Source organism: Castor canadensis, chromosome 17 (assembly GCF_047511655.1).
Source record: "Castor canadensis chromosome 17, mCasCan1.hap1v2, whole genome shotgun sequence".
NCBI classification, from domain to species: Eukaryota; Metazoa; Chordata; class Mammalia; order Rodentia; family Castoridae; genus Castor; species Castor canadensis.
Window position 1 is genome coordinate 55,711,957 of NC_133402.1, and position 113,264 is coordinate 55,825,220.

Sequence of the window (113,264 nt, forward strand, 5' to 3'; positions counted from 1 at the left end):
TTTTCTCTCAGAACTGTTATATAGGAAAAAACAGCAAACATCTACATAGTTGAAGCAGTTGTATTTTGGGAGCTCTTTGTTATTTTGTTATCGACACCTTTATCTTTACTGTAACAGGAATTGGTTTTGCATTTTTATTAGCACATATTAATTGTACAAAGGGGTTTCATCATGACATTTCTGTACAAGCATGTAATGTCCTTTGATTAAATTCACCCCTCTATTATTCTTTCTTGTCCCCTCTTCCTCCTTTTTAACCAATTTTAATAGTTTTCATTATTCTATTTCCATATATGCATGTACTTTGATCATAATTGCCTCCCCCTCCACCCTCTCCTTTCACCCCCCCTCCTCCTGCTTGTTCTCACCCCAAATAGTTTCTTCACTTTATACTCTTTTATTTTTTGGGGGGGGATCTTAATTCCACAAATAAGAGAGAACATGCAATATTTATCATTCTCAGTCTGCCTAATTTCACTTAACAGGATAATTTCTAGTTCCACCCATTTTCCTGCAAAAGACATAATTTCATTCTTCTTTATGGCTGAATAATACTCCACTGTGTATGTATATTTATATATATCCATTGTGTGTGTATATGTCACATTTTTCTGTCTGTTTATCAGTTGATGGGCTTCTCAACTGATTCCATACCTTGGCTATTGTGAATAATTCTGTTATAAACAGAGGTATGCAGATATCTGCAGATATCAGATATCTGCAGATATCAGCATATATTATATGCTGACTTACATTCCTTCAGTGTATGCCCAGGTGTATACCATAGGATCATATGGTAGTTCTATTTTTAGTTTCTTGAGGCGCCTACATAGTGTCTGCATCACTAATTTACATTCAAAACAGTAGTGTGCAAGAGTTCAGTTCTCCCCACATCCTCACCAGCATTTGTTGTTGTTTGTTTTCTTGATGATAGCCATTCTGACTGGTGTGAGATGGAATCTCAGTGTCATTTTGATTTGCATTTCCTTTATGGCTAAGAATGTTGAATATTTCTTCATGCATTTGTTGTCCATTTATACTTCTTTTGAGAACTATCTGTTCAATTCATTTATTAATTGGATTACTTATTTTTTGGTGTTTAATTTTTGGAGCTCTTTATATATTCTGGATATTAATCCTTTAGTCTAATGAATAGCTGGGAAAATCTTCTCCATTCTGTAGGTTGTTTTGATCCTGGTAATTGTTTCCTTTGCTGTGCAGAAACTTTTTAATTTGATGCAATCCCATTTATCAATTAACAGGAATATTTTTTAAAAGAACAAAAAAAAGAGTATCCCAGAGTATTGTTGGTATTGATGATGTAAGTGGAGAAGTCAGTTGAGGCAGGGCACGTGAGGAAATGGAGGAAGGAGAGGGAGGCTGCCTGGTGGAGTCCACCCTCCAGCCAAATCTTGAAAGATGCAGTGCGTGCTTCCCACTAACTCTGTTCACATTTCTCACCTATCCACTGTTCCTTTCATTTGCTATTTTTGTCCACATTACTGCTCTCAGATATAAATTCTCTCCTCCCCCTCTGCCTAGTAAAGCCTACTCAACTTCGAGACACAGATTACATCTCACTCTTTCCAGAAAAGCTGGTCACTTCCCTGATCAGCACCCCAGAATTGTTATCTCCCCCCCTCCTAAGTTCTAGAGCACATAGTGCTTATAACTTATTAATGACATGTTTAGTATCATTGCTACCAGTATTTGGCACTTTTTGTTAGGCTCCATCATCTAGCACACATCCTAGACTTTGTTCTATGTTCTCCATTGGTGTGGGTTATCTATTGCTCCATAACAAACCAACCTTGAAACACAGGGACTTAAAACAGTGATTTATTTTTGTACTGGAGATTGAACTTGGGGCCTTGAGCTTAGTAGGCAAGGGTTCTACCACTTGAGCCACACCACTAGTCCTTTTGGTTTGTAGTTTGTCTTTCAGGGGTTCTTCATGCTAACTTTGCCTGTGCTGTCCTGGAACCATGATCTTCCTATCTCTTCCACCGGAGTAGCTGAGACCACAGGCATACACCACCATGATGCCTGGATAATGATTTATTTTTTATTGCTCACAGTTCTGAGATTTGGCTGGTCTCTGTTCGATCGTTGTAACTTAGGACCTTGCATGGCATTGCAGTCAAATAACACCTGGGTCTGGAGTCAGCTGAAGGCTTGATGTAGATGTTTGAGGTGACTCACACATATGTCTTGCAGTTCTTGTTGCCATTGGCTGGAAGCTCATCTAATCCTGTCAACCAGTGAAAACAGTTGGCCTCCCCATGTATTTTGAGTTTCTCACAAATTATGAAAGATTCCAGGAAGGGATGGCTAAGAGGACCATGCAAAAGCTCTGCTGTTATGTAGTCTCAAAGACTTGACCTTCACTTCCACTACATTCAGTTGATCAACCAAGTCACTAAGGCCAGCTTAGGGAGAAGAATTAGAGGAGCAGCAGGTACACTTGCAAAGACAGTAATTGATGACAGCCATCTTTGGAGACTATCTCACTTTGCCATAGAAACATGAGGATCTGAAGTTATGACTGCTCCCAAACCAAACTAAGTGACCATTCTGTATTTCCTCTTCTATAAATCAAGCCCAAGGAGCTGTTGCTTTTCTTCCTTCCTGAATAAATGAAGGGGAGTCAAATGTTATCCTGGCATTAACCTAGGAGCGAGAAACATTCAAGTGCCAAAATCCAAATGACTCAGCACCTGTGAGATGAGAGGTTTCCAGGTCAGAATTGAAGAAGCCATGGAGAGTCAGTGCCTTTAAATTAGAATTAAAGGTGTCTTGTATCTCTTTTTCTTCTGAAAATCACTCACTACCAATCTTAACCCACTTAATATGGGGGTTAAAGTCAAAGGTTGGAGAGAAGAAAGAATTGTACGATGCTAAACTTTGAGGAAGGATCTCCTTAGCCCCTTTGTCATGTGTTAAATTTGGGCTCAGGACCCAACATGCTCTTTCTCCAGTATTACCTCTGGGTATAGGAAGAGGAGACCATTACCCCCCTAAAGCTACCACTAGTCTAGTAGACTGAATAATGGCTTCCCCAAAGTATTTATGTCTTAATTCCCAGAAACTGTGAATATTTTATATTAACATGGCAAAGGGAAATTAAGTTTGCAGATGGCATTAGTTGACTTTAAGATGGGAAGATTATCCTTGATGATTGGGGCAGGCCCAATAGAATAAAAAGTTTTGTTAAGTGTGGAAAAAGGAGGCAGAAAAAGAGCCAGTCAAATGAGGAGATATGAATGAAAGCAGAAGTCAGAGTGATGCAATTGCTGGCTTTGAAGATGGCAGAAAGCCATGAGGCAAGGAATGCAGGTGGCCTGTAGAAGCTGGAACAAATCAGAAAATAGATTCCACTCAAGAGCCTCCAGAAAAGAATGCAGCCTTACCAACATCTTGGTTCAGCCCATTCTAGACTTCTGACCCACAAAACCATAAGATACCACATTTATGTTGTTTTGAGAGGCTCAATTTGTGGTAGTTTGTTACAGCATTAATAGGAAACTAATACAAACCCAAAGGATCTCAGTGGTTAAAATGGGAGTCCTCCTGCTGGGGACAGGGGACTGACAACATCTCTTTTGACTGCTAGCATTCGCAAGCAGGAGGCATCTGGAGAGGACCAGTCAAGTCTGTGGGGATGCAGGATGGAAAGGAAAGTTGGAGAAGCGATTGTAGGCCAGGCTGCTCTCCTAAGAACACATGGAAGAGGGGAGGGAAGGAGGAGACAGAGATAGAAATTGCTATATTGGGTGGCATAAATTTCCCTCTATTGTACCTTTTGGAAAAATACTCAGTGAAAGCTTTCTTAACTCTACAAACATTTTGGAGATAAATTTGTGTTTGTTCTGGATGCTTTGCTGGGCCAAGTGTGGCCTCAGAGCAGCCAAAGTCACTGATTAAACAAATGTTTCATTTCCTTGTCTAAAAACAGAAACTAAGGCTTGTCTGAGCAATCCCTAAAAAATAACCTAAAAAGGGCTGGGTATGTGACTCAAGTGGTAGAGCACTTGCCTGGTAAGTGCAAGGCTCTGAGCTCAAACTCCAGTACTGCCAAAAATGAAAAATAAAAATAAAAACAAGTAGAGAAGAAAGGTGAGGCTGGTGGCTTTTAAAATTGATGTTTTGTTCCCTCTGCTTTCCTCCCACCCTTACTGGAGAGCATGGGGTAAGGAAGGGAGAGAGAGAAGAGAGTAGGGAAGAGGGAAAAAGGATCAAGGGAGGGAAGCAGGGATGCCACTATAAGCTTCTCAGTTTCCTCACTGTGGGTGAAAGGAAGAGCCCCTTACGGGGGATTAGAGTCTTCAAGGACAATTCTAGCTTTGCTCTTGTGGGAAGATTAGGGGGCAACAGAGCACTGCTCACAAAATTCTGAGGTAGAAAGTGTCCTCAGGCTGTTCCATCTCAGGACAGCCTGCTCCAAGGGCTTGTTGCTCAACTGGGACATTTTCCATGTAGACCAGGGTGACAGACCCTCCGATGCAGTGGTCGGGGACTTTGCTCGGGATGGGGCTCTGCTTCCTTCCCTCACATCCTGCCTCCTCTATACTCTGGGCCTCTGCCTTAAGATTCTTGTTTTCAGAAACCTCACCCCCTTCACCTCGTATGTTAGTGCCCCCTTATCAAACATCAACTCTATAAATGTTACACTCAAAAATTGTAAAAATTTAAAATATTTTTAAAAATAACTAAAGCAGGGTTCTGGCATGATGGTTCTTGCCTGTGATCCCAGATCTTTGGGATCTGGGTTCAAGGATTTCCTGTCTAGGCAAAAAGCATGAGACCCTATCTGAAAAATAAACTAAAGCAAAAAGGGCTCAGAGTACAACTCAAGTAGTAGAATACTAAAGCAGGTGACTGTGAGTTCAAACCTTGTACTGAAAACAAAACAAAACAAATGCAAAGAGGCATTTTAACAGTTAGGGGTCATTCTTTCTGTGTCCTCTGAAAAGGATTAACCAGACAGGTCATTCCCAATCCTGATTAATGCATCAGAAACCCTTGAAGATGGCTCCTAAAGAAAAGTCCTACTTCTGATTCCATCCCAGTCCTCACACACCTCGATATGCTTTTAGTCAGAGTTCATTTTTATTTATTCATTTGGCTTAAGGAATTATACAAAGCCCTATATTTTTAAAGAACAATTTTTTTTGAAGAAGAAATGGCATAATTCTAAAGTAAGTTTCATTTGGATTAAAGTGTAAATATCAAAAGCCAAACAACTCAAATATTGACCAAATTTCTGGACAGGAAATATATTTGTAAACTGATGTGAAAAAAAGAAAGAAAAAAGAAGAAGCCACAAAAGAAAAGACTGACAAAATTGAGTAAATAAAAAAAATTAAAAACTTCTGCACTTCAATGAAAATAAAATAAGCAAAAGAAAAAGGCAAAGAGACCAGAATGGGGTTGGTAGGGTGTAGGCTCAAAGATGCAATTACTACAGGCAGAAGAATAACCTCTTTGTTATATAAAGCACTTACAAAAATTGGTTTAAGAAATTAAGCCTTGAATAAGTCAGCCAACATCTGTGCTCACAACCTGCCCAAGTAGAAACTCTGTTAGAAACAAGAATGGCCAAAAAAGATTGTGTGAATCACAGAAACACAAATCCAAACAAGGAAGACTGTGACTTTTGTTCATTGCCATGGCATAATCAAAACAATGATAATTCCCAATCCTGGTAGCTTGCGCAAGGAGCACATGGTGCTTATCCACCAGGAGAATCTAGGAAAGCAATTTGTCAACTTGATCTAAGAGCTATTAACAATATTTTTATAGTGAAAATGATAGCAAAATTTAATAGGTAAGGAATACCCTTCCAATAGACGAAAGTGGGTCCTATCAGTATGAGAACGCAAACAACAATTATTTTTACCCTGGCATAAATTTTTATTGAGGTGGAAAGAGTTGGAGAGTTGTTCAGTTCCTCTCTAGTTATCAGCCCAGGAGACTAAAGTCACAGTTAAGATCACAAGGATAGGGTGGGCTATGGATTTACAAAATATAAAGTATTACTGGGTCTGTCTGACCCCTAGGGTTTGATTTATAGGCCTGGATCTTTGTTTTGTTAAGTAAAGATGCATTTCAACAACATTTTTATGCTTGGCCCCAGTTATCCCACATCTAGGAATTTGTCCCAGGGAAATAATCCAAATGAAGGATGACATTCTTCTTGGTGACATGGAGTATCAATGATTCAGAGGATTGTGCATGGCCTGATCCTGGGCCTACAGTGCTCCTAGTAAGTGGCATTAGGGGACACCCCTCTCCCCAAGTAGGTGTTTGTGTCCATCGATATGCATGACAGCTTAGGTGTTTTGGTTGAAGAATGAGGAGTCCTAAGGAGGACAAAGATGAGGATGAGGGATTAAGGATCTACCATGTCAAAAGATGCCAGCCTGGTGTATTGATTATTTCTGGTGGAAATCATTTGAGAAACTATAATGGCAGGAAAGACTATTGGGATTGTCCTTCCCTGCATGCGGCAAGACATAAAGATTCTTTGAGGACATATGTCCTTTTCATACCTAGGCTTGACCACCAAAGACGAGTAATTGAGGGTGCAGTGAACCTGAAAAAACAAACTACCTGTCCACACCCCGCCCCATATCTCTTAGTAACAGCCTCAGAGTTTACTACCCATTTTTCCTGTCATTCCTTCACAAATTTGTGGTTCTTTGTTTAAAAAGTATTAAGGCATTGTGCTTTGGTCATTTTTAAAATTTTGTTTTTATTTTTTGGCAGGACTGGGGTTTGGACTCAGAATACTCAACCACTTGAGCCATATTCCAGTCCTTTTTGCTTTAGTTATTTTTCAGGTAGGATCTTATGGTTTTGCCTGGGCTATCCTGGACTGTGTTAATTCTACCTAAACCTCCCGCATAGCTGGGTTCAGAAGCACACACCAACACACCCAGCTTATTGATTGAAATGGGCTCTTGTTAACTTTTTGCCTGGGCTGGCCTCAAACTGCAGTCTCAGTCTCTGCCACTGGCACAGGCAAGAGCCACTGTGCCTAGCCCTGCTTTGATCATTTCTTTGGACTTCATTGTCTTTCAAAGATCCCAATATATGTGTAAAATTAATAAAAACACTTACAATTTTCTCTTGTTAATGAGTTCTTGTATTTACTGAGTTCCTAGATCCAGCCAGATAGCCCACAGAAGAACTAAGGGCAGAGAGGACCCCCTTACTCCCCTGTGAGGATCATGGAGGATGATAGGGTTCGATTCTCCACCACCCTAGGGCTGGCTGCTTCAACTGGCTTTGAGCCTTTCTGGGAGAACTGAAAAAAGCAGAATTAAAAAGGGCTCTATGAGATTCCTCAGCTTCTGGCTCGTTTGGCTAAGTGCCTGCAGAGGAAGCAGAGGGACATTATCATGCTTTCCTCTGGCAGCAGAGGTGGCTTGGGCAGAGGTGGCATGGATGGAGGGACTGTGTCTGTCCCATGTCCTGCCCTATCCCCAGGGAATGTCAGGCCCAGAGCCTCACACACAGCAAGCACTCAGGGCAAATTTCTGAGTTAGTGGAAGTTGGTGGTCCCCTCCAACCCAAGGAAACGTCGAGGCTGAGTTAGAGGAAGGACACGGGAGCTGAGACACTGCGCAAGTGGGTGATCGCCCAGCTCTGATAATATCACACAAGTAAAACCAGGGTGATCTCAACTATAATCACATTGCAACTAAGAAGTTCATATTACATTTGTAATACTGAAATATTAGAAGCGACTTAAATATCTAACCGTAAGTTGTAGAATGTGCATTTCATGAAAAGTTATGCAAGGCTAGAGTTAGTACTGTTTTCTTCTTCCTGGATCTTGGGATGACTTCCCCACACCCTGCCTTAACGTAAGACATGGTCTCATGACTTAGTTCTGTCAAAGTACTGGGCGGTAAGAGATGTGTGCTCTCGACTTCATGAGCCAATGCGTGACACTCCATCACATCAAGGCTGTGTTCAGATGGAGGTGCCATGGGTTAAGTGGCCTCTATCCTCAAGTTGCTACATGGAGGACAGCTAGACATATCTCAATCTGTAGGAGACAGGGTAAATAAGAAATGGCCTCTGTTATATCAAGCCTCTGAGTTTTAGGGTTTTTTTTTTTTTTCCTGAAGCATGATTTGTCTTATACCTAAAAAGCAACTGAGAAAAAGTCTCAAGACAATATCTAGAGAATGCAAACTTCCTCGTAAGAATGGACAAAGCAACATGTTTCAGCTGTTTGTTCTCTTTACTTTCATCTTTCCCCTTTTTTCTTTTTACTGTTGTAATACATCAAAAATTAGTTTTAATATGAAGGAAGGAGGAAAGGAAGGAAGAAGGAAGAAGGGAAAGGAAATGTAGGGAAGCCCCTATCCTTCTCTTCCTCCTCCTCATCTACCTCCTCCCCCTTCTCCTCCTCCTCATCTACCTCCTCCCCCTTCTTCTCTTCCTCCTTTTTCCTCCACCTTCTTCTTATCCTCCTCTCCCCCTTCTTGTTCTCTTCCTCCTTCTCTTCCTTCTACTCCTCCTCCTTCTCCTCCTTTTCAATGGTCCTGGGGTTTAAGCTGAGAACCTGGCCCTGGCTAGGCAGGTGTTCTACCACTTGAGCCTGATCTTCAGCCCATTTTGCTTTAGTTATTTTTCAGATAGGTTTTTCACTTTTGTCTGGGGCTGGTAAGAGACTACCATAGTCCTACTTAAACACCTCCCCATAGCTGGGATTTCAGGCCTGCACTACTATGCCTAGCTTATTTATTAAAGTAGGGGGTCTTGATAATTTTTTGCCCAGGCTGGCCTTGAACTGTAATCCTCCTTCTGAGGAGCTGAGATTACAGATATGAGCTACCATTCCCTACCCTCTAGCTTCTTTTGCTCCTCTTTCTGAGCTTCATGATCTCCTGTCTTTCTCTCAACCCACCCAAGCAGCACCTAAAAGACACCTTTTATAGAAGGCCAGCTGTGTGCTGGACTCTGTATAAGCTTGATATGCACTATGTCCACATGAAAATCCCTTAAAGTAGATGTCACAATGACCACTCACAGGCATAAGAGCTGTGACTCAGTGAGTTGTGTGGCAAGTTAGTGGCAGAGCCAGGACCAGTGTCATTGCCTGTAACCAGCTTGTTCAGCTCTACAACTCAGCTCACTGGTAGAGATTGGCAGGCCATGTTTTTTGTTTGTTTGTTTGTTTGAAATTTTCCTAATCTTTCAGTTTTGGACATCTCACCCTTTGCTCCCCTACCTCCTCCCACAAGGTGACATGATTTCTATTTCCTGCACAGAGCTAAATTTGCCTAATGTTTTTTTTTTTCTCACCTAGCAGCAGCAATGGCTTCCCATGTGTGTGGTGACTTGTGTGGAACAAGCTGTGCTCTTTCTTCCCCCTGCCCAGTCCTGTGGAGGAAGCATGCTATGTCTGTGCACTGTGCACCAGGAAGAGGTGGGCCCACCTGCTGGAGTCCCAGCCATGCTTCTCTAAGCTCTGTGACCTTAGGCAGTTCTCTTAACCTTTCTGAGCCTCTGAGTTCCCCTTTGCAAGAGGAGTAATCTCCGTCTACTTCCAGTGGAATGAAAGGCTCTTTGAAAAGTGTTAGCTCTAGGCAACTGAAAGATAATGTTATCCTGCCTCTGGGAAGTGAGAAAGGGCACCAGATTACCTCTGAACAGGCTCCTCACCCACTTTCTGCCCCTTTCCCAAGATTGTGCCTGGGAAGAGATACCAGGGAGCTGTTAGCTGCATTTTTTCTTGGCTGTCAGAACCAAATCATTCCTGCTCAGTCTCAGCATAAGAAAAGAAAGTACACTTCTAGAAATATTATTCATTTATTTATAAAATTAAAAATACTAGTGGAAGGAAGGACAGGAATGGAGGGAGGGAGAGTGAAGGGACAAGAGGAGGAAAAGAGGCGTTGAGCCAATCAGATTATCCCTGTCTTGATAGCAGCCCTGAAAAGTTCCTAGTGAAACCTGGGACAGAGGCCAAGGGCAAGATGAGTAAGTGGAGAAAGATTAGAGCAAGCTGCAGAGGACAAACAAAACAAAACAAAAAAACCTTGCTCCTGAACTTTCTGGTTACAATTTCTACCTTGGGTTTCCTCCTTGGTTTAGTAAATATTTACTGAATGTCTGCTATGGGTTAAACAGGGTCTGGTGCTGAAGATTTAGCAGGAACAGAGCACACCACCTGTCCTCATGGACCATACACTTTAGTGGGAAGACAGCAAATCAATGAACATATACAATGTGGTATGTTAAAAGGTAACAATATGACACAGAAGGGCAAAAACCTGACAGCAGATTTTAAAAGGTATCAGAGAAGGCTTTCCTATGAAAGTAATATCTAAGCAAAAACTCAAAGAACAAGGAGCTATTAATTAGCATGCTGGGAGAAGTGCAAGGAGCAAAAAGCCAGTGTGGCTGGACTGTGTGATGAAGGAGAGAGGGTAGGAGGTGAGATGCAGGAGGTGCTGAGGAAGGCAGGTCCCGTAAGGATTTTGGTTTTGCAGGGACTGTGGACAGAGATGGGAAGCTATTGGTGAATTTTAAGCAGAGGGGTGACATGAGCTAATTTATATATATATATATATATATATATACACACACACACACATACATACATATATATATAATTATATAATTTTTTGTCCTATTCAGGTTTGAACTCAGGGCATTCTACTGCTTGAGCCCCTCCTCTGGCCTTTTTTCTCTGATCATTTTTGACATAGGGTCTTCCTTTTTTGCCCAGGCCAGGCTGGATCACAATCCTCCAGATCTCAGCCTCCCTGTACATAGCTGGGATGACAGGTGTACCCAGTTACTGGTTGAGATGGGGGTTTCTCGAACTTTTTGCCTGAGCTGGTCTCAAAGTGTGATCCTACTTATCTCAGCCTCCCAAGTAGTTAGGATTACAGGTGTGAACCACCAGTGCCTGGCTTAATTTATATTTTTAAAGGATAAGTCTGGTTGTTATATGAGAGAATAGTCAGAATTAGTGAATAAAAATTCATGGTGTCCAGTAAAATTTGAGTTTCAGATAAATATATGTTGTATAAGTATATCCCATGTGATATTTGTGTCATATTTGTACCAAAAAATTATTCTTTGTTTATCTGAAATGCAAATTTAACTGAGTTTCCTATAGTTTATTTGGCAACTTATACATGGAAAAAGATTTAGGACATAAAAGTGAAAGCAGGAAAATTAGTGAGAGTGTATTGTAATAAACTAGGGGAGGAGTTGGGGATATGGCTTAAGTGATAGAGCACTTGTCCAGAAATGTGAAGCCCTGAGTTCAAACCTCAGTACTGTCAAAACAAAACAAAACCACAGAGTAACAACAACAACCAATCAACCAAGCGACAACAGCAGAAAAACAGGTAAGAGATGAATGAAGATGGTTCAGATCAGGGAGGTGGATGACAAATGGGGAGATGTAGTTAAATTCTGGATATAAGGGCTCAGCTGTGGCTCAGTTGGTAGAGTGCCTGCTTAGCAAGCACAAGGGCCGGAGTTCAAACCTCAGTACCACCACACAGACACAAATTCTGGATATATAATATCCCTTGTGTCTTTCTTTATCTTTCTTTCTGTCCTCTGTCTCTCTCTTTCTCCCTCCTTCTATGTGAGCTAGTTTGATTCATTTTACCACAAAAATAGAGGGAAGAGGATAGTAGTCAAAGAAGAGGATGTAGGTGGGAGCCTTCTAACATAATGGGAAGGCTGTGGGTTTCACCACAAGTTTCATTAATTCTCATGAGAATTAATCGCCCAAAAGGTAGAGTGGAGCCAAAGGTTAGGTGACAGCCTTAAAAGCACCTCCTCTCTCTGCTCAGGGATATGGGGATCAGCTCCTTCAGGAGTGACAGAATCGACTTTTACAGTGACACTTCCTTTTTGGTACTTTCCCCTTTAGCTGGGTGCCGAAGAACATCTTTTGGCAGGAAGGAGAGTAGGAGAGAGCCTGCTGGGGGAACGGTGACTTGTAACTGTATCTTAGTGTTCAGATCTTTTATTCTGAGCCCATATGTGAAGGTTCATCAGGGTTGGCATCTTACACTGATGGAGTTGGAGGAAGGCAAGAGCTCCTGTAACAGGGTGCCCAGTGTCAGCAAGTGTCTTAATGCTCAAGCCAGACTCTGAGTCTCTCGTTCTCTTTTTGAGGATGATGAACTTGTATAGGCAGGAATAACAACCTCCTTAGGGTCACTGTGTAGGTTTATCTGGTTTCTCATTATCATCATTTATCTACTTCAACAAAAATTACTTTAGTGCTAGTGAAGTGAGAACCTGGAAAGAGAAGATAAGACAGCTGTACAGTTTTTGTTCCACCAAAGGCTTAAGACCAAGTGTTTGGTCAAAAGAGACTGCCAGGTGCTGGTGGCTCACACCTGTAATCCTAGCTACTCAGGAGGCAGAGATCAGGAGGATTGCAGTTTGAAGCCAACCCAGGCAAATAGTTTGTGAGAACCTATCTTGAAAGTACCCATCACAAAAAAAGGGCTGGTGGAGTGGCTCAAGGTGTAGGCTCTGAGTTCAAGCTCCAGTACTGAAAAAAAAAAAAGAGAGAGAGCGAGAGAGCGTGAAAGAAAGAGACATGCCTACATGAATATAATCTTACCCGCTAGCTTCTCTCTCTGCATATCTCCTACTCCATTCATTCAACTCTTCAGCAAAATATATTGAGCATGTCCTAATGCCAGGTTCTTTGCCAGGCCCAAGGATACATAGGTGAACAAAACCCAAACTATGAAGTTGAGGTTTGAGAGTTAATCAGGTTAAGAGTAAGGGATGGAGAAGATTCTAGGAGGAAAGCTTGTATAAATGTCCTGTCACCTATGGGGAATACCAGGGGATGAGAGAAGATGATGGGGGATGACATGCAGATGCAAAGAAGCTGCGTAACAGTGTATGGCAGGTCATGTAAGGCTTTTCATTTTTATTCCAAGGGCAAGGAGATGCCATGCAAATACTTTAAGCAGAAGTATGACATGACCAGATTTGCATTTTGCAAATATAAAACCAAAATGTCTTATATATGGAAAATCCTTTTAAAAACTGTTAGAACTAATAAATAAATTTAGTAAAGTTGTAGGATATAAACCAACATACAAAATCAGTAGTGTTTCTAATATGTTAACAACGAACTATCCCCAAAAAGGAAATCAAGAAAATGTCACATTTACAGTAGCTACAAAAAATAAAATACTTAGGAATAAAAGAAAAGACCCATGCACTGAATTCTATAAAGCATGTTGAAACAAACTGAAGAAGATAAAATAAACGGAATGGCACCCAATGTTCATGGATTGGAGGAATCAATATTATTAAAAATATCCTTACTACCCAACGTGATCTACAGAGTCAATGCGATCTCTCCCAAAATTCCAATGAAAAGTTTCACAGAGATAGAAAAAGCAACCCTAAAGTTCATATAGAACCACAAAAGACTCCAAAGAGCCAAAATAATATTGCACACAAAGGACAAAGATGAAAGCATCACATTACATGACTTGAAAAGTCATGACTGCAAAGCTATAGTAATCAAAACAGCATGGTATTGGCATAAATACAGACATGGAGATAATGGAACAGAATGGAGAACCCAGAAATAAATCCACACATTTATGGTCAATCGATTGGCAAGAACACATACTGGGAAGAGCAGTCTCTTCAGTAAAAACGGTATTGAAGTAACTGGATATCCACATGCAGAAGAATGAAATTAGGCCCTTATCTCATATCATATACAAAAAACAACTCAAAATATGTTATAAACTTAAACATAAAACCAAAAACTATAAAACCCCTGGAACAAAACATAATGATAGAGTTCCATGATCTTAGTCTGGGCAATAATTTTTTTTGGATATGGACCTGAAAACACAAAAAAACAAAAGCATTAATAGAAAAATGGGATTACATAAAACTAAAAAGCTTCTGCATAGCCAATGAAATGATCAACAGAGTGAAGAGATAACCTACAGAATGAAAGTCTTTGCAAGCCATACAGTGGAAAAGGACTAATACCCAAAATATATAAGGAACTCAAACTCAATAGTAATAAAACAAACAGGCCAAGGACCTGGGTAGACATATTTCAAAAGAAATGGCCAACAAGTGCCTGAAAAAGTGCTCAACATTACCAATCATCAGAGAAATGCAAGTCAAAATCATAATGAGTTATCCTCTTACACTTGTTAGAATGGCTATTAGCAAAAGGACGGAACATAACACGTGTTGGAGAGGATGTGGAGAAAGGGGAACTCCTGCTTTGTGAGATCCAGCGACCCTACTCTTGGGAATATATCCAAAGGAAATGAAATCAGGGTCTTGAAGAGACAGCTACGCTTCATATTCATTGCAAAAACAATCTAGGTACAAAAATAAAAATACCGCATGATCTCACTTATATGTTGAATCTAAAAATACTGAATTAGAAGTAGAATAAAATGGTAGTTATCAGAGACTAGGGAGATAGGGGTTTGGAGAGCTTCCTCAAAGGATACAAAATTTCAGTTAAATAGGAGGAATAACTTCAAGAGATCTTTTATATAACATGGTGACTTAATAACAGTGTATTCTATTCTTAAAATTTTCTGAGAGTAGATATTAGATGTTCACACCTCTAAAAACAATACATACATGAGGTACTAATATTAATTAACCCAATGTGGCCATTCTATATTGTATACATTAAAATGCTGTACATAATAAATGCAGTCATTTTTGTTAATTAAAAAATGAAAATAGTGGGCCAGAGTATGGTGGCACATGCCTGTGGCCCCAGCTACGTGAGAAGTGAAGGTAGGAGGATCAGGGATCCAGGCCAGCCTGGGCAAAGTTAGCATGAGACTCTATCTGAAAAACAGCTAAAAACTAAAACCAAAAGGCCTGGGGTATAACTCAAATGGTACAGCAAATGGGAGGTCCTAAATTCAATCCCCAGTACCACAATAAACAAACAAACAAATAATAGGACTGATTAAAGCTCAGTGGTAGAATGCTTGCCTAGCACATACAAAGCCCTGGATTCAATCCTTGTACCATAGAAAAGCTAACTAACTAACTAACTAACTAGCCAACTAACTAAATAAACAAATTTACTTTAAAAATATTCCAATAGTGGCAGTGTGCAAAATAATTTGATGGATTATTTAAAATTGTTGTAATGGTGAACTGCTTTATGAATTAAAAAGTCCTAAGCAAATGAAAATGGGGAAAAAAAATGAATGTGTTTAAACCCAATAAAAAATAAAAACAAAATTCCCAAATGTCTATCACTAGAGTTCAGGCCTTTCCTATGGGTGTGTCTAATAGATGGGTTAGATCAATTGTGATATACCATTCAGAATACCAAATATCTGTTCAAAAGGATGAGTAGAAACTAAAAACATTATTTTCACGAATTTGCGTGCCATCTTGCGCAGGGGCCATGCTAATCGTCTCTGTATCGTTCCAATTTTAGTGTATGTGCTGCCGAAGCGAGCACCAGAAGCTCTGTTTTTATACAGTCGCTAAGAACACCAAATCAGTAAATACTAAACCATTTGCTCCCGTGTGAAATACGGGGTTAGGTTCTTTTAACCTTCAGGTCACCCTATTTTTGTCAGGTCATCAATGCCTAGCCTTGTTTTATGAGTATATTGTTGGTGACTATGTTTAATATATATTGTTGAGTTAACGCATTTTATTAATTCAGTAGCATTGAACGCATGTCCAATAACACTGTGTCTAACACCTGAAGTTAACACATTTTCTCTGTAAGGGAGGGAGAATGAGGGGACAGAAGACCAAGTAGGTGGGGGCGTGGCTCCAGCGCTAAGAGTGCCTGCTGCAGAGCTGAGGCCCTCCCGTGTGCACACACGAACACGCGTGCGCGCACGTTTTCCAGCGTCACAGGAGAGTTAGATTATATACATCATGGCCCTTTGTCTCTATGTTAAAATGTATTTCCCCCAAAAGGGATTTCCTTATCAAACCATACCGCACTTATCAACTTTGGTAAGTTTAACATGAATGGAACACTTTAATTTGTCATTTTCAACGTGTCCATACCTCTTGGTCCATAGTCTTTTGTGCTATCAATGCACTGAAACAAGTTACCCCCTTGATACCTTGAAGAAGTGGAATATTCCTCTTTTAGGGTTTTTTCTTTTCTTTTTTTTTTTTTTTTTGCTGCTTCCTCATGATTAGATTCAAATTATGCATTTTCCCCTGGAATACTACATAAGTGATGATGAAAAATCTATTTGCTTTAAAACACGTGTGTATTGGGCTGAGGGGTGGGGGGGTAGCTCAAGTGGTAGAGTACCTGCCTGGCAAGCTCAAGACCCTGAATTCAAAGCCCAGTACCGTCAAAAAACAAAACAAAACAAAAAATGTGTGCCTATAAAAGGAAGCTAACGAAACTGATAACAGGGATTACCTTTGGGGCAGACAGCTGGGGCGTCAGGAAGAGGAAAAGAAGTTACTTTTCACTATGTCCCCTTATGTGCCTGTTGAATTTGTGGCGTGTTGGCATATAGTACCCATGCAAAAACTAAAATAAAAAAGTCTTACAAGGCAGGTGGGTCTGGGATTACTGCCCCATTTTCCATATGTAGCCACAGGTTGAAGGGACAACTGAGTCACAGGAAAGCCCCTACTCCACTCTCCGGACTCCTGCAGCCAGTGACCTGCTATCACTCACACTGCCCCTCTGAAACTGGATGTGTGCGTGCTGGGAGGAGCACCTGGAGCGGGGTACAGTGAGGGTGGGGTGTCGGGAAGCTTTCCTGAGGGAAGAGAGGCCTGAACTGAGTGTAGAAAGGTGAGAAGTTAGGTAACCAAGGGCTGCAGGACTTGGGGATGGAGCGAGGGGAAGAGGAAGAGGGTGTTTCAGACAGAAAACACTTTGGATCTAAGGGTAGCAAGGCTTGCGGAAGTGCGCAACCGGTTCAGATCTGCAAAGAAGGGTAGGGTTGTCCTTAGCAGCTGAACCCTATGTGAAGGGGCAAGGAGAGGCCTGTCTTTTAACAATCCGCACCTCTCTTCTTGGGTTGCCTCCTTCCGGCTGAATATTCAGTCGGCTGGAATTGAACTCCCCCGTGTGGCTGCTTTCCACAGACGCTGGTGGAAAATTCAGGTTCTCTAAACTGTCTTTCTGAACTCTGCCTGCCTTTCCTTCCTCTTCCCAAGATGCCATCTGGGTCTCTGGGTAAACGAGGGCTCTTACTACATCCGCCGAAGCCTCCACTCGGGACCTCATATGCCAGGACTCCACAGGGAGTGCTCAGGAGAGGGTGCCTGCTGCTGATCTGAGAGGTGAGCCTGTCCAGTGTCGCAGCCTGGGGTAACTTGCTCCCAAGGCCAGCTACGTAATTTGCATGGCCCTGTGCAAAATGAAAATGTGGGGCTCCCTTGTTCAGAAAGCGGGAAGAAAGAACTACCAAAGATCCTAAAAATAAACCAATGTTTTTCCTTTCTTCTATGGTCTCTCTCTTGATTTATTGTGGCATTTTGTTTGCTATTTAATATCATTCTAAGTAAGAAAAATTTAAAAAATTTTTCTACTATTATGAGAGTTCTACCATCCATCTTTATTTAAAACTACCAGTTTAAATACAAAATTTAGAAGGTGGGGCAAATCCTGTGAGCCTCTACGGGCACCAGGCCCAACTCTTTCTCCACCACCAAACCTAGGCAGGTCCCTATCCCCACCTGCCGGTGACACAGGGAAAGCTGAGTGAACACTCCTAGCTGGTTCACTGCTTTCAAGAGAATTGCATTTTGGTTGCGTGAGGTCTCAGTGGTGGGCAAGGTTGATCACAGTGTACCTTATACTTTGTCCTGCTGTCATCCGGGTAGTACAGGCCCAAGCACAGAACAGAGCTGGGTGGGATGTCTTTATGTACTTTTGATAATTCTATCCCTGGTGACTTCAGGGAATACAATGGTCAGTCCCCAGAGCACCAATCTAATTAGATTCCCATCCCCACAGAGTCAAAATCAGTTCTGTCAGTTTGCATTTATCTCTATTTGAAAGTCTTATGATTGGTGTTTGTTCATTTTTGTTAACTCTGTCTAACACACAGTAGGGGGAGGGTATAAGTAAGTTGTTTCACTTGATTAAGTTTCCTCTCTCAAGTCTAGCTCTGCGCCATGATCAGAGGAATAAGTGACAAAGGCTTCCCTATTACCACCACTCCTCTCCTCTTGAATGTGTACTGAGCTTGTGTATACACACACACACATACACAAGCACACACACAAGCTCACAATTTCCACACTTGTCTTGGACACAGTCACCATTCATCCGTGTGTTAGCAAGGAACACAAAGATTCCTGTGCACAACCTCTACTCTCTCTCCAGGGCTGTTTCCCGGAGATAGTTTCCAGGTTCTTCTTTGATGTCTACAGGCATTGATATCAGTTATGACCACCATCCCAGCATCATCCCTTCCTAAGTGCTAATTAACACTGTTTACTGCTCTGCATTCACGCTCTCATTCACGTCTATTGACAACCCTAAGAAGTAGGCCTGAATATCTCATTTAATACAAAGGACACGAAGATTTAAAAGAAGTTAACTTGCCTGGGATCACACACATGGGCTCATATACAAGCCCAAGATTTTCCCACACGTGGCAATGTATATAACCACTCCATACTCGTCAAACTGGAGTTCCGAGGCACGCGTGTCAGAGCCACCACGGGGCGCTGTTTCTCCACGCTCAGGCCAGCAGTCCAGCCACTGTCTCCCATAGCTTTTAGGAATGCTGTCTGAGTTTGAAATTCAGAGTCAAATTCAGAGTCCCACTTTCCCTGGCACCATCTTGAACCCACCTCTCCTCCTGCCTGACCCCAAAGCAGGATGCCCAAGTAGAAGTGCGAGCTGAAAGATGTGCTTCTTCTCTTAGGACAGAATTGCTTTGAGTGGGAGGGACTCAACTGGTTTTCAGAGATGTGGCTAACTTCTCTCCCTTTCTGAGAGAGGAAGGCTGGCTTTCAGAAATGGGGAAGAGGATACCAGTTAGGCCAGTGATCTCCAAACCAAACTATATAAAGACTCTGCTAGGGATGCAGAAAGAAATTCTATAGCATTTATTTATGTATTTGCAGTTTCCTTTAAAAACTAGTGTGTAGTTCCACTAATCTTTGATATCCAGAATGGTGCTGGTTGGGTATGGTGACTCACTCCTGTAATCACAGGTACTCAGGAGGCAGAGATCAGCAGAATCATGGTTTGAGGACAGCCAGGTGTTATGGCATCTACCTGTAGTCCCAGCTACACTGGAGGCATAGGCAAGAGGATCATGGCTGGAGGGCAGCCCCTGGCAAAAAATTGTGAGACCCTACCTGAAAAAAACTAAAGCAAAATAAATAATAAATAAATAAATAATAATAAAATGCCAGGGATGTGGCACAAGTGGTAGAGTGCCTGTGTAGCAAGTGAGAGGCCCTGAGTTCAAACCCTAGTACCACCAAACAAATAAATGAGCAAAAAACAGATCGGCACTGGCACCTTTGCAGGGTTGCGTGTCAAACACTCTTGTGTCAGCAAAGTCACAGGACCTGGGGAAAGGTGGTGATCTGGGGGCAGATAGGGGCCACCATTCAGGACTCAGCATAGCTGACACACTCCTGGTGGACTAGATTTGTGGAGCACACTCCACAATTTAACTAAAGTGATCCTTACAGAATAGATGGGGAGCTTTTAAAGCATTCCTTCCCTTCGGAATCCCAGGTCTGAAGGCAATGTGATCAGTACCTGGACACGTGAGCAGAGGGGAGATGCCTGAGTGGTTGCTTCTAATCCTGTCTGAACCCTTAGCTGCACTATGACTTGAAGCCAATGACAGCCTAAAAACACCTGACGAAGTGCATCTCCCAAATTCCAGCCTGACCAACAGTTTGAAATGATATCTGTGGTCATTTCTGAGGAAACTTGCTGCAATACCTTAAATTACTGTGACTTGATATCAACAGTAGCTCAGGACAGGTGCACACAGCCACGCATACCAGGGGTGTGAGCAAAACATGTCTGCGGCTGAGGAAGATGTGTGTGCCACGGACATCAGGGCACACAGTGTTCTTGTCTTAACTTTGGGTTCATGCAGGGCCATGGGCCGGGGTTCCTGGGCTTTGTGGACATTGTTGCTGACAGTGGTTAAGTGCCAGACCCTGGAACTCTAACCCATGGGGACTCTGGTTCAGATGCTGGCTGAGGGCCTTAACGTCAGGTGGTTTTTGTTTGATTTTTGATCTGCCTTGTGAATGTCTGGTTCCTATAACAGAAAGGAGAGAAAGAGGAGGACCTGGAGGAGGTGGTGGTGTTGGCCTTCTATTGTATGGTGCTTGGTGTGTCTGTTTTCTCTGTGGGAAGCCTCAGAGTCCACCTTGGTTTCTTGTGCATTTTCCCACTTCGCCAATGGTGGGGCACCCCTCTACATTGCATTCCTCATATGCTTCCTTTGAGGGAAAGAAGATAAAAAACATAATCCCATGGATTTGTCCAAATCAAACAAAGGGTGGGTTCATTCTAAACAGACTTACTGAGAAGAGATGGAAGATCACCTGTATCAGTTCTTATCAAAGCTCCCGATTCCTTAGGATGCATTTTAAATATGCAGAGCCCTGGCCCCTAGTGAAGGCTTTCTGACAATGAGTAAGCTTTAGGAAAATCCACTTTCAGCAAATCCTTTCTCTTGACCCCCACATACTAGTGATCCTGAAACACACTAACAGTTGAGAATCCTTAGTCTATACAGTGATGCTTTTGAAAATTCTACCTTTTCAAAGGTTTATTATCTCAATTTGTTCTTCTTAATATGGAATGCTTAGAGCCTGGAAGCTTTTTAGTCATTCTAAGCAAAGGATGGAGTGCAGCTTAGAGGAGACTCACCATTCACGCAGGTGTACGGGAAAGGTAACAATGGATGGTGAGATCCAGCCCTGCCTGCTTGGTTCTACTGTACTCCATGGGTGCACAAACTTCTGCATAGTGAGATGACCACACACCAGTGAAGAGAGCCTTGGCTTGAGGTATCACCACAGAGAAGGGGCTGAATTTCTGGAGCTCATTTGTCCCTAAAACCAGATCCTTGCCTGAGCTCAGTGGAAATTTTGGATCCCACCCACCTTCAGAAAGTGACTTCAAGATACATGGCTTAAAGACTAGCCAGTCTAACCGTATGACCAACAAAGACCATGCATGTTATTTACCAAAAAAATCAGCCCAGAGGCATATTGGTCTCAGAATACTAAAGAATATTAGAATAGATGCAAAAAAGGGTTGCTGCCTCTCCCGGCAGAGTCTCCTCCTTGTCCCCATGTTCCCTGACCAGTTCCACCTCCATCAGGATTTTGCTAGAGAACAGCCCCTTCCAGAGACCCATCCTTCTCTTGCTGTGCTCCAGGCTGGTCCCACAGGCCTCTCTCTGCTCCTACTTTATCTGGGCCTGCCTCTGTCTTGTCACTTATTAACACTGCATTTTAATGGCCAGGTGGTAACCTCTCCCAGGGGACCTGGGTTTGGTGAATGTTTGTGAAATGAATGGCTCATTATGGGGGCTTCTCTTGGGTGTGAGTTAGTCATCATAGTGTTCTGCAGCCTCACACCCCACTGAGACAGCTCCTTGGTGTGGCTATTTGGTGAACTGCCAGGGTGGTGTGATGTGTCTAGAAGGTCCATTTTCTGTGTCATGGGGAAGAGACAGACCTCAAACCAGGACTGCATGGCCATTTGTCACCCTGTTACTCTCTCTGGGCCTACCTCCAGACACAGTGGCCAACACCTATGCCACCTAGTCCAGTCCAGTCCTCCTAACTCCCCACTCTTTCTCCAAGCCCAAGTGTTGGCCAATGAGAGTTTGGCTTCTGCTTTCCCACCTTTCCTGGTAACAACCTTCCCGGACAGTGAGCAATGCAAGTTCCAGACATGCTTTACTTCATTACTGGATTCCTGGGTGTCACTTTATCCAAGGGGTGAGTCTCTGCAGGTCTGTGGCCTGATAGCCATGCAAATTTCCCTATGCAAATAGGATTAGGTTGTAGCTCTTTTCCCACAAAGATACCGTCAGCAGCGGGGGGGTGGGGAGGGAATGGGTGAGAGCACATGTTTTGCCTACACAGTCCAACATTGCCACTGACCAGGAATGCGGGCCAGTCCACCGAGGCAGAATAGGACTATCTACTCACTCCCCTTCCCCATCCTCAACCTAGAGGATGGCAGTGTCTTAAACAGGCATTCAAGTCCTGGTTTTAGTTTAAAAAAATCTTTTGCTTGCATGTTTTGGCAGTGTTTCAGTGTTGGTGCAGGTGTGTGTGTGTGTGTGTGTGTGTGTACTGGAGTTTGAGCTTGGGTCCTACACCTTCAGCCACTCCACCAGCCCTTTCTTATGATGAATGTTTTCGAGATAGGGTCTCACAAACTCTTTGCCTGGCTGGTTTCGAACTGCAAACTGCGATACTCCTGATCTCTGCCTCCTGAGTAGCTAGGATTACAGGCTGAGCCAGTTTTTGCACCATTCGGGACATCCCCAGTCCTGTGCCTTTTCACTTTCTTAGGGTCTCCACACTCACCAGTCACAGCTGTCCTCACTGTGGGCTGATGGTGCTGTATCTCTTGTGGGCCAGTGTGCACACCTTCAGAGCTACCTTGGGCTGTTTCCTCATTTCTCAATCCAGGGCCACCGAAGCAAGAGACAGACTGCATTTTCTTCCCTTAAGCCCTCAATGGAGCCTTCGGAAAAGTCACTCTGCGGGCACTGGGTAACTGGGCCAGGGTGAGGCCTGCTGCTCACTCACTTATCCAGGTCTCTGGCCCTGAAGGCACCTGCGGGAAGGAGGTGACATGCAAGGTGGCGATTCCCGCTGAGAGGAGGCCCATTGGCGGGGTGGCGTGTCAGAGCGTGTTAGAGAAGAAGGTCAAGGCCCCTCCCTTTGCGCAGGATGGGACACGGGGCGAGAAAGCTACCTTAGAGTTAGAATCATGTCACCATGACTCATGGTCATTGAAGGTTTTCACCTGACTCGACTGGGAGCAAAACCCAGAAATTGAAATCGACAGAGGAGTGGAGTTGAACAGAATGCAGCATCAGTGTCCAGAAGCCGGACGCCTTCAGGGCAGGAAGAAGGATTCTCAGGCGGGCAGCGCTGCGGTGAGCGGGGCGCAGTGGCGGCCGCCGCAGCCAGGGGGCGCCCGCACGGGCTCGGTACCTGCCGCCCGGCGGGGCGGGGCGGGGCGGAGCGCGGCGGGGCGGGGCGGGGCGGGGCGCGGCGGGGCGGGGCGGGAGTCCGGGCCTTGCGCTGTCCCCTGGCTGAGGAATGCGGCCTTTGGCTCGTCCCCGGCCCGCATTCCGGCCAGCGCAGGAATGTGAACAGGGTGTCCACTGCGCGCCCTGGACGCACATGCTCGGCCTCCTCCCGTTGGAGGACGCCAGGCAGCGGCTCCAACGGGGCCATCGTGCTGCCACCCCACGGAGTCCGCAGCTTGTCGGTCTACCCGGGTGCAGGACAGGGGCCCTGAGAGTGTAAGGCCAGGGGGACGGCACGAGGCCCTCCGCAGGGGTGCTTTGAGACCAGCTGTAGCTAAGAAAAGGAGGGGGGGGCGGGGATCCAAAGTAATGTACTCAGTCTGTCAGTACCTAAAAAGGGGAGATAGGATTTGTCCTTCTGGGCCACCAGTTTCAAGGGGCACAGGGCTCAAGATTCCTAGATCTGCACATTTTGGGCATATTATGAGGCAAAGCCTAAGAGAAGTGGGGCAGGGTGGGGTGGGGGAGGCAGAGAATCCAGTTTGGAATTAGGTACTCTACCCAACCGGGAAGTTACTGAGTACCTAAGAGAATGCTTTTAGTTCATTCATCAAATATTTGCCGAGCCTCTGCTCTGGGCCAGTCCCTTAGCTTAATTCTGGGGCACAGAGGTAAAGTCATCTCCTGTTCTCGAGGGACTGACATTCTGATCTTAAAGACAGTGTCTGGAACACATCAGGGTTACCAACACAGAGGAGTAACCCAGATTAGGGGCCAAGATCCAGGAGGGCTTCCAGGCAGAAGCTTCAAAGTGACTGGGAAGATCAGCAGTAGTTAAAGAGGCTTCTAGACAAAGGGAAACTTGTGTGTGGAAAGACAGCATGTGGACTGAGCGGCCCCCCAACAGACCATAGGCCTGCCAAAAGACCTGGCTGAGTTATAACAAGGATCAGGGTGTCAGCCTCAGTGAACCCACACTTTCTGTTGTCTGATGGGGACTGCACTCTGCAGGAGACAGTTGCGGCCTCTGAGGAGCAAAGAAAGGATTGGGACTCAACTGGCTGCTTTGGAAGTATTTGTGAGGACCAAGAGATAAGGCCAGTAACATCTGGCAGGTACTCAGCAAACACTGGCTGGTCTTTGAACACCTTATCGGATTTACCAACTCCTGTTCCCCTTCAAGGTTGCAGCCTCTGCTTCTGAAAAGGCAGCTGTCCTTACCTTCACCCGGGAGAGGTGCCTGGCTGGGGAGGGTCTGGTCACAGACTCCTTGATTTTTGTCCCTTCCTGGTTTGGAGGTGGTAGAATGCAAGCAATAATGACGAGGGCTATCATAAATGTCCTGAAATACACCCAGGGCACCTGGAGCTTCAGGTGAGGATTTGGAGCAGAGAAGGGCCTTGTTTGGAGGGACAGTGTGGAGGATAGCCCCATAACCTAAGGCAAAAAGGGTCGGGGCCAGGAAGGCTGGACGTGGGTAGTAATCTAGGAAAGGAGTGACAAGAGGACAGAGGGCAGGGGTAGAAATCAGTGCTGGAAGGCAGTGACAGAGCAGGGCAGTAACCAGGCCTACAGCTGATGGGCTGAAAGGTAAGGCCAGGGCTCCAAATCCATTCTTGGATCCTCACCTGGTCAAAGTGGATCTGAACACAGGAGCCTCAGGGAATCTAAGCCTCTGTGTGTCCCAAACATTGCTGAGTGATGGGACAGCAATGTTTATATCCAGACGTTATTTGTTAGGCCCTCCTCCCAGGAATGTACAGGGACCTAAATTCTTGTGTCCAGAGGAAAAGTGCAGGCCTTGGAATGGCAGGTCCAGCATTGTTCTTTGGCAAACACAGGAAGATGGGTTTCCTTTAGCTTTGTAGTGCTGACATCTGAATCCGGACCGCCACGGCCAGCCTTTGTGGCCCCTGGGGGATGGAGGCAGAGGACCAGGCAGTGGATGGAAAACAAACACCCACCTCTGCTCTCCTGACTTATTTCACGTTCTTAGAATTTCCTTTCTTGGAGTCTGGCTTTGTTATTTTAGAATTCCACGTGTTGCTTGGTTGGGCTGGGAAAATCCCTTGTTGCCATGCTGTGGGAAGGCAGTTCCTCACTGGGAGCTCAAGAGGCCAGCCCAGGAGATGTGGCCTGGCCAGCAGGCCAGAGCCCAGTCTCCAAGTCAGCTCCTGAGTCAGCCTGTGTGGGAGAGGCTCTGGGGGCTGGGCGTGTGTGACTGCGCGTGAATGGGTGCCAGGCCCACAGTGGGGACGTGGCAGTGTTTTGGTTCCAGCTGTCTGGGCCAGGTCCAGGCCAGAACAGTAGTGATGGCTCCATTGGGAAATGATGGGGACAACCAAGGGGAGTTTTGGACGGGCCTGGGCAGTTGAGTGGGACACCTCCAGCCCACCAGAGAGCTGTTTCAGCTCCCACCACTTGACTCACATGGACTCTGTGCTGGAGTCACATGGAAGTGTGCTTCCCTGTCTTGTAGCTTCTGCTTCTCATCACTCTTCATGGGATGGGTGCAAAGATTTACCCACAAAATGCCTACTGCTGTAGTTCCTTTGCACCAATTCATCCATTCATTTATTCAGTCAGTCAGTCAGTCATCCAGTATTAATGGAATTCCCACCAGGTTCCAGGCATGGTGCTAGTAGCTGGGAAATACAGACAAATGAACTAGAAAGATTACAAAGAGTCCCAATAATTAGTGGCACAAAGTCTGGAAAGCCCACTGAGCAGGGCTGAGAGGACAGTGGAGCAAGTGAAGTAGAAGGACCCAAAAACTTCAGAATCAAGACAAATAATATTTTATTTATTTATTTTTGTGGTTACTGGGGTTTGAACTTAGGGCCGCAAGTTTTCTAAGCAAGTGCTCTGCCACTTGAGTTACATTCCCTGCTCTTTTAAGACGAATAATATTTGAATATGACATGTTTAAAGAAATAAAAATGAACTCATGGTGAGCAAATTGTCAAAATGTTAAACACAGGATCGGTAACGATTCTGTGCTGGGTGGTGTTGGGCTATGAAGGGACAGAAAACCTAGCAGCAACTGATCTTGCATCCAGGACTGAATGTCATGCAAGCATTACCATAGGTCATGGGAGTCTACTAGTGACATAGCAAGAAACTCATGGCACATAGTTGAGTGAGCCCAAGAGTGTGGTCCTTGCTGGGCGCTGGTGGCTCTACTCCTAGCTACTTGGGAGGCTGAGATGGAAAAGACTGAGGTCTGAGGTCAGTTTGGGCAAATAGTTCGTGAGATCCCATCTCCAAAATAACTAGAACAAAATGGACTGGAGGTGTGGTTCATGCTTCGTAAGCATAAAGCCTTGAGTTCAAATCCTAGTCCCCCCCCACACACAAAAATCATGGTCCTATTAGAAGTACATCCCATTACTGGAAACTGTGTAAGAGCATATATCCAGCTGTTAACAGCTCTTTTCTCTAGAATTAATGGTTATTTTGTAAAGTGTATTAGTTGTGTAATTTTCTTAATGGTATGTTTAAAAACCAAGAGGATTGTAGAGTGCATGCTGATCTTGGAGCAGAGCGAAACCTCTACTCAATGCCAAGACAGAGACCGGGATCAGGGCCACATTACCTCTCCGGCTTTATACACGAGAGAGCAGATACTCACGAGGCCAAGGAACGCAAAGAAGAGTCCGCAGTGGGACACGGTAGAACCCAGCCCTCGGAGGTGGACTTGTCCCCTCTCTGGGCCCTCAGTGAGTGACAAGTGGGCTTGTGAAGGGCTGAGGGATGGAGGGCGGGATTCCTCTTAGAAAGTATTTCATTGTTGTGTTTTGCTGTCTGGCACAGACACACCCACAGACTGGCGTGAGTCACAGTAATTACCTAAAGCCCCCTTCTGCCTGGAAATGCCTAGTGGTTTTTCCCACAGTCCTCCAGCCCCCAGCCTTGCATGCCAGGAGGCTTAGCTATTCCCCGCCCAGCCACAAACTTCTTGCCCATCCCCTGGGGAGGACACTGAGCAGAGAGGAGCCTGAGGCAGAGGTGCCAGCTCTGGAGCCTGCAGTCGCTCTAGGATTCTGTTCACACAAGTCTCAGAGCTGAGGTCCACTTGAGTGGCTCATTTATATCTCCTTAGGCCAGAAGAGAGGTTCTCTGTGTCCTAGGAGGTGGGTCCCAGTCTCCAGTTCAGCCAGCAGTGTAGTCTCAGCTAAATGCCAAGAGGCAAGAACATCCTTGGTTCTAAGTGCGGGTATAGCTGACTGCATTTCTCAAACTGCTCACGACAGTATTGCCACTAACTAGGGCTGTGTAACTTAAGTTACTTATACTAATGACATGTAAGTGGAAACTTCTGGAAAGATGCCTTCAAAGGAGGGTGGGAGGCTCTTCTTGTCTTACTCTCCATTTTGTTGCCTGTAATGCAGATGTGATGGCTAGAGTTCTAGCAGCCTTCTGGGAACATGAGGAGTCTTAGCAAATACATTTGAAAAGATAAATACATTGACTAGATTAAAAGTTTAAACTTTTTGTGACAAATTTGTAAATCAGTGGACAAAGGGTGCAACAAACATTCAAATATTGATGGACACCTAAAATTAAACATCTAAAGACTGAAAAAGATAAATGACTCAACAGAAATAATGGTGAATTGCAGAAGAGCCATTTCTTTTCTTTTTTGTTTAATTTTACTTATTTATTTATTTTATTATCAAATTATTGTTGTGCTGGGGATACATTATGGCATTTACAAATATATCATAGTTGAATTCAGCTCCTCCATCTCCCTTATCCCCCCACCCCATTCCTGGAGTAGTTTCAAAAGGATTTTTCCATTTTCATACATGAGTACATAGTATTTCCACTACATTTACCTTTCCTTATATCCTTCTCCACCCACGGGTACCAACCCCCAGACCTTCCTGTCCTCCATTTTTATTTTTATTTTTTTATTGTTTAAAGTATTATATGTATTTTTTTAAATTATTATTCATATGTGCATACAAGGCTTGGGTCATTTCTCCCCCCTGCCCCCACCCCCTCCCTTACCACCCACTCCGCCCCCTCCCTCTCCCCCCCACGCCCTCAATACCCAGCAGAAACTATTTTGCCCTTATTTCTAATTTTGTTGTAGAGAGAGTATAAGCTATAATAGGAAGGAAGAAGGGGTTTTGCTGGTTGACATAAGGATAGCTATACAGGGCATTGACTCACATTGATTTCCTGTGCGTGTGTTACCTTCTAGGTTAATTCTTTTTGATCTAACCTTTTCTCTAGTTCCTGGTCCCCTTCTCCTATTGGCCTCAGTTGCTTTAAGGTATCTGCTTTAGTTTCTCTGCATTAAGGGCAACAAATGCTAGCTAGTTTTTTAGGTGTCTTACCTATCTTCACCCCTCCCTTGTGTGCGCGCGCTTTTATCACGTGCTCAAAGTCCAATCCCCTTGTTGTGTTTGCCCTTGATCTAATGTCCGCATATGAGGGAGAACATACGATTTTTGGTCTGTTGGGCCAGGCTAACCTCACTCAGAATGATGTTCTCCAATTCCACCCATTTACCAGCGAATGATAACATTTCGTTCTTCTTCATGGCTGCATAGAATTCCATTGTGTATAGATACCACATTTTCTTAATCCATTCGTCAGTGGTGGGGCATCTTGGCTGTTTCCATAACTTGGCTATTGTGAATAGTGCCGCAATAAACATGGATGTGCAGGTGCCTCTGGAGTAACCTGTGTCACAGTCTTTTGGGTATATCCCCAAGAGTGGTAATGCTGGATCAAATGGTAGATCGATGTCTAGCTTTTTAAGTAGCCTCCACATTTTTTTCCAGAGTGGTTGTACTAGTTTACATTCCCACCAGCAGTGTAAGAGGGTTCCTTTTTCCCCCGCATCCTCGCCAACACCTGTTGTTGGTGGTGTTGCTGATGATGGCTATTCTAACAGGGGTGAGGTGGAATCTTAGCGTGGTTTTAATTTGCATTTCCTTTATTGCTAGAGATGGTGAGCATTTTTTCACGTGTTTTTTGGCCATTTGAATTTCTTCTTTTGAGAAAGTTCTGTTTAGTTCACTTGCCCATTTCTTTATTGGTTCATTAGTTTTGGGAGAATTTAGTTTTTTGAGTTCACTATATATTCTGGTTATCAGTCCTTTGTCTGATGTGTAGCTGGCAAATATTTTCTCCCACTCTGTGGGTGTTCTCTTCAGTTTAGAGACCATTTCTTTTGATGAATAGAAGCTTTTTAGTTTTATGAGGTCCCATTTATCTATGCTATCTCTTAGTTGCTGTGCTGCTGGGGTTTCATTGAGAAAGTTCTTACTTAAACCTACTAACTCCAGAGTATTTCCTACTCTTTCCTGTATCAACTTTAGAGTTTGTGGTCTGATATTAAGATCCTTGATCCATTTTGAGTTAATCTTGGTATAGGGTGATATACATGGATCTAGTTTCAGTTTTTTGCAGACTGCTAACCAGTTTTCCCAGCAGCTTTTGTTGAAGAGGCTGCTGTTTCTCCATCGTATATTTTTAGCTTCTTTGTCAAAGATAAGTTGCTTATAGTTGTGTGGCTTCATATCTGGGTCCTCTATTCTGTTCCACTGGTCTTCATGTCTGTTTTTGTGCCAGTACCATGCTGTTTTTATTGTTATTGCTTTGTAATATAGTTTGAAGTCAGGTACTGTGATACCTCCAGCATTGTTCTTTTGACTGAGTATTGCCTTGGCTATTCGTGGCCTCTTGTGTTTCCATATAAATTTAACGGTAGATTTTTTCAATCTCTTTAATGAATGTCATTGGAATTTTGATGGGAATTCATTAAACATGTAGATTACTTTGGGGAGTATCGACATTTTTACTATGTTGATTCTACCAATCCATGAGCATGGGAGATCTCTCCACTTTCTATAGTCTTCCTCAATCTCTTTCTTCAGAAATTTATAGTTTTCCTTGTAGAGGTCTTTCACATCTTTTGTTAGGTTTATACCTAGGTATTTGATTTTTTTTGAGGCTATTGTAAATGGAATTGTTTTCATACATTCTTTTTCAGTTTGCTCATTGTTAGTGTATAGAAATGCTAATGATTTTTCTATGTTGATTTTATATCCTGCTACCTTGCTATAGCTATTGATGATGTCTAGAAGCTTCTGAGTAGAGTTTTTTGGGTCTTTAAGGTATAGGATCATGTCATCTGCAAATAGGGATATTTTTTGTTTGTTTAGGATAGCTACACAGGGAGTTTCCTTGTAACATGTCCGTATCTATCTGTATTATAACCTGAATTGGTTCATCCCTCTATTTTTCTCCTTTTCTACCTTAGTCCCCTTCTGATGGTGATTTCTACAAGTTTAAAAATTCTATGTTCATTCTTGTATAGGAAGTACATCAATCATATTCACCTTCTTAACTTTGAGGACCATTTCAAGGAGACATAAAATGTGAAAAAAATCACTAGTAGTTAGTGAAATGGTTGGGTAGCTTAAAAAAATAAAAAGACTGGCAATACCTCTTGCTAACACACTTGCAAAAAAAAAAAAGAGAGAGTCACAGATGGTGTCAATGGAAATGTGCAGTTTTTAACCATTTAAATCACTCCATTAGAATTATTACATAAAATTACAATTTCATATAACTTATATAAATCATAGGTGCATAAGTACATTTGACCCAAATCCATTCCTTATCCTCTGTCCTCAAATATCTGTTCAAGACAATAATCATTGCAGTATTATTTACCCCACCCAAACCTTGGAACCAAAGCAATGTCCATTCATAGGCAAATGGTCAAATAAATTATGATACGTCCGTATTTAAGAACGTTAGGTAGCCATTAAAAAGAAAAATAGTTAAACTAGTGATGAATTTTCATTAGGTATTTATGAATAAGAAAAATAAAACAAAAGAAAAGTATATACAGTTTTTAGGTACTATAAAAAACCCATGTGTAGCCAGGCGTCGTGGTGCATGTCTGTAATCTCAGCTACTTGGGAGGTAGAGAAAGAAGGAAGACAGTTCGAGGCTGGCCTGGGCAGTTAGGGAGACCCTATCTGAAAAATAATTAGAACAAAAGGAGTTGGAGGCAAAGCTCAAGTGGAAGAGCCCCTGCCTAAGCAAGCACAAGGTCCTGAGTTCAAAACCACAATGCTGCCAAGAAAATGTGTGTGTATTGTATACATGTATATATATGCTTTTGCTTTGAGTTCCCCAAGGATCAGTCACCAAGATGGGATTAGAGTTGGAAAAGATTTATTGGGGAAAATGGAAAGCTTTATTTATTTTTCTTTTTGACAGTACTGGGGTCTCAGGGCCTCACACTTGCTAGGCAGGCCCTGTACCAATTGAGCACTCCGCTCTCACTTGTGTGTGTGTGTGTGTGTGTGTGTGTGTGTGTGTGTGTGTGTGTGTGTTGGGTATTTTCAAGATAGTGTTTTGTGTACTATTTGCCTGGACTGGCCTCAAACCTCAATCCTCCTCATCTCTGTCTCTTGAGTAGCTAGGATTATAGGCATGAGCAACATCTGAAGAAGCATCTTATTTTTGGTGGGGGGAGTTGGTAGGAGTGGAGGGGAGAGAAGGTCCTATTCTGTAGCCCAGGAACTGTGGGCTGGAACTGGTGATTCTTCTGCTTCAGCCTCTGGAGTGCTAGGATTATGGTGTGTACCATGATGCTGGGCGTATCTCAATTTTAATTCACTTAAAAAATGAGTATCTGGCCTGGTGCAATGGCACAGACACCTGTAGTTCCAAGTATTCAAGAGGCTGTGGGGAGGATTGCTTGAGCACAGGAGTTCAAGACCAATCTGGGTAACATAACAAGACCCCATCCCTTGAAAGAAAAGGAAAGAGAGAGAGAGAGAGAGAGAGAGAGAGAGAGAGAGAGAATTCCTGAGTTTGCCTCCATCCCTCCTGTCCCCCCTCTGATCCCGTTTTCTTCCTGCTGGCCTTGAGAAGTTTTCCTTTCTGCCAGGTGTCTGGAATCTCACCACCTCCACTTGCCTTTCTAGGTCTTGCCCCACTTCCTATACTGAGCAATTGACAGGGACTTAGCACATAGGATGCCCTTACCCTGGGTCTCTGTTGGGGAGACATGGTGAGGAGGAGTCTGGAGAGGGGTTTTTGCCCCGCTGGGGAAAAGTTGCACAGGAGGAAGCTGGAACCTGGCTTCCCTCGCAATTGCCCATCAGAGTGCTGGCACCTGACTCACTCACATTATCTACACTTCTCTAGGGAGGAGGCCTGGCTGCTGTGCCCAGGGCAGCACAATGACTCAGAGATGAGGCTCCAGTCCTACCTGCCCCCACCCTTGAGTCCTACTTCCCAAGCTCAAGTTCCCACACAGCCTGCCATGCCCAAAGCCTGTGAAAGGGCAGGATGACCCAGTAGCCCAGGAGGTCTTAAATGGTGTTTGCTGATTGATTAAGTAAAATATTCATACACTCTTTAAATTCTGGCATTGAAATATGGCGAAAATTCTCCCTCCTAATTCTGTTGTACAGTCATGCAGCTCTTTCATTAAAGGCAACTGGTGATGCTTTCTTTCGTGAACTTCTCTATCTATCTATCTATCTTTTTGGTGGGACTGGGGTTTGAACTCAGGGCTTCACACTTGCAAAGCAGACACTCTTCCACTTGAGCTGCACCTCCAGTCTGTTTTGCTGTGGTTATTTTGGAGATGGGGTCTTGTGAACTATTTGCCCTGGCTGGCCTCGAACTGTGATCCCCTGATCTCAGCCTCCCATGTAGATAGGATTACAGGCGTGCGCCACTAATGCCTGGCTTTAAGAGATATTTTAATGCAAAATAAATAAGTAAAGTAAATAATCGTATAGGTCCACAATCTGGTAACCCTGGGGGGCAAGCATATTTTGGAAATTTTGGATTCTAGGAGACTATTTGGTAGTACGTGTAGATTACACACCCTTGTAGCAGGGTATGTGATAGAACACACTAAAATTTCTGTGCCAAGTAATAGAGAGGAAAGGGAGAGAGAGGAGAGAGAGAGAGAGAGAGAGAGAGAGAGAGAGAGAGAGAGAGAAGAAAGAAAGAAAGAAAAAGAAAGAAAGAAAGAAAACCATATCATTCTTAAGTCAGTTCAGGTTTTGCTACCCAATATTTTTGTGCCATTTTTAATTTTTTTAAAAAAAACTTTCTTTTTTTAGGGATTTTTGAATTTCATAATTATGGATAAGGAGATGCAAACTTGGGTTCATGCTGCTCTTACTCTGCTTATTCACAAACTTTGAAAGCATTCTGTAGATACCGGGTCAGAGTGGAAGCGCTTCACTATTTCTTTGGCATCCTTGTGGAGACTGCGTTGTGCACGTGTGCCATAACGAATTGGCATTTTGGGATGTTTGTGTTGGTTTCTAGTCTCCTCAGTGCTCCAGTGAATACCATTGTACCCTCAGCACATGCGAAAGACTATCTGAAGGATAAATTCCTAGCAGTGGAGTTTCTGGGTCAATTAATAATAATGATAGTTAACATTTGCATGGCATTTAATACGATCTGGGGACTGTTGCAAGTGCCTTACAATAATTAATGTAGTTTGATCCTCAACATAAGGTCTAGGTCCGGGTATGACACTCATACCATTTTTCAGTGAGAAAAACTGAGTTGGGTGCAGAGAAGTTCAAAGATTTGCAGAGCTGGGATTCAAACCCAGGTATTGTAACTCCAGTCTGTGGTGTTCACTGTTGCATCTTTCTGCCCTTTGAAGGTCGTGGGAATTTGTAACTTAAACAGATATGGCCAAATTGTCCTCCACATAGCTTTATCAAATCACATTCTAATCAGCAGCCAGCATGCCTCTTTCCCCGCCAACACTGAGCTGAATCAAACTTCTTGATGTTTGCCAATCTGATAGGTAAAAATGGAATCGTGGTATGGTTTTACCTTAAATCTTTTGCTGTGTCAGGTTGAGGCTGAGAACCTTCTCATCAAAGGGTCATCTGTATTTCCTTTTTTACGAAGTGCATTTGTATCTTTTGCTCCTTTTTCTGTTTTGTTTGGTCTGACTTGTATTGAGTTGTTTATGCCTCAGGAAGATTAGCCATTGGTGAGTCAAGATCACAGCTTTGTCCAGATAGTCATTTACCTTTGAATTTATTCATGGTGGATTTTGTAGGCAAACTAATCAAACAAAAGAACAAGGAGTTGGTGTTGGGAAGTAGAGGGCAGGAGAGGTCCAAACAGATCCCTGGAGAGAGGCTCCTTCTGCCTAGTGAAGTGGGGGTAAAAGAAGTCCCCTTATATGGAGACAGGCCACACGGTTCAACACACCAACTGTGGCCCGCTTAGATGGGGGTCAGGGAGAAAGGACTCCATGACAGACATAAAGATGTCGCTACATACATTCTATTTTTGCTTTATTCCCACTGCAAGGCTGTGGTCAGCTGGTAGCCTCTCGCCATTGGCTCCTAAGGGTTCACTTTTGGCTTATGCTCTTTTCAGGGTGGCCCTGACCAATAACTAACCAAGACGATGGGACAAGAGCCCAGAAAGTTCCATATTTCTGTCCACCACAGAAGTCCTCTAAGGAAGATCTTTGAATTCCCAGGAGTCTGTCAGGTCCATAAAGCCCAAAGGCTCCAATTCTGTTTTTATCCTGTCTCATTCACAGGTCTTAGCCCTCCCCACCATAAACCAATTTCTAACTCCATCTCAACATCAGCTTACTGGAAAATTCAAACAGCTCAAACTCCTAAAGTCTTTTGGCAAGAATATTATTTTGTTTTGTCTGAATCTCAAGATTCTCTTGCTTGTTTTCTACCTGGTGGTTGCTCTAGGTGTCCTTTGCTTGGACATGAAGTGTGTGCAGCTGAGAGTGGCCCACTGGCACTTGGGAACAGATTCTGATGTCAGCTCAAAGGTTCAAGAGTATGGAGCTGGGTGACTGGGACATCTGAATACATGTCTTGGGTGACATGTGTGTACCTTCAATGCCAGCCCCAGGCTTAAGACCATACCCCATATAGCATGGGGCTCAGAAACATGCTTTTCAGCTGCCCGACTTGGGGGACCTGATGGTCAAAGCTGTCATCTCGCAGCCATTTCTCCCAGGTCCTGCCGTAGTGTACTGACTGGTCTTCTATCCTTTGCATAACACAGAGTGATGCCATCACTTCACTTCTGTCTTAGGCTTTGGCTGGCAAAACCTGGAATCAACCTCCTTAGCGTGTGTTTCAAGGCCCTTCCTGTACAGGCTTTGGTTCCCCTGTTTTAGTCTCTTTCTAACCAGCCCATCCTTTCCCCCTACACACCACACTCCCAGGGCCACTTGTATTCTGAGAACCACATGGCTTTTTGAGTCCTGCCTCTATCACAGCTGGTCTTCCTGGCTGGAACATCCCACTTCTCTCCAACTTTCAAGGCCTAGTCGATGTATCAGCTCCTCAGGTACACTTTTTGGAAGAGGAAGGAGGGTAGCTATAAATATATGTGATTGGCGTGCCACATTCCTGTTTCCTCAAGTCACTGCAATAATTCTGAAGTGCTTTTAATAGAAGACACCACTCGTCGCCCAACACCTGTGCATCTTGCCATGTCTTTGAAGACATTCAGAATAGTCTGGATCACACAAGGGTTGGGTTGTATAGGTTATGCACACATCCCCTGGAAACAGCCTAAGAGGCATTTCTTGGTCATTCTTCTTGTAGCCACCCACTGCCTGTCCCCATACGTACCAGTCAACAACAAAACCACTCATTTGTATCAGGTATTCTTTCAACTCTCTCATCAAGATGGCTTGAAAAGATGAAATGTGCAAGGATGGAAATCAGCCAGAAAACACTGAGTATATCTTGTGAGCAATGTATGGTGGGCTGAGATATGTCAGCAAGTTATAAGAAAGCAAGAAGAATACTGTAGTTCCTGTTCTCATAGGAGCAATTGCCCCTTTTGACAGGCAAATACCTGCCAGCTGATGACTGTTCATGGTAATTAGCCCTAAGTGACAGGAGACCTGGGAGGAAGGTGCTCACTGAGGCTGGGACAGCCAGGGAAGGCTTCCATCAGCTGGAGAGACTGGAAAAGTGGGGATCCCCCACAGAGAAGGTGGCTTGATGAATCATTTGGGAGGACCTGGCATTTTGTTTGATGACCTGGGGTCCATCAGATAATCTCTTCAAAGTGCTGGTTCTCAAGCCTAGCTGAATATTGTAATTATGTGGAAAGTTTATAGAAATATAAAACCCTGGTCCCACCCTCAAAGAGTTGGACTGGGGTGCAATGGGAACTGGGATTTTTTCAAAAACCCTCCAGGTCATAGCTGACAACATGCAGCTGGGGCTGAGGAGCTCCTTGACAGGCCCTCTGGCCTACACATCTGCTGGGCTCTGATGCCTCACATATCTCTCATTCCTCCTCCTGAGCCACAGTCACCCCAGGGAGGGGCCTTATCCCACTCACATACCTGGCCTCAGGTTCCCGTGAACATTTCTCTCTCCCGGTTAACATTTAGACACTGGGCTGCCAGCTGCTTTGCTTTCCCTCCAACATCAGTATCTCTCTTCTGAAACTCTCCAGAAGCTTGAAAGAAGCAGTGGATGAGGCCTCTGTTGCCCAACTGTGACCATTACCAGCAGGCCTCAGGCTGAGCTTCCTGGAGGCACAGCTACCCATACCAGCTGGGTAGGGGACCTATGTGCTGGCCTGAGAGCCATGCCAGAAAGGGATTTTCACTCCCCATGTTTCCTGGCATTGAGCAGGGCCTGAATAAAGTCCAACTTGCCTTTAGAGGCCCTGTGTCCTGAGTGGCTTCAGGAATGCTGTTATTTCACTTCAGAGAATTTGATAGGTGTAGCTTTTGGCATCCAGCCAGGGTGGCTGATGGAGAACGTGCACCAGTCACAGGTTTGACTCCACCCTTCTCTTCAGCAGGGCAGCAGGTCATTGAATCAGCTTCAGGAAAGAGGATGGAGTTGACATTCTTATTTTCTGACAAGAAAGATAGCTACACCTGGACTCTGGGTCAGTTTATTTGGCTATTTATTTTTAAAAGAACTATTGATTTTGATTTAAAATAATACACATTCTTTATTTAAAAGGAAAAAAAAAATGCAAACAACAATGCACCCAGAAGAGATCGAAGTCTCACCAGATAGAGTAAGCTGCTGTCATTAATCCTTGGTGAGCACTCCCAACGCCCATTTCTCCTGGCACAGGTCGGGCTTCACTGGGCAGGGACCTGGATAATAGGACCTTAGCTTGCATTTGATGTCATTTGATGGTTCTTACAAATAGCCCCTCTAGAGACTTCCCACTGCCCTCCCTTCTTGGAAAGAATGTCCAGTGTGTCCCATCCCGGAACCGTCCAAGGAGAGATGCCGAGATGGTGGCTCATCTTCCTCAGCCCCAAGGGGCCTCCAAGCGGTCCTGACCCTGCTTCACAGCTCTCCAGCTATGCTAAGAATGTGAGCCATTTCCCATGGGGCTGGCAGCCATGAAGCAATTCTGCGCCCAACCTCCCCAAATATCTGCTTTGCAAACACATAAAGCAGAGAAACATCCCGAAAATGTGATCTCCGCCCGTCACCTTAGGCAGTTGTGTCTGTCTGCTTGCCTGCTGGCAATATTTCTGCGCCCAGCGTCCATTTTGGAACTGTTGGGGAGTCAGCTTGGGATGGAGTCATGTTCCCCAAGGGGACAGAAGGCAGGGAACTCTCTAGAAGGGGCTTTTCAAGGCATTCCCTGTGCTGGAACCATTGCTGGCCAGCCCTTGGGGCCATTTGAGTGCACTTTGGGGTGGGCATGGGGCTGCTTTCACCCTCAATCAGCTGTTGAGTCATCTCCAATTTTCTGGCCTGAGTGGGTGGGGACAGTGGCAGAGGGAGTCCATGCCAGAGAAAGGGACAGGGGCAGGCAAAGTATGTGCCTTTCTATGTAGCTCTAGCTTTTCGGGGGACTCTAGAATCCTTCTACTGTAGCAGGCCTGATTAAGGTCCCAGTGACCTATATAATCTTCCAGCCCAGGACAGGTGGGAGCCTTGGCTCAGGTCTGAGAAGGCTGGAGGTGGAGAGGATTTACAATCCTGAGACAATAAAACCACCTAAATGCTCAGTGATGACTGAGTGAGTCACAATCGGGTGGAATATTATGTAAAAGTGATTATTATGAAGACTTTAACAATACCGATGTTAAGCTAACAAAAAGAAGATACACATTTTTTTGGTAACTGAACAGAAGAAGACTAGAAAGGGATTTTTAGAAATAATTTTTGTGGTCTGGGGGCATGACTCAAATGGCAGAGCAAGTGCTCGGCCCTGAATTCAAATAAATAAATGAATAAAACATAATGGTTGGTGTGGGGATGTAGCTTAGTGGTACACTGCTTGCTTAGTGTGCACAAGGCCCTGGGTTGTATCCCCAGAACCACAATTAAATAAAAATAAATAGTTGCTGTTCTATAGTGGTTTGATTAGGACTCTTATTCTTTTGACAGAAAGCAGCTGCTTTAAAGTCAGACAGATCTGGAAAGTAGCTTAGTTCTCTTTCTTCATAGTAATGACTTTGACAGGTAGCTTCATGAGGCCAGTTCCTCATCTGTACAATGGGTATAGCCATTCCTGCTTTACAAGATTCTTGAGACCATAAATCAGACAGTGAGTTTCCTCCTTTCTTCCTCCTCTCCCTTCATCCTCCTGTGTATTTTTACTAATGGGCCACACTCCAGTTACCCACAAAGGATTCCACACTGAGCCACCCTGGAGTCTGCTCAAAGCTCTTTTGATCTAGAGGAGGTGCATCTGCCTGCTTGGACTCCAAGCAGAGCTGGGAGCCCAGATGTTTTGGAAGGAGGGCCACTGAGGGCTCAAGGCCAGAGCACATAGGCAGGGCAGGCTCCACTTGTCCTTGCTTGGATAGCAGCAGCAGTGGCCCCCAACAAAGTCACAAAGGCCTTAGTAGTTGCAGCCTGGCCAACATCACACACTGAGAGCTCCTGGCCCTGCTGTGGCCTGGGCTCAGGTCTTTTTTTTTTTTTTTTTTTTGGTGGTGGTGGTGGTGGTATTGAAGTCTGAACTCAGGGCTTCTACCACTTGACCCATGCTCCCAGCCCTTTTTGCTCAAGTTATTTTTCAGCTAGGATCTCCTGCTTTTGCCTACAGCTGGCCTCAGATAGTGATTCTCCTATCTCTGCCTCCTGCATAGCTGGGATTATAGACAGGAGCCACCACGCCTGGACCAATTTTCATTTTTAAATTGACATATAAAATTGTGTGTATTCAATGGAGTATTATTCAGCCATAAGAAAAATGAAATTATGTTGTTCATACAGAAATGGCTGGAACTGGAGAACATCATATTAAGCAAAGTAAGCCAGACTCAGAAAGACGAGGGTTGCATGTCTTTCCTCATATGTGGAAACTAGAGATAGTGGAAACTATAAGATAAATGTACACATAAATATACATATTTTATACACACAGAGAAAACATGATTATATTAGTGGGTCTGTCTAAGGAGATTACAGGCAATGAGAGAGGGAAAGAGAAAGAGTGAGTAATACTGACACACAATGCATCCGTGTTTGAAAATAGTATAACACAATGTACACAATGAATAATAGGGCAGAAGGGTGGTAGAGAAAAAGTAAGTAACGGGGGGATTTCATCAAAGCACAATATATACGTGTTGGAAATACCAAGGTGAAACCCCCTTGAACAGTCAATATACACTTTAAAAAAATGAAGGATGGGAAGATAAAACAGGTCCTGTCTGGAGGTAGGTAGCAGTGGGAGGGGGCGTTGGTAAATGGGGAGGGTGAAGGAAGGCAAATACGGTAGCTGTATTTTATATTCGTGGATTAAAATAGAAATCTGAAACTTGTTGAAATTGTTCTGAGAAGTGAGTAGGGGGATGAGGCAGAATGATGAGGGGGTGAATCTAATTAAGATGTAAGCACATATGGAAATGTCACAGTGAACCCCCTGCACAACTAATATATACTAACAAAAAAATAGAATCGCCACCCCCCTCAAGTTTTAAACTGTTAAAATGATAAATAAGATTGACTTTGCTTACATTCTGAAGTTATACAACATGGTTGCTATCTTTGAAATATATATTTTTAGACACTTGTAGTTTTTTCTAATCAATTCTGATATAAAATATGTACAGTGTTTTTACTAAAACATCGTATCTGTTTCTGGTGTGTAACCTACTTGGGAATATGTGCAGTGTGGCTAAGCTGAGCCAATTGCCATATGCATTACCTCACATACTTGTAACAATTTTGTGGCAAGAACCCTTAAACTCTACTCTCACCAATGTTCACGTATTGCAATACCTTACGACTAATCCTAGTCACTGTTTTGTAGAATTGATCTCTTGAACTTATTCCTCCTGTCCAACTGGAGTTTTCTATCCTTTGGCCAACATCTGCCTAAGCGCCTCGCCCGATCAGGTCCTTTTATCAAGGGCCTTTTATCAAGGGCCTGATCAAGTGCTGAGTCAGGTGCCACCGGTTAGGCAGTTGGTAAGGCGAATGGACATAAGACTTTTCAAGAGTGTAGCGTTTTGTTTATATAATAGTGCTACAGAAATGACACGAACAGTTAGAGGTGCTGGCATAACCAGAAATGGTCCCAAGGAATTGTCATCAGACATATCGAACATCAACAGGAGGCAGGGGAATGACTGAAGACTCTGAGGTTGGACTGTCATCATCTGTGCCCTTGTTGCCTTTCCATCTGAGATCCCTACACCCTGGGTTTCCCAAAGCAAGCTTGCTGGCTGGGCCTCGGAGTCTTGGCTTGTGCTGTCTCTTCTACCTGGGATGTCCTTTCTCCCTTGTCTCTTTAAAGAACTCAACCTCCAAAATCTTTACAGGAGTCTCTTTCTTCTGTGGCATTGTCTTGATCTCTTTCCCTCTATCTTGAATCGCACATTTAATTGAATTGTATATTCAGTCACACACAGCCCAGAGCCTGTTTCCTTGTCTGTCTCCTTGCCTGGAACATGCCGTATTTGCTCTAGGATCTTGGAACCCTGTATAGTACTGCGTCTATGACAAATGCTCAATACTAAGGGAAATACAATAATTATAGTTATTATTTACACAGTGCTTTCTGCGTTATTCATTCAATCCTCACAGCTCCCCAAAAGAAACCATCAACACACCAATTCAATTTTTTAAAAAGTATTTTTTGGTGGTACTGAAGTTTTGAACTCAGGACCTCACACTTGCTAGGCATGTGCTCTAGCACTTGAACCACACCCCCAGGTCCCAGCTTATTTTTTGAGATACGGGTCTTGCTACTTTTTGCCTGGGCTGGCCTCAAACCATGATCCTCCCAATCTCTGCCTCCCAGGTAGCTGGGATTATAGCATACATCACATACCTATTTTAGATAGGAAACAGGCTGCCTGACTTCTGTGCAAGCCCCTGAACTACCCACTTGCCACTCTCCTGCAGTACAGAGCTGCCCCTCAATGGGGTGTATCAGGGAGCCCCTAGTTTCAGTAGGGTCAGGGGACTCCTTTTGACCCCTACCCAGATGTGGCAGCAGCCTCAGGCCCCAGATTCTGGGCTGTCTTTTAATAGTCATGAGGGTGGAAAGGCAAGAGGAAGGAGAAAATAGTGTTGAGTCAGATGCCTTGTGGAATCTCTGGCCTTTACTGAATTCTGGGAAGGGAGGGGGGGAGTCATGCTTATTCCAAGAATGTCAAGATAATCAGGGGCTCTTTAGTGTTTATAGGCAAAAAATCTCAGGCAGCCAGCACCTGTAAGCAAGAGGCCAGGAATTCATGAGACTCAGAGGCCTTGAGCTGGAGCCCAGGGCTCTGGAGTGGACCAGCTGGGCAGGAGGGGGCTAAGTGAGACAGGAAGGGGTGGGCAGGACAGACCTGGGTCCTTACAGTCCCAGCATTTCCTGCAGGCAGCATTTGGTCCCTGCCCCTGGAATGTGGGGTGGGCCCCTCCTAGGAGGAAAAGGAAGTGGACTGCCTGACTCCCTCCACCCCTGACAGCCCAGCGCCTCTGCTCCCAGGTTCCTGGACCTTTTTTCTTTGGGGGCACTGGGCTGTCTATCAGAGCCTCATTTCTTAGTAATCCCCTCATTTGGGGAGAGGTCTTCTGGCTCTGAGCTCTGCAGAAACACTTAGGGTTACACAAAACGTATGCTCTCAGAATTCCTGAAATCCCTGTGCTCCCCCCTCAGTTAGGGCAGATCAGGTCAAAGTCAATAAAATAGAAGAGAGGTCATGGCAGAGCTTGGGGGCAGGGGTAAGGAGGACAGGAGATAACAACAGCTTGAGGCTTTTCTCTGGAAAGGCATTTGTTTATATAATTCTAAATATTTGAGTTGAAAATGGAAAAAAAGCAATCAATTAGTTCTACTCATGCATTTATACATCTATGAATTCAGTCAACAAACATTTGTTCATTCACTTATAAATGTGTGCCCTGGGGCTGGATCAGATGCCAGGTACTTAGTATTTAGAAGTATCTGAGAATGTCTAGATTGATGTTTCTCACCAAGACCAGGTGTGCCTAAGAATCACACACTGGTGAACTGGCCATGGTGGCACACATCTGTAATCCCAGCTACACAGGAGGCAGAGATAGGAGGATCTTGGTTTGAAGCCAGCATAGGCAAAACATTAGCAAGATCCTGTTTGAAAAAACAAGCCAGGTGTGCCCACCCCTGACAAAAAGCAAGACCCTACCTGAAAAAATAAACTAAAAGCAAAAAGGCCTTGTCTTAAGTGGTAGAGTGCTTGCTTAGCAAGTACAAGGCCCTGAGTTCAAACCTCAATATTGCCAAAAAATAAAATAATCACTTGTCGTAAGTCCTAGGCATTGGTCCTCTGAGGGACCCACCCCCCCATCTGACCTAAGAATCAGGATTTTGGTGAGAGATGGGTCTTTGCAAAGCTTCCCAGATCAGAAGTACTTTTTTTGTCCAGATGTACCCGGAGGACCTGCATCCCCTCTCTCTAGACGGTGTGGGTAGAATCTCCCACCTGCGTTCATTCATTCGTTACACTGGAAATTTTGAGCCCTTGGCAGGCTGCGTGTGGTAGTCATGGAGCTGTAGACTGATGGTGCCTTCCTGAGGCTCTCACAGGACAGCCATGTTACTCCCTTCCCTTCCCCCAACGCTCCTCATTCCATTCTCATAAAATCCAAAGTCCTTACAGTGAGCTAGCTCCTGCCTGCCTTCACTCTAGGTGCTTCTTTTGGAATGTCCCCCACCCCCTTGCTGGCTCAGTTGACTGCTACAACCAACCCCTACCCCCCAGTTGCCCTTTGCCCTCCTCTTCTGTTTTCCCTAGCACTTACCACCTTCTAACATTTTCTGTCATTTCCTTGTAGAGATGGTCCCTCCCATGGAATGCAAGCCCTCAGGAAGGGAGGGGTTTTGCTCTGTTCCCACATGTAACCCAAGCATATCAAATAGTGCCCGGCTGTAGTGGGTGTTCAGTAAATATTTGTTGAATGAATTGGGCAGGTAATAACACAGATAAGTGTAAAATTACTCTTGTGGTAAGTGCTGGTTTGAGAGAATGAGTAAAATTAACTCTGAACTCCTCCCATCTCATCAACTTGGTCATTTTACTTTTGTTTTTCTTTGAAACGTCAGTCAGTGTTTACAATTATCCCGTGTAGATTTGGGCTTGGTGGGGCATGCCTGTAATCCCAGCACTGGAGAGATTGAAGTAAGAAAACGGTGAGTCTGAACATGGTCTGGGCTACCTAGTGAGACCTTGTCTCTAAAATACAAAAGAAATACAATGATCCCGTGCAGTCAAGACTTTTTTTCATCATTGTGCTTTGTAGATTGCCAGAGATTTCTCTCTAGGAGGGGAGAGAAAGAGAGGGGAGGAGAGGAAAGGAGAGAGAGGAGAGAGAGGAGAGGAGAGGAGAATGTGCTGTGATGTGTGACCTGCAGCCTGGGGCACTGTTCCTGGCATTCCCTGGAGGGAAGCAGTAGGAGACAGTTGGTGGCCAGTCACGTATTCAGTCAGCAAGAGCCACTGAGCGGTTCAGAAGGCTGAGATAATGGGATTTGAGAACAATTGTTAAAATACTTCACATGCTAGCAGGCATTCAGATTGCAGATTCTCCAGGGGCAGAGGCCCGACTCTTCCTTTCAGCCAAAGGGGAGAGAATTCCCAGGAGGGTTGGAGCATGTCAGGTATTTGGAGAGGGAGGGGCTTGTGCAGAAAGAGAGCCTGGTGGCCCTGCAGTGTAGTACTTGAGGCTGTCATGAGCTGGCCAGGCAATTCCATCCACAAGATCTCAGCAGAGCTGGAAAAAGCCACCTCTCTGAGGCCACAGGACCAGCATATCAAAGGACAAATTCTTCAAAGAAAGGATGTGTCAATAAGAGTCCCCAAGAAGCCAGTCCTGTCCTAAACCTGCTCAAAGAGCTGAGGTTTAGCTCAGCTATCTGAATCCTTCATCCGTCCCAAGAGTGGGATCATTGCTGTCTGGTGCCCTCTGTCAGTCCCCTCTTCCCATGTAGTTTTTGGCACCTGCTTATCGGGAGTGAAATGTGTCCAGCATGTGGTCAGAGGTGTCTGGGGGCCCATCCCTGGCCTGATAGATTGTCCCCTTCCCAGAGACCAGGGCTGGGCTCCAAGAAGGCTGGGGTGGGGAGTAGACTGGGCCCAGGACAGGGTGCCACCTGTGTTTCTTGGAGTAGGAGAGTCATCTGCCTGTGTTTTCCTATGTCTAGCCATGGCTTGGGGCCCCAGAGCCACCACCCTTCTTCAGATGCACTGGCACAGTCCCCGGGGAGCAGAGAAATGTGCGTGCAGATGGCTCAGCTGAGGAGTCTGTAGCACAGGAACTGGAATGTTCTCAGCTAGGGCAGCACGAGGGCCCAGAGGGAGCAATGGTGACAGAGACACCAGGCTTAGGAGACTACAGTGGGGAGGCTGAAGCAGGGTCAGAGCTGGCCCACTGCATCCATCTCAAGCACTTCCTATGAGTCTGATGCCTGCAGACCCAAGTCTAGATCCCTTGCTCTCTCTAATGGCAACTCCTCTCCTTGCTTCTCCCTGGCTTTTGTCCCTGTGGCCCCTGTAATTCCACTGGACCTTTCTTTTTGCTCTTTTCTTTTTGCCCACCTACATTTGCTGATAAAAATGCCACCGCTTCCTGGAAGCCCCCTGCCAAACACACTGGTGCTCTTGGTGCCCAGATGACTCTTTCATCTGGGAGTGTCCCTTCTCAGACCAGACATGTCATCACAAGTGATCAAGACATCAGGGGATGTGCACTGGAGGGAGGCATACTATACATACTTCTTCCCATTAGCACCTTGAAGACTCTCACAAGGCCTGTAGGGAAGTGCTTAAGTTCATCAAAACTAGCACTTTCCAAGTTTACATGATTAGGGGATTTGTGTGTGACATATGCATGATGACTATAAGATTGTCCAGAGTTTAGGCATTGGACAGGCTTGAACCTCCTCTGTGTCTGATGTGTTATGTGACTTCAAATTCTTTGGTCACTCTGAACCTCAGATGTCTGTTTGCAAAATAAGTTCCTTATGTGGTCAAGAAAGTAAGGTATAGGTGTGGCATTTCTGTCTCAGGAGGACAGAATTTCTCACATAGCACACTCCTGTGGTTCTAAAGGTGCAATTGTGGCCCAGGGCTCATGGGACAGAAGTAGAAGTGAGCACTCAGAGGGCATTATCCAGGAAACATGACCAGGGGCTCCAATGGGAGCCATAACCCCTCATATACAATGACCATTTGACCAAACAGTTTCCCCTAGGTAGCAGACATTTCTTGGGACCCACCTGTCCTGGCTGCCCTTTCTCCAGGCCTTCTACTCTCTAGCCATATAGAATTTCTGCCTGGCCCTCCCTGTGCCTTGCTCTCCCTGGCCTCATGCTGGCTTATCCTATCCTTGAAAGCCTTCTTTACCTGGTCAACTTGGCCCACAGGCCACACTTACACTATGCAATTTCAAGCTTCCTCCAAACCCTTGGTTTCTGTAGAACCTCAGCGTCCTGTACAATATTAGAGGAGATGCTGGAAGGAATGCTTGGGCCTGTGATTGCCTGTTTCTTCTTCTTGCTCTAGACCTGTTTATACCATTACCCTTTTCCCCTCTCTTCTAGGAAGCTGTAGATGGTGTTATCCTTCTGTTGCTGAAAGCCATTGATCTCCTGTCCATAAGTCATCACATCTTAAAAGCCTTCCTCTTAGAAGCACAGGAGAAATGCCATAGACTGGCTTGGCCTTGGCCTAGGAAACAGGGTGTCTACACAAGGGGAAAAGGGCTGGGGCATCCCACCCTCCTGCCCTGTGTATCATTTTGCATTCCACCAGCTGGTGCTGTGCAGAAGGGTGGTGGTGTAACTCTTGTTTAGGCGGGTCTTGAGAACCTGGGCATCACTGGTAGATGCTGAGCTAGGTAGTGGCGAGGTTGGGGCAGGGCACAGCTCAGAAGCCCAGCCCAGCCCAGACTGCCTGACAGGTGATGGGAGCCTTGCATAGCTGATGAGGAACCAAGCCCAGGGTGAGCACTCTCCTTAGGCCTTGATGTGAAGGTAGGCAAAAGCACTGATGCAGGTACAAGGGAGACAAGGGCCCAAAATATGGCCCTGGAGCCTTCTAGCTTGGCCATAACAGCCCAACAAGAAGCCAGAGCTGGGAGGGCCAGGCAGGGTAGGGAAGGCCTGAAGGTCACACCCAGTATCTTGGGAAGCTAATGGGCTTCTAAAGCAGGGCATCTACGGGAGTGGAGAATGGTGGGCAGGCAGGGTGAGTCTACAACTCTTCTAAAAAGTTCAACCTGACTTTGCCACAGCCCTTCCCTGGTGTCCTACAGATTATCAGGACACCATTTCACCCTGGCCTCCACCTCCCTGGCTCTCCATGATACTCTCAGCTCCTTTTCCAGCCACACTTCTGACTGTTTCCCTCTGCCCAAGTGCTTCAGCTCTTGGCCATGGTACTCAAGAGCCACCCCAGTACCCAGCAAAGTGCTGCTTAGCCAGCATGCACTGGCCGTTCTAGGAGGGGAATAGCTCTGACCCTCATCCACGCTGGAAGCTCCAACCTGCCTAAAGCCCTGCAGCTCTCACTGCTTCTCCCCTGCTAGCCCAAGGCACCACTGGCAAGTCATAGAGGACTCTATGGCAGCAGCCCCTGCCTAACAATTCCCTGCTTACCTGTTGTACGGTTCACATGCTCTATGTACAAGAAGCCAGCTCACCCAGCTACCTATGTGTAAATCCGGGCCACCCTGTTCATGGGGGCTTTACCAAGCCTAGATGCAAGGCCTGTATCATTGTGGGCATTCTAGAGACTGCTAGGTCAGAGCTGAGGTCTTTCATGTTGGGCTCTTCCATGGGTGCTCAGGCCCAGGGACCCTTACTCTCTGTCCTGAGCCTCTCATGTGGGTTCCTCCTAGCCCAGGACTATCACATCCCCACATCTCTGCCCTCTGCTGGGATACTCTGGAGGGAGTGGGGCACCTTCTGGCCTAACCTGTCCCTCCCCTCTCTCTCAGATTGCAGATCAGCAAATTCACAACATTCTGTTGTCCATTATTGCAAGGTACAATAATTGCAAGGGGATGGGTGAGCAAGCAGGGATCTGTCTATCCAGAAAGATGCAATGAGACTTTACAGACTATGGCTGCTTGACCTCTGCCCTTTCCCTGCTCACACCATCTCCTGATGGCCTCTGATGTTCATTCATCTCTGACCACATCTTTGGGTAGTCCATCTAGACAGTCCCATTGCCTCGAGCTGACCACCTGCTCTTTTGACTCTATTATGGGACTGTCCTCTTGTCTTCCCCTGCTTGGTGGACTAAGCCCCCAACCTGAAGGCGGGGCCTCAGGGACTGTAAAGGGCTTGAGGAAAGAAAGTCTTCTGCCTCTAGAAGGAGACCTCAGCAGCTGAGGAGGGCTTCCTGGAGGACCTCTCATCTAAATTCCCTGCCTTCTTTCCAAATGAATCAAAGAGCTTGCTTGTTGCCTTAAAGATTATGAGCAGATACATCTGTTGCCAGGGCATCCAGCTCCACTGGGGAAGCCAGGACATGCAGGAGGGCTGGCCTGCCCTTCATCGTGGTAGCCAGGCCCAGGTATGAGGTCTTGGGGGGCTGAGCGCCTCCATGTGACTGAGCTCTATTCTCACCTGCTGGCCATCTCCAGGTGCGGAACATAGGTGAAAAGTGGGCCACCACTCTAGCATGCTGTAAGCAGTGCTGCCAGCCCATGCCTCACCTGGTGCACTTCCTCCTTAAGGTACAGATAGCCCTTGCTGCACCCAGATCCCTATCTGGCTCGTAAGCCTGGTCCACCAGATCCTCTGTCTGACCCTGCCTCTTTCTCCATGTGAGCCTCTGCTCTCCAGCAGAGCTGCGCCCATGCACATCCTGTGTCTTTATACAAGCCATTAAGGCTTTGTCTAAAATGTGTCCGGTTCCCAAGTGACCTCTCTCACTTTCCTTCCCTCTCCAGGGAGACTCACTCATAGACCTAAGGCTCAGGGTAGGGCCTCCTCTTTGGAGGCCTTTGAGGATGCTCGTAAGCTAAGCAGAGTGTGCCTCCCCTCTGAGCTACACTGTGCAGCCCCTTCACATTCTCTGCTGTCTTCTCGGCCACCATGATCATTCCAAAGAAAGGATTCAGGGCTTCTCTGTTGTAACTCCAGGGCTTGGCAGATGGAATTGCTCAGTAAACATTTAACAAATCAACTGTCTTAGTCAGAATTCCTTTCATTACAAGTTTAGGCAAAAGAAATTTTGTTTGGGAAAGGTCTCATAACTGCAAAAAGAGGAGGGTGTGTGGGAGCCTCAGAGATAGCTGGAACCAAGTCCTGACCCAGCCCCAGGATTCACTTGCATCTTTGTCTCTAGCTTTGGTTCCTCCCAGTGGTAAGCGACATAATCACCAATGGGTCCAGAGCCTTCTGATTCCAGATTCACAGGGGAGCTAATCCACTTGTTTGTATTCTCACATTGAAAAATCCTGGGAAAGGGCTGGGGATGTAACTCTGTGGTAGAATGCTTGCCTACCATGCATGAGGCCCTGGGATAAATTCCTAGCACTGCATAACAAACAAACAAAAAAACAAAAAACAAAACATCAAACCAAATCAAGAAAAACAGGCCGGATGCTAGTGGCTCATGCCTGTAATCCTAGCTACTCAGGAGACAGAGACCAGGAGGATCTCAGTTCAAAGCCAGAGCTGGGGCAAATAGTTTTCAAGACCCTATCTTGAAAAAAACCATTACAAAAAAAGGGCTGATGGAATGGTTTAAGGTGTAGGCCCTGAGTTCAAACTCCAGTACCAAAAAACAAAACAAAACAAACAATGTAAAAGAAAAGAAAGAACAAAAGAAAAAGAATGATGGAAAAATTCCAGGGAAGAACTTGATCGGTCCAACTTGAGTCAGCTGCCCAGCCTAGGACTGTGAGGAGGGTAACAAAGAAGATTGAAGTTCCAATCATTGGGAAAGGTTGGAGGAGGGGGAATAAGGATTCTAGGAGACAGAGGGTGCTCTGGGCAGACAAAGCAAAGCTGAGCATTGCAAGAGTGAATGCAGGAATGAATGAGCCAGCCAGGAGCTGCACATGTCCTTACAACGATGTTGGGAAATCATTTGCACCAGCTCTTACAAAAGTCCCATTCCCCAGATAAAGAAACAGGCTCAAAGTGATTGGGTGAATAATGCAGCCAGGATTTCACCTCCTATGGTATTAGATGCATGCCCTTGAGGGTTTTTCTCCCACAGAAGTGTGGGCAGCCAGACCTCCCTTGAGCAATCACTGGGGAAAAGGGCAAGTGTCTACTTGGAGTGGGAGGGAGAGAGGGACAGGGGACTCTTGCCAAGGGTTAGCTCCAAACCCATTGCTGTATCAACTCTTGTTGGAAAAACACTTGCCTTGGTCACCTCTGCACATGGAACCTAGCTGCTTGTTTGGGGGTTTGACATTGTGCCATCTTTGCTTTAGGAAATTCCAGGAATGGTGATTTTAGCCTGTGACTGGTGCCATAAGGGTCCAGGACATGGGGGTCATGATCCAGAAGCAGACAGAGAAGAACAAGCCCTTGATCTGGGACTTGGAGGACAAGTGGGCAGCTCACTTTCCCCCTTCCACTAGATCTCTACCACACACCAGGGCCACTCCCGGCTTTCTCCTGCACACTCAAACTCCTGGGCAGCTGCTACACTGGCTCTTCCTTCCTTCCTTCCGTCCTTCCCTCTTCCCTTCCTTCCTTCCTTCCTTCCTCCCTCCCTCCCTCCCTCCTGTCTTCTTCCCTCCCTTCCTCCCTTCCTTCCCTCTCTTCCTCTCTTCCCTTCCTTCTTTCCTCCCTTTTTTTCTCTCTCTCTTTCCTTCCTTCCTTCCTTCCTTTTCTTTTGGCAGGTTTGAACATAGGGCTTTGCACTTGTTAGGCAGGTGCTGTACCACTTGAGCCATACCTCCAGCCCTTTTTGATCTGGTTATTTTGGAGATAGGGTCTCACCTTTTCTCCCAGACCAGCCTAGACCTTGATTCTCCCATTTTTGATTCCTGCCATAGCTGGGATGATGGCTGTACACCACAACACCCAGTTTTTTTGTTAAGATGGGTCTTACTGTTTGCCTGGGCCGGCCTTGAACCTAGAGCCTCCTGATCTCAACCTCTCAAGTAGCTGGTATTACAAGCATGAGTCACTGTGCCCAGCTACAGTGACTTCTTTTAGGGCAAGGCCTGGATCTGTTCATCTAGAACTTGAGGCCTATGGTAGATCATTTGGAAAGATGGCTTCAATACCTCCTTCCATCACTAGGTGCAGTGCCCCTTTGTAACCTGATTGCTGCTTCTCTCATGACAAGGTCAAGTCTGTTTCTCTGTCTGGTGCTTTTAGGCTTGCCTGTGACTTGCTTTCATCACTAGAACACAGCAACCCAATCCTGGGCATTTTTGGCAGCTTTTGCGCATCTCTTTGAGTCCTCTGAGCTGCATATGCATATACCTGTGCTGCTCTGCTAGAGCCTGAAAGGAGGGGAAGGCCACGTGGAGCAGATGGCTCTGAGCACTGTGCCTGGGCTCCTGCGTGTGCACAGAGCTGGAGCCAGGCCTGTGGGCTGGGCAAAAGAAGCAGGGATCTCATCCTGGGGAAGCCTGCAGATGGTGCAGGGGTGAGTTACTGAGAGGGAGGCTCATTCCCCTCCGCTTCTTAGCTTCTCTGTTCAGTTGTTTGTACTTTCTGAGCAAAAGTTCTAAGCGACCATGTTGATTTCCTAGGAATGCCACAAGAAATGGCCAAAAGCCGAGTGTCTTAACACGATAGCAGCTTATTCCCTCACAGTTCGGAGGCTGGCATTCTCAAGCCAAGGGGGTCAAGGCCGTGGGGCAAGTTCTTCCTCACCTCTTCTTAGCTTCTGGTGACTCCTGGCAATCCTTGGTACTCCTTGGCTTATGGCTGAGTCACTTCCACCTCCACCTCTGTCATTAGAAGGCCTTCTTCCCTGGGTCTCTGCTATGTCTCCATATCCAAGTCTCCCAAAGACATCAGTCATTGGATTTAGGGCCCATCCTAATCCAATATGGCTTCATCTGAACTTGGTTACATCTGCAAAGACTGATTTCCAAATAAGGCCACATTCGCAGATAAAAGTTTTTAGGACTTGAACATTTGTTTTCAAGACAATTCAACCCACTAATTATAGGAACTGCCCTGGACCCATTTTCTATTACTGTATAACACAGCATTTCAAAACTTAGCTGCTAAAAACAAAACAAGAAAACACTACCACCATCACAAAATTTACCTGCTTAAAATAATAACTGTTCTATTTGCTTACAATTCTGTGGATCAGCAGTTAGCCCCAGCTAGGGAAATTGGCTGCAAGTCACACCTGGGGCCATAGTGTAGTTGCAGTCTTCTGGAGGTTTTTGTTTGTTTAGCTATATTGGGATTTGAACTCAGGACCTCATACTTGCTAGGCAGGTGCTCTACCACTTGAGCTATGCCCCCAACTCTTTTTGCTTCACTTATATTTCAGGAAGGGTCTCAAATATTTTGCCTGGGGCTGACCTAAGACAGAGAACCTCCTACTTAAGCCTCCCAACTAGCTGAGATTATAGGTGTGAGCCACCGAACCCAGAACTGCATCTGGTGGCTTGACTGGGCCTAAAAGGCCCAAAATGACCTTATTCTTGTCACTCTTTTTTTTTTTTCCTTCCTTTTTCTTTTTCTTTTTTCTTTTGGCAGCACTGGGGTTTAAACTTAGAGCCTCATGCTTTTTGTCTAATTCTTGTCACTCTTTTTTTTTTTTGGCAGCACTGGGGTTTGAACTCAGGACCTCATGCTTGCAAGGCAGGCGTTCTTTACTGTTTGAACCACTCCACCAGCCTCCATCTGTCTAATTCTTGATGCCGGCTACAGTCAGTCATTTCAGTGAGTCTCAACGAGGTCTGTGCACACAGAAGGCAGCCAGGCGCAGTGCTCAGGGCTATCTTTGAAATGATGGGGTGTGGGGGAGGGCTAGTACTTTTTTCTACACCTGAAAGATGTTTATGAAGCTTTAAATAAGTTTAGAAAATCCAGCAAAGTGAAAAATAAGAAAATGAAAATTACCCAGGACTTCATCTTCCAGCAACAGCCACCCTCAACATTTCGTTTCTAAATTCCTATAGCCTTGTCATTTATACAAATATTGACATAATTTTTTCCAAAGGTAAAAATGGAGCAGTAGAGCACCTGCCTAGCAAGTAAGAAGACCTGCGTTCAAACCCCAGCACTGAAAAAAAAAAAAACAAAAGGAAAAAAATGCAGGTAATTCTTGTTTTTCAGTTTCTCTAATTTGTAACTCCAAGTTCAATGTTTTAATTCTTTATTTGTCTTAGTGTATGTAATTGCACAAAAGGTTTTCACTGTGATATGTCCATGGATGTATACAAGGTAATTTGATCAAATTCTTCCCTCTATTATACTCCCTTAGCCCCCCCTCTTCCCTTCCTTTTCAAAATAGCATAAGGGGTTTCATTATTTAATGTGCCTCATTGTGCTATCTTTATATGCTATATCTATTATATATCTATATGCATAGAGATCATTTGGGCCCATAGCTATATGTAATGTACTTCTATCATGTTCATCCCTGCACCTCTCCTTTCTCCTCCCCTCACAGATACCCCCCATACAGAGACTCCCTTTTAAGCTCATGTCCCATTCCTACTGTTATTATTTATCATTTTAGGTCTAGATTCCATATCTGAGTGGAAACTTTTTTTTTGTGGTACTGGGGTTTGAACTCAGGGCCTACACCTTAAGCCATTCCACCAGCCCTTTTTTTTGTGTGTGTGATGGGTTTTATCGAGATAGGGTCTCTAGAACCATTTGCCTAGGGGTTGGCTTCCAACCACAATCCTCCTGAGTAGCTAGGATGACAGGCATGAACCATCAGCACCCAGCTGAGCAAAAATTTTTATACACAGAATTCTCATTCAATCTTCACCCAGTTCACTGAGGTGAACAGCCCACATTTACAATTATGAAAATTAAGAAATTAACACTAGCAATCATACCATTCAGACTTGCTTCACCACTTGCTTTCATTTCTGTTCTGGGTTCTGATTCTGGGTTTCATATTGCCTTTGCTTGTCTTGTCAACTTCATGTTCTTCAATCTAGTCTTTCCTCATCTCTCACGAGTGTAAGACTTTTTTTTTGGCAATACTGGAATTTGAACTTAGGGCTTTGCACTTGCTAGGCAGATGCTTTTACCACTTGAGCCATACCTCCAACCCTTTTTTTGCTCTGGTTATTTTGGAGATAGGGTCTCCCTTTTTGCCCAGGCAGGCTTAGGTTGTGATCCTTCTATTTTTAGCTTCCTGTAGTAGCTGGAATTGAAAAGCATATGCCACAACATCCAGCTTGTTTTCAATGAGATAGGGTCTCAGGAATTTTTTTGCCTAGACTGACCTCAAACTGTAATCCTCCCAATCTCTGCCTCCTGAGCAACTGAGATTAAAGGTGTGCACCACCACATCTGGATAAGATTTTTAAATACTGGTTAGTTATTTTGTGCAATGTCCCTCAATTTGAGTTTGTCTGAGATTTTTTTCCAGTTTAGGTTGAGGCTCTGCCTTTTTGGGAAGGATACCACAGAAGTGCTTCAGACCCTGGGTCCATGATGTCAATGTCTTATTACTGGTGATGTTAACTTTGGTCGCTTGGTTAAGGAGTGGCTGAGTTTCTGCACGCTGAAGGTGCTATTTTTCCCCTTTGGTAATTAATAAAACTTAGGGGGAGAATGTTTTGAGACCTTGCAAATACCATGTTTCTTAAACTTGGTTTAATATCCATGGGCGGATCTTGCCTTCAGAGATCCAATGTTCTAATGGTGACTGTATTTCCTCATTCCTTTTGCATTCATTAAATGAATTCCTCTGTAAGGAAGAGCTGTCACAAATACTTCTTTAGTGACGGTAGTGGAGAGTTTTACAAGGATGCAATAAGAACATAAATCAGGGTGGCCTAACTTAATCTGGATAGTCAGGGAAATCTCTGAAGAGACGACCTTTATGCTGACTCCTGAGAGGTTCAAATGACCTACCAGGGCAAAGGGCTGGGAATAGCACACACAAAAGATCTTCCCCCAAAGCTGATCAAGACTGAAATGAAATTCACCAGTGACCTTGGTGGGGTAGAAACCTTTGTCATCTGCAGGGGCCTCTTCATTTGAAGGAGGCAGTCACTTCTTCCTCTAGTCAAAGTCATGCCAAGTGGAAGTGAGGGTCTAGTATGACCAGAGTTTCTGGTGTTAAGAGAAACTGGATACCTGGAGGTTTTTGTTTTTTGTTTTGTTTCGTGTGTGTGTGTGTATAAAACTTCTCAATCTTTTTAATGTTGGCAAGTAATTCCATTCTCCTTAAAAACTGAACAAAACCTGTTAGCTATCAGGTTTTTTTTATCTGTGCATTGCTAAACCATAATTTATTCATCTGCTTTCTGTGGCTAGAACCTTGAAGTTATTTTCAGTTATTCACTGTTATAAACAAAGCTGTCATGAGTATCCTTGTACACACAGCCTCGACACATTCTCTACCTAGGTAAGTTTGCTCAGGACAGTCACCCCTGGCTTTTCACTTGCCAGACCCTGTCTCCTTTCCAAGCCCCACCCTCTTTCACCTTCTGTAGACCCTTGAACACCCCATGCCCTAGTTCTCCTCCTTTTCTCTTCCCTTTCCTTCCTTGTCCTTCCCTACCCTTTCCATTTTTCCCTTCCCTTCCCTTTTTTTTTTGTGGTACTGGGGATTGAGCCCAGGGCCTCTGCTAGGCAAATGCTCTATACTTGAGCCACAGCCCCAGGTTCTCACTAACTTTGCCCAGGCTGTCCTTGAACTTGTGATCCTCATGCCTCTGTCTCCTCAGTGCCTAGAATTAAAGGCATGTGCCACCATGTTTAGCTTGTCCTACTTTTCCAACTTTTTTTTTTCCAATTTCCTCAAGGCTGGTCAAGTCTGGCTGTGGCCACACTGGCATCACACCATTAGTGAGGTGTGTGAGGTGCTCTGGGATGTAGTTCTGAGGCAAACTAGAAGTCGGGAAGTTCGGAACTTGTATGTAGGTTGCCCAGGGACAGCCCAGACCACGCTCACCTGGCTGGGAACTGCCCAGGCCCCTCCCTACTCATTGATTATTGGATGAAAATAACCTGGTTCTCCTCCCCGCTTCCCATAGGTTATGATAGATTATAAAAGCACCTGAAAAAGAAAAGCACTCTCTCTCTCTCTACTGGCAGACTCCTCCTGTGCCATACCATGCTGTCTTTGTATTTCCCTTTCCCTAACATTTAATTTACACCCATGTGTCCCCCTGTGGTCACAAAGAATTTGGAAGTCTTCTGATCAGACTGCACTGGTGCCATTAACAGTTCCACTGAAGGGACTCAGCTCTCACCTGGGTGGAGGGCACAGCTGGTCCTGGTGTTGGGAGCATCACAAGCAGAATCCTGGCTTCACTGACCTGCTTCCTGGGAGGCAAGGGCCAAGGCCAGCTGTTTAAGCACCCCACTGGTAGAGCAGCAAGCACATTCTTGGTGGATTCATTGCCTTGCTCTGATAAGACTGGTATGGAGGAGATAAAGGGCTAGAGTCCAGGTGCCAGGATTCTGAGAGGAATTCCTGCTGTGTGGGGAGTCCACTGCTAGTGCTGGCAGGCAGGGCCTTTGCCCCAGCTCTCTGACCGTGCCCCCCTTGCCTCCTATGGTGTCCTCCTTTGCCGCTGCCTTTGTGTTGGCACTGGACCATTCTTATTGTGAGAGTCAAAAGCCAGCCTGACACATGGTGAGCAGTCAGATAGCAAGAGGAAGAGCAGCTTTCCTTGCACCTGAGGGAAACAATGGAAAACTCTCTTTCCTGCTTGTCCTGAAGAAATTTGAGTCTGTGTCTAGGTAGGTGGTAAAGGTGGTCTTGCCAGTTGCTCCTGGAGGGGACACCTGGTGCTCTTTGAGTCTTGGATTGACTCAAGTGGCACCTATGAGGGTGCCAGATTTTTAAAGTTATGAATAAAATGAGTCTAGGTGTCAGTGGACTTCCTTCTAGAATAATTGTAAAAAGTTTGGCACATGCATATAATCCCAGCCACCTCATGGGAGGTGATCAGGAGGATTTTGGTTCAAGCCCAGCCCAGGCAAAAAGTTAGCAACATCCCATCTCAATAAATAAATAAGTGACATGTGGTGAGGGCATATCTGTGACCAAGCTACACAAGAGGCTTAGGTAGGAGGATCTCAGGCTGAGGACAGCTCCCTGGTGAGACCCTCCAGGCACCAGTGGCTTACACCTGTAATCCTAGCTATTCAGGAGGCAAAAATCAGGAGGATCACAGTTCTAAGCCAGTCCTGGGCAAATACTTTTTGACATTCTATCTTGAAGAAAACCAATCACAAATAAAAGGGCTGGTGGAGTAGCTCAAGGTGTAGGCCCTGAGTTCAAACCTCAGTATTGTAAAGAAAAAAAAAAATTCAAGATCCTATCTGAAAAATAACTAAATCACAAAGGGCTTGGGATTTTGTGGCTTAAGTGGTAGAGTGCCCTGGGTTCAAATCCCAGTACTGTCAGAAAAACAAATAATAATAGTTAACAAAAACCATAATAATGTCCCCATTTACTGAACATTTGCTCCATGTCAGACATCATGCCAAGGGGTCTTAATAAATTATCTCACTTAACCCTCAGGTTAACCCCCAGAGTTCAAGTTAATATCCTTCTTTCCAGGATGAGCCTAGCGGACCTGTTTAGAAGTTTTATATTAAGGTCACACCTATCAACACTACGTACTTCATGCCCAGTTTCCCCTATTAACCTTTTATATTACTATGATACATTTGTCATGAATAATGAATCAATATTGATACATTATCATTAAATGAAGTTCATCCTTTATTCAGATGGCCCCCATATTCCCACGTCCCACTCAGGGCACTATATTATATTCAGTTGTGTTTCTGGAGGCTTCTTGTTTGTGATGATTTAAAAATGCACATTTTAGTTTCAACATAATGTACAAAGAGGCTGGGCCCTGGAGTCTCAACCCATATCCCAGCTCTGCCCTTATTAGCTGGGGACCTAGGGTAACTGCTTGAAGCCCTCTGAGCTTCAGTCCCCTCATCTGTAAAACTGAAGCAATAAAAGTAAACTTATAGGGCTGTATCCTTCAAGACACCATTAAAGTGCCTGGCACACAGATGCACACAAATTAACAATTTTAGTGGTGTGTTCACCTCACCTACCTCCCCCATCCTTCCCTGTCTGCAGCCCTTCCTAAGCTGCCATCTGCCCTGCACCTGGCAGCAGTACCTGATGCTGACACATGCACACCCTAGCCCCAGTGTTACAGAAACCTAACTGAACTTGGGCCAGCATGGGAAAACAACACCCATTAACACCTGCTGCCCCTCAACAGCTGGATTTCCCCCACATCTTTTCCAGTCCACCTTAGGTCTGGCATGCAGGCCAGTCATGGTGACCTACTTGTTAGGATTGCCCAAGGCTGTCTGCTCCTTGTCTTGAGTCAGCACCCAGAAGCCCTGAGCGTCCTCCTGCCCAAACCTGACCCCACCCAGGCCTTCCCCTCCTGAAGGCTGCTGGAGAGGGGCTGAGACTGCTGCCAGCTCCTTCAGGCCTCTGTTGGTGGGGCCACCCAGACACATGGGTGAACTTTGTCCCATCTACCTGTTTGCTGGTCACTGCAGAGAGATGAGACCCTGGTTGGGGACATGTGTGGATGTCTGGGTGGGAGGTGTTGGTATGTGTGGGTGCAGCTCCACAAGAATATATATGCATGTGTACACGTATGCATGTGTATTTGTGGTGAGATGTGCAGGTATGCAAGTCCATGTGTATATTCTGTGTCTGTGTGTTTAATGTGGACGTGTGTGTCTGGGACTGGAGGTAGATTTAGTGGAAGAAGGATTTCCATCTTGCCATGTCTGCTGTGCCACAAACCTGGGCTCTGATGCAGAAACAAATCAGACATATGGAACTTTCCCCACCCTCGTGGCCCTCTTCCTGTGTGGCACAAGAATGGGACTTAAACCACTCCCTAGTGAAGGAGTTTTTAGGAAAAGCAGTCCTAAAAACGCCTTTTCCAAGTTGGAGGTGGGTGTCTTAGGCACATCCAACATTTTGCCGGGAGAATGGCTGTGTCTGGTGTTCTGGGTGCCCCTCGTATCAGGAGCTGAGAACTGGCTCAGAAGGAAGAAGACTGTGAGAGGCAGGAGATGGCGGAAGGTAACAGTACTCCAGCTCAGCATGCAGGCGGTTCCCTGAAGGCCTGCCTGGGTAAGGAGATACTGAGTGGAGAGGACAGGTCACCCCAGGCTCGTTCAGGGTGCAGGAGCCCTCAGGGAGCCGTAGTTCGGCAGGACTCAGGAGTGCTGCCCTGCAGCCTCTCCTGCCCAGGGCCCCCCTCACCTTGCATCCTGCTTCCTGCCCAGCCCCTGGCACCTCACAGAGGCTTTCACCAGTCAAAGTCCAAGTTTACAAGCTCTTCCCTTTGATATCTGGAATCCATCTTCCGCAGATGTGGCTTTCTCCCTCACCAATTTCAAGATTTCGCACAAATATCACTTTTCAATAACTACCCTGGACTGGTGGAGTGGCCCAAGTGGGAAGAGCCTGCCTAACAAGCTTGAGGCCCTGAGTTCAAACCACAGTGTCATCAAAATAAATATGAATACATAAAGTGGCCCTACTTTAAAAAAACTATGACTCCCTTTGACAATGGCAACTCTCCCTCCAGGCTCTCAGCTTGCTTTAAAGTCAAGATTCTTCTCCTCTCATCCTCAAAGCTCATGTCCACTTGTCACACAGTATGGACCAGTCCCACAGGAAGACACAAGGACAGAAGCTGAAAATACATTTGGAAACTCTCATATTGTAGTATCTATAGACACTACAGAAACTTCTCTAGCAGGGTGAAATCCAGAAATCCAGATACACACTGAAAAACAGTTAACTAGCTTTTCACTACAGAGGGCTTAGAGGAATTTTTCTAGAGCTGGGAGGGATGGCTCACACCTGTAATACCAGCCATGTAGGAGCAGAGATTGGGAGAATTATGGTTCTGGGGGGAAAGTTAGCAAGACTCCATCATAGGCAATAAACTGGGCCTGGTGGTGTGTGCCTGTGATTCCAGCTACATGGGAGGCCATAGGTAGGAGGATCACAGACCATGTTGGCTCCAAGCAAAAATGTGAGACCCTACCTGAAAAATAACTAAAGCAAAAAAATGCTGATTGTATGACTCAAGTGGTAGAGCACCTGCCTAGCAAGAATGAGTGGAAACCTTAGTACTGCCCCCAAGAATTTTTTTTTTCTAACTCACTCTTTAGGGTTTATTTAATTTCTTATGTGCTTGCCTCCCACCCCACTTGAGAATAAGTTCCATACAGCAAAGATTTTACCTGCCCTTTTCCCCTCAGCTGCCCCAGCACCTGAAATAGTGCCTAGTACAGACTAGGGACTTCCTGAGAATGCATGCAGAACTCATGGTCTGAGAGGGGAGATACCTTCAGCTGGACACAGGGTGGGAGGGAAGCAAGGGGTCAAACAGATGGCACCTATCCTGGCCCCATTGTTTTCTGGGTTCAGGTCTTGAAGGACCAGTGTGGGGGCTATGGGAATGGTACAGGTCATGGGGCACAGGCCTTTGACCAGACTGCCCGACCCGAGAGATGCTAACAGGTGTGTAGGCCAGTCTTTCTCATGGCCAGGAGAGGTCCTCCTTTCTTAGGGACTTGGGAGCTGGAGACATAGGGACTGAGAGACAGCTCCTCTAGTCCCTAGAAGCATCGCCAGCCTCTAAGGAAGAAGGGAAGGGAAACTGGCACCTGGGGATTACATGGAGGCTGAGGGGAGGGGGTGACTAATCCCTGCCTGGCTCTGACCCTTGTGCTCTTGGTTTGGACCCCTGCGAGTTGTCCTTGAGACCCAAGTACCATAGGGTATGGCTAGGGACTGCTGCTCTGATAAATTATTCTGCCCTCACCCCACCTCTGGCCTGCTCCCAGTGGAACCCAGGGCTGGAAGAGCCAGGTAGGAGTGGTTCTCTTGGGGGTGGAGGGAGTTCAGGTTCCGCCCACAGCTGGGCTGGCCCAGACCCACGTGGCCCTCTGAGCCTAGGCCTGACTCAGGGGCGAGCCATCCTGCAGGGCCAGTTCTGGGCTCACACACCCACAGCCACCTGTTCATCCACCGCTCTTGGCTCAGCTCTGGCCCTCAGGCTCAGCTTCTTCTCTGACCTGAAGATTCCACCTACAGAGTCTGTTTCTTCCTCTCCCACCTCCAGGGAATGTCAGGGGTCTGGCCGAGGGGGAGGAAATTGGGACATCTGGTCAAAATATCCTCAGGGGTTGCTGTCAGGGCCTTGTTCTGGGCCACTTGTGACTCCAGCATAGAGACAGGAGCAAACCTCAGAATAAGTGAAAAGGCCAGTTACGACTTCTCACCTGCAGCTCCTTCTTAACCAAACAGAAGCCAACGTTCACTAGCAAGGGGTTGCTCAGCCTGCACGCACTACTTCGTTTCCCTCTCATGGTCCTGTGAGAATGTACAGGAAGCTGAAGAAGGGAGTGGTGTCAAATTAGAGGAGAAATGAGAGGAGAAAGTCACTCAGAGCAAAGGAATGGCACATGCAGAGGCCTGGAGGTGAAGACCACCAGGGGGTGGCTGGGCTCCATCCACCTGTTATTTGAATGGCGAGTACACACAGGTGTTTGATGGAATCCCAGATAAGCAGATGGGAGTCAGTTTATGTCAAGAATACTCATTTAGGGGTTTGTGGAGGGTGGGAAGATGCTGGTAGTGATCTAACCCATGTACAATGTGAGACTATCCAGAATCTTCACAATGAATCTCTCCTGCACAACATATATCCTAATAAAAATAGAAAAAAAATTTAAAAAAGAATACTCACTATCCAACACTTCTGAGCATCCTGTGTTTGACTTGGGATGGGATATAAAGATCAAACAGATGGTAGGGATGCAAAATGGGTTCGATACTTAATCTGCCTTGTTACTGTACCCTCGGCACTTGCCACAGTGTCGGGTACATGGGAGGCACTAATATCTGTAACATGAATGAATGGATGGATGGATGGATGGATGGTACAATCACTTACAGAGAAATAGGGTGGAGGAAAAAGAAGCCAGCTGTGCTAGAAGGGAAAACCCACACCTTAGAGAACAGCCCTGGGATGGAGCCCCACTTTTCTTTCTTTATTTTAAATTACCGAAGGTTCCTGTAGTCTTCAGGGCAGGGCTTCACTGTGGCTTGTGTAGTTACTCACTCTTCAGTAGAGATTTGGGTATTTTTGTTGCTGATGCAATATGCAGTGAGGATTTCCACAGTCTGCAGGGTTGAGCAAGCAGACGCTGCAGAAGAGAGTCTGGGCGGGGCCTTCCTGAGCTGGAAAAGAAGGCCAGACCTGATGCAAGAAGCAAAACTGAGCAGGGAAATGACTATATGCTTGCCCAACACACTTGAAATGTGTCCCCAGGTAGGAGCCTTTGGACTTGCAAAAGGCGTTTATCTGAGGACAGGTCATGACATTTGGCTTGCTCAGAATGGAGAGCTGACAGGCCCTCAGAGTAGAAATATTTGTCCCTATTACAAGTGAGTGGATGGACCCTGTTGGATGTACCCCACAGCCCTCCAGCCAGGGCTGGAAGTTTGCTTGGTGAATGGGCAGGGTGCAGACTTGGACCAGTCACAGGTCTGGACCTTGGGAAGTTGGTCAGCCTGGCTGTCCAAGCTTGCACTGTAGTGATATTCTCCCTAGGCCCAAGAAGAAACACTTTAGCTTCCTCTATCTCCAGAGGCAAGGATGAACCCAAATCATGGACACCTTCCAGAGTATCTTCTCTTGGAGAGGTAAAGAGCCCAGTGTCCTATGCATATTGTGAAGTTAATGAAGCTATGCCTGTGTACTCACTTTACCAGGCCCCTCCCAAAGCTCTAGAGTTAATTTTGCATTGTGTTTCCATATTGCATTGTGTTTCCTGGAACCCCTGCCAATTCTCTTTGGCTCTGGAACACCTTGAGCAGAGAGTGAATGCCTAGGGGTTGTGGGGTGTTCAGGGTTCACAGGCTTCCTTCCCAAACTTCAGTCAGGGCCCGTGCCCCCAGCAGCCTTGGATCAAATGGTAGAGGGTTCCAGCTCACATCAGTGGAGGTACACCAGAGCTGCTGGGCCCAGGGTGGTGTAAGAAGACTCCAGAAAGTTCAAAGAGTTATCCTGGGAAATAGCAGCATGACAAGTTCAAATGCAGCAGATCAAATGACACAGCTAATGGTGTTCATATGACCCACTGGTGGGGCATTTGGTGATGACCCATGGTTGACTGCTGGCTTAAAGAGGGTGCTGTAATATAAAATACCATTAAATGGCACACTTTAAACGGGGGGATTTTATGGTACATGAATTCTATCTTTTTAAAAAGGATGCTGAGAACACAATTGTGGCACATGGGTTGGACCAGGCATGAGGGGTCCCTGAAGGCACTGCTTGTGGCTGGGGTTTCTGGACCACCTCCAGGGGGCTCAGGCATACACAAGAAGGGCTGTGCACAGGTAACTGCATGCAGGCAGGTCCTCACTTGTACCAGGAGACAAGACAGAGGCACTGTAAACAGATTTCCTGTTTAGCTCAGGTCCTTGGGAGCACTGAAGAGGCTTTGGTTATCTCTGGGTGCTTGCGACTCAATTTACTGTCCCTGTCTTCATACACGTTTACCAAGTTCTCTGAGCTTGGCGCATGCTCAAGTCAAGGGGAAACTTAACAATTAACCAGGAGGTAAGAGAAAGAGAGAAGCTGGAAGCAGTCACTCATAGTTCATGGGCTGCGCTCCTACCCTGGAGCAGTTTGCTACCCCCGAGTCACACCCACAGCTCTGTTGGTGGTGGCAGTGGATGGGGGCAGAACAGGCAGGTTAGGGCTACTCCCTCGAAAAGGAACTTGGCCTCCAAAGGGCCTAACAGAGCCACCCAGGCTTTGGCAAAAGCCCCACCCCTTCACAGGTGTCCAGATACCTGGGCCAAAAACCTCCCTCCCCAGGGCCTGTCTAATCCCCCAAAGCCTGTGGTTTCACCACTTCTGGAGCTTGGTTAGTGCACTAAGCAGCCTGTTCAACCCCTTCTCTGAGATGATGCATTGAGGAACATTTGACTGGTGCCCTGGAGAGACACCAGCTGAAAAACACAGAAGTCCCTCACACCATTCTGTGGGGCTCATGACCACACACATGCCTGCTAATGTACTCATGCATGTGCACAGTGGGATGGATTTCTTCATTTTTCCCGGTTTGTGCCAAGGGACTATGGAGGAGACTTTGGACACACTGATTCCACAGAAGGCCCAGGTGTTTTGAAAGTCTCTGGCCCAGGTGCTGGGGTGGGAGGGTGCCTTGTCAGGACAGAGCTGACAGCTTGTAGATCTAAGCTGCTCTTCCAGGGCTCTGGGCGTAGGGGTGAGGGGGAGGGTGTGCAGGGAAGGGCAGGGGAAGTTGAATGGAAACCTCTTTGCCAAGCTGTTCTTGGGAACTCCCTGCCACAGTCACTGCCATTTTGTTTTGGATGTCAAGTCTCAGTGGAGGACTAGTAGAGGAAGGAAGCAGGGGTCCCTTATTCAGGCTGCCTCCAGAGACCAGGCTTGCATCTTAGGGGAGCAACCCATCCACACACCTGAAACCCCAGTGCAGGATTCAGTGAGCAGGCCTCGATGCTGCCCAGGTGGCAGGAGTCAGACTACAGAGCCCATTGTCACCTGCAAATTTGCTGGCTGGAAGTCTTTGGGTGTTCCATATTCTTCCACCTGTTTGACACCATTCTTGTGGTCAGGCAGGTTGGCCAGAAGACACACTCTCTAGAGTCCCAGTTTGATCATGCATCCATGTGGCTGCTAAGACCCACTCTTGGCCTGAAGATCCTTCACCCATGTTCAGGGAGGTAACTTGCTGTCACACGCCCCATAGCCTGTCTGGCTACCTGCTGCCTCACCGTGAGATCTCTGCTGCCTGCCCACATCCTGACTGGGAACATGCTGAGCGAGACTGAGGATCGCTTGCTTTTTTTTGAATTGGAGTATTATACTTTTCTGAGCACCAGAGAAGAGCAGTGATGCTATAGCAAAGGAAGGTGGCTAAAGAACAGTCCCCAAGAACATGCTACACCCTTGGCCTTGTCCTGCATGTGTGTGTGGATCCTTGGATGGTTAGGTAAGGATGGGGGAAAAAAATCATTCCAGTTCTCCTTAATGCAGTTTTTCAAAATTCCTAGGATTTATTTTGGGTCCTTGAAGAGATTGGTCTATAACACAGGTGGCCCTGCAGTATTCCTCTTTCCTTCCCTCAATGCAAACTCACCATGCTAAGACACCATTCTTACTGTAATACCATCACTTGGAAGGCTGATGCAGGAGAATCAAAAATTTGAGACCAACCTGGATTACACAGCAAGTTCAAGTTCAGCCTGAGTTATATAGTGAGATCCTGTCTTACAAAAAGGACACAAGTTGGTGCCCAGTGGCTCATGCCTGTAATCCTAGGTATTCAGGAGGCAGAGATCAGGAGGATTGAGGTTCTAAGCCAGCCCAGGCAAATAGTTCATGAGACCCTATCTTGAAAAAATCCATCACAATAAATGGCTGGGGAAGTGGCTCTAGGTGAAGGCCCTGAGTTCAAACCCCAGTACTGCAAAAAAAAAAAGGACATGACTCTTAATAATTTTTTTTATTAAAATACTGTTATACCCAGTGGAATGCAGTAGCATTCCTGGTACAGGGTGGCATAACAAAACAGCCATGTTTACATTTTAAATATTTACGATAACTTAAACATACAGACACACATTATGGTCTTTGGCAGAAAACGTTCACAGCACAAAAAATACTTTAAAAGAAATACTAAATATTAATCCAAAATATATTAAGTTGTTTTTGTTCCTTTCACAATATTTTTTTGCCTTTTTTTTCCTGTTTTTTTTTTTCTTTTTTTGCTTTGTAAACAATGCACATGAACCAAATGTATTTTTCAGCTTTAAACAGGGATGGGGAACTAAAAAAATATGCAATTGTCCAGCAAATGCAAATGTTTAAAAAGAAAACTTGAGGAACCATTCGAATAAAACACATATAGAACTAAAAACAGTAAAAGGAAAACAATACAAACAAACAAAAAAGATTGAAGAACTAAAAACAGTAAAGACAAAACTTGCTAAAACCCACCAATCACTCCTGGGGTTGAATTGGGGGACTTTAAGACCAGAAGTCAAAGTCACGGCTGCCATATAAGATGCTTCACCCTAAACCCAAGTATCTGGCCCGGCTTCAGGGGTGAGCATGGGTAGCTTGAGGAGCCAACCTCATAGGTGCCATTTTGTAGCGGGGGCTCCATTCAGTAGACTATTTGGAGTCATTTCTTGTAACTCATCGATGATCCCTCTCCCAATCCCTCCAGATGGAAACAAAGACATTGATGAGAGCAAAACAAATTCTCCAGTTTCTGCAGAGAACTGGTGTTGGGTAGGGCCACCCAAGGCCACAGGTGGTCATGGCAGATGTTTGTTGTGTGGTGGCTCATTTCATCTGGCTCGGTTTATAGCCAAACTGACAGGATGTCCTAGGGACGGGAGCTGTAGAGCCATTTCAAAAGACTGGTGATTCAGGTCTCATAATTCAGGGCTCAAGATGGAGGAAAAGGCAGCTAACATCCCAAGAATCAACTAGCATCAAATTCAGGCCAAGCACTCGAGGAGTTGGAATAACTAGGGAGCCAGTCAGAAGTTTCAAAAACTGTGCCAGTCAGGATGGGCAACACAGCCCACAGAGATGAATCCCAACCGGCTGCTTCCATCTTCTGTTCCCCAAGAAGGGAACTATATACAAATCATACACCATCCCCCAGTCCACTCAAATGGCCCTTAACCCACCCTTCACTGGAGTGAAGCTGTGGCTTCTGTCAGACTCACACCCTCAATAGTCCCCAAAAGATTCAAGTCTGAGTGATCCCAGGAAAAGCAGATGGAGTTTTGCTGGGGCCACACTTAGCCAGAGAATAACACGGCTGGCTTGATTTCCACACCAGCATACCTGGTGCCCAAGGTCAGTCAGTTTTGGGAATCGGCTCCCCAAACCAACATATTCAGTCTCCCTCCTGGCCTGAATGTGAACTGTCAGGACAGAGGGGCTCGGCTCCTTTCTAGGAGAGAGAGTGAAGGCTCAATCCTCCTTTTGCATGGGCACGGGAGGAACATGGCCTAAGAAGCAGTCTTCTGGATGGCCAGCACTCTCAGCTCTCTTCTCCCATGAAGCACCCTTCCTAAACTCCTGGGGACAGACAGTCAGTGGTTGGGTAATGCAGGGAGCAGTAGTTGGAAGGGCTGCTGGAATGGCAGAGAGTGGCAGAGGAAGGGAAGGCATAATTCAAGGTCCTAAAGGTACCACCTCCTTCCTTCAAATCAATATCTCCACCATGTCCGACAGGTCCTGGACGCGGGATGAGGCTACAGAGTCTGGAGAGAGACAAGACCACAGGTACATGCCATGAGTGTTACTAGCTGACTGTTCTACCCTGGCACAGTTTAAGACGATCTATCTTCGCCAACCTTTCTCCCGCTCCCCATCAGCTGCCCTGGTTCCCGTAACCAGGCCAACCACACACAGTGCTCTGCTCCCTTTCAACTCTAGGCCCAGACCACCAAGCTCCAGCATGGAAGATGCGTTTGTTCATGACTCTCTGCTGGTTGGAGGGCCTGCAGAGCCAGTGGAGAGAGAGCCCTGAGGGAGTGAGGCTGCTGCATTCTTCTCATGCCTGTGGTTTTCTGAGATCATGAGGCACAGGCAAATATGCAAAGGCTAGTGTGAAAAGAGAGTCAGACAAGAAAGGGCCTTGTCTCAAATTTCTCCTTCCTGGACTTTAAAAACAGTCTCCTAACTTGTGAGCACCATCAGGATACCTTGCCAAGAGTCATCCTCTAAGATTGCAATTAAGGATGTAGGGAAAACTATAAGACGACACAGTGCCTTCCATTCTGTTGCTTTCTTTTTAAATTCTGAATCTGTCCCCAGCCAGGGCTCTCTATTCATGCCTCCAACAGCCCTCACGTTCACACCAAGGTGGTGGTCATTACCCTCCTCACCTTTCACTATGCAGGGCTCCCAATGACCAGAGAGTCTGGAGAGAAAGGGCCTTGGTGTTCAAGTTCCCAGCCCAGTGTGCCCTCAACCTTGCCCACCAGAGGCCAGGCTAGGGGAAATGGAAGACTCACCCATAGAGGCTGCCCTCTGGCCACTGCTGCACCCCAGGAGGCTGTCGAGCTCAGGTGCCAGGCAGGTGGGGGTGCTGTCTGGCAGGCCATCAGTCTGGGTGCTCCCATCTTTACTCCCGTGTTTGGCATGGGTAGGGTGGGGAGCAGTAGCTATTGGCTCCTCCATGGATGCCCTGTCTGTGGGAAAGATAGGAAGTTGTTATGGTCTGGCTTTAAGATGTGGCCTAGATAAAGGACAGCCCCAGTGAACAGGACCTGCAGGGGATTCTGGGCTGCTCTTGATGGTACAAAAATTGTGATAAGACCAAACACTTCTGTTTTCAAATGGGAGTAACTATTGGGTTGGACTGGCTCCCAAATGTTTTGAATGGTGGACCCCTTCTTTGTAAGATGAATTCTAGAATTTCTGAGATCTGCTTAGGAGGAGTATGGGAGGGGGGCTTGTCTAGAAGGCACATCTGCCCAAGAAGCTTTGTTGTTTTTTTTTTTAATTTTTATTTTTTTATTATTCATATGTACATACAATGCTTGGGTCATTTCTTCCCCAGAAGCTTTGTTTTTACTTAGATGCTTAAACAGCTGGGGCCAAGGGTGAAAGAATGTGTGGAGATGGGGCTACCACCCTTCCAGCAGTAGGCTATGGGGGCCACTGGAGCCAAAAGATAAGCCAGCTCCTCAGGAGAGTAGTCAGGAAGCCATGGCTCCTGCGAGCCTTGTTTCTGGGAAGAAAGGTCTGTATTCAGGCCTGAGAGAGATTCCTCTCTATCCCACTACCAACCTTCTCTTACCTACTGTCAGCCGGGCAGGAGCATCCACTTGGCGCTCACTAGACGAGAGTCCTTGCCAGCCCTGGGTCCCTGCTGCAGCCACAAAGATAGATGGCACTGACTTGGCAGGCCTCAGGGAACCCTGAGTGGCCTTGCCAGGATCTTTTCTGGAGCGTTGCTGAAGGACCTTGATCACTGCGTCCTTCTCCAGGATTTGGGCGTGGAGTACCTTCAACCTGAGAGGAAAGGCCATGCCCACACTGTCAGATCTACTGATCCAGCACCTCCACCCTGCCCCAATCATAGAAATGGGAAGGAAAGCCCCGCTTCAGCCAGGCATCTGAGACCTCTTGCCCTTGTTGTGGGACCCTAGAGTGGGTCTGCAGAAATGACCACAGCTCTGTACTTATCTCAGAGCTCAGGCTCGGTGCATGACCAGTACCTGAGACTCTGGGCACATCCCATGTGCAAGGGCAGGTCATCAGGACAGGTCCTAGACTCACTGGTAGCAGTGCCATGACACTCATTCATCCTACCTCCAGAGAGGGGGTAGAAACCAAAAACTAGATGGCACCCAATACCTGGAGGTGTTGGGATAGCCAGTCTCCTGGGCAGACCAAAAACTTGGTGAATATTTTTCAGATAAGAGCTTGCTTAGAGTCAAAAGTCACTGAGGTCAGCTCAGAAGCAGCAGGGCCTGCTGAGCCGAGTGGGGGACAAGGGCCTGTGTACCAGGGATAAAGGACAGGGAAGAAGACCGGGCACAGCCACCTCCACCTTCTGCCTCAAGTGCTCTAGCCTGGCCTGTAGTGACGAACCTGCTTTCCATTTCCTGTTGCCTGTGGCCTCCTGCAAGCAGGCCCTCATTGAAGCTGCTGCTGGGTGACGGCTGAGGGGAGTGTCGGATAAGAGTGGTGTCGCGCTGGGCAGCTGCAGTGGCCGCTGCGTCCATGGCGAACTGCCTCATGGCCCGCTCCTCCAAGTACTTCTGCTCCCATTTGGTCATGTCTGCCTCCAGGGCCAGGACCTGCTCCTCCTTCTCCCGAAGTTGTTCTGACAGTCGCAGGGCACTGAGCTCTGAGGACCCACCACTGCTGCTGCTACCAGTAGGGGTGCCTGTCTGTCTCTGCAGAGCAAGGAGCACCGTGGTCAAGGATGGAAGTTGGGTATGATGGTCTTTGTCCTCACACAAGGACTCTCACTTGTACACGTGCTTGTTCAATCATACGTTAACACCTCCCCACATCCATTCTGCTCCCATCCAGACAGAAGGGGCAGCAGATCCTTTCCCCAAATTCTGTGGTCAAGGTTATGAGGACACAAGTGGCCACATACTCCAAACTGGGAATGGAAATACCATTGATGATCTGTACTGAGATAACTGATGTAAGCTAGACCAGAACTGGCCAGTGGAAGGCTTGGTTTTTCTATCTCTGTGGGCTGGGTAAGGCTGGGAGTGGAGACAGACGCGTTTACACAGAAGTCCAGACTCAGGACCTGATTGACCACCTTCCCTCCTATCTTGGGGAGACAGATGAGAGCTGGTCAGTCTTCTGTATAAAGGTTCCCAGCCAACTTCCTCTAGAGATCAGAGATAATAATCTCTACTGTTGTAGAGGACAGGAGTTTCCCAAGCCTGGATAAAGACCACGTGGCACAGCCTTTGCTATGACAGGTCAGTAACAGGGACCTTGGAATATGGATCAGTTACCCTTGCTTTCTAAGGGGACAGAGCAGGGGCACCCAACCTGGCCTCCTCAGATGCTGCTCCAGCTCGCAACCTGCACAGATCTTTCTGACTCACCTGCTGTGCACGCAGGGCCTTGAGTTCCTGCTCCAGGCGCGTTCGCAAACGCAGCTCCAGCTGCTCCCTCTTCTCACAGGCGGCCTGCAGCTGCCCAAGTGCCTGCTGCAGCCGCTCCACCTTCTCCACATACGCTTGCTTCTTGCGCAGCTCCTCCTCTGCTCGGGCAGCACGACCCTGAGCATTGCCCAGAGCCTGCTCCAGCAGCTCGGCACGCCGCCGCTGGTCCTCAATGGCACCGCGCAGCAGTGCCATCTCCCGCTCCAGCTTCTCCTGCTCCTGCTGCTGCTCGTAGCCTGCAGGGACAAAGAGAGGGCCTCAGTCAGGGATGTGTGGCTACCCCATGCCTGCTGGGCTCTACAACTGCTTCTCATCCCCTAAACAACCTAGGAGAAACAACCTAGAAGTCACATACAGCAATTAACCCTATTTCACAGGAGAGGAAGCTGAGGCTTAGTGTAAGCCAGGAGTAAATGGCAGAGTCTGATTCCATGATCCTTGCAGGATCACTGCCTACATGTGCCACTTCCAAAAATACACCCACGATTTCCCTTGAGCCTCATAATGACTACACCCTGATCAGAATAGGAACTTCGATGCCCACTTACAGGTGAGAAAATGAAAGCTCTGAGGGGACTGTCACATGGTCAGTGCTCAAGTGGGAGGACAAAGGGAGAAGAACCACCATTCACTGCATGAGCCAGGCACTCACTCATCTGATCCTACTCAACCCTCCAGTCCTTCCAGATAGGAGTTGTGGCCCCCAATTTATATAGGGGGAAAAGCATGGGAACCAAGCTGGCCTGGCTCCTTAGCCCCAGGCTGCAGTGTGAGTCACTTGTCCCCATAAGCCCCCCTACATGGGCTCCGGGGCTCATTCCTTAGCCCAGTGCCACATTTCCTATTTCCTTCCATGGTCTGGGGACCCAGATGTGGGCAGTGAGGCTCATAAAGGAATGCAAACTCTGCAGCACAATGAAAAGGACTCTGGTCCAAAGATTGCTCTCTGAGGTTCCAGCTTTTTTTTTTTTTTTTTTTCCTGTACTGGGGATTAAACCCAGCGCCTTGTGCTTGCTATGCAAGTGCTCTACCACTTGAACTACACCCCTAGTCCTATCCTGACTTTTAAGTCATCTTGTTAATTGCCTAGAGGAATTCTGCTCAGAGAACCCCTCCATCTAGCTGGGTCAAGACAAGTCACCACCAAGTTCTCTAGTCTCTTCACTGCCCCTCGGGAGTCTCAGCCTGGACCTCTAGGAGTGGCTGCCTTGGAAAGACTGGGGCTGTGGGGCCTGCCTAATGAACCCCAAAAAACTCTGGAGCAGCATTGTGATTCGTGGAAATGTTCTGCTTTAGTAAAATTGTTCTATACTGTGCCATCCAAAGCAGTAGCCAATAGGCCACGTGTGGTTCCTGAGCACTTTCGATGTGGCTAATAAGAAGAACTGAATGGCTAATTCTTTAATTTTCATTAATTTTAATCTTTGGCTAAGGACTTGTCAACTGAGAACCTGAGGCACAAGGAGAGATGACACATGCCCAACAGGGCACAGCCAGCAGTTCTGCTTGGGACTCAAGACCAGGTCCCCAGAGAGGGTACACCAGATGACAATGGTAAGGAAGGTCATTTTGTACTAGTTCTGGCTGACCCCAGAAACCTTCTGAAATGGGACACAGAGTTGGCTTGTGTTTCCTTAGCCCTTGGGGTTGTGGAGCTAGTGGAACCAGCCTTCTACTTCCAGAGGTTTCCTGCAACCTTGTACCACTTCTAACCTGCCCTGGTGGGGGGCTGGGAGGCTGGGCCTTGGGAAGCCACCATGATGGTGATGAAACCATGGGCCCATGGGGAAGAGAGCTCGTGAGCCAGTAGGCAGCCGGGAAGAGACTGGGAGACGCAGATGCACCATAGCAGGAGAGGCCCCTCCTCAACCTCCAAGTCCCAGTCTCCCCTGGTGCTCACCCTCCTCCCCACAAAGCCGGGCGCGGCGGGCCGAAGGGCGCCAGGCTGCGGTGCTGGCTGGAGGCAGCGGAGGGGGGCGGGCCGCGAGCGGAACAGCCCAGCGGCTCTGGAATGCCAGGCATCCAGGTCACCCGCCGCTGCGAGATTAATGGCTCCATGGAGAAGCCAAGAACAGCCTGGCGCTCGCTCGCTCCCCGGGGAGCGGAAACGCCTCCTGCCTCCTGGCAGGCCTCCCCCCACCCCCCCCAGGCTTCCAGAAACTGGCCCCAAGACTTCCTGTCTTTGGCAGCTAGGCCCCCCAAAAGCTGGCCCTCGGACACTAGGGTGCCCCTCAGCATTTTCCCCACAGTAGATCATCCTTTCCAGATTGCTAAGAGCAAACCTTAAGGCTGCACCCCCCTTTTCTCCCTCACCTCCCTTTCAGAGACCCTTAGCCACTGCCCTCCACCCCCCAGCACAGACTAACCTAACCCTGCTCAACCCAGAGTTCCTTCTGTGGGTTTTTTTGTTTGTTTGTTTGTTTTTTTAATGGTGCTGGGGCTTGAACTTAGGGCATGTACCTTGAGCCACTCCATCAGCCCTTTTTTGTGGTGGGTATTTTCAAGATAGGGTCTCTCTAATTATTTGCTCCTGATCTCTGCCTTCTGAATAGCTAGGGCTCTGAGTTCCCTTTGAAGGAAGGAGGGGGTGCTGTCATCCAGTCGCAGTCCTTTGGCTGCTCCTCCACTGTACCATCTGTACCCCTCCCGGTACAGTGGGTTCCACAGTAGGGAACCTACCAGAGCCTTCAGCTCATCCCTCTCTCTGCCATTTCCTGGGCCTGCTCCTACCCTCTTGCTAAACACCAGCCAGGTTCTGATTAGCCCAATTCTGTTAATGAACAAAGGAAGGCATGAATGGACTACTCAATGAACTCAATCACCCTTCAAGGATGCCTGGACCTCTGCCTTTACAGGGAAGTCTCCTGAACCCCTCTGTTCTTTAGATGCGCCTATTGGTTAAGCTCTGTGAACCTATTTTTGGCTGTCTCCGGCCCCAACTCAGCTGCCTTGCCATGGCCCAGCTCCACCATGTTCCCCTGCTTTTCAGATTCCCATTGGGCACCCCCCCATCCTTGCTGTTGCTTACAGCTCTCTGGGAAACTCTCAGATTCTTCATTCTCCCTTGTTCCACTTGTTGCCAGGGCTTCCCTGCCTCACTCCTCCCCAATGTGCCTTTGTGACTAACCAATACCACTTTGATGGTCAGCAAATCACTGCTTCTAGCCTTCCCTCCTGTATCAACAGATCTTCCCAATAAATATAGAAACATATCCTATTCTCCTTTGCAAGCCACCTCCGCCTCTCAGGCCTAGTCTAGTGTTGGGCATATCATAATTATTCAGTAAACCTGTGTCCAAAATCCTGCTTTGCAAAGGAAGAGGCCCAAACTTCCCATCTAGAGGGGTCACAGTGGCTCCATTGCCTGCCCACCTGGCCAGGCTTTGTAGTGGGACCCCCCCTACTCACTCTGAGCAAGCAGCTTGGCCACCATGTCCTGACTGCCCGCCTGGGCCTCCTGGGTCTTGCTTGCCAGGTGACGGTTTGCAGATTCCAATCTCTCTGTTTCAAATAAAGGAGGAATGATGTCTTAGTGTTAGGTGACACTGCCAGCCTGGATGTTCCCTGGGGTCCTATCTGAGGGTCTGCATCCTCCAAGCTGGGGATGGGCTATGCTTAGGTGAGGGCCCAATGGGGAGAGAACACTCCTTTGCCTCAGGTCATGATCTGGGTCACATCATGGGGACTCTGCCCAGCTCTCACCTCTAAGATCGCGGTTGAAGTCCTGTAGTCGCCTCATTTCACTGTCCATCTTGTTCCGCATAGTCTTCTCCAGGGCCTCTCGCTTGGAAGAGGCCCTCGTTAGGCTCTCGTGGGCCTCGGAGAGCCGCTGAATTTCATTCTCCAGCTGCAAGGAACAGACAGCAAGTTGAAGGAAAGGCAAGGGCTCCCAGGGAGTGATCCTAGGCTGACCAGCCACTCCCCATCAGAAAAAAGGAAAAGATGGGAAGATAACAAGCAGAAGCAAAACCCCCAGGTAGTTATAGTGGGATGGTGGGAAGCCTGCAGCTTCCTGAGGTGGACCAAATGGCAGGGACCAGGAGCAGGGGTCCATCAGTTCCCTCAAGTACCAGGTCCTGACAGAACCCAAGGACAGGGACTCAGCAAATGTCTGCCTCCAGGGTGATTAGACACAGCTCTCCTGTGTCCAATGTCCAGAAAGAGTAATGTTACTTCTGGCTGTCATCTGCTGAGAAATCTGAGCACAGGGGCTAGGAGTTGACGTGTTCTGGGTGGTTTGACCCATGTCAGACACCACTGGACTGTCATGGGAGGCCATCTGCTGTTGTGGAACCTTCACACACAACTGGTAAGCATAAGCCTTCACTAAAGAAGGGGACACCAGGCCTGAGCCTGAGCTGCCTCTGTCTGGAGCATTCGCTCCCCCAGCCATCACTATCCATACAGAGGCCATATCCATACAGAGGGCTGCCTGGCCCTGGCTGCCCCTCCCACTTGGCCGCCACAGGTCCCACACGTGCTCCTAGCTGGCTTGCCATGCCAAGAAGTCGCTTTTTTTCTCCCCCACCCCCAAGAGGAGGGGCTTTATCTTTGGCCAGGGCTGAACTGGAACAGACTGGCTGTTGTGTGGGGGACACAAAGGGCTCTCTGTGGGAGGTGTCCGCGGGAGGGGGTGTGTGCAGGGCGCGGGTGCGAGTGTGCAGGAGCTGGTGAATGAGTTCTTTTTAACCACCACTGGCCAGCAACTGCTCAGGCTCCCAGCCTGCTCTCCTGGCCTCCTGGCTGTTCCCCAGCTGTCTAGAGTCAGCTTGGGAGGGCCTGTGAGGGGTGAAGGGGGGTGGGGACAGAATGATGGTGTGAAATCCAGGCAGACATGGGCTTTCAGGCTCCTCTGTCCACCTCTGCACAGCCCACTCCCCAGTCAGCCTTCCAGAGTTCCTTCCTTCCCATCCCTCCTGAAGCCCCAGCGGGGCCTACCTTCTCAATGCGGCCTGCCTTCTCCGCAGAGCTCTCCAGCTCCCTCTGCAGCCTCTCATTGTCCCGCTGCAGCCTGGCATTCTCTCTCAGCACAGTCTCCATCTGTGCCAGGTGGGCACTGCCTGGGGTGGCCTGGACACTTGCTGGCCCCTCTACTGCAGAAGGACTGAGGGAGCTCAGGGGACCATGACCAAGAGTGGCTGGATGTGGGGGTGGGGGGTGCTCCTGGGGCTGCTGCAGGTACTGGTACTGCTGCTGCTGTTGGAGGAATACAGGAGGCACCTGGGCCTGCAGGATCCTAGAACAGAAGAGGAAAAGCTCAGAGGATACATGAACCGCCCCCCCCCCCAATAGATAACAGCAGTAAATCACTAATATTGTTGCGAGTGATTACTCAGCCCCCCAATGTTAGGAAGCCACCAGCAGAGAGGCCCTTTTCCAAGTAGTGTCTGCGTGAGACTCTGAAGGGACAGAGATCAGGGCCAGAGGGGCAATTAAAGTCAGGATGCTTGTTTCAAGGCCTTGGGGATCAGCTCAAGCAATCCTGGGCCTCCTAAGCAACTAGTGCTTAAACAAGAAATCCTAAAAAAAAAAAAAAAAAAAAACCCTTGACCCTGCTAATCAATGGAAGGTTCTTTTGGAGTCTGGAGGCCACATCAATCATGACTGACCACATAGCCTTCCACAGCCTTGGATCACTTGGTGGCTGGACCCTAAAAGCTATGCTGTGCTTATTACAAGCCACCAGTTTCAGGTCTGCCAAAGCAGTGCTCAAGTTTTCTCCCTCCTATGTGCAGGTCTTGTCACCCCCCAAGTCCTGGAACACTTTTACAGCGGTGACACAGATGTCAGGATAAGAGTGTGAACTTCAGAGTCTGACAAACAGGGTGCAAATCCCAGTTCCAGCCATATGAACTTGGGGAAGTGCCTCAGCCTGTGTCACTATTCCTCTACTAAATCATGAGGGTCTCCAGACACAAGTGTATAGCCTGGAAAGGTGTTTGGTAGACTGCAGGCTTATTATGGCATGACAGCCCATCTCCACCTCTGCTGGTAGGGACCAGAGCTTCCTCTCAGTTGAAAGAACAAGGGGAGGGTCTGCCTCTGGATTAGTACAGTAGCTGAGTACAGGGACAATGTTGTATTGGCCCCAGTCACTGAAGCAGTTTCACCTTCAGTTAAAGCAAAGAGTAAGAGGCAAGAGGAGTCAGAGGGCCTTTCTGGGGCCTTGTGACTCCAAGTGTCACAAAAGCTGAATTCTACTTCTGGGTCCATCCCCTCAGCACTCGCGCCTACTTCTACAGCCTGTGGCTGCTCCTGCTCTTCTTAGAGGCTAAAAGTTCTGTGACATAACACCCAAACATTACTCTTCATATGACCACTGGAAAGGAGAGGCTGGCAGGTAGATTTCTCCTGCTACCTAAAATAGGGCTTCCAGTGAGAGCTGAGCAAAGTGTCCCTACTGGAACATCCAAACTCTCCCTCCCCTACTCAATGTGGCTATTCTCAGGGTGGCTTAAAAAACTTGCTGCCCCCTGCAAGGGGCCAGGCAGACACAGTGGCATTCTTTGGGGATGACTTAGCGCTAAGAAAGAATGGCGTCCCTCCTCCTCCCCCTCTTTTTGTTCTCCTGCAAACAGTCTACTTCCTTGCCTCGATATTATCTTTTCCTGACAGGGTTCAATAGGACTGGTCCAAAAGAAGAAACCACGACTCAGCTTCTGAAACTTCCCGATCAGCCCTGAGAGGGGAGATAAGGTGGGAGTCTGGACCGAGTGAAGGTTGGAGAAAACCCAGGAGGCACCCCCTGGTTCCTTCATACCAACGCCATCGTGTCACTCATTTCTCGAGAGCAAGGAAAGGCCAAACGGTGGGAAAGTGAGTGACTAAATGAAGACTCAGCAGGCGCAAAGAGAACCAGACTTTGACCTTGAGCTGCCACAGGAAGGAAGTTTGCAAATCTTGGGACCCCCCCCTTTCCTGGGGAAGAGGCAGCAATGATGAGAAGGTGCTAGATCAGGTGAGAAGCCCAAAGAAACAGACCCTCATTTCTAGGAATCCATATTTCTGCCACTATCTGACTTCCTGCCTCCTCCTGGCTCCTTGCTTCCATTCTGGGACTTAAAATTCATTTTCTAAATGCAGTCATGTTCTACTCATTATTTATCATCAAACACACCCGCTAATAGTTTTCATTCACTCAGAATCCAACTCTTTAAGTTGCTACCCTGGTCCAGCAGCCTCTCTCGAGTATTCCTAGAAAAGGGCTCACCTAGGCCTACAACCCTTTCCCATCCTAGGCACATCCATGGAGGATGTGGAAAACATAAAAGGAAACTAGCAGACAGGGTAGCTGTGACAGAGAGGTCTGTCTCTAAGGTGGCCACCTGGTTCTTTCAGCTTCCTTAGGAATGTCTCCCAATAGAAAGCAAGCTATCTATTTTTATTTTAAAAACCTGCATGGGGAGGTCCCACCTTCTTCCTACTTAATAGTTTGGCAATGATTGCCATTCTTTGTCTTTGGGAAATTCTTTCTCAAATCTCACCTTTAACCCCTGTTACAATCCATAACCTCTGGGAACTCCAGCAACTTGATAGGCAGGCACTCTTTCTCGTGAGACACTCCACCAACCCCCAGCAATCTGAATACCACAGCTAAGCAGACAATGGTGTCTATTTCCCAGTCAAAGCAACAATGCTAATTTCTTATGTGACCTCAGCGAAGCCCCTTCTTCTCCAGCCATCAGCTGTCCCTTCTCAGGAAGGAAGGGATAGATCAGGCAGCCAACAGATCTGGTGGGAGTGAAGTGGGGTGGAAATCTTGCCAGCTCAGATCCAAGGTGTGTGACCTTGAGGCTCTGCTCCCTGGAAGACTGCACTGGAAGAAAGCCAAGAGCCTGAAAGCCCGTGGTGGGGCAGTTACCTACCTGACTTCTGCATGCTGGAAGTGTGGGCTGCCACGGGTGCGGTACCTTGGGTCGGTGACAGCTGTAGTCTCATGAGCAAGTACAATGTGTGGGTACTGAGGTGGGGGCCCACGGGGCTCTGGACCCTCTGCAAGGGCGCCCCGAGGTGGAGGGCACTGCTGGCTTCGGGCCAACTGTGGGAAGCTGTGGGAGGAGCTCATGTGGCTGGGAGCCCGGGCACCATTCCTCTCCAGGGACAGCTGCAGGAGACGTTCGCTCAGGGAGCGCACGTGGCCATGCCTCAGCTCCCGCAGAGCCTCATCTTGCCGCCGGCTGCCTCCAGGGCCTCCTCGAGGATCCCTGTCCCCAACATGTGGCCGGGACCCTGCCTGCTGGGCTGCATAGTACTGCGAGTGGGCTTTGGCCTCTTCATAGGTGGGCAGCTCCTCGCCTTTGCTGGGTTGTGGGCACAGCCGGTAGAGGGTGTTCTCTGCTAGGTGGCTTTCACCACCCTGGTGCTCCTGGCCCTGGGGCTCCTGCCTGGTCGCTTGCTGTAGCACCTGACTGTCCTCAGGTGCTGCGATCTCCAGAGAGGCCTGGGGGCTCCCCGCGCTCCCAGCTCCAGCCCCACCCCTCAGAGCCTGTTGCTGGATGGCCAGCAATGTGCGCGTCTCAGTCAGGTTGCCATGGCGAAGCTGCTCCTGGATGAGGCGGTGCAGAACTGTTCCAGAGGAGCCTTCCAGCGTCCTCATGCTTCTTTGGCTTGCACACACCTGCCTAGACAATGACCAGCAGGCACCTGGCCCCAGAGCACCTGGAAAGAGAGACCAATCAGAGGAAACACTTGAGAAAGGAGGGGGTGCATTTCATTACACTCTGGTTCATAGAACAATGGTAGGGTAAGACTACAGTGGATGGAGTTCAAACAGGCTTGGGTTCAATTGCCAATGCTGCCACCTATTAAGGCAAGTTACCCAACCTCTGAGCCTCAGTTTCTCCACTTTTTAAAAAAGGGAAGAATAATGTTTGTTTCATGGAGTCAAAATTGAGAATGATGAGGCAATGACTGTTGGGCTCCTGATAGCTGTTAATCCTGAGCAGATGATAACCATTACAGCGATATTCATGGAGACTTACTAAGCTAGAGAAGTACTAGAGGGAATCAATCGAATAGGAACCATGGCCCCACCCCCCAGTAGCCAGCCACCTATCAATCAGTCTGATGGGTGACTCTAAGCAGGCATAATTCAGATCTAATTGCTAAGCTGTCCAGACCAGGGGTAAACAGGACCCCAGTTTATTGACAGGTGACAAAGAATGAACTTAGCCCAGTGGAAGTCCTAAACAAACAGCCCCCAGGAACCTCTAGAATATATATTCCTGACCCCAGCCACTCACAGCCAATCTACCACCCTCTACCCACTTCTCTGCCCTGAACCACAGTTCCTGGAGGGTAGCACCCCCCACACACACTCTGCTTCACCAAGGACTGCTGATAAAATAAGTGAGATTCCTTGTCACGGATGACCTTGGCAGTCGTTCTGCAAGGTGGACAAGAAGAGGAAGAAATTGCATCTGACTTGGTGAATAAGGGATGAACAAAAGAAAGGCTATGATACGAAAATGGTTTTGTGAGATGAGGCAAAAAGTTGCTACCTATCAAGGTTAGCAGGTCAGTCACCTAGGGTATGTCCCAGTAACTGCATGGGAGCCAGGGTTAAGAAAGAATGTCAGAGTCTTTGATTTTATGATTATCCCCTTTCTCTGTACACACACTGGCTACTTGGAAGAGCCCCACTGGTCCTCTAGACTCATAAAGGATGGACACTCAGCATCTTTCTTGACATCAGAAATGACCACTTGGACCAACTGGAGAGGAAAGGGAATTAGAGGGAGGCTCTTGGTTACAGGGACCTGGGACTGGGGGCTAGGGACCGTGAGGATAAAGTTTGGGGACACCATATCTAAGGATCATATCCCAGCCATTCTAAGGCTGGGCTCCAGTGGGAAGGTTACCCACCTCCCACGTCCAGCTTCCTTTTCACAGCTTCTTCCAACACAAGCCTCCAAAATGGGATTCAGGGAAAACCAAACAAAATCCACACTGCTACAGGCAGGTGTGTAGGTGGTGTGGGTGTGTGAGAGAGATGTATCCCGCTCCCCTTGCCACAAAACAAGCCCCAGTGCCTGCTTTAGATCGGGTTTGGCAGAGCAGTCATTTCCAATCCATCCCCCCCCTTCCCAGGATTCCAGCTGCTCAGAGCTGGTAGTGGGGAATGAGTCCAGAGGACACCTATGTACCCAAGTTCCCTGGCACCCAATCGTCTCTCTCCTTCCCTCCCCCGCAAGAATCCAGAACTACCAGTGGCAAAACAAGCAAACAGCAGTCAACTCACATGGAGTTTCATCTGCGGGGCATTTCCTAACTTAATCATTGTCTGGGCTGGCTGCAGATCGGGGAGCGGCAGGAGGAATGCAGGGAGCCTTACGGACAGATACCAGGCACACCAATAGTGTACCAGGGCCGGGAGCAAGGAACGTCTCCGAGGCCTCTCATAGCCAATTTGTCCCTCTCAAACCCCTTACATGCACAACCTTTCAGATACCTACCGCTGAGCGGTTACTAAATAGCTCTCCCCTACCCCAGCCGTGCGCCTCTGCTTCGGTAGCGCGCTGCAATCTCTGAAAGCCGCCTTTCTAAGCAAGCATGCGTCTGCAGCCTTTGCCTGGCCTCTCGCTCTCCAAAGCTAGTCTGTAAGTCAGCTCGCACCCCGCCAGGGCTCTCGTACTACCCGGACCCGGGACCTCAAGCTCCAGTAGCGGCCAGTGCGCCCAGGACGAGAGGGCAAGGGTAGCCTGCGGCAGGGAGAGGTCTTTAAGCGTCGCGGGTCCGCCTCCCTCCCCAACCCTCTTTGTTTTCCAAATACTCCAGCGCTGACGTCACCGGGCTGGACAGCAGGCTGCATTCTTTCTAAGTGAGAGCCAGTTGGTGGCTCCAGAGAGGATTTTCCAAGGAAGACAAAGAGGAATTCTTGGACTAGTAGGGGGCAAAGACACCTGTACTCCCCCCCTCCACACACAACCACCTAACCAAATCAGCCATGAAAGCTGTGAAATCCGAGAGACGCCTGCAGCCACTTTCCTCTCCCCCCAAGCCGGATTCACAACACAAAACACGTACCCCGCGATTCCCTCCTCCAGCCCCGGGGGATCTGTGCGCCTCAGGAGTCCCCAAAGCGTACCGCTCCCCGGGAGGAGCGGCCCTTGCCGGGCTTGCGGCTGCCTGGAAAGGGCGCACTGAGCGGGGAGGACGCTCGTTCTCCCGAGCGTCGGCTCTGGGACTCCGGGCTGCTGCCGGGACGCGTCTCTGCCAGCCTCGCGCGCTCCCTGGAGCGCAGGGCGGCCTTCCTTACCGCTGCGGCCCGCGGGTGCCTGGCGCACTCAGATCCGACGTTGCAGCCTGGCTCGCTCGCGCAGCTCGGTGGCAGAGGTGTGCACTCGGCGGAGGCGCCGACGCTCTGGCTGCTCGGGCCCCAGCTCGCAGCCCCAGGGTCTGCCCGCGCTGGAGGCGGCTGCTATGCCTGGAATGTGAGAGTTTCAGGTTCCCCCATGGGATCAAAGCGAACCACAAATAACCTCTCAGCGCGCCGCCCTCCTCCGCCCTCCGCCTCCTCCCGCTCCCCTCCCGGCCCCCGCCTTCCTCCCGGGAGGCGGCGCTGCGAGCCGGGCGTTGGGCTGTCCTGAGCTCCATCCCCAGGCTGCCCGGGGCGCTTGCAAGCCGTGCTGTGTCCCCCTTTCCCACCTCCATCTTTGCCTTCGGAGCTGCTGGGGACAATTTGATCCCCACTCAGCCCATGATCGCCCCCACCTCCGTCATCTCTAAATGCATCGGCGAGGCTACTGTTGCCTCGCGCGTCGGGGATGGACGGGTTACTGCGGATTGGGGGCTCCAGCGTTTGTGTATATGCAGAGGGGGACTGCAGAGTCATCTCCATCGCTGGGCTTTAACCATGACCCCGGCGAAGAAACAATTCTGCTTCCAGCTATCCAGCCTCTTCCCTAACCCCCACGGTTTCCAACCCCAGCGGCAATCTTTGAATTCCACTTTTATTGTTTACAAACATCTTTGCCAGCTCTTTTCAGACCTGTCTACACCGGAAATGTGGATCTGAGTTGAAAAATCTGGTGAATGGGCCTATCTATCCAATAAGATCACCTTCCTCTGGGCCCTCAGTCTGACTCTTCCCCAAGGGAGTAATCGGTGTCCCTTTAAGCGCAGCACACGCGTGTCACCACTCGCTTTCTACTCAGTCAGTGTTCTCTTTTTAGCATCCGTGTGTTATAAACGAGGAAGTCGAGACTCAGAGAGGTTAAGGGCTTGCCTAGGGGTCACAGAGAGTAACTGATAAAGCCAGGTCCCTTTCTTGGCTATGGCAATGCCATGAGGGCTCCCTAGATGGACAGGCAGACCCTGAGAGTCCCTCTCTCCACCTGCCACCTCCCTGTTCCAAGCTTCACCTCCTCCTGTAACCGGGACATCCCGGTGGCCCTTCCTTATGCCCACTTCTCTGGCTCCTGTTGTTCACTCCTTGCATGGAATCCTCTCAAGCCCCCAAGACCCCTGCCTTCCCACTAGGTTGAGCAGTCCAGCAAATCTGCTTGAACACCTGCTTCCCCCTTCCTCCCTTCCCTGGCAGCTCTCTGTGTTCTGGTGGGCAGGGAGAATCAGGGCTGATTCCTATCCTGGGTCCTCCCCTCAGCACCGAGTTTGCAATTCCCAGATTTGCTGGGGGGAACCAGGACATGGAAACTCTGCAAGCTTAATAGCCAGGGCCATTGTTAATTTTTAATAAAAATCCTCCTAAGAAGTATGTATATGTGTGCCTGCCAGTTTACTAGGAAGCAAAATGTTTCATTTCAAATAGTGATTGGATCTAAGAAAAATGAGAAAATGGGACATTTGTGTCAAGCTAAGGAGACACCTTACCAAGAGACGCTAATATGGCAGCAGACCATAGTCCTCCTAACTAGATACAACAGGTGGGGATCTTATAAATGCCAAGGAAGAGAAAAGAGCTTCCCAGGTGGTCTCACTTCATAGACAGTATTCTTTTGGAAATGCTTGGTGCAGGGATGAGAGTGGGGGTGGGCATGGGTGGGGTTGCAAAATCTGGAAGGCCACATGGTACAGTCCTCTTTCAGAAGCACTTGGAGGGGCACCTAACAAAAACTTCACAAACGTTCCTGAGATAGTTGCAAACGGGACCAGTTCAGGGCAGCTAGAGTCAAGGAGGTACATCCTGGAGTGGACAAGCCTGCTGCAGACCCTGTCAAGCCCATGACCACTCCCCCTGTGTCCCGGAAGGACTGAACAGAGAGCAGAATCCCCAAACCAGAATAGGAATTTATGCACACTTTTCTTCCTTCTGCAAGAAGTATGGAGGAGCCAGGTACCAGTGACTCATATGTGTAATCCTGACTATTGGTGAGGCTGAGATCAAGAGGATCAAGGTTTGAGGCCAACCCGGGTGAATAGTTTGTGAAACCCCCATCTCCAAAACAACCAGAGCAAAATGGACTGGATCTGTGGCTCAAGCAGTAGAGTACCTGCTTTGTAAGCACAAAACCCTGACCCACCAAAAAAAATAATAAAATAAAGAAAGAAAGAAGGATGGATCTCTCTCCCTTATCTCCATCGACCCTCTATGGTAATAATTCTTCCAGATCACAGTGTGGCTGGCTGGGGCTGGAATCCTGCCCTGGGAAGGTGCAGAGGTGACCTAGTTCTCAGCGTAAGCCTTTGCTCTGAAGAGTGCAGCTCACAGGGGTGTGGCTGCATCATAGGTGTGTGCAAGAGATCCAGGCACCCACACCCTTGTCCTTCATCAGCCTGGGTTTGTGCCTGGACCTGTGCTATGGCCTCAACATGGCCCTGCAGCTGAAGCAATATGAGTTGCTAGTGGGGCCCTCTCAACTTAGCAGTACCTTCCCATGAAACCAAAATGGTTGATTAGTAGAGGAGGGGCTCCAGGGCCCTGGAGACAACATCAAAGGAAATTCCCTCCTTCCAGTCTCCCCTGGATGCTTCCTTTGACAGGTTACTGGAGCAGGAGGCCTACCAGAATCTGGGGCAGGAAACAAATCACAGGTAAAGCCTGAACATTAAAGTGGAAATGCCAAAGTTCCAAGAGCAGAAAAAGAGCCACGTGAGAGCCTTCTTCTCTTTGTCCTTCTGCAGACCCCTATCCTCTCTTCACCCCTTCCCACTCCCTCTCTGCACTACTGCCTCCTCCACTTTCACTCCCAGCCATCAGATTTGGAATCTCCTACAAGTTGCCTTGCATGGTCTGGGTCTTTGGGGGTTAAATCCCACCCCCAAATTAATTTCTAAATTAAGGTCCCATAATAGTTGAAGGGTGCTTTCCTAAAAAATGAAGAAGGCCTGACTTTCCAAAGTGCATACATCCCTTGAGCCCCTGGCTTTGGTTCTTTGTTTCTGGTGTAGCCCCAGAGCTGGGGTAATTCTTGCACATGGTGAGATCACAGAATGGGGAGGAAGATCTGAACATTGCTCGCATTTCCTCCCCCTTCTTTGGGGTCTGCAGGTGCCCAGAGCCTCTCTGAGTTCCTGTCCTGCACAGGGAAGACATGTCTAATGGATACTGGCAAATACATGGAGAGACTGCGGGAGTGTACCCTCTAGATGTCTGGGCAGCTGTCACTCTGGGAAATGAAGAAGACCAATGAGCAAAGGAAGACCATTTAGAAATATCAACCTCATTCTGAACCCCTACATTTTCTGCCACGCTATCTTGGGACTACTGATTTGGTGGTCATCATCGCCAATGCAGCCTGGAAAGACCCTCTGCTCTTGGCAAGAGGTTGCAGGCAATATGGGAAGGCCCTGGGTTTGCAGTCCTTGGAGGAAATGGTAGGGTTCTGAGGAGCAGGGCCAGTGTGGTAGAAGAGCTCTCCCTAGTGAGTGGCAACCCCAGCTTTTGGGTTCAGCTTAGCTCAAGGTTCCTTTGGTGGGGCTTGGGTCTGGGGTAAGGAGTTGGTGAGGGGTGTTTGGGACAAGGTTTTATCCTGGGGTAGATGACTCCTAGACCTTTCCAAGAATAGACTGATAGCTCCAGGTGTGTTTTTGTGTTTTCCTCCCATTTTAGCCTCTCCTGGGCTTTTTCTGATCTTTAAAGGGACACCATCTTGTACTGGAAAATACTTGGTATTCCCTCACCCACTCACCCATCCATTCATCTATTCTGTCATGCATTATGTTTTCATTCAACAAATGTTTCCTAAGCATACACTCTAAAGCAGCCCCTATGAGTTGAAAGAGTTCTCCCTTCTTGTGGGTTTCACAGGGTGAAGGGGAAAAACAGGTAAGTACATTGTGATGTGGAGAGTTCCCTTTGAAGGAAGGGGACATGAGCACAGAGTGGCAGGCTTCCTGGAAAAGGTGCTTCTCAAGATGAGTGCTGAAGACTGAGTTGGACTGTGAGGTGTTTTTCCCAGGCCGCCATCTATAACTCCCCCCCCCACACCAGTTCCATTCTAAAGAGATAATCATTTTAAACTCATTTAGATGGAAATTTCTGAGAAACATTCTTCTTGTAGGTCATTATATTTCTGGTTTAGGTTTTAACTACCTACTACAAAGGTTTGGGATTATACATACACACTTCTCCAACCTCTTGGCCTGGCTAAATGACATTTTTTGGTTGAATTACTATCAGATGTTAGTATTGCTGTGACTGTAAGTACCGTCCATAGCTTGATCACATGCAGTACGGAGATGACATTTCTTCTCTTAAACAGCTTTGTTTTTATCGGAGTTAACTTTTGCCTCTCTTCCATTTGCTTAATGTTCTATGGACTTAGCATTAATTTATGCCCAAATTAATGGACAGAACTCTAGAATTCCCTTTGTGAATGAAGCTCATTGGTATTCCATCAGGTCTGACTTATTCTTGGCATGCCTCCTGCAGAGGTGGGACAGGGGCTGCTGCTCTCTGGTCCCAGCAAATAGCTCTCTTCTTCTTTTTTATTGATTTATTTACTTTTTGGCGGTACTGGGTTTTTGACTCAGGGCCTCATGCTTGCTAGGCAGGCACTCTACCACTTGAACCACTCCACCAGCCATTAGCTCTCCTCTTGAGGTCTCACACTGTCTGTTGCATAGCATCCACTAATTCATTTTGGTTTGGACTTTTGTTTCTTTCTCTCTTTTCATTGGAATCAGACCCAGGGCTTTGCACGTGCTAAGCAAGTACTCTATCACTGAGTCACATCCCCAGTTTGTCCTTTGTTTCTTGAATTCCTTGTCATTCTCTTTCTTGGTTTCTTAGCTTGTAACTTCCTAAGAATAGATCTGTAGAAGGCAAATTTTCACAAAGCTGTGCATGACATTAAGGGTCTTTATCTTACTTCACACACAATTGATAGTTGACTGGGTATAAAATTCTAGGTTACAGCCAGGTGCCAGTGGCTCACGCCTGTAATCCTAGCTACTCAGGAGGCAGAGATCAGGAGGATCGTGGTTTGAAGTCAGATCGATCTTGAAAAACCCATCACAAAAAAAGGACTGGTGGAGTGGCTCAAGGCCCTGAGTTCAAACCCCAGTACTGCAAAACAAATAAAATTCTAGGTTAGAAATGATTTTTCCTCTCTTTTAATTCCAGCTACATAAGGGAAAGAGATGGGAAGATCAAGATTAGAGGCCAGCTCCTGCAAAAAGCTAGTGGGACCCTATTGCAGAAACAAGCTGAGTGTGGTAGATCACCCCTGTATTGCCAGCTACACAGGAGGTGCAGGTAGAAGGGTCACTGTCTGAGACTGGCACAGATGAAAGCAAGACCTTACCTGAAAAAATAAAATGAAGCAAAAAGGGCAGAGGGTATGGCCTAAGTGGTAAAACACTTGGTCAAACCCAAGGCCTTGAGTTTAAAACCCAGTACTGCCAAAAAACTCCAAAACAAACAAACAAAAATGGTTTCCTCTGTATTTGGAAGAGTTGCTTCATTGTCTTTATTCTGGTGCTGCTAGTGAGGAAGATGATATGATCCCAACTGTTGATCCCCAGATATGAACTGTTTACTTTTTCTCTGCAAGCTTTTAGGATTTTCTCTGCATGTCCTGAAATTTCCCAAGGATGTCTTTATGTGGTTTTCTTCTTCGTTCTGAACCCTTGATGGGCACCTCAAGCTGGCACCTCAAGTCCCTAAACTCTGGAATTTTTCTCATATGGTTTTGTTGTTGCTTTTCTTCCAATTTATCTGTTCTCTTCTAGAAGTCCAGGTTTTTTTGTTTGTTTGGTTGGTTGGTTTTTCAGAATTAGAAGTCTAGTTTTTAAGCCTTTTTTCTTATTACAGTATCTTTTTTCTTTTCTGGGAAAATGTCTCTCTTTTTAAAAATTACAGCCCTTCTTTATTTCTGCTCTCTCTCTCTTTTTTTTTTTTTAAGAACTGTTTCTTGTTCAGGGTTCCTTTTTCTAACATCTTCTTGTTTTATAAATTAATGATCTTTTATTCCTCTGAGAGTAATAATTCTAATGAAAATTGTTTTCTTGCTCCAGTCTCCACATTATCTGTTTCCTTGGAGTTCATTTTTCTATCTGTTTGTTTTGCTCTCTGTTGTTCGTGGATACAACCTCCCTGAAATGACTTTAATTCTTGGCTGTCTGGTCCTATTTAAGAGTGATACATTTAAGTGATGATAGAAGCCCTGTGTGTGAGTAGAGCTGGGTTCTTGGGTGGGACACACAAAGGAAGGACAAGTTTAGGGTTCTGGCTCTGATTTTGGGAACTCCAACCAAGGTAGCAGAACATGTGGGTTATTTCCCCTGGGTCCTGAGTTTCTTAGAGCCTCTGCATCTTCTTGCTGGAAGCCTGGCTGCCTGGTTTAAGATCAGGACTAGGTGGAAATTGAAAAAGGTCGGGGAAGTCACTGACTTCACTGCCTCAGTCTCTCCAGATGGTAGGTAGTTCTGCAGTTAGCAGCAGGGGTGATGAGGGCTAAGGTATCCATCTCCCCTTTATGTGGAGAGGAAAGCATCTGGAGAGTTTCCATCAGACTTCCTGTTTTGAGCCTCCCCTCACCCCCTTCCCAGTGTCCTGTGTCTCCATTTCCTGAGATTGTCCCAGGCTCTGCTGAGTTTGCTTCTCTTCCTCCCCAAACACTCAACAGTGGGGAGAAAGTGAAAACCTCATCACTGTTTTCCACTTTCCGGAAGGTTGATGACATCCCCTCTCCAGCCTTCCTTAGCGGCAGGCCGGGGCTCCTTCCTCCTGCTCTGTCCTTCCAGTGAGCATGGCTGGGGGTGGAGCCAGGTGAAGGTGCTCTCCTCTCCTTACCCCACCACCTCCTCTTGGTTTTTCCCACTGCAGTGGCTCCGGTTGGATTCCAGGCCTTGTCAAGACTGGTGTGGGCACCTGAGGCAGGAAGCTGGCAAGCTCAGGGTGGTTGGGCTGGTTCTCCAACTTCAGGACTTGCTTTCCATGCTTTGGCCTGGGTTGCCATCTATTCACCAAGGAGAAGCCTGGGGGTGGGGCCCTTCTGGACCACTGAGGCTTGGTGCTTACTCTGACCCTCCAGGACTTCAGGGCCAAAGCCTCAAGCTTGAAAAGGAAGACTAGAGCTTTGGAGTTTTAGAGGACCAAGGCTGAACCCAGAATTTAGGAGGCCCCTGATACCCTCTGCAGACACTCCTTGTCTTCAGCAAAGTTGGAGATGCAGAAGCAGTGTTGCCTCAGCTCTCTGAGCAACCCGTACCTCTTGGGAATTCACAGGAGAGGACAGGGGAAAAGGGCTTTTTTTGGGCTGCCTTTTGCTACCTCCTGAGGGCCAAGCCTCTTTGGAAAGGTTTTGTTGTTTGGCAGGGCAGGGATGGGGCTTGAAAATCTCTTGGGAGACACGAGAAGGCCCAGCTTGTTTTGTGCAGAGGCTGTCTGGGTGTGTTGTGTGGGCGCTGGTCAAATATGCCAGGAAGACTCCACCATCAACATTCCTCCCTTACAGACTCACTATGGTATCATCCTGTGAGAGGAGACTGAAATACCTGCAGACAAGAAACCATATTTTTGGTTTAAGGCAGCCATATGAATGAGGCTAGGAAGAAAGAAATGAGGCTGACCTGAAGAGACATCAGGCAGAGGACCAGTTGGAGTATAGAATTTAATACAATGGTGGAGAATTCTGATGGCTCCAGAGTGGGAGACAGTGAATAGTATAGCTTGTATTAGGTTGCGCTTTGATTAAACTCTGTAGGCACCACCTGGCAGGGCCTGGTTCCCCTTATCTCAAACCCTTTTGGCAAGCTTTCCCTCAACCCCTGCCTAAATCTGAAGTGACTGATGTTGGAAAGAGACTTGGAATTCAGCCTTGGAATGAAGGAATTGACCCTGGCAAGACAGAGGGTAATTTTTCCTGGGTGTTCATAGAAAAGTACATGGAAAAAACGTGAAAGGGCAGGAGAAGGAATAGCTAGGGGCAAGGGAGTAAGATCAGTTATTCTGACTTTTGGACTATGCCAAATACGAATTTTTGATATGATATAATTTAATATTAGAGTATAGGAATGATATATAGTATATAACAAAATCCAACCATTTTACTGTAGAGTTTAATGAATTTTGGTAATTGTATACACAGTCCTAATAAAGACTTAAATCATTTCCATCTGTTAAAGAAGTTATGACTTTTTATAGGCAATTTTTTCCCTGCAAGCTTCACCCTAGGGTTAACCAGGAATCTACTTTCTGACATTAAAATTTTGCCTTTTCTAGAATTTTGTATGAATAGAATTATGTATATAATGTGTAGTCTTTTGCATGTACTCTGATTTCTTTCACGTTGTATTATTCTTTTTAGGTCTAAGAGGTATGGGCTGACCAATTGTTGTCTGTTGTCCTTTCCATTGCTGAGTAGTATTCCACAGTGTACTTTGTCCTTTCACCAGCTCACGAGTATTGGGTTGTTTCCAGTTTTTGGTGATTATAAACAAAGCTTCCATGAACATTCACATACAAGTCTTTGTGTAGACATGCATTTTCATTTTTCCTGAGTGAACAGCTAGATTTGAGATCGCTGGGTAATGGAAAATATATACTTAACCTTGTAAAAGACTGCTACAATGTTTTCCCAGGTGCTGCACCATTTTATAGCCCTAGCAGAGATATGTGGTATTTTTCATTTTACTGTTTCTGGTGAGTAGTGCTTTTAGTTTGCAACTCTCTGATGCATAGTGATAATGGAACATCTACTCATGTGCTTATTAACCATTCGCTTTATTTACTTATTTATTTGCAGTGCTGGAGACCAAACCCAGTGCCTGGCATGTGCTAGCCATGCTCTCTACCACTGAGCCACACCTCAAACCCCATCTTTTCTTTTATAAAGTATCCATTCAAATGATTTTCCCATTTAAAAATTGTTTTATTTTTAATGGTTTGTGCATGTTTTTTGTCTATTCGGAATACAAGTTCTTTATAAGATAAATGTTTTACAAATCTTTTCTGTCTGTGTCTCGCTTTTTTTTTAACTGGAGCTAGTGCACTTATTTTCTGGACAACCTTGGTCTTGACTTCTCCAAGAATAAATAAAATAAGAATATAAACTGTTAGTTATGGGTTCCAGTAGCTTAGGCGGCCACAGGAGTGCTTCATGAAGGCTGTCAGTGACACTGCAGCCCACAGGCATCTCGTACACACCCTTCTCACCTCCAACATGCCCAGGAAGAAGGCTTCTCAGCTGAAGGGGCAGTGAAGGAAGAGCCTGAGAAGTGTGAGGCTGTGAAAATGGAGAGGAAGCCAAAGAAGGCAACAGGAAAGGATATACTTTCAGACAAAAACATGCAAACCAAAGGGAAAACAGGTCAAAGTGGGTAACCAAGAAACCAAAGAAGCTTTACCTGCAGAAAATGAAAAGATGAAGCCGAGTGCCAGTGGCTCACACCTGTAATCCTAGCTGAGATTGGGAGGGTCATTGCCAGCCTGGGCAAATAGTTCATGAGAACCCATCTTCAAAGTAACCAAAGTAAAATGGATTGGAGGGTGTGGCTTAAGCAGTAGAGCACCTGCTTTGCAAGTGTGAAGCCCTGAGTTCAAACTCCAGTACCACCAAAAAAATAATCACAATACGTGGTTTTTTAGATTTTCAATGCATTAAGAGTGATGAACAAGTGGGGGAATGTCTGGGTACTGATTCTTTAAACAACCAACAGAATCTCAATTATGAAAGAAAAATAAGGCTACCTAACCATAGGTTGTGAGAATTAATTCCTAACAGGCCAAGAAGTACCTATCTTGCCTAAGCTAGAGAAGGGCTGTTGTTTCTGGGGACTCTCACTTTTCTGGACAGAGAAGATGTAGCACAGGGCCACCAAACAGATGCTCAAGGCTACACTGTCGAGAAGTGACAGATCCCCCATGCCCTGCTGAAGAGCTGGTGGAGTGGCTCAAGTGGTAGAGTACCTGCCTAGCAAGTGTGAGGCTCTGAGTTCAAACCCCAGCACTGACCAAAAAATAGATAAATAAACAAAACAAAAACAGACGGCTCAATTGCCTTCCCATCCCCTACCTGGCCAGGACAGGAGGAAAGTTCAAATGCCTTTCTGAAAGGCTGCTAGTGCTAAGCTTTTTTTTCCAACAGGCATAAAAGAAAAGCCAAGATCCTTTCCTTGTCTGAATTTTATCTTGCCAATTCAGTAAAAACTCATTTTATATGGTCCCTCCATCTGGAACACTCGTGGCCTAAACAGCCCATGGCTCACTCCCTCACTTTGTTTAATGCTGACCCCTTCTTAGGGAGGCATTTTCTGACACCATATTGAAAGCCACAACCACTATCACCCCTGGCACTTCATGCCTGGCGGTTCTCCAGGCTCCTTCATTTCTTTACTTTTCTCCGTCACTGTCTTAGTCCATTTTGTGCTGCTATTACAAATCACCTGAGGCTGGGTAATTTATAAAGAGCAGAAATCTATTTTCTCGCAGTTCTATAGGAGGGGAAGTCCAAGCTCAAGGAAGTGGATCTGATGTAGGCCTTCTTACTGTGTCTTCACACGGTGGCAGGTGGAATGGCAAGAAAGAGTGAACGCACTCCTGTCATTCCTGAGCGTGGAACCCTCATGAGCTAAACACTGTCCATTAGGCCCCACCTCCCAGCACTGTTTCCATGAAGGGACACAATCAGACCGTGGCAGTCACCATACTTTATTTATCATCTGCCTCTCACTAGACTGTTAGCCACAAAAGTGCAGGGATATGTGGCTGTTTTGTTCTCTGCTGTGTTCTGAGTCAAAAACAGTATCTGACACATAGTTTGGCATATGAGTTATTTATTGCTTCATAACAAATTGTCCTAAAAGTCGGTGGCTTAAAACAAAGTTGACAGCCTTTCAGTTACAGTTACTGTAGGTCAGGAATCTTTGATGGGTCCTCTGGCTCAGTAGCTCACACAAAACTGCCAATGCAGTGTTGGCTATGACAGTGTCATCTGAGCCAGTGTTCTGTTAATGGTATACAGCAGACTGGACAGCTTGTAAAAAAAGAAAAGAAGTTTATTTAGATCACAGTTCTGGAGGCTGGATAGTTCAAGGACACGGTTCCCCCACCTGGCAAAGGCCTTTGTGCCACGGAACATGGCAGAGGCCAAGGGGCAAACAAGCTTGTGCAAAAGAGAAAGCACAGAGGGGAAGGCTCATTGTATAATAACCTGCTCCATGAGGATGCAGGTTACGCTGTCCTGTAAGAATGTCCTGTAAGTAATCCATTCGCAAAGGCTCCACCCTCAAGACTCAGTTACCTCTCTTTAGTCTTCCTTTCCCAATACCACAATGGATTGGGGATTAAGCTTCCAACACGTGAATTTGGAGGACTCATCCATATTCAATGCATAGTCATATGGATTCAATTTATATCCGTAACAATCTGTTTCCAAGTTCACACTTATTGGTAGGATTCATTTTCTTGCAGGCTGTTGGACTGAGGGTCTTGGTTCCTCACTGGCTGTTGGACAGAGTCTGCCCTCAGTTTCTTGGCACATGGTCTTTTCCATAAGGCAGCTCTCCATATCACAGCTGACTTCATAAGAGAGTAAACAAGAACAGAAAGAGGGTGTGAGCAAGAAGGAAGTCACCATCTTTTGAACCGGTGTTGGTCTTGGCATCCCATCACTGTATTTTATTCCTTAGAACAAGTTCGTAGGTTCAGTGCACACTCCGGGGGAGAGGTCTGCGCAAGGTGTGATTCAGGCAGTGGGGACCACTGTGAGCCATTTCAGAGGCTGCCAATCACATTTGACTTTCAGTTACTGTTTGCTGACTGAATGGATGAATTTGGGTAAATGTAGACGACCACTAGAGAAAGTAGGGGCATACTGTTGGTAAGAAATGGTTTCCTTTGTCCACTGGATAACACTGAAGGACTTGCCATGTCATTCTGAGACCTCCATTATGACCTCCTGTTGCAGGCACAGTCAGTGAGAATGCTGCTTTCTGCACACCCAATTAGCACAGAGATTGAGCAACACCCTGGAAAAAATGGTTAAAAGCCGCAGACCATATCACTTCTTGGGGCCTTCTCTTGGGAACCCCCCCCACCCAACACTGGGGGCTCTACTCTCCCACTTTACAGTTTTGTATCTCAGTAAACTCTTCTGCTTTGCTTGCTCTTGTTTCTGTGAAGTATATTCTTTGGCTTCATGAGACAAGAACCTGGAACTCTGACCCTCCCTCTGGTTAAACACCTAAGCCAGGAAGGTTGAGTGGAAGCTCTCGGCCCTACACAAATCTCCCATTTCATTTCCACTGTCACATGCTTCATTTTAAAGATTGGTTTGGTTAGCTTTGACTCTAACCTCCTCTTTTGCTCACAAATGCATGTGTACACACATCATACAATTCATTTGTCAGAGAGGTGAAGAAACGGACAAGCTTACCCTGAGCTCAGAGATTTGTGAATTGCTTTTAGTAGAAAGGCTGGGGAATTTTTAAATTTTTCGAAAAGCATATTTTCCCCCATTTGTAACTCAAATAAGTCCGTACACTCCCATGCTGGAATTTTCCAAACTGTTCCCATTTCTCAAATGGGGAAGAAGAAATCTGGATAAAGCAAGATCTTGTTCTTAGGAAAAGAATACGCTATACTGGTGGCATATCTTTTGTGTGCTTAGTGCGAATTTGCATTTCAAGGATGCAGAAGAAATAAGAATACAAGCAGAACCCCCAAGATGGCTGGAGGGACCAGACCAACAGTTGGAAGATAACACAGACACCACTGAGTCCATTATGAAGTGCGGATGTGCTGTGTTGTTGGAGATCAAGAGGAAGGGATGGGCAGGGAGGGGTTCCAGAAATAGTGGCTGGAAATGGTGGGTTAGAGCTTCACCTTTGAGCATGAGATGTGTTTGAACTGGAGGAAGACATTCTAGGCGAGGAGATACAGCGGAGGCACTCGGAATTGGACAGGAAGGGAATGGGCAGAATGTTAGACCTGAATTAATGAAAGGTGCAATGGTACCTACTTAGGAAATAATGAGAGGCTGTGGGACCTCCCTAGGTTTAGGAGGTGGCATGAGAAGGACTGGTTCTGAAAGGGACACGCAGAAAGTATTCAGCTCTGGAGGCTAATTAGCTCATGCCTCCAGCAGTAGGCTATGTTGGGGCAGTGGTGAGGGCCTCAAATGAGACTTCCTCCTGACCACTAGAAGCTACTGAGAAGATGAGGGGGTCTGGGACACAGCCTTGAAAGAACAACAAAATTCACTGTGGTCTGTTCCAAGATCAGGGGGAAAAACACTATAGGAGACAAAACCAAGTAGGATTATGTTAGAACTGTGACTCCACCTCTGCTCCTTCCCAGCTCCATTCATACTCCCTTTCTCTTGTCTCCTGTCCCTGTCCTATTTTTCTTCACTGCACTTCCTGAGAGTGTACACATTGTCCTGTATATGGTCTGTTTCCCTGCTGGAATGCAAGGCCAGGATTCCTAGAGACCATAAGAATCTCGAGCATACAGTAGGCATGCAGCGGAGGGAGTAAATAGTACTGTCAAGGTCTAATTCACACTAACCAGCTTTGCTTATGGTTTGATGTGGTTAGGAGAATGGCAGTAATTGATTCTCTGACTTGCTCACAGCCTGGGTATTTGCATGGGTTGGGCACATGGGTGACTGCAGAGCAGAGCTTGCTCTTGCTAAGGGCTGCCCTCACTTTAGTGTGGCCACCAGGAAGTGCTGCAGGCGACAGAAGTCTCTTTTAGGTCACACCAGTGCCCCCACTTGGACTCCTCCCAGCATCCTAACTTCTCATGTCTCTGAGTTTGCCCATGTCGTTGGAGCCATAAGCTAGTCCTTCCCCTTACATTCCTAGATGTCTATAGACATTCCATCTCCTCTGCTTCTCAGTGGGCACCTTGTTCACCTCTCCATGAGACCCTGGCTGGGAAAGGCAGGCAGAGCTGGGGTCTTCTCTCCCCAGCACCCACCCCCAGTCCCAAAACACACCAAGGAAAATCTCAGGGAATGATCCACTTTTTCCCTCTTATATTTTCATATGGTGTCCACAATCCCCTGGACTTCTTGGAATTTATATGAAGAGTTCCAGCTATTTCAGCCATAATTTTCATACACACAGTTCCTGCCAACTGACTTTGGCCATCTGTGGGACAGCCCATGGGGCTGGAGTGAGCTTGGGTTCTTGAGCCCTGGAGATCTGGTAAGGGCCCTGACTCCTGGTGCACTCTTGGGTATTTTTTAGAAACAGTTTTACTGAGATATCAGTGGTGTATAATAAACCACACTTAATAATTTAAGTTTTAACTTAGTGCGTATACCCATGAAACTACCACTATTAATTGCTATAGTTTGGGGGGTTTTTTGTTTGGTTTTTTTTTTTGAGACAGACCCTGGTTATATAACACAAGCTGAACTTGAACTCACTCTGTAGCCCAGGCTGGCCTCAAATTCATGATCCTCCTACTTCAGTCTCTTGAGGGCTGGGATTATAGGCATATATAACCATGCCCAACTTTACAGTTTGGATGTTGAGTAGCCCACAAAGGCACACGTGTTAACAGCTTGGTCCCCAGGGTAGGGCTGTTGGAAGATGATGGAATATTTAAGAGGTGGGCCAGGGGGAGGTCTTTAGGTCACTGAAGTTGTGCTGTCCAAGGGGTTAGTGAGACCTTGGTCTCTTCCTTGCTTGCTTTTGCTTTCTGGCCATGAAGTGAATGGCTTGGCTCCACCATATACTCCTACCACAATGCACTGCCTCGACACAGTCCCAAAAGCAATGGGGCCAGGTTGTCATGGACTGGAACCCCCAGAACTATGAGACGAAGTATACCTTTTCTCTTTATAATGTAGCTGATTACATGAGGTATTGGTAATACTAATGAAAACTGACTAACACAATGATAATAGTGAACATATCCATCACCCCCACCCCCAGTCATCTTGGGCCCTCTTTTATCTTTTCTACTAGAGTGTTTTAATTGTACAAAGTAATAGACTTCACTACGACATTTTCATAAATGTACATAATGTACTTTACCTTCTTTTGTCCCCCTCCTGCCCTCCCACTTCCACTCTCATGTCTTTTTTTTTTTAAATCAAGATTCTGAATATGAGCGAAAACGTGGTGGTTCTTCCTGAGTCTAATTCTCCATTGTGTAGATAATAGCACATTGTCTTTATCCATTAGCTACTGACAGGCACCTAGGCTGAGTCTATAACTTGGTTATTGTAAACAGTGCTGCAATGAGCATGGACCTCTCTCTCTCTCTCTCTCTCTCTCTCTCTCTCTCTCTCTCCCCCCTCTCTCTCATTCTGGGGATTGAAGCCAGGGCCTTACAGATGCTAGGCAAGCACTTCACCTCGGAGCCATGTCCCCAGGGCAGGAAGCTCTGTAAGCTGGTTTTGATTCCTTCAGGCATATGCCAGGCAGTGGTATGACTGGATTCCATGGTAGATCTACTTTTAGCTTCTTGAGGAATCTCCACACTGTTTTCCCTCAGTGGCTGCACTTATTTATATTCTCACCAACAGTGTATGAGGGCTCCTTTTCTGCCATACCCTACTAGCATTTTTTGTTGTCGCTGTTGTGATTTCTGGGATTGGACTCAGGGCCTTGTGCTTGCTAGACAAGGGCTCTACCCACCGAGACACACTTCCAGCCCTTTTTGCTTTACTTTATTTTTCAAATGGAGTCTCACTTTTTCTCAGGGCTGGCCTCTGATCACCATTCTCCTACCTCCCTCTCTTGCTTACCTGGGATTACAGGTATGTACCACCACACCTAGCCCTGCACTGTAGTTTTGATTTATATTCTCCTGACAGTTAAAGTTTTGTGTCCAAGGGGACACATTTTTATCATGTATTTTTTGGCCATTTGTACTTCTTTTGAGAACTATCCAGTCCATTTGTCCATTTATTGATTGTATTATTTGTTCTTTTGGTGTTTAATTTTTTGGGTTCTCTGCATATTAGTCCCTTGTCAAATGAATAGCTGACAAAGATTTTCTACCATTTGTATTTACTTTTATTTCTTTCTTTTCTTCTTTTTTTTTTTGGTGGCACTAGGGTTTGAACTCAGGTCCTCATGTTTGCTAAGCAGGTCTCTTACTGCTTGAGCCACTCCACCAGCCCAGATTTTCTCCCAACTGGATGCTCTCTCTTCATTCTGTAACTGCTTCCTCTGCTGTGTAAAAGTTTTTAATTGGTTTAGTCATATTTATTGATTCTTGCTATTATTTCTCAAGAATTTAGAGTCAAATTCAGAAAGTCATTATATCTGCCTATATCTTGAAGACTTCCCCCTATGTTTTCCTTTTGGAGTTTTAAAATTTCAGGTCTTAAATTAAGGTCCTTGATCCATTTTGAATTGATTTTTGTACAGAGTGAGAGATAAGGATCTAGTTTTAGTCTTTTATATGTGGATATCCAGTTTTCACCATTTGTTGGAGAGACTGTCTTTTCTTGAATGCATGTTTTTGGCTCTTTTGTTGAGAATCAGATGATTGTGGCTAAGTGGATTTTTTTTCTAGGTCCTCTATTCTATCCCACTGGTCTACATGAGCCATCGGCTCCTGGCAATTTCCCCATTGATTTTTAAAGGAAACATTGCTGATTATAATAATCTTGGTTAGTACTTATTTTATTTTAGGACTTGAAATGCATCATTTCATGCTCCCCTGGATTTTAGGATTTTTGGTGAGAGTTCTACAGCAATTCTAATAGATTTGCCTTTGTAAGTAATGTGACACTTCTTTCTTGTAGCTTTTAATATTCTTTCTTTGTTCTGGACTCTTAGTATTTTAACTATTTTTTTACTGGGCATGTCTATTTGGGGTTCTAAATGCCTCCAATGCTTAGATGTCTACTTCTTCCCCTGGATTTGGGGATTTTTTGGCTATAAATTTCATTGAATCGGCTTTTTATGCCTTTAGTTTGTATCTCGTCCCTCCCTTCTACACACCAGATTTGCAGGTTTGGGCTCTTTATTGTGCCCCAGTGGTCTATAATGTGACCATGATTGCTTATGCTTTTCTTATTGCTATGAATATAATTCCTTGACCTTGTCTTCAATCCCTGATATTCTCTTTTCCACATATTTTTTCTATTTGAGAAAACATTTTTACTGAGTTTTTCCAATTTTATTGAGCTTTTCATTTTCAAATTTTCCATTTTTTTCAGATCATTATCTGCTGAATTTCTTGTCCAAGTCTTATATTATCTTTTTTTTTTTTAACTTCATCTGTTTATTTGAATCCTATTAAGGTCACTGATCATTTTTAAAAGCAGACTTTCAAATCCCTTTTCTGGCATTTCAACCATTTCAATATCTTTGAACTCAGCTATGAGAGTTAAAAACTTTTGCAGTAGTCATGTTGCCTTCATATTCTCGTGTTTCCATGTTGTGACTTTGCATCTTTTGGGATGGGTATTTTTCTATTTTTATAAGGGGAAGGGGAGTTCTTCTTAGTGAGTGCCCTTCTCTTAAGGTTTTAATTCCCAGTACCACTCAGAGAGGAGAAAAGAAACTGCTGAAATAGCAACAATACTAAAACAGATCAGACATACAATGAAAATCAATAAAAGACAACTGGTCTACCACCAATAACCACAAAAAAATGTGTAAAATAAACTGTGAGGTTAAAAATGATAAAGGTAAAAGTGATAGCAAATGAATAAAATAAAGGAGGGGGGGATGGAAAGAGAAAAAAGAAGCAAAGTTAAAGAAGACAAAAGAGAAAGAAGAAAAAGGAAAAGAATGTAAGGAAGAGGAAAGGAATAAGATTAAAAAAAATTCTAACTATAAAAGGAAGAAAAATCCGTTATGTAATTAAAAATAGACAAAGGTATTAAGAGGAATAAAAGATAAAAACATGAAAGATTGAACAAAATAAAGTTAAAACTATTAAAAATATAGTAGAAAGAAAAAAGTTAAAAAACTAAGAATTGACTTCTTTCAGCGTCCTCTAGCATTGGATTTACCAGATATAGGGGGAGGGGGACTGAGGGTTGCATCTGGAGTTGATTTTAATTCATCCCTGTTTTTACTATCCAGGTTGATGCTGTATTTGGGCTTGAGGGCCTAGCCAGTTGAGGGTATGTTGTCAGTGTCGGGGCTGCATTCACTCAGAGCCTTCTCTTGGCATACTGGATTTTACTGCTCACCCCAATGAGCTCTGTGGCCTGTAGTCTGGGACAGGTTCCCACTCACTCCGGTTTTTGGTCTCCTAGTTTTTGTTGCTCCCCAAGAGCAGCAAACATCCAAGGTGAGGGATATCCCGAGTGGGGGTAGCGAACAGCTCTGAGATCTGCACTGGAGGGGTAGAACCAAGGGAATCCAACACTCTGCCCAGTGGTCTCAGAGCGTTCAGACCACACTGCGGGAGGGAAGAGGTGGGGGGAAATCTATTGCTCTGCCATACCTGGGTTCCGGCTCTTCGTCCCTCCTGGCAGGGAGGCAGCTCCAGAGACTAAGCAATCCTCCAGCCATGGCCTCAGAGTTTTCAATCCCTGAGTAAGCTACAGGTGACAGGGCTCCCTTCTACTGCACCCTCCACATCCCAAGCTCCCGTTGCTTAAACTTCTCAGCGGGGCCATGTCAGAACTTCCCTCTTTCCTCAATTGCCTCTTAAAGGAGTGTCCCCACCAGACACTGTGGCAGGTTATTTCCTTGCCTTGTGATTGTTCTTTATTTTCTGGTCTCTAGAGAAGCTTAATCTCAAATAATAGGCTCCATCTCAAGATTATGCCTGGCTATGGCACTCTGCGATACGGGGAGCGAAGCAATGAGGTTCTTCTCTGTTGCTAGTCAGCCACACAGGAGAAGTCACTGTTCTAACAAATCCTGACCTCCTGACCCTTGATCTTCCAATCCCATCAATGCAGACAACATAGATCCTAGATAAGTTTGTCTTTTCTAAACTTTTACATAAATGGAACTATCCAGTAGGTTCTCTTTTTTTCTTCTGTTTTTTTTTTTTTCCCACTTAGTACAATTTTCTTGAGATTCATCCATGCTATTTATATTGATGATTCATTTCTTTTTATAGCTAGGTCATATTCCATTGTATGGATATACTACAATTTCTTTATCCATTCATCTTTTGATAGGCATTTGGGTTTTCCCAACAACCATTAATATTACATTGCTTCTATAAATATTCATGTACAAGTACTCATATGGACATATATTTTCTTTCTCTCAGGTGGTCACCTTCGAGAAGGAATAGCTGGTTAATATGGAAGGCATATGGCTAACTTGTCAAGAAACTGTCAAATGAATTTTCTAAGTGGTTGCATATTCCCACCCACAACCTATGAGACTCTCAGTCCCCCACCCCGCATGCTCACTAACATGTACCAGCAAACATTTCTTGTTTCAGTCATTCTACATGAGCTTTTCATTTCAATTTCCCTAACAGCTAGTGTCTGCCAACCTTATATCTTCTTGGTGAAGTGTCCATTCAAATATTTTGCCATCTCCCCTTTTAAATGAAACTCTTTGTTTTCTTATTGTTGAGTTGAAGAGTTCTTTGCATATTATAGATGCAGGTTTTTTGTCAAGCATATGCATCGCAAATGTATCCTTCCAATCTGTGGCTTGTCTTTTCTTGTTCTTAACAGTGTCTTCTGGAGAGCAAAGGTTTTTAAGTTTGCAAAGTCTAATTTATCCCCTTGTTATTTAATGGATTGTGCTTATGGTATCGTATTTTAGAAACCAATGACTGCCAGACACTCATCACCTGTAATCCTAGCAGAGATCAGGAGGATCTCCACTTAAAGTCAGCCTGGGCAAATGGTTCGAGAGCTCCTATCTCAAAATTACTCAACACAAAAAAGGGCTGGTAGAGTGGATCAAGAGATAGAGCACCTACCTACCAAATGTGAGGCCCTAAATTCAAATCCCAGTACCACTAAAAAAACCAAAAATGATTAATAGAAGGTCATGAATATTTACTCCTATTTTGTTCTAAGAGTTGTATAGTTTTAGCTCTTACATTGAGGTTTATGATCCATTTTGAGTTAATTTTTATTAATTTTTTAAATTTGTAATTAATTGTGCAAGGAGTTAGTTCAAGTTGTTTCTTCCTCCTCTTTCTTCTTTTATTTTGTTACAGTCTCCATTTTCCAGTGTGTTTCCAGCACTATTTGTTGAGTCAGTTTTTCACTGTGCCAAATATCTGACAGAAACAGCTTGAAAGGAGGAAAGATTTATTTGCGCTAATGGTTTCAGAGATTTCAGTCCATGGTTGGCTGGCTCCATTGGTTTGAGTCTGAGGTGAGGCAGAACATCACGGGAAAGGAGGGAAGAAAGGAAGGAGGGAGGGAGGAAAGGAAGGAGGGAAGAAAGGAAAGAAGGAAGGAAGGAGGGAGGGAGGAAAGCAGGGAAGAAGGGAGGAGGTAGAGAGGAAGGCAGGGAAAGAGGGAAGGAGGGAGGGAGGAAGGAAGATAGAGAAGGAGGGAGGGAGGAAAGGAAGGAGGGCAGGTGAGAGTCAGAGAGAATGAGAAGGAGGAGGAGAAGAAGAAGGAGAAGGAGGAGAAAAAGAAGGAGGAAGAACAAGAAGGAGACAGAGAAGGGAAAGGACTGGAGACAAGGTGTGTATCTTTTCAGGGCATGCCTGCAGTGACTTACTTCCTCTAACTGGGCCTCACCTCCCAATATTGCTATCCTATTATGACTTCATCAAGGATTAATCCATTGATTGGGTCAGAGCCCTCAAGATCCAACCATTTCCCAATAGCCCATCAACTGGCAACCAAGTCAACACATGAGCCTTTCAGGGACATTTCAGATTCAAGTCATAACAGGCCATGTGCCTACCTGATTAGTGGTATGCTCACAGATCTTTTGCTTGTGTAGTTTGGCTTGGCATCTCATGTTTCTGCCCTCTAGAAAAGCATCCTGGAAAGAGCTGGGCCCCTCTTCCTAGCCACTGAATAACACCTGGAACAGAACTGCTACCCCAAGTATCCCACAAATCCACAGCCTCAAGCAGAGCTACAGCTGGCTTGCAATGCAGAGCAAGAGAGACACGCTGATTGTTATGTGTTTTGGGGTTGGTTGCTATGCAGCATAACTTGACTGACTTACCTTCCCTCAGCCTCTGTTCCCACTCTAACTCCAGCTGTCCTCCACTTAGTAATAGCCTATGATCTGCCAAACCTTTCCTTTCCTCCTCCAAGATCTGCCAACCCTCTCCCCTCAGGCCTTGCTACACAGGTGAGGGGATTGAGGATAGTGCTTTGTCTTCAATATTGGTAACTTTGATGGGCCTGGGACACTTTTGACACATTTTTGTTTGGTCCTAAAACCTCCCACAGGAGGGATACTTGCCCTTGTTTTCCTGCAAAGGGAGCCTAGGTTCAAAGAGAAGGAGAGGTTTGCTCAGGGTCCCACAGCAGGAGGCAAGACTGGAGACCAGCTGGAGATGAAGGCCTTCTTGGGGCCAACCCGGAACGGAAAAGCAAACACTGCCATCTGGCAACAGGGCAGGAGGAAGCTTATTATTCACTGTGTAGTGGTTTGTGTTCCTTCTGAATTCTGGGCCAGGTGTGCGTTATCTGTATACACAACACACACACACACACACACACACACACACACACACACACACACACCCCACACTCATAGATCCCAGGAATGTGGATGGACACACTAAGAGAGAGAGCCCATCTATGAATTGAAGGGATGAGAAAAGAGATTTAGAGAAGTACCTTTTCCCTTGTTGGAACCAATTCTGTCTGAGATCTAGAGCACAATACAGCAAGATGTCCATCACTAGCTCTGAGGTCCAGTTCTGATTTCACCCCCACTGGCCTCCCTTTGGAGGCAGAATTATATAGGCTGGAAGCACTAACATTCCAGAGGGGGCCCCAGTCTGCTCAGAAGTGTGTGAGTGGACTTCTTATGGGTCCGTACTTTCTGGGGTGCACGCCCCCTTTTTTGGCAGTCTAGAGACCCCCTGAAGGAGAGCTACTGGTGTCAGCCTGGACAGACCAGCCCCAAATCCTGCTTGAGCCCCAGGAAGTGCCTGTTAGTTATAGTAGCCCACATTGAATGCCAGTCTCTTTTGTTTTGTGCTTGCAGAGAGATAAGATTCACAACTGCTCAATAAATTCAGGTCTGCTCCAAGTTCCACCTGTCCTTTGGCCTTTGTTTCTCCGTCAAAGACAAGAGTTGATGTGCTTGTTGTGCGTTGGGAGAGCACAGCCAGGGTAGTGAGATCCCTAAACAGGGGTGGGAAGATGCCTAGAAAAGAAGCTACTTGTTTTCTTTTTTGGTCGGGATATAGTAAGGCGTCTGAAATCCCCTCTCACAGTAAGGAAGGATATGCGATAGTAAACAGCTATGGGTAAAATGCTGATAGCTGCGGGACTTCAAAGGGCTGCATTTGCGATTGCGGAAAAGACAAGCTCTCCTTTCAACCCCGCATCCCTAGAGACGTGGACAATTGGGATAAACTAGGAGGATCAGACTTGCAGGCAGACAAAACCAACATCTGCATTTGAAACCGGCCCCCGAGGGCTTTTGGGGGAGGGGGTGTGTGGAGAAGAGCTGCCCAGCATCTACCGGCTGAAAAGGCTTCAGAATAATTTGCAGAAAGCCCAAAATGATGGATCCGGCTCGGACAGCAGACTCTAAGCCTCCCCAAGTGGTGGAAAGGCCTCCAAAGGAGCCCTGCGCCCAAAGATCCCTCCTCCCCCGCCACCCCCCAGCCCCTGGCTATTTTGTTCAAGGTCATCTCCAAACAGGACGGGAATAAACCCTCCTTGTTTGCCTCTCGCCAGGCCTAAGCCCCGGGTCCCCTTGGGTGTCGTCCAGGACGCCAGGCGCGGCCACTTACAATGGCGCTCAGACGACAGATGGCGGGCGGGAGGGGCGGGGCGCGCGGCAGGTGCGCGGGGAGCCGCGCCGCAGCCGCGCAGGCGGTGTGAATGGATCTGCAGCCCGCCGGCTGCAGGCGGTGGCCGCCGAGCGTCCAGAACAATGAGAGAATTCTCCACGGCCACCGAGCCCCCTGGGCTCGGCCACGCGCCAGGCCAGCCGGGGAGAGCGGGCCTTTGTGCTGCACAGGCCGAGCCTGATCCCCCGGTGCGCTCAACATCCCCTCTCCCCACCTCCAGGAGCCAAAGCCGTGTGCATGTGCGTGTGTGTGTTCCCATGCACACACATTCAGGCACACACATGTCCTGGGAGCAATGCAGCTCTTCACTGGTACACAGCCGACTTAGAAAGAAGTGGCCTGGTGTTTTTGGTTTTCCTTCGGTGCAGGGGAATCGAACCCTAGCATTCTTAGGCATGCTAAGCAAACCTAGTACTGCTGAGCCATTGGTTTTGACTGATGCGCACAGTAACTAACATAAGACACCAGAAGCTGGGAGTCTCGGATTGGGCAGCGACAGAGAGTCCTGAATCAGAGCTGGGAGGGTTGCAACCTGGCCATGGCTCTGCTACCTGTGGGCATCTTTACAGTGCTCTGTCCCCTCCCTGTGTTTCATGTTCCTTCTTAAACAAAATGAACCTGAAGCTAGCCAGGCATGTGACCTAAAAAGCAGCTCCTTGTGACCATTCCCTGAGGATTGACCCTTTCTGAAGCCAGGAAGGCATTTTTGTGAGTCCCCAGCTAAGGGTCATATTTAGTCCTTAGGGCAGTCATTTTAGTCCTCCAGAGATATTAAGCAATTGGGCAAGTGCTCTGCAAATTCAGGCAGGCCCCACCCACATTTGTATGCCAGGACTCATTTGTGGCTACAGACCTAATGGCAGAGTGAATGACCTGGGGCTGTGAGTGTTCAAGGTACCTGTGTGACTGTGACTTTGAGGAGGGTTTGTGTGTCAGCTGGGCCTTTGGGAGGTGCCGCACACACTGAGCTCTTTACTCCAGACCTCCACGTTGTATTGACAAGTAATAATAAATATGACACAAGAAACAAAAGAAACATGAGAATTCTTATTCTGGGATGGAAAACATTTACTTTCTCAATGAAAGCAGATTGGCCTCCAGGTTGTCACTAACTCTGACCCCTCTAGGGAGGAAAAGCCGGGTGAGAGGAAGTCCCTTATGATGGTCACAACTCCTGTCCTGCCTTTCCCTAGTAATAGCCCCAGAGTTTGGTGTCCTTTCTGCAATCACTCAAATAGATGAGTTTTAAAACACTGTAATTCTTGGCTCCCTTCTTTAATTGTCAGACTCCATGTTGATGTCTGTCTATGTATATGTTATCCATATGATACACACACACACACACACACACACACACACACGAAGTCTTAAAACTAGTCACTTTAATGATTGGGATCCCTCTTTCTCTTCTTTAAAGTAACAAGCACATCATAGCATGTTAGAACATTCTGGTAACTCTGGTAAGAAGAGTAATAGGACATTGGAGGAGGAAGGAGGATTTGCCAGTGTTTCTCAGGCTTGTTCACAGACCACCTTTGTGATTTCTGTCACATCAGGCATCGCCCTTAATGTTACTTACTTAGTGTTTTTCCACAAATCCTCTTTTTAAAACTTGAATTTCTTTTAAAAGGAAAATTTATGGGTGATTCTGGGGATGTGGTAATCTGAATGTGTTTTCCTTTTCGTCCACTTCCAAATGAATTTCTGTCCCTCTGGAGTCAAAGAGTCGTGGAGCCCAGCGGAAGGGCCAAAGGCAAGCTGTTCTCTCCCCGCAGTGCAGCAAATGAAGGAAAGCTCAAGATCCTGGGGACAGCATGAACCTCAGAGACCTGGGCTCCCCAGGGGAGAAGACTGACATGGTGCTCCATGAAGACATGTGGCCGCTGTGCCCAACCCAGAACTGAGAAGTTGTTAAATCAGCCCCTGAGGTTGGGAAACTCTGCTGGGCCCAGACCAGGGAGGCATTTTCCAGGTGCTTCTGTGGGGTATGGACATCCAGCATGCAGCTCTGCAATGGGAAGGACAGAGTCCCCTCCTCCTCCCACCATAGAATGTCTGTTCCTTAGGCTGCTGCAGTGCTCAGACCTGAGCCCTAGTGAGCTGGCAGTGAGAGGGAAGTCAGGAAGGACAACTGAACACACCCAGTGACCTAGAGCTGCTGAAAGAGGCAGATGACAACATGAATCTTTAAAAAAAGAGCACCGGCAGATATTTAAAAAAGAACAAAAAGAATGGGGCTAAAAATATGTGATTTCCCAACTAAACAGCTCATCAGAGGAAATGAAAGAGACTCAGATAAGTAGCAAATAGAATCGAGAGACAGAGAGACAGAGAGAGAGAGACAGAGAGAGCAAGGGAGGGAGAGAGACAGAGAGAGAGAGAGAGAAAGACAGACAGAGAGAACAAGGGAGGGAAAGAGACAGAGAAAGAGAGGCACACAGAGAGAAAGAGGCACACAGAGAGAAAGACAGAAAGAGAGAGAGAAATCAGGGAAAAGATCAGTATGGGAGGCTAAATCAAATGACCTTACATGTGACTAAGGCTTGCAGAAGAAAAAAGAGAAAAGAGGAACAGATGAAAGAAATAACAAAAGTAATAGAAAAACATAGCCCAGAGTTGAAGAAATAGTCCATAGACTGAAAAGAACTTCCTGAACTTCAGGTTGAATTGACAAGAAAGTACCTGTATATGTTTCTGCACTTTAAGGATAAATAAAAAAATGTTACAAGGAACGTTCAAGAAATTACAGCCAACCCTCCATTTCTATGGATTCAACCAAGCATGAATCAAATATATATATATTATATTTTTTAAATTACATAGGTGCCAGTGGCAGCTCATGCATGTAATCCTTGCTACTTGGGAGGCTGAGATCCAAAGGATCTCAACCAATAGATGGGCAAGGTGGCACACACCTATAGGGAGGCTGAGATTGGAAGGGTTGTGGTTCCATGCCAGAAGAATTTGTGAAACCCCATCTTCAGTGGAAAAAAGCTGGGCATGGTGGTATATGTCTGTCATCCCAGTGATGGCAGGAAGTATAAAATAGGAGGATTGAGGTCCAGCCTGGCCTGAGCAAAAGGGGAGAGTCTGTCTCTAAAATAACCAGGGAAAAAAGGGCTGGAGTTGTGGTCAAGTGGTAGAGAACCTGCCTCAAGCGCCAAACCCCAAGTTCAAACCTCAGAACTGCCAAAAAAAACACCAAAAGACAAAACCAAAAGCAAAAAACCCCTGCATCTTTACTGAGCATGTACAGGCTTTTTTGTTATAGTCCCTAAACTATACCATATAGCAACTATTTACACAGAATTAGGTACTATAAATCTGCAGCTGTGCATAGGTTGTATGAAGAAATACTATGGGTTTTATATAAGATACCTGAGCATCCACAGGTTTCAATACATATGGGAAGCCTTGAATCCAGTCCCTTGGGGATACCAAGGAGCAACTGTACCTCAAGTTACCTGTAAAGAGAAAGGAGTCATGTGAACATTAGACAGCGCATCTATTACTAGAACCTAGAAATTGTGAAATAGTCTGCATGGGACTGCACCTAGTAGAGCAATCTCATTTGTTAAGGAAAAGAAAGATACTGAGGCTAAGCCTATTTGATGAAAATATTCAAGAAGAGCCTTCCCCAGATATAAATGAGCCAGGAGAGAATGGATAAAGAACTGAATTTTGAAAGCAACGAGGGGAAAACCAGAAGCCAGCAAAAATAAGAGAAAGGTAAAATGAGGGAAGGAAACAATTGCCACCTATCCTCCTTACTCTAAGAGTCTACTTTTGTGAATTCACCTACTCACTACCTTGTACTTGTAATTCTCAAATCAGTCTTTGGAGAGCATTTACCCTCTTTTGTGGACGCAGGCAGAGCAGCAAAAAGTTTGGGTCACTTGACATGCACGTTTCTAACTAAAGCTCAACAAGGCAATACCCTGTCTTCTTATTTGCCTTTTCATACTGTGAATACTGGACCTTTTCACAGACCTTCAGTGCCACTTTTTTGTATGTTTGTTTGTTTCCAAATGTAGGCTGAAGTGCTGTCTGGTGTTCCTGAGCTCATGAAGGCTGTGATATGGAGGAAAAACACATGTGTTAGACAAGTTTCACTCATTGTGAGTTATAGCGCTAATAGCTATGGGTTTGATGTTAATGAATCAACAATCCATATTAAAGAAGGTGTCTTTAAAGAGAAACACACATAAAACAAAGTTATGTATTGTTGGCTGATGAAATATGACCAGAGGGGTCACAGGAACCTAACTTTGTATTTCCTCTAGGAGCAATGGTTCAGTATTTGCTTATGCATTGCTCTCAGAGACTTCATAACTACTATGAAAAATGAGAATTGTTTATAGTAATAAACTTAAGAGGGATGTGTTGTCACATGCCTGTAATCCCATCTGTTTGGAAGGCAGAGGTAAAAGAATCAGGAGTTGAGGTCAGACTGGGCAAAGTTGGCAAGACCCTATCTTAAAAACAAAAGGCTGGGGTGGTGGCTTACATGGTGGTGTGATAATATGTGAGGCCCTGGGCTCAATTCCTAGGACCATAAAACAAAAACAAAAACCCATAAAGTAGGATGGAAGGAAGAACACCAGGTAAAATGACAATGACTTTAAAGATGACTAAACTAAATAGAGATAAGCAGTGTCCAATTTCTTAAAGTCCACATAATGGTTACAAGAAATACCCAAAACAATGCCACTTAAAATGGTTAAAAATAAGAGTATCAATAAAGAGGGACCAAAATGATGAAGAATATAAGAGATGATATTAACTAATTAACAATATTAATCAGACAAGTTGGAATTTAAAGGGAAAGGCCTAATAGAATAGGGAGGGAAACTGTGGCATATATAAAGCATAATCAATCATATATAAAGTATAACTTACTATTGATTAAAGGTCCAGCACATAGTGTGATTACATGTTAAAGATTTTTTTTTTTGGAGATGGGTCTTGATATTTAGCCCAGGCTGGCCCTTAAACTTGAGATTCTCCAAGAGATAGGATTATAGGTATGTACCACCATGCCCAGTTTAATTTGTACATTTTTGCCCAGTAAATATGCCAATAATTTCTGACTTTTGGAAAAGATAATTTCAAAGGCTGTGATTTATTGCCTTGTAAGACATTATCAATTTTGCCATCAAATTTGGCAATCTTGTTCTAACATTCCTTTATTAAATTTCCTACTATATGTAGCCTCCAAATTTCCTCTGAGCCATCTTACTATTTTACTGATTGCCAGCTGTTGAGTTGAAGAATATCTTTGACAGGAACTTATTCTATATTTGTATGAGTGATATTTTAACTTTTTGAGAATTATACAGATGCTTCTTGACTTAGTTGGTGTTATGTCTCAGTAAATCCACTGGAATTTGAAAGCACATTTAATGCACATAACTTACTAAACATCATAGTTAGCAACTCAGTACGCTATAGAGAGCTAGTCGTTGACCCTCATGGTTGCATGGCTGACTGGGAGCCACAGTTCAACACTGCTACCTAGCATTATAAGAGGGTCATCATACTGCATATTGCTAACCTGGGTAAGGATCAAAATTCAAAATTTGAAGTACAGTTTCTGCTGAGTTCATATTACTTTCACACCATCAAGTAAAAATATTATAAACCATCATTAATTGTCTGAATATATAAACTAATATATCCAATAGTTTCAATCCAATAGATAAATAGAATCTTCCTTTCTTGAATAAAAGATAACCATCTTCATGGACAATCACAAAAACTGATCACATATTTGATGAAAACCTTAACAAAGCTTGATAAGTTCTAGTTTTTATGGAGCATATTCTGTGATCATAATTCAATAAAAAGCAGTTGTAAATAATTAAGAGATGACAGAAAAAAATCTAACCCACTGGAAAATGAAGAAGCATGTTTTTTGGAGATGCTTTCAGGTATTTTGTCAAAGTGATGGAAAGCTGACGAGTGCAACTTATCGTTTTCAGGGAAATGGATGGGCCTGGAGGAGGATGGTGCTGTACCAAGTCAAGCCAAATGAAGGTTGAGTGTGCTATCTGCTTTGCTCTCTCATATTTTGCTGTTTAAAGCAACTCACATCGCCCAGAGTCAGTGGAGGGGAACACACACTGCACTCTCAGTGAAGTCATAATAACCGCACGTGTGGGGCACTGGGGAATGAAGAACTATGTGCACAGATAATCCATTTACTGAACTATATAACTTAAATACCAAACTTAACTTTTAAATATACATGTAAACAATCCTAAATAAAATATCCTATGATCGAAATATTCTCTATCTTGACCTAAGTGATGGTTACATAATTGTTTCTCACTTATGATTTGTGCTTTTTACTGTAAGCATGATATTCTTCTATAAAAAGTCTTAAAAATACACACCAGAAAATTAAATGCAAGTCCAGACAACCCACACGTGACCCATAGACCTGTGAGCAAGGAATAAATGGTTTGTTGTTGAAAGTCGCTAAATTTTTTTAACAGCTTACTAAAAAGTAAGCTTTATGAGGTCAAGGATTTGTGTTTTGTTGACTGCTGTGGAAGTAAACAATGCCTATAACATAGTAAGCTCTGCATAAATATTTGTTCCTAGCAAATAAGGTAGCAAACAGATCCCACCAAATTATTCAAAAAATGTATTTTGACCATGTAGATTTTTTCCAGAAATAAATATCAAGGACTTCATTCATTTTGTGTTACAGCAACACAAAATAGACTTAGACATGGGTGCTGCAAAGACTTGCTAAAATTCAACAGTCATTCCTAAAAAAAATTTCATAGTAAAATAGAAGTACAAAGCAAAATACTCAAGCATTTTAAAAGATTGTTTTCTAAGATCCCATAGGAAATGCCATTCTGAATGGTAAAACACTGAAATAATTTCAATTAAAATTAGGAAATTGATAAGAATACCCGCTTTCATCATTGCCCTCCATCTCCACTTTGGAGATTCTAACAAATTCAATAAGACAAGCAACTAAGTCATTGTTATAAACACTGGAAAAGGAGACATAAGACTTTTTTTCTGGTTGTGTTACAGTTTACCCAGAAAATCCAAAGGATTTTAGGAAAAATACTGCTTAAGTTAATAAGATAATTTGTAAGGTGGCTTGATAGATAATATATATAATTTTCCCCTCTTTTAAGCAATAAGCACCTAGCTATAGAAGCAGAGAAATGTTTTAATTACAAGGGTGGAAGAAGTTATATGGTATTTAGAATAAATTTAGCAGGGTCTATTTGTAGAAAACTATGAAATACTGTTGAAAGACATGCATATTTTTGTTTGGGATGATAACATAGCTATTAATTCTTTCAAAATTAATACACAAACGTAATGTATTAAATATTCCATAGGAGTATTTGACTAGAGTAAATGATTACAGTGATCATAAAGAATAATAAAATGCCTGGAAATTGGCAAGAAAATGATTTATAAAAAATAATAGGGAAAGGGGGTCAGACAGATATCAAAATATAATACAAAACCAATCAAATCATTACGGTTTTGGCATAGGAATAAAAAACTGAAACAGATTAGATCATTTGTAAATAAATTCTAGATTGCAAGAGAATTTATTATGAATATAACACATTTTTATCAATTCAGAGGGATATGGAATGTTTTTGAAGCTACAGTCTATCTACCACGGAAAAATGAAAATTAGACAAAAATCTCTTAAATTGTGTAAAAAAACAAACTTCAGATTGATCAAAGATAACTATAAAGAAAAAAACAAGAAATTTTGGCAAGGAAATCTAGGATGCTCTTCATGCAAACTAGGATAGTCCTTCTTAAACAGGAAAAGCTAGAAAAGAGACTTATTTCCTATAGAAAAATGTAAACTTGGTGCCCGTGGTTCGTGCCTATAATCCTAGCTACTTGGGAGACTGAGATCAGGAGGATAGCAGCAGTTCAAGGCCAGCCCCAGCAAATAGTTCATGAGAACTTTACTTCCAAAAAATAACTAGAGCAAAATAGACTGGAGGTGTGGCTCAAGCAGTACCAACATCTGCTTTGTAAGCATGAAGTTCTGAGTTCAAAACCCAGTCCCACCAAAATAAAAAAGAAAGAAAAATGTAAAACTTTAGAATGGTTAAATATACTTCAGATAACAGATTATACCAATATATTCATAAAAATATTTACAATATACTTTTCAAGGGGTTAATGTGTGTAATATGTTATGATGAACTGTTAAAGATGACTGCATAGAAAAAAATGGGCAAAGGATATGAAGAGGTTTAGAAGGGTGGGGAAATAAAAGAGGAGACATTCAAACACAGCATCCACCAAGGAAATGTAAATTCAGCCTAAAAATGAAATATCACATTTTGCTCATTTAGCTGACAAAAATTTAAACTAGAGCACTAACCACTGGAGGAAGTTAGGAAAGAGATACCATCATGGCACCCCA

General features: G+C 45.9%; 1 protein-coding gene, 2 long non-coding RNA genes and 1 other non-coding gene across 6 annotated transcripts; 2 read left to right on the forward strand and 2 right to left on the reverse strand.

Moving 5' to 3' along the window:
- Positions 1 to 15,390: 15,390 nt before the first annotated feature.
- LOC141418650 (U6 spliceosomal RNA) lies at positions 15,391 to 15,493 on the reverse strand. The gene has a single exon (XR_012443317.1). It is a non-coding gene; the product is annotated as a U6 spliceosomal RNA (small nuclear RNA).
- A 7,462-nt stretch (positions 15,494 to 22,955) lies between these two features.
- On the forward strand, positions 22,956 to 77,687 carry LOC141418610 (uncharacterized). The gene is made up of 4 exons (XR_012443260.1): positions 22,956 to 23,144; positions 52,849 to 52,946; positions 72,009 to 72,129; positions 77,191 to 77,687. It is a non-coding gene; the product is annotated as an uncharacterized lncRNA (long non-coding RNA).
- Positions 65,394 to 81,971, reverse strand: Amotl2 (angiomotin like 2). 3 transcript variants are annotated; one of them, XM_020165726.2, is made up of 10 exons: positions 81,833 to 81,971; positions 78,441 to 79,233; positions 75,514 to 75,811; positions 74,278 to 74,422; positions 73,984 to 74,076; positions 70,516 to 70,811; positions 69,530 to 69,837; positions 68,733 to 68,947; positions 67,945 to 68,121; positions 65,394 to 67,188 (listed from the first exon to the last, which is right to left on the reverse strand). In XM_020165726.2, the coding sequence occupies exons 2-10, from the start codon at positions 79,169 to 79,171 to the stop codon at positions 67,130 to 67,132; spliced, it is 2,322 nt and encodes a 773-aa protein (XP_020021315.1). In that variant the 5' UTR covers positions 79,172 to 79,233; positions 81,833 to 81,971; the 3' UTR covers positions 65,394 to 67,129. The 3 variants fall into 3 exon arrangements, with proteins under 3 accessions (XP_020021315.1, XP_020021316.1, XP_020021317.1); XM_020165727.2 differs by lacking the exon at positions 81,833 to 81,971 and adding an exon at positions 81,601 to 81,790; XM_020165728.2 differs by lacking the exon at positions 81,833 to 81,971 and adding an exon at positions 81,030 to 81,539.
- A 6,909-nt stretch (positions 81,972 to 88,880) lies between these two features.
- Positions 88,881 to 90,798, forward strand: LOC141418597 (uncharacterized). The gene is made up of 3 exons (XR_012443238.1): positions 88,881 to 89,833; positions 90,562 to 90,622; positions 90,726 to 90,798. It is a non-coding gene; the product is annotated as an uncharacterized lncRNA (long non-coding RNA).
- Positions 90,799 to 113,264: the final 22,466 nt, after the last annotated feature.

What these genes read in the sequence shown, in the direction of transcription:
- Amotl2 (XM_020165726.2), bottom strand. Translation starts at nt 79,171, where the DNA reads ATGAGGACGCTGGAAGGCTCCTCTGGAACAGTTCTGCACCGCCTCATC. An exon ending in CTTCAACCGCGATCTTAGAG is followed by an intron (nt 74,077 to 74,277) that starts GTGAGAGCTGGG and finishes TATTTGAAACAG; the next exon opens with AGAGATTGGAATCTGCAAAC. An exon ending in CCAGAGGGCAGCCTCTATGG is followed by an intron (nt 67,189 to 67,944) that starts GTGAGTCTTCCA and finishes GTCTCTCTCCAG; the next exon opens with ACTCTGTAGCCTCATCCCGC.